General features: G+C 36.9%; 1 long non-coding RNA gene across 1 annotated transcript; it reads right to left on the bottom strand.

The window, feature by feature from the left end:
• Positions 1–10,496: 10,496 nt before the first annotated feature.
• Positions 10,497–99,886, bottom strand: LOC309833691. Its single transcript, XR_014297798.1, has 3 exons — positions 99,861–99,886; positions 15,006–15,060; positions 10,497–10,566 (listed from the first exon to the last, which is right to left on the bottom strand). It is a non-coding gene; the product is annotated as an uncharacterized lncRNA (long non-coding RNA).
• Between the last annotated feature and the right edge of the window lie 44,293 nt (positions 99,887–144,179).

Here is a 144,179-nt window from a genome sequence, read left to right on the forward strand (position 1 = left end):
TTCAGACTCAGACTGGAAGTATAACATTGCTCTACTGGGCCTCCAGCTTGCCAGCTAAAGATCGTGGTATTTCACACCAGGAAAATCCAAAAGACAACACCAGAATAGACAAATTGTGGTATATTTATACAATAGAATACTGCTCAGCAATAAAATGGAATAAAGTACTTGTATCACAACAATATGGATTAATTTTATAATGCTATACTGATTGAGAGAAGCTGAACATAAGAGCATATACTATGTGATTCCATCCATGTGAAGTTCTAGAAGAGTTAAAACTAATCTGTAGTAAAGAAAATCGAAATCAGAAAACTTGTTGCTTCCCTGGGGTTGGAGGAATTGACTGGGAAGTGCTGTAAGTGATTAATATGTTCTATATTCTGATAAGAATGTGGGTTATACTCACAGGTGTATACATTTGTCAAACCTCACTTAATATTTGCATTTAGTCTGTGTGCATATATGTATATTTATACATATATATAATATTTGTCCATTTACTATTGTCAACATAAAGTAAATTAGTTGATCTTAAAAAAAAAAAAAGGAAAATTTTATTTGAGCCAAATTGAGGATTATAACCTGAGAACAGCCTCTCAGAAAGCTCCAAGAACTGTTCTGCCCATTAGAGGTCAAAGCACAGTTATATAGGTTTTTGAGACAGAGGGCTGTATATTAAATGACATAGTATGTACAATCCAGATCTGTAAGTACAAAGTGGTGGGTCATTGTGGCCCCTTACAAGATCAAGAAGGATGGTTATGTTTTAAGGAGTTGTCCTGTTGGTGCTAGGAGATTGTTGATCTTTATGGTTGAGCAGGTATTTCTGCCAATGGGGAGGTCTGGCTGATGCATAATGCAGATACACAATGCACAGTAGAGGGGAAAGAGGAGGCCAAAACACAGAGAAAATTTTTTATGTTTAAATTGTCCTTGACTTACCTTAGAATATGAATTTTTATTTTATCTCTATATATAATACATGTTAATATATAATATAGTATATTACCTAAGATGACTGAAAACTAGCCAATTCTAAGATAAAAGACAGAAAGACTTACTTGAAACCAGAAGAAGGAAGCAAGTAGCGTTCAATGATTTCTTTCTTGGAAGATGATATGAAATAGCATTTGTGCAGCTTTGACTATTTTAAAAAGAACTCTTACAAATCCTTTTACAGTTCCTTTATTATGGGTCAAATTTTAGCATCCTAAGTACCAGGAGACCGGCATTCTAATTTATCTGTCTGCATTCATCATCATACTATTCCTGTAGTCATTTCACCTTTCTTGGGATTTTATTTGTTTTTTTTAAAACTCAAGATCAGGGTTTCCCAAATTGAGTTCTCAGCAACGGAGATTTCAGGAAAATGTAATAAGACTTATATTAAAAAAAAAAAAAAAAGGAGGAGGTGTTCTGAGGTTAAATACATTTGAAGGGATGAATAAAAGAAAACTGTTTTTATTTAATTTCAGGCTTTCTCAGAACCTAAGAGTTAAATTAACATGAGACAGAGTAACAGGAGAAAATAAAATTTAATTTCATATGTACGGGAACCCCACATACGTGTGAACATCAGAGATCCCACATGCATCAGAGGTTCAAAGACAGAAAGGTAAAATGAGGCCTGTATTCCATCCAGAGCTGAGAAATGGGATAGGGGACAAGGACTTCCAAGGACAGGAGGGTCATTCACAAAACAAGAAGGGTAGCTGTTAGATGTTTGCCCTACCATATAGATGGGGCCATTTAGATAAAATTTATCTCTGGTAATAACTCTTTTCTGTGAAAAAAAATCCCCAATTTAAATTCTTCTAGGTAGTTAAGGGAGGGGCAGTAGTTTCTCTTGAACCTTCAGGGTCTTGATTACCTTTAGCTCAAAATAATCCTCATGAAAAAGTGAAACATTTGGGGGAAGCTTGTTCTGAACTCCTACAGTGTCGAGGGTTGATGATAAACAATAAATTCAGGAAAAATCTTGAAAATATACTAAGATCCATTAATCAGAGAACATGAGTTCTGGAGATCCAGATAAAAGGTTCAGGAGTGAAGTGAGATAGCATAGGGGAATGGCTCCCATCAGGGGACATCAGAAGCAGGACATGATGAGAGTATGGGGAATAATGGATGATGAATGAAGCTTGGCCCCTGGGAGGTGACTGATGAAACAGGTCGATGAGGCCTGGGGAGAATGGTTCAGAGGAACTCTAAAAGGAGTTGGGCAGCCACATCTGGAATGTGGATTCAGAATCCTTTTGTTCAGTGAGATGGTGGCAGACAGTTTCTTTAGGCCAAATGCAGCAGGAAAGGCCAGCTGCTCCCTCAGGCTGTGCCTGGAGGATGGAGAAGATACAGGTGATACCATTAGAGAAACAGAATATTGAAAGGGCAGAATGAAAAGGATAAAACTGTTTTGGCTGACAAAGCAGAGCTGGTTCAGAGGGAAAACAATAAAAATAGCTGCCCTCACTACAGGCAGGTTTTTCATATTCTAATACTGTAAGAGTCAGTTGCCCAAAAGGAAATATTTTTGTGATGAACTCTCAGGGCATACAATGTCACACGGGTTTCTTAATTATTCAGAAAGCATGAGAGAAAACTTGATAAATGAGAACGAAGAAAATTACTGAAAGCTAGAATTCTTGTGAGGCTGAGATGGGAGGGCATAGAAACATAACTATTGATTATTCAAACTTGAAGTATTATTCATAGGAATTCTGAGCTTCCTAGCACTTTGGACTGAACTTCTCATAAAGAGAAAGAGAAGCTAGAGTGAGACATATTGAGAGAGCAGGAGACTGGGGCAAAGTTGTTCCCACTGTCCTACTCTCTCTATAATCAGTTTTGTTTCAGGAAGGGGACCCCTTCCAGTGTCCAAGCGTGGGCTCTTGTCTAACATAGAGAAATGAATTGTCCAAGGAGACACACGTGCTGACAAAGCAAAGGCTTTATTGAGAAGGGGCGTCTGGGTGGAGAGCAGCAGAGAAAGGGAACCCAGGAGAACTGCTCTGCCACGTTGCTCGCAGTCTCAGGTTTTATGGTAATGGGGTTAGGTTCTGGGTTGTCTCTGGCCAGTCATTTTGCTTGGCCCATATTGGGTCTGACTCAGGGTCCTTCCTGGTGGCGTGTGCCTCTCTCAGCCAAGATGGATTTCATCGAGAAGGATTTTGGGAGGTTGGTAGGATATATTATGGACTGATGTCTCCTCCCTTTTTTGGCCCCTGCCTAATTCTCCTGATTAGTTTCCTTATCAGCACCTGTTGTTGCGAGACAGCTCATGCAAGTGGTTATCATCATGCCTGGCCAAGGTATGCGATTTCAGTCAGCTGTTCCATAACAGTTTGATTCCATAGAGATAATGTTTTCCTCGGTCAGCCCTAGGTTGGGTATAAGATTCTTGGGGATCTAAATTAGTTTGGATTTTTCCTGAAAATTCTTTCTAGGCCTAGGTTGATCAGGAAATCTCTGAAACTCATCTGTTTCTCCCCAAATTCTTCCAGACTGGGTATGTATTAAGGCCAATTTGAATCTTTTGAAACTCTATGGGTTAAATTTAGATGTTCTTTATACAGTTGAAACAGAGTCCCCCTAAAACCAAGTTCTCCTGCTAAGTTTATGATTAAACTCTGTATCCAAAACTTTATTCTGTTTCTTGTCCTACCTCAATTCAGGATTGAGGAATATCAAAGAAAAGGGGGGGCTAAAACCGAGCAGGACCCTGTGTGGCCCTTCATGTCCCCTGTTTCTTGTTTGTGGAAAAATGTTTTAGTTTTCTAGACCTTCCCCAAGTTCCAAAGAGCAGGCACAAGCTGCTACTAATTATGGGAAATGAGGGAATTCAGAAACAAAGGATAAGCAGTTCAACAAGAAAAGCAATGACAACAGTTCAGCAATAAAACAGAGTCCTAGTTCCTCCTTGAGGGATATACATAACAATCTGACACATATCTTTGAGTTGTTCTGTGAGAACTAAGACCCCCCCCCCACCCACCCAGATGGAGGATGATGACTACATGCTGAGCACTAGCACTAGACCCCAGACTGGTTGGAACCAGAGAGCTGATGATTAAGATTCCTGAAAACCACACTGATATCTCACTACCAATCAATCAGAAGAAAGTCATGCACCCTGCAGCCCTCACCCCCAAATGTTGCCTTAAAAATCCTTTCCTTGAAAGGCACTGGGGGGCTTGGTTTTTTTGAGCATAGGCTGCCCATACTCCTTGCTTGGTGCCCCACAAATAAACGCCATACTTTCCCTCACCACAACCCAGTGTCAGTAAATTGGCTTTGCTACACAGCGGGCCTGACCCAAGTTTGGTTCAGTAATATTGTCCCTTAACCATCAGGAGCATAAGAGGGAAATCTTGGATGTTTTTAAAAAATCTATTTCCTGCTTTTAAATACCAATATTCTAAAAAATAAGAATGGTAGGAAACATACTGATATTGACTTTCAGAAAATTAATGCCCTAAATATGTTTTATAGAATGTGATACTTTGTAGGAAATCTGTTTTCAAAAAGTGAAACATCTTCAAAATTACTTTAAACCTTTAGGCACATTTCTTCAAATGGAAGAGATGCAAATTTTCTTAAATTGGGTTCAATCTGAATGTTAGCAGAAGAGCATGGGAAAGTAAAATGATGTGATTGAAATTGACTAGTAACTATTTTATTTTTAGTCTAAGAAGGCTGATAGGAAAAGAGATGGATTGAGAGTGAACAAAAACAAGTTAAAAGGATAATTAGGGGTGTGAAAAGAAATATATGTCATTCAGACCAGATTATTACTAAGGAAATGTATTTGAACTGTACATGGAAGAAAAGTAGCCCTAATAAAATTAAAGAGTAGAGAATTAAAGAGAAGTTATCAGGAAATGGAGGATTTTTATATCACTATTTCCCTTTTGCATTTAATGTGAAGTAAGAAAAAAGAGAGCTGCCTAGGGCATAGAGCATATTTCTTAGAGTAGCTGTGGAAGAGACCATTGGAAAAAAAAGATTGGAACATCCTAAGGCAAAGCAAGTATAAATATCAAGTCCAAATACCTGTGATTCATGACTCTGAAAGGACAAGAGAATAGGAAGAACAAAGTCATGCTTTGAATTAATTGCTTTCACCATATCTCAGAAGCTGGATGAGTACACTACCTGGCTCTTTTAAAGTGGGAAATGATAACCACAGGAAAATTATTCTTAATTGGCTTATGAGAGGGCAACATGAAATTGCCAATTAGAAAGGGTGGTTTTGAATTTGGTGAGGTTAGAAAGAATCTCAAGATGATGTTAAAAACAGTGAAGATAAGGGAAAGAAAGGGGACAGGGAGAAACCAATCAAGATCTTGCTAAAAATCACATAATTTTATAACTGGAAAATGCTTTAGAACTTATGTACTCCAATTCCCTTATTTTTCATATGAGGTAGCAGGTTTCAGGACTCTAATCTGGTTCCTCGAACTCAGCTCATTGTCCTCTAGCCACTCCACTACTTTCCTTATTTTTATCCTAGCATCTTTGCAGGTGAGAACAGGGTGCTTTATACGTGAAGATGCCTAGAAGTCATAGTTGGAGGATGGGTTTTGCAAAGCCTGGCTCTCAGCCCTTCATGCTTCTATTCTTCAGAGAGTGTCAAATTTAACTTAAGTTAATTAAAATAGAATAAACCCCCAAATTCAGTTTCTTAGTCACGATAGCCACATTTCGAGTACTCGGTAGCCACATGTTGATAGTGGTTACCATGTTGAACAGTGCTGATAAAGATCATTCTTGTCATTTCTGTTTTGTTATATTCATTTGTTTTATTTTTTAGATTCCACATATAAGTGATAATATACTGTGTTTGTCTGTCTCTGTCTGACTTATTTCACTAAGCATAATAATCTCTAGGTTCATCCACGTATTTGAATGGCAAAATTTCACTTTATTACGGCTGAGTAGTATTCCATTGTGTGTGTGTGTATACAGACACACACACACACCACCTCTTCTCAATCTGTTGATGGACACTTAGGTTGCTTCCATATCTTGGCTATTGTAAATAATGATGCTATGAACATTGGGGTGCGTGTATCTTTTTAAATTAGTGTTTTCATTTTCCTCAGATACATACCACATGGATCATAAGGTAGTTCTAGTTTTAGTTTTTTAAGGAATCTCCATACTGTTTTCCATGATGACTGTACCAATTTATATTCCCATCAACAGTGTACAAGTGTTCATCTCCACATCCTCACCAACATTTGTTATTTGTACACTTTTTGACAGATATAGAGAACAAACTAGTGGTTGCCAAAGGCGAGAGGGAAGGAGGGATGGACGAAGCAGGGGCAGGGAATTAAGAGGTACAAACTACTATATATAAAATAAATAAGCTACAAGGATATGTTGTACAGTACAAGAAATATAGTCAATATTTATAATAAATTTAAATGGAGTATAATCTATAAAAATATTGAATCACTATGTTGTATACCTGAAACTAATATTGTAAATCCACTTTACTTCAATTTAAAAAATTTCAAAAGGGGCATTTCTGTTGTCACAGAAAGTCCTATTGGAAATGGACAGCACCACGTGGAGACTGTGATTATGTTCCAGACTGTGTGACTTTTAGCTATAACTTATACCTGAAATTAAGGCCCCTCTTCTACTTTCCATAGGATAATATTCCCATAATGAATTAGGAAATATGAACATAGTTTTTCCTCAACCATTAGACAGCTGACTGGTGATGTTACCTGTATTGATCTCTTCTGCTCTTTGTTTCACCTTCCTTAAATGTTAAGATAGAAAAAATAGAGCCTGCTAATCTCACAGGGCTATTGAAAAGGCCAACAAGAAAGCGGCAAAACACCCAATAATTATGAACTTTATTATTATGATGGTGATGGTTAAAGATGATGTGGTATTTTAAAATCCATTTTAAGAAGGCTGTATGGTTTTTTCTTTTCTCCCATTTTCAAAAACATTTGCAGCTTTTAGAGTCCTGGTTATTTTTCCGTTATCTCTTTAACGCTTAGATTATCTAAGCAGTGATAAAATCCTTATACATTCTTTTTTTTCCAAGTAAAAATATATAAACTAATATTTAGATTTAGGGTAAGGGCCAAACAGAGTTAGAAATTAAGATCTGATTGAAAATTTTGGAGTTGACACACCAGGTTAAATCAAACTTGAAGAGGTTCTAATCTCACAGTGTCATATTAATGGCTTATATTTATTTCTCAAATCAGCTATTTTAATTAGGTAAAAGCACAGGCAGGATGCTCACTTTTACCCATGCAGGTAACTGGCAATCCAGCTAGCCAAATACCTGCAAAATTCTAGAATAGTGAGCTCTTTATCCAAAACATTTAGAAGATACTGGACTCTGGAAAAGTGGTTTAAAGGTAGCTTTTAGCTAAAACTACAATCAGGTACTTTGAAAGGCTCTTTTTCTTCTTTTCCACTCATCCATCTGACATATACCATCTGTCAGATCATGCTGGGTCGCCTCTGTCATCCTTCTGCTCATCTTGAAAGAGATAGGGCTTTTGAACATTTTTATTTCTCATGAATTTCCCCATGAAAATGCAGAGGATTTCTTACTGGCTCAACATTTCTATCTATAGAAGATTAGGAGCTAGTGTCTGTCCACAGGGTATCTACTCCCTTAGGCTAACCAATACATAAGGTTGATCACGGACATACCGTAGATAATCATGGACCTATTCCATGGTATATACTATTGCTTCTCAAACTTTAATATGTATAGGAATGTCTTGGGGATCCTGTTAAAGTGCAGATTCTGATTCAGTAGATCTAAGGTGGAGCCTCAGATTCTGCATTCTCCTAGGTGACACTGATGCTGCTGGTCAGTGGACCATATTTTTAGTAGTAAGAGTTTTAACAACAAAAACAAAAGCAATAATAATCATATATATTTTTTTAGCTGTTCACAATATACTTTTGTATGTGTTATCTTTTTTAGAACAAACAATACTGTGAAGTTAGATGTTATGGCTATATATTGCTGTGTAACATACTAACCCAAAATTTAGTTGCTTAAAACAATGACATTTATTTTGTTCAGAGACTTGAAATTTGAACAGGGCTCAGTGGGCATAGCTTGTCTCAGCTCCACAAGACATAACTGGGAGCAGCTCAGATGCTGCAAAATGGACTCACCTAGAGACTTGTTCCTTCCTTTGTCTGATGGTTGATGTCACCCCAGCTGGCACAGTAGCCTAGCCACCTGCACATGGCCTTTCCATGTGGCCTCTTGACTTCTCCACAGCATGGCGACTGGGTTCCAAGAGTGAGAATCTCATGAGAACCAGATGGAAGCTAAATAACCTTTTATCAGTTAGCCTTGGAAGTAACATAGCGTCAGTTGTGCCATAGTTACAGACCTGGCCATATTCAAAGAGGGGAAATACAGGCTACACTCCTCAGTGGAAGAGAGTCAACATTGCGTTTTAAAAAGAGCTCGTGCGGTAGGATATATTGGTTTGCCTGCCTTTGGGAAGTGCAGTGTTGCAACACAATTTGATCCATATTACTGATGAAGATGACTGATGGTCAATAGGATGATATCTCACTTAGAATTCAGTTGACAGAGACAGTTTGGGAATCTGTGTAAATATGTTATTATTTGGACTTTTTTTAAGTGTAGAGTGGCATATATAGGTATGTATTGTGTTGTGTAGTATTTAAGAATGTAGGTTTGGGCCCAAGATTTCCTATTTCTCAAATGTGTGACATTGGACCAGTTGCTTAATATTTGTTACCTTTGCTTTCCTTGTTAGTAAAATGAGGCTTTTTCTGTCTTAAATAGTTCTTTGCAGGCTAAAATGAATTAAGGTTTGTAAAGCACTAAGTCTCCTGCCTGGCAGATAATAAGTGCTTAAGAAATGACGACATTTTTATCACCATTGTCATTTCCATTGCTATTACCACTAGGAAAATAACAAAGTTTTTTTTTTTCTTTTTCATTAAGGTAAATGCATTTTTGTTTGTTTTGCCCATGCCCTTTATCTCATTGTGATTGAATGGTATCATTGACTTAGAAAATTTTGATGTTGGTTATTATTATATTAGCTAGCTATTGTATATAGTATTATATGCTAGCTATTGTGAGAGCTTAAATATTTCTGAGTCATATTTGACATATATGGAGCTTCAGAGAAAATGCATTTCTTTGTTGTTGTTTTTTTGCGGTACGCGGGCCTCTCACTGTTGTGGCCTCTCCCGTTGCGGAGCACAGGCTCTGGACGCGCAGGCTCAGTGGCCATGGCTCACGGGCCTAGCCGCTCCGCGACGTGTGGGATCTTCCCGGACCGGGACACGAACCAGTGTCCCCTGCATTGGCAGGCGGACTCTCACCCACTGCGCCACCAGGGAAGCCCGAAAATGCATTTTTGAGTTGACTCCAAGATGCACTCTGTGCCTTCATGCCTTGATTTAGTTTCCAGTTCTTGATGGATAGGATCATTACATTGTTCCTTTATCCCCAGTAGCACCTTGTAAGTGATGTGCATAGATCAAGTGATCAGTAGATGTTTGTAGATGTATATAATTAATTTTCAGTTGCTTCTCACTCTTGCTTTCTATGGAGAGACTATATAGTAGTGTTACAAAAAGAAATTAATGTAAGGGAGATTTTCCATAATTGTTAAAAGTCTAATTTTTCTTTCCACTCCAGTGATGTTGTGCCACACTGATTACCTAATATTTTAATTGTGTTTTCTGGTCTTAATTGTGAGCCAGTGAGGAGGAAGGGTTCAACCAGTGCCCAGAGAACAGAACATGCATTTGAGTGAGAAGACCTGCTCAGACTTTGCTCACAGGTTCTTCAGTTTCATTCAGGACATACTGACAGCAAATGATTTAAATTCAAGATTTCTTGATATAAAATGGGCAGTGGTAATGTAGGTGTTACTGAATGCAAGTTTATGTCCCGACTCACAGTGTGGGCAAACAATACCAAAACCAGGAGTTTGGAGCAGAGAAAGGTTTATTGCAGGGCAATGCAAGGAGACGGGTGGCTCATGTCCAAAAAGAACCCTGTTCCCTCCTAAGGGTTTCAGCAAGGCACTTTCAAAAGAGAGCTGAGGGAGGGGTGTGGTTAGTTTTTACAAACTTCTTGGCGTCGAAATCCTTTGTTTCTGTCCATGTCGGTCAGGGTCAGGTCATGATGTTCCTGTAAACCTCCAACAAAACAAATGTTATTCTCTATTCTGCAACTTTTTATCTCTATATGAATGGGCTCCTAAAGGTCAGAACCCTGAGAATGGGCTATCCTGTATATTTCGGGCTGTAGGCAACATTCTTTTACAAAAGGTACAGAGCCAGCATGACTAAGCACGGGCAATGAAACAGAAAGTTTTAAGTAAAAGGAACAGATCTAATAAGGAGTCAGATTTGTTCTTCCTATTACATAGGGAGAATTCGTAATGTGTATATATTTTAAAAATACCTCATTTGATGATGAATTCATTGTGACATAGGCATTTCTGTTATGAGTGATTTTGCTCTGGTCTCTGTTATATTTTCACGTTTACTCCTAAGCAAATTATCGTGCTCCTGAAAAAGAAAAACAAAAGTGACTTCATCTTTCCCACATACAAACACACATATGAAAACACTCATAAATGAAAACAATAGAGAGAAGTTGCAAAAAACAGCCAGTAACTTGTTCTGTATGTTAATGTATTATAATGTTAAGAAGTGCCTCTGAGCCAGCCACCTTGGCATGAGAGGTCCCACAATACCACCGTAATGGACTAAATACACAGGTGCCTGGCTACTTGACAGTACCATGTTTTCCAATCCAGTAAGACATTTTGTAGGAAAGAAAATAGCTGTTTCTGACACACTGCAGGTGGGTATGAATGATAGATGAAGTTTCTTGCTCCTTTTACATCAGCATTTTCACTGGCCTCCCTCACAGAACATTAAGGCATTATTTAATTTCTGTTCAAATTTAGATAAGCAAATCGAAAACTTCCCCAAAGCAATATTGTTTTATTCTTCTTTTAGCATATGTTTTCTACATGCAGCCAAGCTAAATGTCAGGGCACACCAGTATTCTCATAAAAATTAAGGAGATTTAAAAATAGGTCCTTCAGAATTTTTTGAAATGATTTATTCCTCATTACAAAACTTCCATCCATCTCCCTTTCACATTATTTCTTTCAATACATCATTTTAAGTTTAGATATAGTTAAATATGTATAGCTTCTAAATCTATCTTTCTTAAAGTGTGTTCTAATGAACACAGATGGCATTTTTACATTAATTCATGTTACTTGAAAAAAATTTGTGAATTAGGAAGCATGAAGGGCTAGACTAAAAATAAATTAATATATATAAGCAGGATTTTTGCTGCAGTACATCTTGAGGCTTTGATGTCCTAGAGTGCAGTGAGAATCTCCAAGAGATTCTCGCCCTTACCATGGCAACCTAGCCCTTGCCTCCACTCTCTACTGAAACTGGTTTTGGGAAGGCCACCAGTGGCTCCTAACCTGCCCTATCCAGGGCACTTTTAAAAAAAAAAATGTCATCATTAGAATTCTATTGAATTGACACCATTTGTTACTCTTCAATATTAAAATTTTCTATTGCATTGGGTCCTCAATACCAAACTCTTCTGATTCTATCGTATATCCTACCATACTGGGTCTTAACTGTGTATGGCTTACCTTTCTCGTATGTCTTACCATACCGTGTCTTAACCATGACTATCTTTTTCATGAACTCTCCTTGTGTTCACCATTAACTAGAGCTATTGCTCAACGCTATCTCCTCCGACCACTTATCTTCTTGTTCCAGACTCTTCTGTATTTTCTCATCTGCTGTAGTTTCAACACCTAGGTACTGCTAATATCTTGATCTTAATTCTAGAAATCTTAGTTACACCTCACATTCATACTCAGCTTCACAGTCAACTACCTGTGGAACATCTCTACCTAAACATATCACAAAAATCTCAAACTTGCTATGCCTAGAAATGAATCAATAAGCATTATCTCACCTTGAATCCTACCCTTTGTCCAAATCTACTGATCTCTCTGTATATTCTATTTCAATATCATTATCCTTCCATTTAACCAAGCTGGAAGATTGGGGTATATTCTTGACTTTTCCCATTTGCACATCTCCCACACCTCATTGATTTCAAGTTTGATTCCAGTTAAATGTGGTTGACTATAATGCAATCGGCTAAGTGTTATAAAATAAGAATTAGAAGCCTGTGGGTCACAGAGGAGAAGAAGGAATTATACACTTATAAGGCTTTTCCTCTCTTGTTTCCTACATCTACCCTAGTACAAGCCCTCTATATCGCTTATATGAACAAGTAAAATAGCTTTTTATCCCGTGTTTAACTTCTCCCCACTTAGACACATGTCTGACCGTATCACTGCCCAGCTTAAAGCCTTTCAGTGGTTTCCCATCACCTAAACCTCTGATCAAGAGCTAGATCTGATCCACCTCTCCAATCTCATCTCTAAACATCCTTTACGTTCCATTAAATGTGAGCTATTTGTTATTCATCATATTCAACACACAATTTCTCATCTTTGTGCCCTTGCTCATGTTTCCTCCTTTAATTAGTGTTTTCTTTCTTCCCTTATTCTCCCCTTCATTTATCAAAGACCCACTCAGGTAATCATCTATAGGACTTTTCCCCAGACTCTCCCCCACAAAGACCTTATAAGGATTCCTATTTCTCATTAGGTGCTACTTCTCTGTGCTCCTATTTTGCATAGCTCTATTATTATAGTTATATTTTAGTAATGATTCCTTTGTATATGTCCTTCATAATAGAGTATAAGGTCTTCAAGAGCTGAGCTTGTATTTTAGCCATTTTTATTCTTAGTACAGTAAATTCCATTCATTCATTTATTAATTCATTCACATATTAATTCAGTAAGTATTTTGTACTGAGGATATAAAAATATCTCTCAAAGATCTCACAATCCAGTTAAAAGGCAGGAGAGTCTACAGGTGACTCTAACACAATGTGCAGAGTGCTATAGAATGGTATATAGAAAGCTGTGTAACACAGAGAAGAAAGAATTTTTACCTCCTTTGCTAGACTCTATGAGGGTACAGAAATAATATAAAATAAGTCAATGCATTAAAATTTTTATTGTATAATTTACTTATTTTCTCTATCTCTCTTCCATTAGTTCATTTTATTTTTGTTTATAATAATTGTCAATAAGTCAATGAGGCCCTAAAATTTCAAGATAAGTAGGAGGGAAAGAGAGGGAAATAGTCAATGACTTTCCTCTATAACTTTTTTCTAGTCTCCACCATTTTTAACTGGCTGATAAATTGCATTATTTTACAGTCTTCTTGGAACATATGTGAATGTAATCATCATTTGAGTATCAACTGTAGAAAAGGATACTGTGCAGATATGTGGCAGAAACTAGAAAGAAAAAAATTTTCTGGTTTCATGCAAGACATTTTTGATATGCTATGTAGGAAAAGACTTATGCATAAATAAGTGTATTTTGATATACATAAATAAGTGTATATTTGTGGCGAGTGCCATCAGAGATACAGCGATACAGTGCTCTTTCAGCAAAATACTAGGATGATTCAAGAACTGATGTTTGGGGACTGCACTGTTTTACATTCTCATTGTAGCTCCACTATTTTGTGGATTTGTTTTGTCTTGTTTACCTTGGACAAGCTATGTAGCCTTCCCAAGTTTTGGTTATAATATAGACAGCATTATGTGTATCTCAGGTTTTATTGTGAGGATTAATAAAATTACTTGGAAAAAAAATGCCTAGCATTGAGACTGACAGCAAAATCTTAGTAAATGTCATCAATTACTATTATCATTAATGCTGTAAAAAACTAACATGATTTGAATCCTTATCCTAGCTAGGAATTGTGGTATATGCGTATTATTGTGATGGCTGAATATTTTATTCAAGAAATTCTACTAATCTTTGACATTTTCAGATATCTCAAGTTTTAACAATTTTTGACCATGAATGTAGAAAAACTATAGAGTGTGTGTGTGTACATACATTTATTTCTGTACATTTATTTCCAATGGCCTTGACAAAGAGAATATTATGCTTTATGTCAGTCTCTATAAGAAACAGCATGTTAGAGGACTCAACATAAAAAAACTTTAGGCCTATTGGTATAATTAAGATTCTTAATTATAACAAATTATATAAACGATAGTATACATATGAACCAGAGAGATGGAGGCCTAATTTATAAGATGCTGAATTTAGTTTGACTGAATGAGCCAGCTTTCCCCTTCTTCCAGTTAGAATTCCTGGTTTGGCCTACCACAATGCCTTAAATAGAGGTGATTGAATAGTTTTCTATAATGTAACATACAAAGCTAAGCTTTAGAAGCTGTTTTCTCCTTTTATTATGCTGTACTCTTTGAGCAAACAAATAGACCAGTTTTAGGTGAGCATGATCAATAATGGCTGGTTAACCATTAACAAATGAACACTTGTAAGTTGGTCAATAACTTGGAGTAAAGTAATGGCACAAGAACACCATTAGTGTGTGAAATAACTTTTTCTAGGAACTTATGGCCTATTTTAAATTACATCGTTTCCAGTTCAAAGGTTTATATTTATGCCACTTGGAAAAAATCTCGAGTATGTAATTTAACTCTTACAGTAGCACTGACAGATCTTGGAAAGAAAGGCTTGTGAGAAGAAGAGAGAATGGAAGTATGAAATACATGATACTTTCATCACAGAATAGGCTATACAAGCATCACTTGTTAAAAACTTCAGGTTTTGTTAGCTCCAAAATAGCACTGTTAAGTGTATAATGGTTTTCTTCTTCTAAAGACAAAAACCGAAGGGCCCATCAGCACATGGGGGATGTTCAGTTGTAAGTAACATTTCATGTCTATCAGTCAGTTTTCCCTAGGTTTTCTCTAATATTGGAAATCAAGCAGGATTGTTCAATTAGTTACTTTTGTATCTTCTGTCACAGGTTGAAAATGAACAGTTCCATTTCTTTACCTGGTAGCTTGTTAAGTTCTGAGAACTGAATGCCATCTCCTTGTTTCAAAATGTTCTGAAAATAAAAACAAATGTGTCTTTACTTTGCAGATGTTCCTATCTTTACAGTGCTTGACAAATCTGTTGACAAATTTTTCTAAATTTTACAAAAATTAATTGCATATAACTATGCCTGACTAAAAGAGAGAATAGACCTCCAATAATTTCTTAGAAACTGTTCAATATTCTTGACTAAATGCCTATGAATCCAGAATGCATCATATTTCTCATTGCTTTGATTTTAATACTGGTAAGTGGAGGTATTGGGAATATGGGAACATAATTACTCTTCGGTTCATGATTTGTCACTTTTAGATATTGGCTTTCCTAAAGCTAAAGAATTCTGTCTAACAGTATATTTATACCAAGTCTACCAAACCTATTTATCCAGGGCTATTATTACAAATTTTGCAATTTCTCTATAAACATAATAGCAATAGTTTTCTCATCAACACTTGCTTGATTATTCCTGTCCAGATACCATTATTTACGACATCTCCTCAAATTTTCCATTGAACATTTCCCTGTAGCACAATAATATAAGAAAAGCAGTTCCGAAAATATAAATAGGGTTCCATGATCAAATAAATTTGGAATATGCTGCTACTAAATACTCCTTTTGGAAATTTACAAGGCACTTTGCCGTATTATAGGATCTGAAAGGTTTTAAAATAAAGAAGCCTATTTAACCTAGTCCAAATTTTCCAAAATAATTTGACAATAAAGCATTTACTAACATATCCTGGAGAGGTAGTGATAAGTGAAACACACTTTGGGAAACAATGTTACACAGTATATAAGAGATAGTTTTAATTGTCACCAGAATCAATAATTTTCTTGGCATCAAGGCTTTCTAATAATATCTAGTTTAGTGGTTTCCTTTGGTAGATTTTAAGATTCAACATAAAATGTATATTTATTCCTAATTCACAGCATATACTGCTTCCAGGGGGACCAAATCCAACCTTGTAAGGTGGTATTCCATAGCTGGCAAATTGACTGAGTCTTCTATAGGCCATTTCCACTTTTCATGATGTCCATGGCTTTTGAATGATTGAATGTGTGCCAGGAGCTATGAATGCATGAGTATAAACCCATTGCCTTACTTCTTTTGCTATTAAATTCCCTGGTCAGAAATAGAATGCTATTTGAATACCCTAACATTGCAGAAACATTGCTGGCAGAAGCATGACAGGCAGGGAAGACATATATATATATATATATATATATATATATATACACACACACACACACACACACACACACATACATACATAATAAGTATATAGTCCAGGAAGAACAAATCTTGATAACTGGTTTCAAAAAGTTATGAAATTATAACCAGATTCCTTGAGTTGTGATGCCACATCAGACTTTACATTATCTCTACCTCTGGAAGACTGGGCGCTAAGTAGTAGCAGTAGATCAGCCATTTTGTGAAAAAGTCTATTTTATTGACCCCCTGCATAACCTACGTTTCTACCATCATGGCCACTTTGTTTATGAGCCTTTGAACAAGGACAGGAATGTCCAGGTAAAGAGACTTCATCCACAGAATGTGTCATCTATCTAGCTAATTATTGAGTCTCTTCTGCAGCTGGTATCCTTTGATAAACATTCCCATGGAATATATATAGCCTTATACTCTGTGTCCATTCCAAGAGTCTCATCCACAAGTCTCTTTTCAAGATTCATTTTTCATCAAATCTTCAACTTCATTATTTCCAAGTCCCTGACCAACCTATGGCAAAGAAGACAACCGGATGTGTTGCAGCCCTCGCCTTTCAACTGGGGCCAGAGTATCATGTAGAACCATCTTTAAACCAGGTTCAAAAATGCTTTTCCTAGTTCACAGGATTTAGGGGACTTCTCATAAAGAATGGAGAAAGAAGTGGCAATGAAGCAAGAGGAGGTGCACCAGTATCATTAACCACCTGCTTATAACACTTGCTAGTGCCTTCTTTAGGCCTCAGTAGGGCCTGATCAGGTATGCACCACAGCCTTTTGATGATGGGCTACCCTTGAACATGCTTTAGCATTTGGTGGATCAGATAACACCCAGTTTATGTCAGGCAGCTCAAGTTGTTTGATTGTTTGGTGTCCTAAGCACAGACCTTGAGTTTCCACCAAGATCCAGTTGTAACCATAATAAGAAACATGAATATGGAACTTACCATTTGTCGAACACTTTCATAAGCGCGTTATGTACATTATTTATTTAATTATCACAGTGACACATGAAGTAGGTACTATTATTGTCCCCATTTTTCAGAGAAGAAATGTGGCACAGACAGTTTAAGTGTTGTGGTCATGGTCACACAGCTAATGAGGGGGAGAGATAGGATTCAAACTCAGACAATCTGGCTCCAAAAATTACACTCTCAACTCTTCCCTGCACTGTGACACTTCAGTTCTAAGCCAGCAGTGATCTATTGAAAGCAAATCTTTTTTTTTGAAGAAGGCATGACTTTGCTTTAAAACCCTCAAGGCCATTCCTGTGATTGTCTTTTTAGGGCCTGCCACAGTTTCTATACAGTATTCCCTTCTGTCACAGTCACTTTGAGCTGGGTCATAAAGTCCAAGTGGTATACAGTTCTAAGTATCTGGGATTCTTACGACGTCCCATGCAACTCTTAAAAATTTCCAAATTAACTATTGAAACAAAACAACACTGTATTAAAATAGCATGATTCTAGAAGCTCTCATTACATATATTTCTTTTAAATTTTAATTGTCCATTTTTTTCCAATTGCTTATTTTATTAAAAACCAAACACCTTGATTTCATTAACTGTAACCTGCCATTTTGTCTCATGTCTCTGCCTCTCTATTGAGAATAAAATGCAACAAAGATCTGTCTCTGTCAAAGGGAGATCTTCTATCTTTTTTAAAAAAATTAAGATACTATTCTTTTTTTTGTCTCCATGAAGATGCTGATGGCTGATGTATGTCTTGTACAAATATAGACTCTTAAACCTCCCGGCATTACATTCAGAAAGGGAACTAATATACTGCTCTAATTTTTGCCCCTTTGTCTTTAAATTTTGCCCCTTTTTCCTCCCATAAGCAGGACAAAAAGAAGAGAATTTCTTTAACTTATGTAAGCTACTTAGAGTCCTTTCCCTCAGGACCCAGAACAAACTTGATTTTTTTAATTCTGAGAACATGACCTGACCCACCAAAATGCTTTCAAGAAGTTTAACTTTTTGGTTTCTTTTTATTCACAGCTTTCAGCAATTTAGTTTCAATAAGAATAAGAACATGGAAATCATATCCACAACTATGAATTTGTTAGATTATCTCAGCAGTGCTTTTTCACCATAGACTTGCCTATCAGTTCACCCTCTGAATTCCTTCCACCATGGCCAGTTGATGCTAAAACATTGTCCCTACCTTTAGCCCTCTGTTGGTCATTGAATCAGTCCCAGCTAGTATTTCACTTTCTTGGGGACCACATTATGAAACAAGTAATCTAATGAAGTAATCAAATTATAGGTAGTTTTGTGCATTTCTTTTTCACTGTATTTTGATATTCAAATATATCAGGTAGAATCATGTCGTGTTCACCTTTGAAATTACCATAGTTTTATACAATGTGTTGGAACATAATAGAAATATAATTAATGGTTATTGAATTAAATGAGACCCAGAGACAAAATCCACACCTTTATGGTCACTTAATCAGTAATAACAGAGGTAATGATTTCAGTCCAGTATTGTCATTTGGAGAAACCCCAGAATCTTCCATATAGGCAGTTTCCTACTTGTTATGTTGTCAGCCAGGCCCAAGTGGAGACAAATATTCTGCTTATTTGGCAATTTGATTCCAAACTCCATGAGAGGCGTGTTGTAATTTTGTATCTCAGAATTTTGGAATTGCCTTGGAAAACAACCCTTATAGAATCTCAGAGTAAATATAAGTATCAAACTTTTCTAGTACAGCATCATCTAATTTTTGTTGATCTGTTCTATGATCTCCTATCATACAAGGAAGCAGGAGATGAATTATTTTTCCTGCCTTTTTTATGTTTACTCCTCTGGTTAAGTTTATGTTAAACTCCAGGAAGAAAGTTTATTTTCCTCAGATCAATTATTAATTCCTTAGTCTATGCATCTACTATATAACAGGCACCAATTGGTGGTAAGTGCTAGAAGGGCAGGATGGAATTATGAATATTAATAACACAAAAATCTCTTCTCTCTTCACCTCCAAGGAGCTTTTGCTTTAGTAAATGGTAGAATATGAGTCTCTGGCTCATACTGCAAGAGTTACACCAATGATCTTGGATTGGATTTTTTTCTCTGGGGGTAAGAGTACTGTGGTATAGTAAAATACTTATGAATTCATGGGACCTACATAGAATCAATGGGAAATGCATGGCAGAAGTATATTTGCATGTAATTATACCAGAACCCTATTCCAGAACTTCTTTCTCAGAAAGTTATAAGCCAGACTAGTGCTCGGTATCCTTATTTTTATCAGAGTAGATTACCAGAATGATAAAACACAAGCTATAAACCGATACAGTTTGATGTCCCAGTGAAATAGACTCAGTCATATAGTAATTAAATAAATCCTATTTATTTACAGAAAGCCTACTTTCATCAGATAATTTTCTTCAGTGAGTGTGTAGTCCCTTCTGACTTATTCTAAGTTTGATGCAGGCTCAACCCATTTCACTGTTTGTACTAAGGAGGAAATGCTGATGGTTTGTGATATTATGTTGCCAAATTGTGTATCTGCTGTATCACCATCTCCCTCCTAACACACCCATACTCCTTCTGAGTGTTTGAAAAACTGTTTCTGCCACTGGGACTATTATTGAACCACTTTTTCATTATTTTTTTCCCTGTAATACATGCCAAATCATGGACTCTACAGATAATCTTTATTGTAAAACCTGTCAATAAAAAAATCAAGAGTATGAATTATCCTAAGAGCACACCAAGGTTGAACTCTCCTGTTGGTAAAATATTGGTGTTCTTTTTCATACGATAATATGGTTATTGTGCTAAAATACTTCTTTGTATGTTTTGAAGCCTTGTTATATACAAAGTTTATTTTTTAGTGAAATAAAATAATTTGTCAGGTTTAACAAAAAATATTGACCCAGCAGCCAATTATAGGTATATATCAGGTCTAATAGTTCAGAACAGGATCATAAGTGAGGAAAGAAAACTACATATTGCCCCTAACTTCACCCATACTGTTTTTTTGTAAAGCACTATGAAAGGAGATGAGGAAATGGGTAACCTCAAACAGAATTTCAGTTCAAGTTGGAAGAAGAATGAGACAATAGAATTTAATGATGTAATCCAATTAACAGTTATTAACCTGGTTTATACTAAAAGGTGCTTTGAGGGGTACAATAAAATTTTTACCATGTATTTTACCATCAGTAGTTTATGATTTAATTTAAAAATTAAAATAAAGCAATAGGAAAAGATTAACTATGTAAGGCTGTATGTTCAGGGCTATATGGCTGAAGTGGCCAGTGATGCTGGAATTTTAGAGAAAGAGATCACCAAGAGATAGAGGGGAAATTTCCTTTTCTTTTGGGAGATTTTTACATTTTAGTGGATAAAGGAAAATGGTACAGAGCATTTAGATTTATTAGAAATTACATAGAGAGATGGCATATATCAGGCTTTGTGGTAAAAATGAAATAATCACTTCACTAACTTTCAATCAATATCTGGCACTGTTAATTTCAGTTGCATGTCTATAAAACTGACCACACAGGGAGCATAATCATTCAATAGTATAGCTAGTGGTTTTATTGCATTTTAAATCCAGTTATGCTTCCTTTAAGTAATATGCATTCTAAAGAATATCTCACAGAGCCTATTGAATTATAGGAACAACATGAATTTCTTTAGGGAGGAGAATTAAATAAAAAGAAAAATGGGGTAAAAAAGTAGAAATCTGAGCTAGTAAGTGAGAATTTCTCACACCAGACTATTGCGAGCTGGGTTTTTTTTTTTTTTTTTTTTGCTGTTTTCTGAGACAGAAAGAATTGAAGGTAAAGGGCCTCCAGAGATGAGAAAGACCTGGAATCAGCTCCAGATAGCCAGCTCTATGCATGTGACCTTATATAAATAAATGCTCTTGACTTTAAGCCCCTTTCATTTTTTTTCTCTGAAATATAAAATTGGTTTCCTTCTTCTACTCTGTCCATCAACCAACTGCTGGAATCACATGTCTCCACAGACTTTTTTTTTTGTATTGAGGTTGAGTGATGGTGTGTTTAGCAGCTGAATAGATACTTGGAAAAACCACATTGTCCATGCTCTCATAGGATCTCTCCCAAGGCAGATAGTTTTTTTTTCATTTCATTTGGATAGCTAAACTGAGAGAGAAAAATGCTAGCATTGGCCGGATTCTCTCAAGTATTATCTCTGAAAATGGGCTACTTCTGAATCGTAGACGTCACGTTAAGGTGGAATGTTGGCATTGTGCTTTACACACATCTTTTCATGCCTTATCCTTTGAAGAGTGTAGATAGTTATTCTCAATCTGTTATTAATCATCATTATTCTTATGGGGAGTAGGTGGGAAAGGGCACAGGTTTAAGTGTACATGAATCTAGTCCAGGCTTGTGAGAACGTTATGGCCAAATGTTCATCTCAGGCTAATGTGTTATGTCACAGTGGAGAGATGAGTCAAAATAGAATACCTTGTGAATAATTGGAAGCGAGAGTCAAAGTGTTATTCCTATGATCAAGGGAAGGATTAGATCCTAGCTATTAGTCTGCCAGATTCAGGACGGCCTTGCAAGAGAGCAGTGCAGGGTTCACTCCATAATCTAAAAGTAATCCTAAGTAATGATGCTAACACAAATATGAATATCTTAATCCACAATATCTGTACTTGGGTAGCAGTAAGAAACAGAGTTTGGTTTAATTGCTTGGAGTTTGGTTTTCTGAGCGATCTCAATAATAAAACAATCTTCTATGACTTGAGTTTCCTTTCTAAGGTTCTAGAAAACAGTGTGTAAGCCATGGATAGTTCATTTATATTTCTTACCCCTTATATCTATCTTTAATGTTGTAAAATGGTCCACAAGTTAAAATAAAAGCAATTAAAAGTAAAATTACATTACATAGTAACTTTGTGCAGTTACTATGTGTATATATGAAAGGCTATCGGCTGGCTCTTTTGTGGCATTGGCTAACTTGTACTCTTAATTTGTCATTCCTCACAAAAGCCCTGCTCTGTGTGAAAGACAGTCACTGAGCATAGTTATTTATGTAGAGACAGTTTTATAGAATATGAAACAGTGGGCTAGAACACCAGCTGTTGGGTGCCAGCCAAGTGCATAGAATTCATCTGTACTTTGTTTGCTTTTTCTGTTTAGGTTCATTAATTTATCACTTTACTGTATGAAATTTATCCCCCCTTCGCAAGTTATTTTAATAGTTTTATTTCTCAAATGTGATGTAATTCCATCCCTAAATTTTTAACGTTTAAAGTTTTAGATCTCTGTTCTCCAGTTTGATGTGATATTAGTAACTGGAAGATTCTAAATATACTCAGCAGACAAAACAGTCATGACCTCAATGCGAGTGTCTATAGTTAGAAATTAGAAGCTTTAATATTCTAAAGCATAACTGGGTAAGGTAGTAAAGTTCTTTTCCCCTGTTTTCTCTTCATGGTTCCAAAGATATTTATAGAATTTTTATGGTGGATATTGTATTTTCAAAAATGCTGTCTAGAGGTCAAGAGATGACTTTGTTGACCTCTAGAAAACTCATTCTGCTGAAACAATAAGGTTGTAAAGAGAAACTTAATAGTATTCTAATAGCTTTAAATATTCCAGAATTTTCTCAAGAATTATTTAATCTACACAAATTTGATGTCATTTTGTGATTTATGCTTGTCTTTATAATGCAGCTGATATGGCATTAGTGGAATTTCATTATGCAGTGAATAGTTATTCTGATGAAGAAAATGATTAAATTTAATTTCAACCAAATATAAGATTGTATAATAGTATTTTCCCTGTTGGATGTTAATATAAACAAAATCCCTCCTAGTGTTGTGAGCTGAGAAATGCATTTTGAAAGCATAATAAAAAGTAAAAAGAAAAGAAGATAAATTCTAAAAACAGAGAGTAAGAGGAGATTGTTGAAAAGTTATAAGCATATATGACTTCAGTGTGTTGCTGATCCAGGAATGTTAACGTGGTTTGGTTGTGTTTTGGGCCATCTATTACTTTGACTATATTACATTAATGTGCAATAAATACATGTAGGTAGCATAGGACAACCCCATTCATTCTTCCTATTCCATGTCTGTCCCAGGAAAATGCTAAACATCACTAATTATTAGAGAAACACAAACAAAACTGCAGTGAGGTATCACCTCACACTAGTCAGAATGGCCATCATCAAAAAGCCTACAAATAATAAAATTAGAGAAGGTGTGGAGAAAAAGTAACTCTCCTACACTGTTGGTGGGAATGTAAATTGGTATAGCCTCTATGGAGAACAGTAAGGAGGTCCCTTAAAAAACTAAAAATAGAGCTACATATGATCCCGCAATCCTGCTCCTGGGCATATATCTGGAGAAAACCGTAATTCAAAAAGATACATGCACCTCAATGTTCTTTGCAGCACTATTTATAATAGCCAAGACATGGAAGCAACCTAAATTTCCACCAACAGAGGAATGGATAAAGAAGATGTGGTACATATATACAATGGAATATTTACTCAGCCATAAAGAAGAATGAAATAATGCCATTTACAGCAATTTGGATGGACCTAGAGATTATCATACTAAGCGGAGTAAACCAGGCAGAGAAACACAAATATGATATCACTTATATGTGGAATAAAAAAAAATAGTGATACAAATGAACTTATATACAGAACAGAAGTAGACCCACAGACAGAAAACAAACTTATGGTTACCAAAGGGGAAAGGGGGTGGGGGAGGGATAAAATAGGAGTTGGGGATTAACATATACACACTACTATAAGTAAAACAGATAACCAACAAGGACCTACTATATAGCACAGGGAACTATACTCAATAGTTTGTAATAACCTATAAGGGAAAATAATCTAGAAAAAAATAGATATATATGTATGTATAACTGAATCACTTTGCTGTATACCTGAAACTAACACAACATTGTAAATCAACTATACTTTAATTAAAAAAAGAAGAAAATAAATAAAATAAGGATAAAAAAAGGATTCCTAAGAAAAATGAGGAATTCAACTGAGTGCTAGTCTTAGGTCCATAGAAGGTAAATATGTCCAACTTTGAATGCTTATGGCAACTGCAATTATATCTGAGTAATAACAATTTCATCCTCTATCCCTTCACCTCGATTACAGCTTTGTACACACACAACCTCTACTCCCTTTTTCTACACTAGAAACATAGAAAAAATTTATAGAAAACTGTAGATACATACACCTTATTTAAAAGGCTAGTTCTTCTGATGTTTTGGAGTTGCCATGGTCATCTGTGTTGGTTTCTTGAATAGTTTTTCTAAGGATGACAGGAAAAGAGGTGTGATGTGTTTAACTAATTGCTGATACCAGTTGGGAACAATTTCTTCTATTTCTGGGGAGAACAAAGGCTCAAGGCTAATTTTCCATCTAGGCGGTAAAGGTTGATAACATGTTTGACCTTCATAAATACATAGTTGTTAAGCCACCAAAAACCCTACATTGACTAGACTGATGTATGCTAACCTCAGTAGACTTCTATGGGGGATTATTTCCTTCTGTAATATGGTTGTAGTAGAACTACAGGCCCAGGGGTAACTATATAACTGTTAGGTAGACAACCCTAGTTCAACTCGTGTCTATGTGAAGTCTCATTTCATCTGTAGTAAAATAAGAAAGGGAGGCTAGTTCTCAAAGGTGAGAACTAGCATATCTCTAATATGCGATAATATGTGTGGGTCTCTAGCTGAGTTGATTTCAGTACTAAGAATATGGCAGAGTTTAGGGCAACTCCGTTCATCTAACAAATACTGAGTCTGTACTATGTGCAAAGCTTTGTTCTAGGCATTGCAGATACAAAGGTACATAAAAGGATGAGGTCCCTGATCTCATAGAGGTAACATTCTAGGGATGCATAAGGACAAACATGTAAATACATATTACACAAGTTAGTTACTGATTGTTTTGAGTGCCACAAAGTTAACAGAGCAACAGGCAGAGCACAGAGTAGGTCTCTTTAGTTAAGGTCAGTGAGAAGGCCTGTCAGAGGAAGAACCAGTTAATGTGCGATCAGAAGGATAAGAATAAGCTAAAGGAAGTGGTTTTCAAGCAGAGGCAGTAAGTGCAGAGTCTCCAAGGTTTAACTGTGCCTGGCGTGTCTGGGAAATAGAAGGAAGCTGTGCCATCGGGTGCAGTGAGCCCGGGGTGTGAAAAGGAAATGAGGAGGCAGGCAGAAAATGCATTACAGGCAAGGACATACATCTGAGCTGCAGCAGGGACTTAGGCTGTTGTTCCAAGAGCAGTGAGAGGTCATCTAGGGATTAGAAGCATGGCAGTAGTGTGCTTACATTTAATTTTTTTAAAGATCATGCTGGCTTTTCTGTAGAGAATGCCTTCCTCAAGTTTTTATGTTGAATGGCTTTGGGCCCAATCACTTACAGAGATCTTAGTAAAATACCTCTTATATTTATTGCTTCAAACCCTCTACTTTACATAGAAAAAGAGGATTGAACAAATTCCACAAAAACCTAATACAGGAAGAAGAGTAAATAAAACAAATTGTATGATATGTTGTGTATGTGTGTGTGTTTAAGTGACTTTCTCTGCCAGAACATCTCTTTTCTGAAGCGAGGGAAGAGAGGAGCTCAATGATTTTAGCAAAATCAAGGAGTATCTTCAACTCAGTTTTGGTTTCTGAAATGAGTTGAGAAGTACCAAACTTCATTAGTGTCTTTCAGTGCAGTAGGTCAGCATTAGACTTCCTGCAATTTAGAAGCACTCTGGGTCACATACCTTGAGCTTCCATTTTGCAAGGTGCTTCCTCAGGGCCTGAGTTGTTAAGGGACTCAAACTTCATCTGAGTGTGACAGTGGCCCCAGTGCAGTTAGTGTCACCCAGCAGAGGAGAATGCATATACACACACACACGCACACACACACACACACACACAAGTATGCACACACTGCTAGCTATTTTTTATCTACCAAATTTTAAAAGTCAGGTGAAGTTTTTATCCACCCCTGCAGGCCGGCCACGCCCACTTTCCTGGACTCCACTAACTCTCCCTCCAATTGCTTCCAGGCACCCTGCAGAGATGGACTTTTATTTCCTTAACTCGCCTGAAGATAGATCTTTTCTATTATATTTTAGATGTATTCAGATTACTTTTACTCATGAGTGTTTGGCAAATATTAAAAGTGTTAGAAACAATTGTTCATTGGATGCTTCGAAAGTTATGAAATCAATCAATAGACATGACATTTGATTGGCAAAATTTCTACTCACAATTTTATTGCATCTGGCAATTGAAAGTAATTACTACTATTTTAATATTATTTGATCTCAAGCTTAAAACATTATATCAGAGGTGAATTGGTAAGGTTTCAAATCTTCACATTTCACAGATTTTAGAACTTGGAGATTTAAATGAATTTCCAAGGCCACAGATAAGTATTTTTGAGAGCCCAGGCCCCCTGTTGTTAGTACTGTGCTCTTGTGACCACACTCCACAAACGTAAAACTGCTTCTAAATTGGTTTTCTTCTCATCTAGAGGAGTGCCTGGGACTTAGGAAAATGATTATTTATCTAACATTCTGACAGAATGTTGCTGTCATTCTTATGATTTACTATGGAATGGAGGGAACATTGCCAACCAAGCATGTCAAAGCCACATCTCATTATACATTCCATTTGCTCTTCAGATCATGGCTTCTAGTGTATATGTACATACGCAGTTTCTATTGTAGCAATAAAATAAGGCAACTTGGCTGTTTTACCTACTGAAGGCCTTTAAATGTATGTAACCTCTGGGATAAATCACATGCTTCCCTGGATATTGGATTATAGACATTCTTTGGATGACAGGATCCTCAGACTTCGATAAGAAAATAAAGAAACACAAAATAAGGAATGGTTTCTTACTGACACTTTATTCTCATTGTCTCTCTAGAGCCCCAGTCATCAGATGTCTGTCTTCAGAACTGGGTTATATCTCGATTTCTAGAGAAGCTTTCTCCACTGAGATGCCTAAAAGAATACCACTAGCAGTATTGTGTCCAACCTGTGTGTTTTGCAAGTGCAATGTAAGGGTAAGAGTTTTCTCTTATTATTTTTTTAAATTTTACCTCATCAATGATTCTTGTTTGGCAAAACAATCTCCTTGATACAGAAGACTTCTTGAGACCAATATTCCAGATTAGAAAATGATAGAAATTAAAATGGTTGTGTCAACAAATACTCTGTTGTAGACTCAGATGTCAGCTATTGATTATGAAAAAGACATATTGGATATATTTATGGGCAGTTCTTCAGTGCATTTGGCATGTTCAAAAGCCTTCTGTGTAGAGAGATGGAGAGCAAAGCTTGCTATCACTGTGGCTTCATTTTATGCTCAGTACCCGCTATTCAGCCCACAATGTTGCTTCGCCTTTTACAGTTTTATTGCTTTGCTGCTGAGCATATTGTGCATTACACTTCAGCAGGGAAATTTAAAGAGTGTTATTCTATTTATTCTAAGTGTCATATAATTATGAATTGATTTACTAGCCATTGTAATGCTACAAATGATAATTAATTTATTTGCATAATATGTAGTTTCATAGAAGTTCAATTATAATAAAGCATTTGCTAAATGTACCATGATAATAGTGTTTCCAGAGAGAGTGGGAGTCTGAGGCTGGAATCTCTTTAGTCTGTCAGTGTGTGGACACCATAATGGGCAAACCCTTCATTTCAAGGTGGAAGGGAGGTTTCGTTAGCCCCATGGTTCACTCATCTACATTTTCTTATTTTAAAATATGATAATAAGTATCTTTGAAATATGCTAAAAAATCATATGAAGTTGAGTATATTGATTCAGTTAATAGCCAAAATCCTTTGAGTCAAAACTGGGATAGGGATATATAATTCCTTTCAATTTTGCCTGGACAATACACTAGCAGGGTTCAGTCCTGGACCTTGTACACATGTCAGCTTCCCATGGCTTGATGAGCTCCCTCCCTTAGTTAGGACACGGAGGAATGGAAGGTGGGAGACTGTAAATGCATTGCCTGGTAATACAAATCAGCACTAGGAGAGGGTTCCAGGTGCAAGTTCCAGCTTCCCAGACAGTAGCTCTAAACAGGTGGCACAAATGCCAAACTGTCTTGGACCAAAGTGTTCTGAGTATCCCTCCACTAAAAATAATGCTTTTCCTTGCCTATGAAAAGGAAGAATCCATCTTCCCATTTATAGGTGCATCTTGCATATCCAGCTGAGTACCTTGGCCCCAGCTTGCCTCTCTGGGAAGGAGGGAAGATGAAGAACCAGTGTGCTCTTATTTTGCTGACAAAATCTTGTTGGTTTTTCCTTTCCTAAAAAAAGTCTATTCTTCCAAACATACCATGCGACAGAGTGGACAGTGTCCTGAACTATGATAAGAAGCAGATTGTGACATAGATAGGAATTATTGTGCACAATAGTAGTGAACTCCACTGATATGACAATTTATTTATTGTATTTATTGCTTGTCTCTACCTGTTGCAGTCAAAGCTCCATGTAGACAGGAATCATTTCACTGGGTTTCATCAGCGTGGTATATAGTCTATTTAATTTCATTCATCTCAAAGTATTTTCTAATTTTCCTAGTGATCCTCTCTTTGATCCATTGGTTATTTAGGAATGTAATGTTGAATTTCCACATATTTGTGACTTGTCCACATTTCCATTTGCTATTGATTTCTAATTGTTTACATTTTGATCAGAGAACATACCTTGTATGATTTCAGTCCTTTTAAATATATTAAGACATGTTTCATGGGATGATATAAGGTCAGTATTAAAAAATGTTTTATGTGCCCTTGAGAATATGTGTTCTGCTACTGCATGGAGTGTTGTGTAGATGTCTGTTGAGTCTAGTTGGTGTATAGTGTCGTTCAAGTTGTTGATCCCCTGCCTAGTTGCTCTATCCAATGTTGAAAATGATAGCGACATTAGCAACTACCATTGCTGAATTGTCTTTTCTTTAAAATTCTGTCAGATATTGCCCCATATATTTTGAAGCTCTGGTGTTAGGTCCATATATGTTTATAATTGTTATGTCTTCTTGATGGAGTGACACTTTTATCATTAGGAAGTATTTTTCTTTTTCTCTAGAGGCAGTTTTTTTCTTAAACACTATGTTATCTGATATGAGCAGAGCCACTCCAGACCTCTTTGTTTACTGTTTATTTGGCATATTAGTTCCAGTTGTTTACAGTTGGATCATTTTTAAAATCCATTCTTCTAATGTCTGCCTTTTAATTGGAGTTTTGAATTTATTTCCATTTAAGTAATTATTGATAAGGTATGATTTTCATCTTTCATTTCGCTATTTGGTGTTTACATGTCTTATGAATTTTTGTTTCTGTACTCCTCTATTAATGTCTTGATTTGTACTAAAGAGATGACCTTTAGTGCATCATTTTAATTGTTTTGTTTTGCATTTGCTATATTTAAAAAATTTTTTTGCAATTACTCAAAAGATTATGATTAATACTTAGTGTATGATAATGTACACTAAAGAGGACAATATACATGTATTTTTTGTTTATAATCTTCTTTCCTACTGATTTAAAAGAAAATTACCATAAAGCAATAACAATCAGTCTCTGTTGATCGGCACACAATTTATGTAAATGCAATTTGTGACAATAACAGCATAAAGGAAGGAGAAATCAGAGCTGTATAGGAGCTCTGTATGATTGCCCCAACATGCCTTCAACACTCGAGCAGGAAGGTTACAGTTCTGCCATAGCTTTCACTTCCTGTTTGTACAGAGCCTCAAGACTAGTCTGACTTGAGAGTTTAGGGCCTTCCTAGGTCTTTCCAGGGCACACAGCCCATGTGTAAGGACTTCTAGATTCCTAAGTATGTGTCAGAGCTTTTTAAAACACCTTATGTACATCTAAATCTCCAGATAATTCTGTTGTTCTCATTGAGCAGGTTTTCAGAGATCTTTACCCCACCATTTCTGTTGATATTCTCTGACACTCAATATTTTAACCTTTAACCAAATAATTGTGCCACATAATTGCTTAGGCAAATAGCAAATTTCTTTTCTCTCCCCCCCCACTGAATGGCAAAGTTACTGGAATGACTATTTCTTATAGTTTAACTAAGATATATGCTACATCTTGATATCTAAGCTCAAAGTAAATGATGTTTTAGTATACACAGTCTTTTACAGAGATGTTTCTATAAATGGCATATAGAACCAACCTTCTGATTAGTCTTAAAATTCCTTCATATGCCCATTTATTGCAGTGGGCTTGCTTAAAGCTCAGAGCCTTTAATCCCATTTATTACAAGAACTAATTTGTGCACATAATGACCCTGCATTTGACTTATGGCTGCTTCATATCTTTCCTTTAAAGAAAATTTTTCATGTGTGGGAAATGCTCTGACTCTGAGTAGTTGAATTCCACAGGCATCAGCTGAGATTTAGTTATTCTCTGCAAATGAGATTTTTCCATTTAAATCCTCATTGTCCTTAGGAAAGACTCCACCAGTCTCTTAGCATGTAACTGTGTTCAATGAGTTAGAAATAAATTTAAAATGTATTTTCATTAAAAGAAGGTATTGTGATGTTACCATAATGACAATTTAGTCTGATCTGTATTCTAGAAATAACGTTGTTATAGCAGAAGATTAACAAAGCTGACATTGCTTAATTTGTATTGACTTGTTACCATTAGCTTTATTTTGTGATGGGTGACTATGCCACGGGAATTTTAAAGTTGGACTTCATTCTCATAGCAGTAAATCTTTTTTAAGGAAGTGGGATGTAGTTAATTTCCTCTGACAATGAAGTTGGGGGACACTTGAAAATACGTAATTAAAGTGGCACCCTTAATAGTAGCTCATATTCTATATTGTAGTGGAAACAGAGAAGTGGATTCATTACTAATGAAAGAATTTATTGGTTTTATATATATATTGCTTCTATAAATGATAAAATGCCTGTATTTACTACAGGGCTACAATTACGCTACATATATGCTCCATTTGGTGACATAGTAGGTGTGGTAATAAACTTGAGGCAGCACAGAATGGAGATTAACAGTAGGGTGACCATATATCATTGTTTGCTTGGGATCATCTTAATTTACACCTGTATTCCCAGTTCAGTTATTAGCTCTTCAGCTCTCAAAGTTATCTCAATTTGGGTGGTAATTATTACATAGTTACCCTAGTCAAAAACACAGTCTCTGAAACTGGCTTGTGTGGATACAAATCCACGTTCCTGTGTCAAATGTAATTTAGCTTTTCTATGCCTAAGTTTCCTAATCAATAAAATGGAGATAGCAATGGCATCTGCCTACTAAGATTGCAAAAATTAAATGTGTGTAAGTCTCTTGGAACAGTACCTGGCACTCAGCATATGCCCTATATTGAATATAGGATCTCTTGCACCACATGCAATAAATGCAATTTCTAGCCACATTCATTAAAAAGGTTTCTATTTCCCCATGATACCAATTTACTCCAAATGAATTCTTTAAGAGAGAATAAAGACAGAGAAGGGAACAACACCAGCAAAATGCTGTGAAGTATAATGAATGAAGGTAGTAAGAAGAGCAAGATGTGTTGTTGTGAGCAGTACTGAACTATATCTCCCCCTCCAGGGTGGAACACTTTATATTAAAAATCAAAGCAGTATTCCAAGATCTTTGTTATTAATTCACAAGTTTACATCTTTCTGGATCTGGCGCTATCACAGGCCACTCCAAATTTGCCATAATATTATCTGAAAACCTTAGGAAATGAATAGCACTATTTTTTTTACTTGAAAACCTGTGAAGTTACAGTTGGGCCTTCTGGTCCCTGGAGTACACAATTTGCATTCTACTGATTATAGTAACATCATTGTACTTAAAGCTTCCCCCTTAGGGTAAATATAAATCTCTATCTATTTGATCCCTTGCAGGGAGCTGTTCAATTCAATAGAAAAACAAAAACAGTCTTTTACCTAAAACACACACACTTGGAATAGTTAACACAGGGTTTGGAGAAATGTAATACAAGAGTCTTATTGCCTTGCCTGATCATAAGTGAAACAATACTAAATTGTACTTTTTATTACCTTGTGTTGGAGAGATTTTTCCTGACTCATATATTCAGCTCACATTCTAAGGATGCAGAAGTGCCTGCAACAAGGCTTCAGTAACTTCTCTCTCTAATACATCAATGCCAGTCAAGAATCTGGAAGCAGACGACAGCAAAACCAACTCTGAGTTGCAAACTGACAATATGATTTTTCCCTTTAGAAGTAAAAAGGGAGTTCACTATTCTCATTAAAGACATAGCTTATAAGCTCATTGAGTGAGAGGCAGTTTTTCAGGTAGATGGAGCTCTAATTTACCTTGATTAAAAATTCATACAAGATATAGACATTAGTGCTAGCTCAAGAGAAATGGAAGAGGTAGAATTAAAACATCTGTAGAATGGTTTGATTTTATTTCCTTACTTATTCTACTTAGGCATTCCTTAATTGCTTTTGTCAATAAGATTTAAATATGGTGCAAAAAGCAGAAGTTTCTCTTTTTTTCATCTTTATGAGTCCAGAGGAAACTGGCTACCCAACAATAGCGAAGATGGCTGCAACTGGCCTTACCAGAGACATGTGTGGTGAATGGGACATGAGGTGATGGGTGTCCAAACTGACAGGGCCTTGCACTTTGGGTAAATGGTGTCACAGAGAGCTTTGTTTGGAGATTCTGTCATTTCTCAGGCTGTGTGGAGTCCTGGACTCTACTCTGTACTTTGCAGTGATAGCAACAGTGACCAGAGCAAGTGTGTCAAGGAATCTGTGTACTAAGGAGTGTTGTGTAATAACGGCGTCTAGCATACTGCTTCCTAACTGCTATTTGAAGAGAAGGACACTACTTCAAACAGAAGCAATTATCTTGCATGGCTCTGAGAGGTCCTTTAGAAGGCATTAAGACAGAAATTTGTGAATTAAAGATATCTGTTAGATGTCTTGGGATAGCAGTGGGCACTGGGCAAATAGGGGACTCTATAAATATGGACAACTTTAATTATCTCCTATGAGATAATGGCCTATTTACTTTCTTCACCAATGAGCTGGTTGCTTGAGCCATTTACATTATGTAACAGTCCATGGCATTAATTTTACATTGGAAAAGCAGACCTAATAGAGGCAGTGAGGAAAAGAATTTGGTAAAAAAAAATGACTGCATATATATATACATACACACACACACACACACACACACACACACAACTGTATAGACAAACATGGAGATCTTATAGAAACAGTTCTCATTTCCTCTCTCAGTTGAAACAGTAATCAATTGATTGTCAAAGAAGCATGGTATTTCGCATAAAACATGACCCTTGAATTTAGGATGTCTAGGTTTACATCCCATACCCACCCTTAGCAGCTCTGTGACCTTGGGTAAGTTACTGAACCTCTCTGTATTTCAGTTTCTTTACCTGTAAAATGTGAACAACCCCAACTACACAGAAGTGTGAGCATTTAATCTTGAGTATTATATTAAATTATCCATGTTAAACACTTAGAAAAGTAGTAGGAATGTTATAAAATCTTCAAAAATTTAGCTGTTAATATTGTGACCAAGCTGGTTATAGAATATGCATGACCAATATTCCTTGATGATTACCAGTTGGTAGGTACATGTAAGTCACAATACTCTTAATGTCAATGTTTCTAGACCCCTATTCCTTATATCAGCGATGTCAATATCTCCCAGCTATTTCTGTTTTAGAGAATACCAAGAGTCAGATGGAATGGGTAACTGTAAAACTATAACTCTACAGGTCCTTTCAGGGTGGAGAATGGCAGTCAGATTTTCAGTGGGGCCTAAGCCTACAGCCTCTGCCCATCCCTGCCTCCTTTCCTAGACTCCTAACCTCAGTCTCTTCACCCAGTTTCCTAGGAGTGAGCATCTCTTGGCCACTTCTTTCTCAGAGTATTTTGAGAGCATAGCTGTTGAATTCTGTGACACAGTTCTCTATTGCAAGGGCTCCTGTTCCTAGAGACCACGTACTAAGGGCAAGTTAAGTATAGTCCGTAATGTACTTGAAACTTCCCCTGCTCCCTCTAACTAGCTATGCCCTGATAATCTGTCTGGCCCACTCCACCACACTTTTCCCCCTTCACTTCAGTCCAAGGAAGTCTTGTATATTTTCTTTCAGCCCAGTATCCTTTGGAGGTCTTTCGGTCCATCAAACTAGTCTGTGCATCTTTGAAAAACACTTCAGGACCAGGCTCAAAGTCCTTCCAACTGATCTCCTAGGACCCCTGACATCAGTTTCAGTATCTTTAATATTTCACAATGTTAGGAAGTAACCTGAAGATTCTAGCAATTAGGGAATTAGTCTGCCCAGAGTACACAGAATACTTTTAAACAGTTGCCTAACTCCACTTGTCTGACTGAGATAATCTCACCTTTGGCCCAACCCAAATATTTTGTATAAATGAAGCAAAAATAATATGTTCCATGTGTAAACAAAGCAAAAATAGTGTGCCTGTGAGTTTCTCTTTTCTCCACAGCCTCTCCAGCACTTATTGTCTGTAGCTCTTTTGATGATGGCCATTCTGACCAGTGTGAAGTGATACCTCATTGTAGTTTCGATTTGCATTTCTCTAGTGATTAGTGATGTTGAGCATCCTTTCATATGTTTGTTGGCAATCTGTATATTGTCTTTGGAGAAATGTCTATTTAGGTCTACTGCCCATTTTGGATTTCATTTATTTTTTTGATACTGAGCTGCGTGAGCTGCTTGCATATATTGGAGATTAATCCTTTGTCATTTGCTTCGTTTGCAAATATTTTCTCCCATTCTGAGGGTTGTCTTTTTGTCTTGTTTATGGTTTCCTTTGCTGTGCAGAAGCTTGTAAGTTTCATTAGGTCCCATTTGTTTATTTTTGTTTTTATTTCCATTTCTCTAGGAGGTGGGTCAAAAAGGATCTTGTTGTGATTTATGTCATGGAGGGTTCTGCCTATGTTTTCCTCTAAGAGTTTTATAGTGTCTGGCCTTACATTTAGGTCTTTAATCCATTTTGAGTTTATTTTTGTGTATGGTGTTAGGGAGTGTTCTAATTTCATTCTTTTACACGTAGCTGTCCAGTTTTCCCTGCACCACTTATTGAAGAGGCTGTCTTACCTCCATTGGATATTCTTGCCTCCGTTATCAAAGATAACATGACCATATGTGTGTGGGTTTATCTCTGGGCTTTCTGTCCTGTTCCATTGATCTATATTTCTGTTTTTGTGCCAGTACCATACTGTCTTGATTACTGTAGCTTTGTAGTATAGTCTGAAGTCAGGGAGCCTGATTCTTCCAGCTCTGTTTTTCTTTCTCAAGATTGCTTTGGCTATTCCAGGTCTTTTGTGTTTCCATACAAATTGTGAAACATTTTGTTCGAGTTCTGTAAAACATGCCATTGGTAGTTTGATAGGGATTGCATTGAATATGTAGATTTCTTTTGGTAGTATAGTCATTTACACAGTGTTGATTCTTCCAATCCAAGAACCTTGTATATCACTCCATCTGTTTGTATCATCTTTAATTTCTTTCATCAGTGTCTTATAGTTTTCTGCATACAGGTGTTTTGTCTCCTTAGGTAGGTTTATTCCTAGGTATTTTATTTTTTTGTTGTTGCAAACATAAATGGGAGTGTTTCCTTAATTTTACTTGCAGATATTTCATCATTAGTGTATAGGAATGCAAGAGATTTCTGTGCATTAATTTTGTATCCTGCTACTTTACCAGATTCATTGATTAGCTCTAGTAGTTTTCTGGTAGCATCTTTAGGATTCTCTATGTATAGTATCATGTCATGTTTTACTTCTTTTCTGATTTGGATTCCTTTTATTCCTTTTTCTTCTCTGATTGCTGTGGCTAAAACTTCCACAACTATGTTGAATAATAGTGGTGAGAGTGGGCAACCTTGTCTTGTTCCTGATCTTAGTGGAAATGGTTTCAGTTTTTCACCATTGAGAACAATGGTGGCGGTGGGTTTGTCATATATGGCTTTTATTATGTTGAGGGATTTTATTATATATGGGTGTTGAATTTTGTCAAAAGGTTTTTCTTCATCTATTGGGATGATCATATGGTTTTTATCCTCCAATTTGTAAATATGGTTTATCACACTGATTGATTTGCATATATTAAAGAATTCTTGCATTCCTGGAATAAACCCCACTTGATCATGGTGTATGATCCTTTTAACGTGCTGTTGGATTTTGTTTGCTAGTATGTTGTTGAGGATTTTTGTATCTGTGCTCATCAGTGATATTGGCCTGTAGTTTTCTTTCTTTGTGATATCTTTGTCTGGTTTTGGTATCAGGGTGATGATGGCCTTGTAGAATGAGTTTGGGAGTGTTCCTCCCTCTGCTACTTTTTGGGAGAGTTTGAGAAGGATAGGTGTTAGCTCTTCTGTAAATGTTTCATAGAATTCGCTTGTGAAGCCATCTGGTCCTGGGCTTTTGTTTGTTGGAAGATTTTTAATCACAGTTTCAATTTCAGTGCTTGTGATTGTTCTGTTTATATTTTCTATTTCTTCCTGGTTCAGTCTTGAAAGGTTGTGCTTTTCTAAGAATTTGTCCATTTCTTCCAGGTTGTCCATTTTATTGGCCTATAACTAGTAATCTTGTAGTAATCTTTCATGATCCTTTGTATTTCTGCAGTGTCTGTTGTTACTTCTCCTGTTTCGTTTCTAATTCTACTGATTTGAGTCTTCTCCCTTTTTTTCTTGAAGAGTCTGGCTAATGGTTTATCAATTTTGTTTATCTTCTCAAAGAACCAGCTTTTAGTTTTATTGATCTTTGCTATCGTTTCCTTCATTTCTTTTTCATTTATTTCTCATCTGATCTTTATGATTGCTTTCCTTCTGCCAACTTTGGGTTTTTTTTATTCTTCTTTCTCTAATTGCTTTAGTTGTAAAGTTAGGTTGTTTATTTTAGATGTTTCTTGTTTCTTGAGGTAGGATTGAATTGCTATAAACTTCCCTCTTAGAACTGCTTTTTCTGCATCCCATAGGTTTTGCGTTGTTGTGTTTTCATTGTCATTTGTTTCTAGGTATATTTTGATTTCCTCTTTGATTTCATCTGTGATCTCTTGGTTATTTTGTAGTGTATTGTTTGGCCTCCCTGTGTTATAGGTTTTTTTTCCTGTAATTGATATCTAGTCTCATAATATTGTGGTCAGAAAAGATACTTGATACGAATTCAATTATTTTTAATTTAGCAAGCCTTGATTTGTGACCCAAGATATGGTCTATCCTGGAGAATGTTCCATGAATGCTTGAGAAGAAAGTGTATTCTGTTGTTTTGGATGGAATGTCCTATAAATATCAATTAAGTCCATCTTGATTAATGTATCATTTAAAGCTTGTGTTTCCTTATTTATTTTCATTTTGGATGATCTGTCCATTGGTGAAAGTGGGGTGTTATATTCGCCTACTATTACTGTGTTACTGTCGATTTCCTCTTTTATGGCTGTTAGCATTTGCCTTATGTATTGAGGTGCTCCTGTGTTGGGTACGTAAATATTTACAACTGTTATATCTTCTTCTTGGATTGATCCCTTGATCACTATGTGGTGTCCTTCTCTGTCTCTTCTAATAGTCTTTATTTTAAAGTCTGTTTTGTCTGATATGAGAATTGCTACTCCAGCTTTCTTTTGATTTCCATTTGCATGGAATATCTTTTTCCATTCCTTCACTTTCAGTCTGTATGTGTCCCTAGGTCTGAAGTGGGTCTCTTGTAGACAGCATAAGTATGGGTCTTGTTTTTTTATCCATTCAGCCAGTCTATGTCTTTTGGTTGGAGCATTTAATCCATTTACATTTATTTATATGTATATTCCTATTAACATTTTCTTAATTGTTTTGGGTTTCTTATTGCAGGTCTTTTCCTTCTCTTGTGTTTCCTGCCTAGAGAAGTTCCTTTAGCATTTGTTGTAAAGCTGGTTTGGTGGTGCTGAATTCTCTTCACTTTTGCTTGTCTGTAAAAGTTTTAATTTCTCCACCGAATTTGAATGAGATCTTTGCTGGGTAGAGTAATCTTGGTTGTAGGTTTTTTGTTGCTTTTCCCTTGCTGCTTTTAATATTGTTTCTTTGTAATTAATTTTTGATAGTCTGATTGGTATGTGTCCTGGTGTGTTTCTCCTTGGATTTATCCTGTATGGGACTCTGTGCACTTCCTGAACTTGATTGATTATTTTCTTTCCCATATTAGGGAATTTTTAAAGTATAATGTCTTCAAAATTTTCTCAGTCCCTTTCTTTTTCTCTTCTTGTTCTGGGACCCCTATAATTTGAATGTTGGTGCATTGAATGTTGTCCCAGAGGTCTCTGAGGCTGTCCTCAATTCTTTTCATTCTTTTTTCTTTATTCTGCTCTGTGGTATTTATTTCCACTATTTTATCTTCCAGTCACTTATCCATTCTTCTGCCTCAGTTATTCTGCCATTGATTCCTTCTAGAGAATTTTTAATTTCATTTATTGTATTGTTCATCATTGTTTGCTCTTTAGTTCTTCTAAGTCCTGTTAAACATTTCTTGTATTTTCTCCATTCTATTTCCAAGATTTTGGATCATCTTTACTATCACTACTCTGAATTCTTTTTTAGGTAGACTACCTATTTCCTCTTCATTTGTTTGGTCTGGTGGGTTTTTACCTTGCCTCTTCATCTGCTGTGTATTTCTCTTTCTTCTCATTTTGCTCAGCTTACTGTGTTTGGGGTCTCGTTTTTACAGGCTGCAGGTTCGTAGTTCCCATTGTTTTTTGGTGTCTGCCCACAGTGGGTAAGTTTGGTTCAGTGGGCTGTGGAGGCTTGCTGGTGGAGGGGACTGGTGCCTCTTTTGTGGTGGATGAGTCTTGATCTTGTCTTTCTAGTGGTCACGACCACATCCGGTGGTGTGTTTTAGGGGTGTCTGTGAAATTACTATGATTTTAGGCAGTCTCTCTGCTAATGTGTGGGTTTGTGTTCCTGTCTTGCTAGTTGTTTGGCATAGGGTTTCCAGCACTGTAGCTTGCTGGTCATTGAGTGGAGCTGGGTCGTAGCGTTGAGATGGAGATCTCCGGGAGAGCTTTTGCCATTTGATATTATGTGGGGCTGGGAGGTCTCTGGTGGACCTGTGTCCTGAACTCGGATCTCCCACCTCAGAGGCTCAGGCCTGACACCCGACTGCAGCATCGTGACCCTGTCAGCTACATGGCTCAGAAGAAAAGGGAGGGAAAAGGAAGAAAGTACAAGAGAAAAAATAATAAAATAATATAAAATAATTAAAATAAAAAATATTTTTTAAAATAAAAGAGTATTAAAAAAGAAAGAAAGAAGAGAGCAACCAAAGCAAGAAACAAATCCACCAGTGATAACAAGCACTACAAACTATACTTAAAAAAGAACCCAAAAAACCAAAAGAACGGACAGATGGAACCCTAGGACAAATAGTAAAAGCAATCCTATACAGATGAAATCACACAAAGAATTATACACATACACACTCACAAAAAGAGAAAAAGGAAAAATATATATATATAAAAGGAAGAGAGCAACCAAATAAATAATCTACAAATGACAATAAGCTCTAACTATTTAACTAAGGTAAACATACAACCAAAACAAATTAGGTGCAGAAAGGAAACCCCAAGTCTACAGTTGCTCCCAAAGTCCACTGCATCAATTTTGGGATGATTCATTGTCTATTCAGGTATTCCACAGATGCAGGGTACATCAGGTTGATTGTGGAGGTTTAATCTGCTGCTGCTGAGGCTGCTGGGAGAGATTTCCCTTTCTCTTATTATTTCTCACAGCTCCTGGGGTTCAGCTTTGGATTTGGCGCCGCCTCTGCGTGTAGGTCACCTGAGGGTGTCTGTTCCCCACCCAGATAGGACAGAGTTAAAGTAGCAGCTGATTAGGTGGCTCTGGCTCACTCAGGCTGCGGGGAGGGAGGGGTACGGAATGCGGGGCCAGCCTGCGGCGGCAGAGGCCAGCGTGACGTAGTACCAGCCTGAGGTGTGCCATGGGTTCTCCCAGGGAAGTTCTTCCTGGATCATGGGACCCAGGCAATGGCGTGCTGCACAGGCTCCCGGGGGCAGCGGTGTGGATAGTGACCTGTGCTTGAACACAGGCTTCTTGGTGGCTGCAGCAGCAGCCTTAGCCTCATACGCATCTCTGGTGACTGAGCTGATAGCTGTGGCTTGCACCCATCTCTGTACCTCGTTTAGGCAGTGTTCTGAATCCCCTCTCCTCACGCACCCCGAAACAGTGGTCTCTTGCCTCTTAGGCAGTTCCAGACTTGTTCCCAGATGCCCTTCCAGCTAGCTGTGGCATGCTAGCTGTGGCGCACTACCCGCCTTCGTGCTGTGTTCACACAGCCAACCCTAGTCCTCTCCTTGTGATCTGATCTCCGAAGCCCGAGCCTCAGCTCCCATCCCCCACCCACCCCAGAGGGTGAGCAGACAAGCGTCTTAGGCTGGTGAGTGCTGGTTGGCACTGATCCTCTGTGCGGGAATCTCTCCACTTTGCCCTCTGTACCCCTGTTGCTGCGCTGGTTCCGAAGCTTCCCTCCTGCCACTCCACGTCTCCACCAGTGAAGGGGCTTCCTAGTGTGTGGAAACGTTTCCTCCTTCACAGCTCCCTCCCAGAGGTGCAGTTCCTGCCCCTATTCTTTTGTCTCTGTTTTTTCTTTTTTCTTTTACCCTATCCAGGTACTTGGGGAGTTTCTTTCCTTTTGGGAAGTGTGAAGTCTTCTGCCAGAGTTCATTAGGTGTTCTGTAGGAGTTGTTCCACATGTAGATTATTTTTGAGGTATTTGTGGGGAGGAAGGTCATCTCCATGTCTTATTCCTCTGCTATCTTGAAGGTCCTTCTATTTCTGCTTTCTTGAGCTATGCATCTAGGGAAATTAAATGTGATCAGTTCCTCCCTGATTATACTTTTTTTTTTCCTGTGTAGTTGATTGCCAGTGATAAATTACCAGTCATCACAGGGGAGGTTAGGGGTTTGTTATTCTGGTATAATTTTGTTCTTTCCCATTCTCTCTATATGTTTAAGGACTAATGGTTTGAATTTCTTCAATTCTTCCTTCTATTGTTTTACTGAAATCTAACTGTAAAACGTTAATGGCATTGAATCAGTTAATCAGGATTTGTTATGTACCTATTAGGTGACAATTTCAGAATCATCTTTGATTCAGTATATCTCTTTGTCTTGCTTTTCATGTCTGGAATCCAAATACTACTGATGTTCCCCTTGGGAAACCCTTTTAATGAATTCTCCATTTCTACTATTATTACCTTAGACTGGCATTTATTTTCTCTCACAACTAGTGATCTCCAACTTGTTTATCTGATTCCCAGTTACTCTACCAGACTTACTAAATATGAATATTCAGAGGTTAAACCTGGTGATCTGTTTTTCTGAAAACATCTTTGTGCCATTTTGACATAGCCTATTTACATAAAATCATGCAATTATTAAAGTGTTCTCCAAATTTTTCTTCTCCAAGATTTACCCAAGACGAACTCATTCTTTACTTTCTATTAGACATCGTGGGAAAATATGTAATGAACATAAGCCCTTATTCATCATGCTTTTTCTCATCTAGAAAATTTAGAAGAGCTCCATAGTATGTAGATGATAAATTATGAATTCCATAGCCAAAGATCTTTGGTCCTTAGTAATATCAGAACTTTTTATCCTGGCTTTTGCTGCACCTCCCTCCAGCAGAAGCTTTTAATATACTCATACTTCATGTATTTGCCCAATATGTTGTCCCTACTGTGGCCCCCTACCTCTGCCATCTCTCACCTCTTCTCACTTCACCTCATGTATATCTTGTTCTTCCAACAAGACGTAAAACATATTTTATCTTTTAAAGACAGGAATTGTATTTTATACATTTCTTCATTCTTGGCATTCTGAGCAAAAGTTATGGTTCAGTAAATCCTTGTTAAATGGTATTGAGTGTGCTTACAGGTCAAAACTGTGGATTTGACTAATTAATTAGTCCTTTTCTATTATTCTCAAAATTTCTCAAACACTAATTTAGTTCTTCCTTTTGGCTTGGTACCCAGAAAATTTGGGGCTCATCAATAGAAGATTGAGGATAGCAGTGCTAATTATATAATGGCATTTTTAAGTTTCTATAAGTATGAGCAGTTCCTAAATGAAATCTAAAAAGGCATGTCATCATTGGAACAAAGGTGGGGGTAGGAATCCTATTTTTACTTCTTCCTTTTATTTTGTTCAATATTTATTTATTTATTTGGTTGCACAGGGTCTTAGTTGCAGCAGACAGGCTCCTTAGTTGCCACATGTGGGCTCCTTAGTTGTGGCATGCATGTGGGAATCTAGTTCCCTGACCAGGGATTGAACCCGGGCCCCATGCATTGGGAGTGCAGCATCTTAACCAGTGTACCACCAGGGAAGTCCCTACTGCTTCCTTTTTTAAAAAAATCAGGCATTATACCTGGGAAACCTATTACTATTATTACTATTACTAAACCTATTACCTATTATTACTTGATTAATCCAAGAGTAAGCTGTAAGTAGACAAAATAATAAAATGTTCTTTAAAACCATGCCAGTGGGAATTAAGTTCACTTGTGTGAGATGGACTCCTGGTGAAATGGCTAAAGTTTTGGTTAGATAAGCAAGTGAAAATAAACTTCTAGTGTTCTTGTGTTCCAGGGGTTGGCAGAACCAAAAACTGGTGTTTGCTAGGTTGACCATAAAAATGACCCTTCGGTATCAAGATTTTCTCTGATTAATAGTAACTCTCCTTCACCCTAAGACATAAGAAATGTGTTGGTGAGGAGTGAGGAAAATATCTAAACAGTGCAACTGAGTAGAAATCAGATGGCCCTTAATCTAGTCAGTGCTACTAGGAACCAGGGAATATCTTGGTACATGTTTTCACACTGATGATTTTTATCTGTTCACCTAAAGTGTTAGTATTCACTCCAGGCATTTTAAAGATCATGAGGCCTCTAGCTCCTTTCTCCTTAAAGTGACTACCTCTCTTCAGTTGTCTAACTTGGAAGTGTTACTGGAGTTTTCTGGGAGCAGTAGAGCTAGAAAAGGGCCAAGACACTGAAAAGTTAGATAGGTGTTTGCTACTTCAGACTGCAAAGCCAGGAGCTGGATTCTAACAAAAATTTCTAATAAGTTTCTGGGGGTGGGTTTTAGTACCAGTAATAGACTTTTTTTTTTTTTTAAGGAATATTTGATATTGGTCCAAGGAAAGGACAATTTCAAACTTCAAGATAAAAATAAAAATTGATAAGTATATGGAGCTGAAACATCTGCTTCTAGTAATAGCAAGCTAGGAAATGTAGAGCAGCTATTCTATTCAAAACAAACTTCAAAAGCACCAAAGAGCTTTTTTTTTTTTTTTTTTAAAAAAAAGCAAGGTATTACCAGATCAAAATGTTGAAATAAATGAGAAACTAGAAAGGTAGGGTCAAAACTTACAGTGACCTTTTTCCTGAGGGCGTTTTCCCATTTGGAAACAAAAGGCTAAGAAATTGAGCTTTCATTTTGGTGGTCATGAGAGTAAGAGGACAAAACTTAAAACACAGGGACTCTCCTAGGTGGAGAGTCCACCTGATATACTAAACTTCTGAATGGCTCTACTGTCAGGGAACACTTGAACTGGAAGTAAACTTCCTCTTCTATGAGCTTGCAGCCAAGATGCTCACACTCTGGATGAACTTAAAAATGTTCTCAGACTGGTAGGGAGCCCCAGACAGATTACAGAAGTAAACAACAATCTTCTCAGTTAGAATGGAGCTTTATTCTAAGTTTCAGATTATTTCTACAACTAATTTTTCAAATACAAAGATTACTGAGCACATATAGAAACAAAAAAGCAAAGCAGCAGAAAAAAGAGAAACAGATCAGAATGACTAAACAAATATTAAAAACAAATTATTACATTTACTATTTTTAAAGAAATAAAAGACACGCTTTTAAACATTCGCAGGAAATTATAAAAAGTAAAAGAGTAGGCTTGAAAAATAACCAAATAGAAATTCTGGAACTAAAACAAAAAACTAACTCAAATTAGGAACTGAATAGGTGGATTTAACACCAAATTAAACACTGCTGAAAAAAGAATTAGCGTATAAAAAGGTATATCAGAAGAAGTTACCTAGAACTTTGCTGCTCAGAGTATAAGATAGAGGTATTAATTAAGGTCAACATGGGTGAAAATTTTCCAGAAGAAAATGAAAGACACCATCCATCCCATGGCTTCAAGAAGTCCAAAGAATCCCGATCAAAAGAAAAAACAAACCTCATACTTAAGTATAACATAATTTAGAACTGTAGAAAACTAAAGACAAAGAATATCATCTTCAAAATTCTGTAATAACCTATATGGGAAAAGAATCTGAAAAAGAATGAATATATGTATATGTATAGCTGAATTACTATGCTGTACACCTGAAACCAACACAACACTGTAAGTCAACTATACTCCAATAAAATTTTTCAAAAAAAGAATATCATCTTAAAGTTAGCCAGAAAATCAAAGATAACAGAAACAAGAGGTAACAATGATTGACTCAGATAAGTAATTATTATCCTACCACACATAGTTTTAATTATTTATCTGATTTGGTTTAAAGGCACCCTATGGCCTCTGAAAAGTAAATCAGTTATTAATATAAGAAATAGAGTCAGAATGTCTGGGTTCAAAGCCTTGTCTACAACTAACTACATAATCTTGAGCCATTCACATAGCTTTTTAACTGCTAATCTTAAACCATTCACATAGCTTTTAATCTTAAGCCATTCACACAGCTTTTTAATACCTCAGAGTCTGTATGATGCTTAAGATGAGGCAATGTGAATAGAGCACTTGTCGTAGTCTCTAGCACATAGATACTACTCAATAAGTGTTAAGTATTATCATGAATATTATTTTGTAATATATTTTAAACAATATCATTTATTTTCATTTTACAGAGCATAGATTTTTATAGGTGATTCTATTTGTTTTTTTTGGGTTTTTTTGTTTTTGTTTTTGTTTTGTTTTTTTTTGCAGTACGCAGGCCTCTCACTGTTGTGGCCTCTCCTATTGCGGAGCACAGGCTCCGGACACGCAGGCTCAGCGGCCATGGCTCACGGGCCCAGCCGCTCCGCGGCATGTGGGATCTTCCCGGACCGGGGCACGAACCCGAGTCCCCTGAATCGGCAGGCGGACTCTCAACCACTGCGCCACCAGGGAAGCCCTTATAGGTGATTCTTTAAAAAGGCTGAGACACCTATGGCTTATTTTAATGCATACATTAACACAGTATTTTATTTTTATTTGTGAGGGGTATGAACATATTAAATACGTCCCTGGTGGACATGTGAAAAATTCTCTGAAAACTGCAAAGCACCATGAAAATAGTTGTAATTTAATTTATGCCACATAAAAATTGCACGGGATAAGAAGTAATATCATCATTATACAGACAATGATAACAAATGCTTATGATATGCTCATCATGTGCCAAGTCCTGTTCTAAGTGCTTTAAATGTGTTATCTCATTTCACACCAACTTTATGACACAGGTACAGTTATAATCTCCATTGTATAGAGCATGAACTTGAAGTATAGAAAGGAGTCAGTCCACGTAAGGGCTGTGAGTTAATCCTTGACCGCCTGACTTGAAAGTTTGCACTTTACCTTGGATGAATAAACCAAGCCCTAGAGAGCCTTCCAAGGAAGTACTGAATCGAGATTATATTTCAGTTCTGTTGGTATTCCAGAAGCACTCCAGTACACTGCTCATCTAGAGGTTTATAAATGTTCCCAACGGGACTTTTTAGATTATGCAAAAAAAACTATAAACTATAAATATATATTTTATATATAAAATAGTACTGAAGGGCTTCCCTGGTGGCGCAGTGGTTGAGAGTCCGCCTGCCGATGCAGGGGACACGGGTTCGTGCCCCGATCCAGGAAGATCCCACATGCCACGGAGCGGCTGGGCCCGTGAGCAATGGCCGCTGAGCCTGCGCATCCGGAGCCTGTGCTCCGCAATGGGAGAGGCCACAACAGTGAGAGGCCCGCGTACCGAAAAAAAAAAAGTACTGAAATTTAGCAATTCAAAACATTTAAGTTGTTACGTACCTACTTCTTTCTCTTTGTTTCCTTATATACCTACTTTTTCTTTTTCTTTTTTTTTTTTCTCCCTAGATTATGTTTTTGTTCAAAACTGAAGTGAGTAGGCCCTGGTAAAATGTGTCAGTGCTCTTTAAATGAAATCTGAGAATAGTTACGAATTAGATAGGGAATGGTAATATTTGAATATTGGAGCAATACCACTTTTTTTAGTTTGATGGAATTTCTGTGTAGAACAATTTTAAAATACTATTTTCAAAGTAGTTTTAAGGTCATTGGATAGAAACTCAGAGAAGGGAGGTTAAAATGTTCCTTAGTCCAATGCTTAGAACATTCTACTATGCATATATGTGTGTTATGATGGACTTTACAAGGATTGGGGAAGTTGAATTTAAAAGAACTTAAAATGAGGAAGAACATGATGGAAGTCATCAAAAGAAGAAACTTTTACTGAATTATGCACCTGGAAAGAGCCCTAGAGAAATAGTGAGAATATATTAAAAGAACAAAAAGGAATCAAGTTGGATGCGTTTTAATGGTGTAAAATGCTACTAAGCACTTTTCTTGCTTATGATTTCTAGCTTTACTATTCATTAAGTAAGTTCTTATTTCTGACAGAGGATGATGGTTCATTATCTTCAAATGGCAGGAACAGCATCAAGTCTGACATGTCCTGGGCAGCGAGAAAGCTGTGGATTCCAAAAAGCTCGTTAGTTCCTCTTAGGCAGTCATCAGGCATTAGAGAAGGGGAAAAGCAATACTTTCTGCTCTACTTGGCATCTATTTTGCTTATTCTGAAAGGAACAAGTGTTAGATAAATTATAATCTGACTTGGCCTTTATTTACTATTTGCAGGGGGAAAGAGACAATTGCTTTAGTGGTAAGCACAATTGGTAGATCTGATAACTTTCTTTTTTCAGGTTTTTTTTTTTTTTTTCAAGTCATTAGTGAGTGAGAGCCCTCAGGACAAAATAGTGGGGTAGAAATTTAAAATGGCAATGATTCATAAAATTTCTTTCTTGTGGAGCTCTCATTTTTCTTTCATTTATGCCTACTTAGCAATCTATTATTGAAACCTTTGTTTGAAGGCAAACACTCATAGTACTGAAACAGTTAAGTATGGCAAGAAGAGTGATATTTTGTCTCTAATCTATTCTCTACATGAGTCATGGAGTCTACATTTTTAAGGCAAGAAAGAAAGAGATGAGTAACAGTCACCTCCAGAGTTCACTTAACTTGCCCAACTTTTTCACTTTCCAATATTTACATCAGTGAGCATCTATTTTATGCTACATGCTTTGCTAGGTACTGAGGAGACAATGCCAAATGAGACATGGATCACACCTAACATAAGAGAATTCACAGGGAAGCTGCTGTATAAGCAAGTAATTGGGATGCAGCATAATCCAGTATGCAGTATGAGCACCAAAAGTGGTGACCAAAGGAAGAAGTCATCAATTTTCAAAAGGGGGTGGGGCAGGAAGGAAAAGACCTCATAGCAGAAGAGGTGTGTTCTGCTGGGCCTTTGAGGATCATTTGCAAGGTGTTTGCCAGACAAACGAGGTGAAGTAGGGAGACATTTGAGAGCAAGAGCTAATGAATGCAAGAGAGAACATCTGGAGATCAAGGCAGAGTGAGCACTGTAGAATGGCAGGAGCAGAGGAAGTCAGGGGAATAGTGGGCAGGAGGCTACAGAAATTGCAGAGAGTGATGCCAAAGACCTGTCTGATTTTGAAAAATAGGTGGCAGACATATGTTTATTTTTAGAAGGGTGTTCAAGAGAAAACTTGAGTCAAGTTAGATATAGGATATTTAACAAGCTATTGCATTTTTCCTTTAGAAGAAGAACATATTATTTTCCTGTTTTCTCTTGAATGCTATTCTGTCCTGATTTTCTCCAATTTCCCTCTACCTGTTCTTAAGGACTCTGACCCCTCAAGCTTTCTCTAACTGTCCCAGCCCACACTTTCCTTTCTTCTCTGATCCCCTAATTATCTGAGACACTCCTTTGATACTAGAATCCTAGGAGTTTTAAATAAGCCTCTAAGTTCACAGATCAAGAAAATAAAGCCCAGAGAGACGAAATCACTTGCTGAGGGTTTTTGACATTCTGCCTTAGATTTCTAGTTAACATTTTTAGATGTGTAAATCTTGTCTCTCCAACCACATTATAAACAAGTAAAGGGCCAACTTTCACTTTATTAATTTCTCCTTTCTCTTCTACAGTCTTGACTAACTGCCTATATAATAGGTTCTCAATATGAGTTTGCAGATTGATTAGCAGGGACACTTGCTTTCTCAAATACATTTCACTTTAAAAAAAAAAAGAAAAGGAAAAGGGGTCTTTAGGCATCAGATAAAATAAACTAATATTCACTAATAAAAAAAAAATAAAACCCATCACACGTTAGTCTACCTCTCTGCCTTCAGAACCTCCTTGTCTCTGTTCCTACACTTCACAGAAACTACTGTCTTTGGGGGGAAAAGAAAGGGGACTTAGGGTACATCAGGCATCCATTATCTAGAAAATTATTGTCCCGCTCTCCATCCTATCTCTGCAATGAAACATCAAGATGACAAACACGACTTCAAGACCATTCATTATCCACCTGTAAATTACTGTCAGGTTTGCCATCTCTTGCTTTCACACATACTAAATTTCAGTTGATTATTTCCACATCTCACTGTTGCTAAACAGCCCAGTATCATTTTCTGAGTCTCCTGTGTCACTCTTCTTGATTGAACTCTCCTTTAAAAACCTTGACTTTACATCTGTGTTCTTCTCAAGAGATGTCTTTTACATGAAAGTAGCTCCCCCAGCCTATATTTCATCAGAGATTTGAACATATGTCTGCCCTAAGAGGTTTCTTGTGTGATTGTCTTGTTTCTCTAGATTTTAAACTCTTTAGAACAAGAGATTATCAAGTCCAATAAAACCACTACATACTGGTTTTCAGGGAATGATTCTCTTTGCATCTTAACTTCAGTCATTATGTTGTTTATTACTAAGTCTATTTTCCTAATTAAGCTTGCTCCTAAGATGTTAGTTAAGACTTTTTCCACCCCTGCAGGTATAGACTTGGAATCCACATTGTTTTTCTTGCTGAGCATTAATATTTCTTTTATTTCACTGAACATGAACATATGGTGCTTTCTTGATAAAGAGCTTTGATTTTAAAGAGTTAATCCTCAAAAATGGATGGATGTTTAAAAAATAAAAATTTAATTAAAAAGTTGTCTCCAGGAGGAACTAGATGACACTTTGCAAAAGGTTTCCTTTTGTTTGCATTTGGTTACATTGACCAGACTCTGGGTTTTAGATTGACAGAACTAGAGACCTGATATTGTCATTCACTGAGAGTACCTCATATCTCAGGGGCAGACTCAAATTGAACAAGCTCACAGACCAATGCATAAAACCAGAATGCCTATTTACTGATTTACAATGAGAAAAATAGCTGTTACATGGACTGGAATGCTAATGTCAACTTTCTATTCCAGGAAACCATATAACAACTCCTACATGGGAAGCTAAATTATAACACCAGGGTTGCTTGGTGAGCATGGGATCAGAACAGGGCAAGATTAAGACCTTTTGAGGCCATAAGCATTTTAGTGTGCCTCCCCACTTCCCTTATGTTATTCAAAAAATAAACAATATAAGCTACAAAAATGTGAAAAGTCTAACAAAGTTTTGACTTTCCCCATAATGAATACTTCCATAGTTTCACTGAAATTTCAAATATTATATTCTTTGAAAACAAATTTTTTTTTTATGACTTTGCTTTGTTGGATTCCTGAACTCGTGATTTGTCTGCGGGGCTCAAAACAAGAGGTGCTAGTTCTAGTGCCTGGAGTTTTGATTATAACAGGCCTGGATGCAGCTGTTCTGAAGGAAACCAAAACCCTCCTCTGGACCCTACTTAGGTAGATGTTGCTAATGCTTGCAAAGTGACTCTTGTGTGCTTCCATAGACTGACTCATCCCTTTCTGATTGACACATTCTTTCTTTAAGCTTGTTAATGCATTCAATCAATTTACAGTCAAGGAAGGCTGATCTGAGAATATTCTGTCCAAGAGAGTTTGCATATCTCTGATCTGCTCCATTCTGCATAGATTTCATAATGTAGAGCTCATTCAGAGGGCAGCAACCCCACTCCATAACAGTCACTACTAAGAAGGGAGCAACTCAACTATATCCCCATATCATAGGCGAGGCCAAAAGACCTGTTTAGGATAATAATTCCTATCTACAGATATTATGCAGGGCGAAGTCAAATTTATATTAGCCGGGGCAAGACCACAGTCAACAGCATAAATAACCACCAGCCTGAACATGGGACTTTATGGAGAGTGTCCTAAATAATTAAAAAGATACTCAGTGAATGAAGAAATGAATAAATTTTAAGAAAAAACTTTTAAAGCTTCAAATAATAACAGTTAAATAACTAGCATTTTGCATATATTGAACATTTAATAACTTAGATAAAATGTTAGATTAGAAAGGCTGAGGACCTTTCCCTATAAAGTATTAATTACACAAGGAAAATTCATAATTTTATTGTGGAAAAATCTGGTAGACACCATTCTAACCAAGTAAGGAAACACATGGCATAATATTCCTCCCAATATGATAAAGTAACAAGGGCACCTTTGTAGTACTCTTGCCCAAAAGGCATAACCTTAATCTAGTTGTGAGAATACATCTGACAAAACCAATTTGAGGGGCATTCTGCAGAGTAGCTGGCTCTTCAATAGCATTAGGGTCATAAAATACAAAGGAAGATTGAGAAACTGCCAGAGAATAGCGAAGACCAAGGAGCTATGACAGCTAAACAGAATGTGGGAAATTGGGTGGATCCTGAAACAGAAAAAGAGGAAGAATTGGTGATATTCAAATAAGATTTGTAGATTAGATTTAGTGAATCAGTGTTAATATCCTTGTTTTGATGATTATACTATGGTTACATAATATGTTAACAATAAGAGAAGCTGAGTGGAGTGTGTTTTGGAACTCTGCACTATTTTTGTAACTTTTCTGTAAATCTAAAATTATTTCTAAATATTAAGTTAAAAGAGAAAGTAAGACAAATTTCATGGAGAAACAAACAAATTTATGTATCACATAACTGAAGTAAATATATCTAAATTTTTTTTTTTTAGAAATAACATCTAAATGATGTTTAAAATCTATCATGTATTAATGCCAAAAAGCTATTCCTCTCTCCACTGCCTGCAGTCGCTTCTGGAAGCCTTTGCCACCTCCACTCTTTCAGAGTTGTCATACACACCTAATATTTTCAAAATGTACTTTTCAAACTGTGATAAAATGCCCACGGTTAAAATAAATCAAAGATTACTGAAGGTTTTTTAATGAAAAGCAAGTTTCCTTCTCTAAGCTTCTGTCATTTTCCAGACTTCCTCTCCAAATGTAATCATTTAAATTCCTGTAGCATTTACTATAGGTAGTCCCTTCTTACCTCTAAATAATGTGTCTTTTACAGTATTTATTTTAATGTTTTTAGACAAGATCTCTTGGCTTCTTACCATGATAGATAGTTTTTGCTTTTTACACAAGCTCTTATATCCCTTCCTCTGTGTTCCAGTAAAATTATATCCCTGTTTAATTAAATCAATAGACAATGATTAGAATACTATTATTATGTAATTGTGGTTCACTTTAGCGATAAGTCATGTGCCATGACCTTTTTCTCTGTCTTTTTTTTTTTTGTATGACTTGTTTTTTCTCTGTATTTTCTATGTGCCTTTTATTTTTTCCTTTATCTTCAGTTGTTTCCCTCAAGCACTCTATTATATCTGTTATTTTGTATGTCTTCCCTCTCTCTTTATTCTGGGGCCTCTGCCCCAAGACCATCAAGCTTCCTCCTTCAGTCTGACTTTGTTTCTCTCTAGCCCTGCTGCACAACTTTCCTCCTGGGCCTTCCCTCCCTCATCTTTCGCATTGAATCCATTGACTCTTGAATCTCATAACGTTACAGCTGAGTCATGATTTGACTGGCTTAAAAGTTCTAGGTTGAGAAATTTTTTCCCTTGGTACTTTGAAAAAATAGTCCCATTGTTTCCTAGCATGCAGTATTACTTCTCCATTTTAATTTTCTCTTTTTAAGAAATTACCTCCCAACCTTTAACCTTCTCTACCTCCAAGGGTAAGAGAGTCACCTCTTGGGTATCCTCAAATTTTACAATAATCATGCATGTAAGTATATTTATTAATTATTTGATACTTGGTATAATCTTCTAATCTGGAGAAGAATGCGCTCCTTCATTATTTCTGTGATATAATTCTCCTTGCCATTTCTCTGCACTCCTTATCTGGAATCCCAACTACAAGTTGTAACTCTTAGAATGCTTCTCTATGCCTTTATTTACATCTCCTCCCCCATACTTTTTAGCTAATTATCTTGACTTAATTTTCAGTTCTGATGCATTTGTTATTCTAGAAATTGTCTTTACTTTCTCAGAAACAGTTCTTGTTTTCTTGTTGTTTATTTATTAATGGCAGCATGACCTTAATATATAGATAAAATGTCTTCCTGGCTTACTCTGCTCTGCACTGAATAGTTTAATGCTTAAGTTCTCTATATTCCTTGACGTATCTCCATTTTATGGCGTCAGTTTTTTTATTTATTCGTCTTAAATCTTTTTTAATGTGTTGGCTTTCATCACATATCATGGGATACTTACTTATCTGTTTGTATTTAGAAAGGAGACAAAAAAGAAGCTGACTGGAGGATCTGTATATATTTTCAGGGTTTGTACATTGGTGGGTTTGCCTCAGAGTGTATGGGCAAAAAGCTACTCATGATTGGGTGGAAGCCTACAATGCTAGATTATGGTCTGTCTTTCCTCTCTGGGACTGATTTACATTTCTTAGAGGGTTTTTTGTTTTTTTGCTTTTTGTTGCGGCGGCTGTTGTTTTTGCCTTGGGAGAAAACATCTGTGAGAAATTTTTCTGGAGGACTGAACAATTTAACTGTGTTTGAATCAATACCAGCCCTGTCTTCAGTATCAATTCTCACTCCAGCCTACCATAGTACCCTACACTTATGAGTGTCAGTGACCTCCATGGGCTTAGCAGTCTGGCCGTCTCTCTCACTGAGTGAATCTTCCTCTTGATGTTGTCTAGGCTTCATTTTCCTCTACCTCCTTTAGCAGTTATCTTCCTCCCTTTTGACCTTTATTATCCAAGAACATGTTGAAATCACTAATAGCTCTTTCCTCATTCTCTACACCGTTGTTATAACATGTTTTTTCCTTTGCTATCCTTTATTCTCATTTAATAGAGTTTAAAAAGGCAGAAGAAATGTGGCCTATCTCAACTCTGCAAAAACTTGCTCTTCTAACTAGTAAAGAGAAGCACTGAAGAGTTGGTTGTAAAGCATCTGAATCACAGGGAGAAGCAGACTTGGCTATAAAGTGAAACAAAACAAACAGTGTCAAAAGCAGGGATTCTTAAACTTTTACGTTCATAGAGAGGACTTTTTAAAAAATAGCTCCCCAGACCTACCAAGGAAAAACGTTCAAGATCCTAGCCTTTACTATGCCCACCTTAAAATAGCAAATACCATATATTTCAAAACAACTTTTCGTGACTAATCTGCTGGCTCCCTAAGCACATGCTTAGTTTATTGGGCTCAGTACAAATAGAGTTACTTGAAGATGTTAGAGCAAGGTGACTTCTTCGGTGTTTTACTGCCACATAAAACATGAGCAGATAGAGAAGTCAATATTATTTTATAAGTTACCAAATTTAATTGTTCAACAAGGAGTGTAGAGGTCTTCACTTTTTAATTTCTCCTCTAAGCACTCTCAAAGGATATGAACCCAATAGGAAACCCTCTCTCTAATTCACTTGGAGTTTTGCCCTTAAGGTGTCATAATGCATCTTGACCTCCAAGTCCAGTCACACCATGCTAGGGTGCCAGTGTGAATAGAGATTGGTAATGACATTGGTCAGGAAAGATGAAAAAGGAATACAAACATTGAGAATACAACATATAAAACTAATGATTTTCAGATATACGAAGAGTTCTTGTCTAGGATCAGGTTACTTTTCTTTCTTCTTCTTTAAGGAAAGACAAATTACATAGAAGTATATGATAACAAAGGCTTAAACTGAAAAATATCAATGGTATGTATTTGCATCGTACTTCATAACAGAATTTTTTATAGAAGCATTGGATTTAAGCATTAAAAATCACTTTGCAATAATAAGGGCAAAAAATGTTAATCATTTTTTTATTTTACAGATCTGGAAACTGACGCTCACACTTTTTTTCCCTCAAGATCACATACATTTTGAAGGTTGATATTATAACTCAAAGTCTATCTTTAAATTCTGTTTTTTTCTCATCATATAACATTGACTCAAATTTATCAATCAGAAACATTGACTCCTCCTATAAATTACCCGCCAGTTCTGTGGTCTTTCCATTACCCTGCTGGCAATAATCCAGGGTATAATCTAACATAGAGGCACCACACTGTCAAGCAGGCATTTGATTCCAGAATTTCCAAATATGACAGAGCTTAGAGGATCAAGTTCATAATTAAGTATCGAACTTGTGAAGCATCAGCTCATCTGTTTAAAATGCCCGGTTAATACTCTGCAGATTCAATATCTATGAAGCTCTTAGTGCTAATTCTCAATTCCTATTCAAAATCCCAAGTTTGAAAACATCAAGTTAGGTAATTAGGGATAAGTTAAACCTCCATAGCACAGTTAGGCTCGAGACTCTATGACTACGTGAAGTTGTAGGATATCTTTGTCACTGATCAGAATTCTTTAAAATTAGGTGCAAGTCACTATGATAATTTTAGAATGATAGTATCAGCAGTCATGGGTTACAATAGTCAACATCCATTAAATATTACTTCTCATTCAGGAGAAAGGAGGAATAGTATTTTCATTATAAAAATAGAACTGAACTTCCTAGAACTGTAATTATAATTTGCAGCAGATGATTAAAATAGAAAAATGATTTTTTTCCTATGAAAAGGAGAGCTGTCAAATAAGAGAAGACTAATTGCATCTCTGACTATAGGGTAAAATAAGAACCAATAGGTAGAAAGAGAGGCAGATTTTAGCTCAGTATAAGAAGCAGCCACTCAGCAATGAAATGGGCTGTCTTAGTGAAATGGTGAAAATCGCTACAGATGTTCTCTGAAGGGGCTTTGGAAAGGTTAGATCCTAGTGTAGAAGGTTTGGTTAGACCCCTCCCATTCTGTGATATTGTGTTTCCAATATTGTTACCTTCATGCCAAGTAATCTTAATGATCCAGGAAACTGTTATGCCCTTTCTATCTTCCTCTCTTATAAAGAATTACTAATGCATAATTACTTATGATAATTACTTGTATATAAGAACAATTCTTCTTGATATTATTTTTAACATCAATGGGATATGATTAATTTTAAATATTTTCTTCAGTGAGGTTAACTATATTTGGAAAATAAATGGGACAGTTGCCTTTCTCATTTTTATTTTACTGCCTCCTAGTCTTTTTAATTTCAGCTCTGATTAGAATGTCCTATATAACTATAGCTTCCCTTGTAATTCATTACAACAACCCTCCTTCCAATATCTGTATACACTTATGAGAAGCAGCAATGTCAGATAAGTGCACTGCAGTCCCATGGAACCTGTTGCGTTCTCTTTTGGGGCCCATCAACCTAACAGGATGTTTAAAAATCTGCCTGGGATCTTTTCTCTTTACTAACTTCTATTTGGTGTAATGTCGATGGTATTGGTTGCTTACAGAATGTGACTTTTGAACTTAGTTTACAATTTCAGTCTACTCAAGGCTTATTTTGCATACTTTTGTCAGTGGAGTGCTACAATCTGGGGTCGTTACTGGGCATGGAGGGTGGTTGTCTTACCTTGAGTTTTCCCAGTAGCAGGCACTGTGACAAGGATTCTAATACAGTAGTTCACTTGGGAGGTGATCCCAGGATCCCAGCGGGGGCTAAGTGAAACAACATAAGATGACATCTTTCTTCACTCACAAAGTTACTACTGAGGACACCTCAAGTTAATCCTACTGGGGAATTCTGGGAGTCAGTGCAGAGCACAGTTATATCACCTGAGGATAATGAAGCTGGAGCATTTATCCACTAAATCTCTTTCTGTAATTTGTTCTGAGCTGATTCTGGGGGCATTAACTCTGCCACTTCTGGCTTGCTCTGTGCATGTGGGTCTGCTCCTATCATTGAAAAAAGTCCTTCAACCAGAAAGACTGAACTGTTCCCCATAAACAGCTTTCAAGCAGGTAGAATGAATGCCAGAGCACCGACTGTGCCTGCCTCAGTGGCCTGTCCTTTTGCCTGGAGATTAGTTTAAATCAGAAATCTCATAAAGCAGAGACTGACTTGGAGTCATGATTGGATTGTACTCTAGAGATGACTGTGTCTATCACAGAATGGTCTATGGGTACCAGGTATGAAGAACCTTGACAACAGTACATAGGAGAAAAAAACAAAAGGAAGCAGTGGTCAAACAGGTTAGAACAATGCTGGCTTAAACAAGCTTAAACAGCTTAAAAGACTGTGCCCTAATAAACACAGTAGATTTCCCAAACAGCTTTTTCCAAACTTACTTGATATGCAGCATTTCCCAAACTAACTTAATCACAGAACCTTCTTTTTATGGCCCATCTCTTTGGACTGATATTCCATGAAACACACTGTGAAAAATGCTGATCTAGTCCAGTCCTCTCATGTTACAGCTAAAGTGATTGGAAGGTCAGAGGCCTTGTGACTGGTTAAGGTCATGCAGGTGATTAGTGGTTAAGATGGGCCATGGCCCAGAGCTTTTCATTCTATCCTGCTGTCTCTCATTTCAGTTCAAAAAGTCCCTGGTGACCTATAGCTCCTGTTTCTTGAGCTGTTTTCAGATGGGATCTCAGTGGGTAATGATTGCCTCTGGATGTCAAGGGAATCTATAGGCCTCCAGTGAAAATGAGTTCATGAAGCCCACCCAGCACACTTTACAAGATATAGAATCATATGTGTCTGGGCTTGGTCAAGAGGTTTGGCAAGCCTGCTCCTAGTGTTGTTTAAAACGGTACATTTTCCTGCTGTTCTGCTGGAAGAAAGGCAGTGATAACAAACTATCTGTTAGAATGATTTGATAAGATTAGAACCTACTGGGGAGGTTGTTCCTTTCCCTGATGAAACCTCGGAGTGGGTACCTACTGGCAGCTCCCAGTGATCAGCTCCTTGCTTCAAAATGCAAGCCTGCAGGGACACAGGCCTCGCTTTGCCTTTTCTTATAAGGGATACACAGGCCAGAACAGGCTGGGATGCTGTCAGTATTTCCTCAGAGGACATAATCTACCCCAGCTAGAGATTTTAAGGGAATATAAGATTTTCACTGGTCCTCTCTTTTTCCTTAGTAAGAGCTGTCATATATTTGGGGCACTTGCTTGTGGTAGGGATTGTACTAGGCACTTTATTTAATTTAGTTCATTTAATCATCACAACAACAATGTGGAGAAAGTACTGTTATCCCCTTTTTTTGGTGAGCAAACTGAGGCTCAGAGAAGATATTAAACTTGCCCATGGTCCCCAGCAGGGAGCAGGAGATTTCATTCCAGAAATGGAAGCCCAGGCAATTTTAGCTTATGTGCCCTTCTGCCTAGGAGACTGCATTGATCCACATTAGTGTCGCAGTCTCAATGAGAAGACAATTAATCAAGAGAAAATGAAGCAAATCCAGTTGGTAAACTTGGTAAAATTTAAAGTAGCTAGTGATGTGAACAACTTATCCCTTGTAAGAGAGCCAAACATCTCCTACTCCCAAATTATACAATGCTGCCCCCCGAGAAAGACTTTGTAGTTTGATTTGCCAGATGAAAATGATAATTACTACATTATAGTCTCTTTTACAGTGGTAAATTGAACCATATAACATAAAGAGAGTTTATATCCTCTGCTTATGGTCCTAGGGAGTAGCAATGCTGGGATGCAGCTTTTTTAAAAATAGCTGTTCTTTAAAAATAAAAAACAAAACTGCACCCACACAAGCTTTAACCTGAACAGGTACAGTCAATGTTATTACAATATGAAGCTATATGTTTGGAGACCAGAGAAATAAGAAGTCAATAAATTAGAATTTCAGGCTTGCATAGATAGCTGAAGGATAAAGCATTTGGTATCAACTGTGTACCTTCGATGCGCTGATTGTGCTGGGTATAGTTTCAATTAGTGAATAATAGATAGATAGTGGACACAGGGATGAAAAGAGGGGATAGAGAATAATTTTTAGAGTTTACCAGTTCCACAAAACTCAAGCAGAAGCAATGAGAGTTCTTAGAGAAAGGGTAAGATAAATGGCAACTTTGGGGTATTCTTGACCATAAATGATACTCTCCTGCAAACCAAGGACAGAATCGGGCTCAATAAATGCCGTGACAATATGTAGCTTTGTCCTGGTTCTTTGGCTGCCTGGGGAGCAAATGATTCAGTGTGAGGTGTTCTCTTAAGACTCCCACAGTGTCTTATACCTAACAGATTCAGTAGATGAAGCTGAGGTTTTTAATGACTGGGAACTGGGCCCCCAGAGAGCTAGCTAGAATGGAGAGGTTTTGCCCTCTCCCCAGGACATTCACAGTTTAGAGATAAGAAGAGGGTGTCAGACGAGCAGGGAGTTGGTGATGCTGTGGTAGAGTGTAGGGGAAGGACAGTAATGGAAATGTATTTCAAACCCCGACTTTGTGGGCAACTGAAAGGCATCACTTGTGCTGAGTGGGTTGTTCCAGGGGACTGAGGTCAGCCAGTAATAGCTGAGGAAGGAAGTTTTGGACTAGAGAAGAGTTGGGTGAAATGGAACAGATGGAGGCTGTGTTAGGCACTGAGGTCACATCAGCCCTAAGGAGAGAATTTGGCATGAATTATGTTGCCACATTGTAGGTGCAAATATGTGATTGCTTAGCAAATTAAAGAGGTAATGAACGAAAGATGGATTGGAAGGTGGCAAGCTGAAGTTGCCAGAGTTATCATATGTCATTTAATCACACTGACATTTCACAGGCAAGATGAAAACATGATCAAGAGACAGCATGTATCAGTGAAAAGAGGAAATGAATTAAAGTGAGGCACAGCTGTTTACTCCATAACTGTGTGAAAATGGACAAATTATTTACCCTTCTGTGTCATTTTCCCCCTTGTTTATAAGTGATGATTTTTGTAACACCTAATATAACACAAAGGGTCAGAAATAGAGCATTACTCTAAACTCGGTGCAGTTGTTATTACCATTAAAGTTAATAATTATAAGCAGAAGTCACTATTATTAAAATGAAATTGTTTTTAATGCAACAGAAGTGAATCCTATTTGCTAGTATATAAGATGTAACAACAGCATAAGAAAATTATATGAAGGGTGAGATTTACTGGGAAGAAAGCAGAGGTTATGGGCCTGAGTTCTGCATTTCGACAGATCTGTGGCTGAATCCAAGTTTTTCACTCACTAGTTATGTGATATTGATGTATACCTAACTTTTATGAGTCCCGGTTTTCTTAGCTATAAAGTGAGAATGATCCCTACTCCATCAGTGGTTGTAGGTATTAAGTTGGATAATATCTCCTAAGCACATGGCATAAAAAAAAACACTCAGTGAATGGTAGAGCATGTACTTTGTTGTGACTTGCTTTTGTAATTATGGGACTATGGAAGATGAGAAGAAATGGCCTGAGGCAGCTAGAGAGTGGAGTACAAAATAAGTCCATCTACTGACAATAACCATAAATCAGGAAGACATGTAGCAACCAGAACCGGAGTAAATATGAACAGTAAGGTCGTATTGGTGTCATGTCATGAAGACAAAATAGGACCTGTGATGGGAAGCATCAGGTTTGTGATCACTTCTTAAATTTCCCCTTGAGAGGAAGAACGTTGAGGCAGGACTGTGAAGATAGAAACCCACATCTGGAGTACTACTTCACAAGTCTCTTCAGGACCCAGTGGGTCCAAGTCTCTCCTAAAATAGCTCCCAGTAACTACCACCTCTTGGTATTCACACTGTGTAATCTTCTCCTCTTGAGGCTGGGCCTCATGAGTTGCTTCTAATGTACTATAGAATATTGTAAAAGTGATAGAACATCCCTTACAAGATTAGGTTACAAAACTCTGAGACTTGTCTTGCTAGGATTCTCTCTCTCTCTGGCCTTTTTAGTTTGCTTTAGTTTGCTTGCCCAGATGAAGCCAGCTGCCATATTATGAACTGCCCTATGGACTTGCTTTATGATCACAAATCCAGCCTGTCTTATATGATAAAATTGCTTCAAATTTGGAGTAAATAAAATACCATATTGATATTAGAATCGTATGTTGTAGAGCAATATGTTAAAAAGCAATGTAAAAGTAAAGGGTAGAGTACCATGTGTATCTCTAAAAGTTCGATTTATCATACCCATTCCAGTGGGCTGTTGTAAGAACTTAATAAGCTAATGCATATAAAAGTGCATGATATGGGACACTAGCTTTTTTTTTTTTTAAGTTTATGGTGTTCAGATTTTTTAAAGTAACATTTTACCAGAAGTCAGAAGAATTCTGTGCTTAAAATCAGTTCTAGTTCTCTTGTCTCTGCCACAGTTTGCCTTGACAGGCTGCAAAATAAACCAAGCAATATTTACAGTACACCAAACTAGACAGAAAAAATAACTATACCAGGCAGAAAAAAAATCCCAATTTATACTTCCATTAAAAGGATAAAATATCCAAAAATTCTTATAGATTATGTATAGTTATTTCCTTTTTATTGTGTTTTTCCCATGTTAAATTGAATTCTAATTTTTTTGGAATACAAGAAAAAAAAGAAAATAAATATTAAAAATGATGGTTCATATCAACTACCATTTTAACACTTTAGGAAGTCAAAGTTTATTTGGTAAGAAAAGGAGAAAACTCAGCATTGTCCATGGAATATATATGAAGGATCAGTGATGAATAAGACTTATCAAATGGAGTATTATGACCTGGAAGTAAGTCATGGAGAGAGTAGCTCTCCACTTATTTGGAGGCTAAAATTAGCCAAACTGTTTCATTGAATAAGTATTAATTCAAAGCTGTACCAACACTGTTCTAGGGGCTTGGGTTATATCACTAAACAAAGTGAAGACTCTTGTCCTCATAGCACTTACATAGCAGACATTAAACATAATAAATAGCAAATCATAGTGTATTAGAAGAAGCAGTATAACAGTACAGTAGGTAATTTGGGCATGTCTTGTGTTTCCCCTGATATTTTTTTTTTACTTTTAAGCATTTAGGGCTACTGAGAGGATTATCACTTGTGACACAATCTCCTTGGGTGGTAGTGTGGTGTTAGAAATTAAGTCCTCAGGAACTACTCATATAGACTCAGGATACAGGAATTTTAGAGGGATGGTAAAATCATTAGAGAAATGAATATAGTAATCTTTGAACATAAAATAATAGTCAATTTACCTACAGGTAATACACCTCTGGGAAAACTGGGTTGACCTATGCAAAATCACATCATAATTTTAAAACATATTTATGTTAATATACTATTTTATGATGAGGAAATGCCTCCTCACAGTTGGGAAATCAAATGGACATCAAAATATGACTGACAAAGGCAAAATTGCTTGTCAAACCCATAGGTTCTGAAATAGTAAATGACCTCTGTAGGTAGAGCTACTTGCATTAACCACATACGTCTAAAGTTTAGTCTCGGCTTTTCATCCAGGAAACCTAGATACACAGTAACCGTTTCTAAACCAAACAATTTATCAGTCAGGGCTTTGTTTCAGACAATATAATTTATTCTAGATAAAGTATTAAGTGGATTTATTAGAAAAATTTTGACATTTTACAGAATGCCTATGAGAGCCAGGTACCAAGCTTAAAGGCTATACAGCTTAAAGCATGAGAAATGCCTTAAAGGCTATATAGCTTAAAGCAGAAGAAATGCCTATCCCACCACAAAACTCTTTCAGTGATTAGAAAATATAAACAGACCTCTCACAAGTAATGAAATTGAAACTGTAATTAAAAATCTTCCAACAAACAAAAGTCTAGGACCAGATGGGTTCACAGGCGAATTCTATCAAACATTTAGGGAAGAGCTAACACCTATCCTTCTCAAACGCTTCCAAAATATAGCGGAGGAGGAACACTCCCAAACTCATTCTACGAGGCCACCATCACGCTGATACCAAAACCAGACAAAGATATCACACACACAAAAAGAAAAGTACAGACCAATATCACTAATGAACATAGATGCAAAACTCCTGAACAAAATGTTAGCAAACAGGATGCAACAACACATTAAAAGGATCATACACCATGATCAAGTGGAGTTTATCCCAGGAATGCAAGGATTCTTCAATATATGCAAATCAATCAATGTGATACACCATATTAACAATTTAAGGAATAAAAACCATATGATCATCTCAATAGATGCAGAAAAAGCTTTTGACAAAATTCAGAACCCATTTATGATAAAAATTTCTCCAGAAAATGGGCGTAGAGGGAACCTACCTCAATATAATAAAGGCCGTATATGACAAACCCACAGCAAACATCATACTCAATGGTGAAAAACTGAAAGCATTCCCACTAAGATCAGGAACAAGACAAGGATGTCCACTCTAGCCACACTTATTCGACATATTTTTGGAAGCCCTAGCCATGGCAATTAGAGAAGAAAAAGAAATAAAAGGAATACAAATCTCTGGCATTCCTATACACCACCAACAAAAAATCAGAAAGAGAAATTAAGGAAACAATCCTATTTACCATTGCAACAAAAAGAAAAACACCTAAGAATAAAGCTACCTAAAGAGGCAAAAGACTTGTGCTCAGAAAACTACAAAACACTGAGGAAAGAAATCAAAGATGACATAAACAGATGGAGAAATATACCATGTTCTTGGATTAGAAGAATCAATATTGTGAAAATGACTATACTACCAAAAGCCATCTACAGGTTCAGTGTAATCCTTATCAAACTACCAGTGGCATTCTTCACAGAATTAGAACAAAAAATTTTACAATTTGTATGGGAACACAAAAGACCCTGAATAGCCAAAGCAATCTTGAGAAAGAAGAATAGAACCGGAGGAATCAGGCTCCCTGACTTCAAACTATACTACAAAGCTACAGTAATCAAGACAGTATGGTACTGGCACAAATACAGAAATATAGATAGATGGTACAGTATAGAAAGCCCAGAGATAAACCCACACACATATGGTCACCTAATTTATGACAGAGGAGGCAAGAACATACAATGGAGAAACGACAGCCTCTTCAATAAGTGGTGCTGGGAAAACTGGACAGCTACATGTAAAAGAATGAAATTAGAATACTCCCTAACACCATACACAAAAATAAACTCAAAATGGATTAAAGACCTTAATGTAAGACCGAACACTATAAAACTCTTAGAGGAAAACATAGGAAAACCGCTCTTTGACATAAACCACAGCAAGATCTTTTTTGACCCACCTCCTATAGTAATGAAAATGAAAACAAAAATAAACAAATGGGACCTAATGAAACTTAAAAGCTTTTTCACAGCAAAGGAAACCATAAACAAGACGAAAAGACAACCCTCAGAATGAGAGAAAATATTTGTAAATGAATCATCAGACAAAGGATTAATCTCCAAAATATAAAAACAGGTCATGGAGCTCAATATCAAAAAACAAACAACCCGATTAAAAAATGGGTGGAACACCTAAATAGACATTTCACCAAAGAACACATACAGATGGCCAAGAGGAACATGAAAAGATGCTCAACATCACTAATTATTAGAGAAATGCAAATGAAAACTACAATGAGGTATCATCTCACACAAGTCAGAATGGCCATCATCAAAAAATATACAAACAATAAATGCCAGAGAGGGTGTGGAGAAAAGGGAACCCTTTTGCACTGTTGGTGGGAATGTAAATTGTTACAGCCACTATGGAGAACAGTATGGAGGTTCCTTAAAAAACTAAAAATAGAACTACCATATGACCCAGCAATCCCACTACTAGGCATATACCCTGAGAAAACTATAATTCAAAAGGACACATGTACCCTAGTTCTCATGAGATCCACCTTGTGCCTGTGAAAGAGCTTAATTGTGTTATTTAAAGAGGTAGCTACTTCTACTCTTCTCAAGGTAGCTACATGAAGAGAGACATGAAGAGAGAAGTATGTTGGCATGCTCACTTATTTTCTATATATATATATATATATATATATATCTAGGCCAATATTTGTCAGTTATATTTACAGTTAGAGAAGTTGCATGGAGGTCTCTATTAGAGGTGGTTCTTAAGTTCTATATCTTTCAAGAAATCTTTTCAAGTAGAACACATTGCTGCTGCTGGATGTCCTAATTGGTTTTGAATAGTGCTGAGACAGATGCTACCGATGAGGTCTCCATGCTCATTTTGTCACACATATATGGGTTATGTTGAAAGTCTCAAACGTCTTAGGAAGATGCTTAATTTAGTTCTACTTAAGAAGATGGAGGTCCTTTTATTGTTAAATATAGAAAGACATAAGGTAAGTGAGTAGCATGGGATAGTTCAGTCCGGGAAGTGAAGGATATCTTTTCTGGAGGAGCAATGGGATCATATTTGGATTTTTGTTATAATGATTGTTCTCACTCCAGCAACAGAAGGCTGTTACTCTACAGTTCTGATATAGCAAATGGCTAAGACGAAGCTGGGATCTTCTTCCTCAGTCTATTTAATAGATAACTGCAAGGTGGAAAAATGAAAGAAAATTTATCTCTTTTTTTCTATAAAGAAAGCTATTTCAGCTAGCAATCCTGTAGCACACTGAAAGGAGAGCATTATGTGGGTAATGTAAAATACCATAACTCTCTAGTAAATGGACACATCGTATGCAGCTGTGAAGAGGTAATTGGAGTCCAAAGTGTAAAATACAATGGAAGGTTACTGAGGCATTTTGAAGAGGTTGGGCTGGATTTTGAACTACATGTGTGGTAACATTCTTTATAGCCTACAATCTTTTGTGTCGTTTGCTTTTAGAATTTAATAAGCTTAGAGTTAGAAAATTTGGAAGTTATTTATTCCCTCTGAGACATCCAAAGGTGGTATTTCTCTGACTCCTAGGGAAACTGATATCAATAAACAGGAACCGTGTTAGTGTTATTTTGATTATTTTTAGTTTCAGGGTAAAAAAAAAACCCCCAAAAACATAATCTCTGCCTTTGGTATTTTTTCTCAAATCTTTGGATCTGGGCTTTTAAACCTGGGGGCTGGACAGCTCTAATGAAAATGTCAGGGTTTCATCCATGAATCCAGGGCTTTTAACACCTCAGTTTGTGCACTGAGTTGTACTTTCACAAGACCCGAATCATCATCATTCCTTTAATAGCTACTCTGCAGGTACAGAGGATTCCCTTCTTCAAGGAGATCAAAGAGTTGTATTACTTTGTTATTTTTTAAGTCTAGCAGTATTCTAAGAGAGAGAAAGACTGTAGCTAGTGAATTCCTTTAAGTTTCCTTCTATTTCTAAATGTATCTGAATCAGTTTCCATCCCTATATTATTCCCTTTTATCTCAGTGAAAAGGGGGAAAGGAACGATGTGAATGCACGCCAAGCAGTGCACTGGGCTCCGTACATGTGTCATCTCTACTTGATTCCAAGTTCGACGTGAGCTGAACACAATAATTATTTTCCTTCTGTCATATTTGTGATACATGATCATTGGAGAGAATTTAAGGAACACAGAAATTACAAAAAAGAAAAAAACCCAACAGTTTTCTCAGAAACCCAGAACCTACCTCTTCTCTCGACACAAATTCTCACCATTCTTCTGAGACATAAATTATTCTCTTTTCTATTGTCCGCTATTTTCTTCACTCTCCTTTCCTCTCAATCTACAGTTGTTCTAGAAACTCCCCAATACTAGCAGGAGGGTCTTTTTGTGTTTTGTTTGTCTGTTTTTACTAATTTTCATCTCTTTTATGTTAATTCTGAATTTCTCCTCCTTTCCCTTTATTACCAAACTTTTGGAGATTGTATGTGGATTTGGACACTTGTATTTATTTAATGCTCCTAATTCATGTTTCAGTACATAGTATGCTAGCGACTGTTTTCAACCCTAATGAAAAAGCCTGCATTTCTGAAGATGTCCCTGAGTAGCAGGATAAACTCCAACACCTACTGATATCTGAACTTCATTTATGAAAGCAAAAAACAAACAAAAAACCCTATTTACTTAAGTTACTGTTAGTGGGAAGTGTGCAATTTGCAGCAAAACGCATTCCCATGTGATTGATTTATCTTTCTTTGTCCATCATTTCCTTTCACCACTAAATATGCTCCTCATATTTACTCTGTTTTTCTTATAATGATGATTTCATCATCCAAAGAGTAGCCTAAATGTTTTAACCACTAAGATTTTATTCTTCTCCTTCAACCTGAACAACAATTTGGTCCCCAGATATATTTAGTCTTTCTCTGCTTCTGCTCCTATTGTCACTTGTAAAATCACAGTTGGACAATTTCACTCATGTTCTAGCTGGTATTCTACCTTCAGTGTTCTCCCTACACCCAAACCATGTTCTTTTCCAGTGGTTCTCAAACTTTCTGTCAAGGCACATGCTCAGTTGAGAAATGTGTCTCATATTTTTTGTTACAACTAACAAAGCTGAAATTTTTTGAATGATTTACATGCTTTATATAATAAAGATGCTAGAATAATTCTTTAATATTGTTTTGCTTAAGCAATATTCATTCTAATTTTTTTGAGAGCTAGGGAAAGAGGTTACATTTAGCTAGCATGGTGGTAACTGTATTAGATATTTCCAGGTTTTTTTTTTCTTTCAGGTAAATATCTCCCATGTGTATCAGAGCAGGGAGAGGAGATTGAGGATCATTATATAAAAGTCTATTTTCTTAGCATGGAAAAAAAAAAGCTTTGAATGACCTCTTTACTCTGTATATGTTTATTGTCTCTTATTCCATAATCCTACCTGTACCCCTTCTCCAGTCTCTTAACATTTGGAACTAGTCATCTTTCCACCAACACAAGCATTCTTTCATATTTCCATGCTCTGAATACCATGTTATATTGAAGTACTTCTCATCATGTGTTGTAACTACAATAATCCCTCTGCAGCGTCAAGTTCACTTAAGGCAAAGTCTTTATTTTTAGGTAAAATTTTTGTCAATTAAGAGATCCTTGGTTCCAGTAGAAGTTGTTCTGTTTCTTTTATGTGATGATCAGTCAGTTATGGCCACAAGAGAAGATAAAGGAGAAGCTCAGGAAGAAAACAAAGTTTATGATACTCACAGGTCCTAGAGACTGGAGTCATGGCCACATAAGAAAGCCAGCAGGGTGGTCAAGAGGCAGAAGGGGCAGGATTGAGGGGGAACTAAGGCCACAGTGTTTATTTGGGTTTCCACAGGAAAGATGAGACAGGCCAGAGGAAACAGTTTAGGGCTGGCTAGTATGAATAATTTCAGCAAGCTCGAAGCTCTAAAGGGTAGGTCTTCGTTGCCTGGAACCTGGCTCTGGGATGATTAAGGCAGAGAGAGGAATATTGCTTCCTGGGTGTACCAGCCAGTTAAAGGAGGCAGGGCTCTGTATTGGTTAGTTGGTTTATCAAAGGCATGTTCCAGACTGAGCCCTTTACTCTCTCTAAGAACTGGCTAGTCCCAGGAAGGGCAGTCTCTCCCCAACCAGAAAAGTCAAAACATCATAATATACAAAAGATTAAAAATATAAACAATACCTAAATGAATTATCCTATGCAACTAATTAGAAAAATGAAATTGAAAGTTGGGACTAGTCGTAAAGGAGGGTCAACAGAAAGTAGAAGTTTTACAATGAAGTTTAGAAGAGGAATGTAAAGACAGCTCAGGAAAAACAAATGCTAGCATGGAATGGTATTTCTGTTGACAAATTGAAAGCTAAGATACTGGTAAAAGATGCTGAGGCTTTGATGCTACATTTCTAGAATCAGTGGTACTTTGTAGGGGGTGGCTTGGGTAAATAATTCTGCATATTACAACCACAATGAAATTGAACATTTAGATAACAAACAAGACCAAAAAAGTCTCTTGAAATTATTTTATGTTTTTAATTCCTTTCAAGTATAACAATGGATAGCAGTCTCTGGTTTCTTCCATGGAGAGAGTAATCATGGGGGTGGAAAATCAATCCTATCGTTGTTTGACTTAGTCTGTACTTTGGAGCTTACCCAAGGGCTGAAAAGTTTGACCTCAGTGAAAGGGGTAAATGAGACACACAGAGAAAGAAGCCTTATGGAGTAAAAGGATTAAAAGAAGCAACAAATCTGGGCTATTCAGGACCCTCAGACTATTTTGTACTATGAGTTTTAGGATCAATTTCAAGGAAAGAAGCAACTTTATTTTATAGACACTGATGTGTTGTATATACTTACAGAGTATTCTCTCTTAACCCCACACATCAAAGTGAGAGCTTTATTATTTGTGTCCAGGGAGTGTACAAGGAGCACAAAGTCTGGTACCAACAAATATAGCGCTCTCTGTAGCTGCTGAAACATTTTTATATCGGCCTATTGATTTATCGTTTAGGGTGAAGGTAGGAGCTAGGAAAGGGATAGGACTGATAGCCCAGGAGACTGACAGAACAAGTATAGTCCTCTGGCCACACTCAAAGTAGCACTTTAGAACTTAGATTTTGTTTCTATCCTGGAGAACCTTGAATACAAGTGAGGATTCTCATTCCTCAAATCCTAGAATCTAGTAAAGGCTGGAATCAGGGATAGATCTGCCATTAAACAGTAAAGATTCCTATGCTACTTTCCTAACATTGAGATATATGTTTTCTAATCAGCTGGGAGAAGCTAATTTCTATCATAATTCCAGTAAAATGAAATGGTGCTTTTTTATGGATAAGTTTCTAATGAAAAGTTCATATGATATGTATATGGTAATGGCTTCAAGAAAGGAGTGCAATTTGTATCTATTAAATATTTGAAAATTAAACTTCACAATTATGAATATATCTGTAATTATAAGGACTTTATCATAATGAGCATTACTTTTGAATCTTTGGTAATGAATGCCACTCTCTAGGCAAATTAAAAGTAACCATTGTTAATATTCTCCATGGAACTTTCCTGTAACCATCTGTGTTCTTTCCAATGTTTATGCCCCGAAGGTGGGATAATATACAGGTACCAGGCTCTGGTGTTACACTGCCAGGGTTTTAATCTTGATTTGAATACTATACTTAACTCAGCAAGTTATATGAGTTCTCTCTGCCTCAGTTTTCTCATTTGTAAAATGTGGCTAATAGTGTTACTTCTGTTAGGATTATTGAGGAACTTAAATGATTTAAAATCTACAAAATTCTTAGAACAGTACTTGGAACATAATAAAGTACTCAACAAATATCCATTACAATTATTATTTCTTTAGAATTATTCTAGAAAATCCTTAAGTAAAATCAGTTGGATTGGAGTTCCACAGCAAACCAATTCAATAGCAGCAGTAGAGATAAGGTGATAAGATGGAAACTTGAATTTGAACCACATCCTGGGGCCAAAATGGGTTGGTGAAAAGGTCAATTTCCCCAACAACAGTGGGGATGAAATTTCCAAAAAAAATGTATGTTAGATAGCTAAAAGACTAATTTCTCCTACATTTGTAATGTCAAAATTGCTGTCTAACTTCTTACTACTATTTTAAGCATCAGCTTCTGTTTTATAATATTTTAAAATTGTCTGGTCATCTAGTCCATTCTTATTACATGTTCTGTTTTTGAACTGAGTATTTTGTATGATATTGACTCAGACAATTGGCTCTTTGTTTTGACTCAAATAGTTTTTGTCTTATACATGTAAAATCAGTCTTCCACAGACCAATCCATTCATTCTAGCCTTCCAGGATAGCCCTGTGCTGCTAAAATTGGTATTTTGAAATAGCTCTGAGTAAGTGGACTTACAACATTGCAGTCTAGTATATTAACCAGGCATAAAAATGACTTTGTATTTCTATGGAAGAAAGAGGAAAAATATCCTGGCTAATCTTTAATGTACTGACTTTTCACTTTGTCATCTACATCTGGTATTCCTATTACTTGGAAAATGTTTCAGAAGGTGAAACTGGTGGGGGGCGGGGAGGAGGGAGGGAGGGGAGAGAGAGAGAGAGAGAGAGAGAGAAAGTTAAATTTCTCAGAACATAGTAAGAATTGTCTTCTGCCACAAAGTATATCAGTCTTTGAGGCAGAAAACAACCAGGTCCATTAAACCAACGGTGGATACTCATTCATAACTCTTGTATCCATTTGATGTTATGATATGGACACATGTTTGCTCCATTAGGTTCTACCTTGCACTGAAATTGAAACACTCTAGCATAACATCAATTTCCTTAGTACTGTGTTTTTGACTTGCACACAAAGGTAGATATTCCTTCATGAACTCATTTAAATTTCTTGAAAATTTCTGTAAACGTATGATTGCTTCAATAACAATTTCCTGGGCCTACAATATATCTTTATATTTGTATGCCAGAATTTTGAAAACAGTATGGCTGTTTTATATTTTCCTGAATACTAGGAAATATTATTTAAGCCTTCTCTGTGACTATTGGAGTAGTAGATCTTAATGTTATGATGTATGCATTCCAAGAAAGACAGCAAAAGGGCTCTTGTTTCTCAGAAGCATGATCATTTTGACAGATTTTATTCTCTCAAGACGGTTATAATAATATCTCCCATGCTCATGCTCTTCTGCAATGTTACGTTGTCCCTCCCCCATCAAAAACTGGAGCTTATCTCTCTACCCCATTGAATCTGGTGGACCTTGTAATTGCTTTGATCAATAGACAAGGACAGAAGTCAGTGCTAACTTATCCATCAGATACAGCTAGCACAATGTCTAGGGCCATGACACTTTTAGGGGCCCATGAAAATGTTTTCATTTCTCTTAAAATCAGAATTTAAAAAAATGAACATTTAGGTTTAAGAAAATATTTGAACATATATTTACCTTCCTATCAATGCTGTCATAAACTATAGTTATATATTTAAATTTCTATCTATCTATCTATCTGTCTATCCATCTATCTAATGGAGGAACATGCCCATGAAAGCAAAAGTGCCTGGGGCTCATGAATGTCATAATCAGCCCTGGAGTAAGTGATACAATGCTAACTCTTAATGGGCAAGGCAGCTTCTGCTTCCTCCCTTTTGGGATATTTGCCCTGGGGACATTCCCTCTCAAAAGCCAGCCACCAGGCTCTGATAAATCCAGGCTAAATGGAAGGGTCATTTAAGAGCTGCAGCTGAGCTCTCAGACATCAGTCAGTATTAACTGTCAACCAGGTTGTCCAACCTAGTAGAGCCTTCAGATGACTTCAGCTTAGCTATTATCTGATTGCACCTGCATGAGGGACATCCAGAAAGGTCTGCCCAGCTTAGCCCAGTCAACCCAAAATACTGCGTAAGGCAATAATAAAGAGCTGTTTTAAACCAGTCAGTTTTAGAGTGGTTCATTAGTTTATAATAGATAACCGGAACCTTGATTGATTCATTCATTCACAATTTATTGAGCATTTTATAATGTATTATTTGGGATACCATGATATAATATTAATGTAATGAGGACTCTGTTGATGAGCCTGCCCAGGTCACCTGCTTCTTTAAAACCCTGGAGGGTGGGGAAAACATGAATCAAGGTGAAAGTTAAATAAACTCAAAAAGAAGTTCTAAGATTATTTTTAAGTATAAAAAATTACCCTTGACAAGTGTTGAAATTCATTAAAAGAAAAACAGCATCATTATTTTAAAGCCACATTTGTAGGATAAATTTTTTTTAATTAAATTATTCAAACCCTGGTTCCACTGTCTTCTAGCTGTGTGATCATGATCACATATTTTAAAGGTTCTGTGCTTCATTCATAAGTAGTTTGTTTGGCTGTTGGCAGACTTAAATGAATCAATATGTGCAAAACTCTTAGAATAGTGTCTGGTGTGTGTGTGTGTGTGTGTGTATTAGCCATTTAAGAAATGTTAGCTATTTGTACATATATACTCATAAGCATGTTATTTGTGTCTAGAACAAACTAGATTTGATGGAAGGCAAGCATGAACCTACTCCATTATCTTCCTACCATAGATTTCAACCATGGCATATTAAATTCTCCTTTTAGAGGATTTTTTTCAGAGTCCTTTTTCAGAGACAAAGGACTTTGTTATTTACAGCAGAAAAATGAGCATGAGCTTCAAGTTGGTGTTGGTACGCCTCAAGCCTAATTTCCAAGGGCGTGAAGTAGACTGGTCCAGGTGGATGCTGCTCACAGAGTGAGCTTGTGTCAAGCTAAGGCATCCCAAGCTTACAGAACTTCAAACTTTTATCATGGGCAACAAACAAACCTGGCTGACCTTTGTTCTGCAGGAAAAGATTATCTAATATTTATTGAGTACCTCCTGTGTACTAGGCACTGCAAGACCCCATATAAGTCATTTTATACAGAGTAAATCATTTAATCCTCTACACAACAAAACTGTGAAATAGGTATTGGAGATATTCAGAAAAGATACATAACTTCCCCAAAGTCACATAGCTATGGAGGACAAATATGGAATTTGGTCCAATTTGGTCTGATGTTTTTCCCTACCTTGCTGTCTAGGGAAAATAAATAATAAAGAAATCTCCCCAAAACCCACCACTTAAAAATGATAAATCCAATTACTGTGACCTCACATGTTTAGAGAAAATTGATAAAATATTTTGGATTCCTGTAGCTCTGAGGTAGAGGAAGGTGGAGTGCTGGCTCATTGAAGGTAACTGCTATCCTTGGAGTAAGCGGCCTCAGTGCTGGGATTCAGCAAGTGGACTCAGCTCCACCTCTCCCTGGTCTTGTCCTCTTGTTTCATTCTTCCACCCCTCATGCATAGTTAGAAAGCCCTCAGGGAGCTGAAACTTCCAGGCCTATCCAGTATATATTGCATTTGCCAGACATTCAGTCATTCAATCTTTTATTCTTAGACCCCTTGAGCTGATAAAATAATAAGAGCAAACACTCACAGGACTTGTGCTGTGTGCCAGGCATGGTTCTATGCCCTTTACATATTTTACCTCGTTTAATACTCACAAGAACTTCCAAAATAGACACTATTATTATCCTCATCTTTAGATGAGTAAACTGAACTATGAGAGGTTAAGTAACTTTCCTGAGGTCACACAATTAGTTAAGTGCTAAGGATGGGAATTAAAACTGGGCAGTCTGGTTCATAGGCTCTGCTCCTGAGCATTACATTACTGCTATCAAGGAAGCACGTCCAGTGTTTCTTCCATGTTCTTTCTTATAAGGCTCTGGGCAGGACCTCAGAGCTTTGGCTGCCAGCTTACCTCCCCACCCCACGCCCAGAAACTTTTTTTTCTTTATTTAAATCCAGAGAAAGATTAAATTCAGATCATTTTCAGAATTTTTACTCAGTTTTTTGGTTGCTTGAATTAGAGTTTACCAAGCACTTATTCCAGTATTCTTTTTTTTTTTTTTTTTTGCATTATGCGGGCCTCTCACTGTTGTGGCCTCTCCCATTGCGGAGCACAGGCTCCGGACGCGCAGGCTCAGCGGCCATGGCTCACGGGCCTAGCCGCTCCGCGGCATGTGGGATCTTCCCGGACCGGGGCACGAACCCGTCTCCCCTGCATCGGCAGGCGGACTCTCAACCACTGCGCCACCAGGGAAGCCCCTATTCCAGTATTCTTTTTAAATGAATCCATCATGAAGTCTGGGCTTAACATTACAAACCTTGGAGAAGAAACAGACATGAATTGTACAAAATTAATCAAGCCAAATGCAGTGTCATTGATTCTATTGTCAACTTGTGGGGCCCACAGAGTTTTAAGGTATTGGCATCTCAATGGGGATGGGAAATAATAAAGATTTTCAAGGTTATGTGAAACAAAAATGGTAAAACAAGCTATCTTGCAAACCCTCCTGGATATATAAAGGAACCCTTGGAATCATATTTTCATTGATTTTGTGGAAAGTTTTAACTGAGCCTTATTGAAATATATAAAATATTTGAGGAAAATGTTCATGTTCACTTAAGCACCAAAAGGTTTTAAGAAATGCTATAGGACTTCCCTGGTGGCGCAGTGGTTGAGAGTCCGCCTGCCGATGCAGGGGACGCGGGTTCGTGTCCCGGTCCGGGAGGATCCCGCGTGCCGCGGAGCGGCTGCACCCGTGGGCCGTGGCCGCTGGGCCTGCGCGTTCGGAATACCGCAACGGGGGGGGTCACACCAGTGAGGGGCCCGCGTGCCGCAAAAAAGAAAAAAAAAAAAAAAAGAAATGCTATATTACATAAATTATAAAAGGTTCTAGGAACTTCATTTTGTTTCCAAAGAATTAGCTAAAATTTTGAATGGATTAAGTATTTAGGTATTTTTGAACTGAAACACAAATGCCCAGCAACCTGCTTTCTTGTTTTCTGCTGGGTCTGGCAACTGTCTAGTTTAATTTGGAGAACATAATAGGCTTTGCCTAAGTATCCATTGTGTAACTTTAAATATCTCTTCTGTAGGGAGAAAATTGATTACCTCTTATATTCTAATTGGAAAAAGCACTCACAGTATTAGTAGTGCATTCAGGAGGAAAAGATAAAGATTTAGACAAGTCAGTAGAAGGTAATTTCATGTTCATTTTTATACTTATATTAGAAAATGGGCCCAAATGTGAATTACATAATTATAGAAGTATTTACCTTAATTGAGATCGTGTCACAAAGTTGACCATACTAGTTTCAAAATTGCTAGTAGTATTGTGCAAATTGGTCAATATTAATAAGCCTGTATTTTGAAACCCAAGAGAAATAGGACAACATGGACAAAGCTATGAAATTTCCATACTTAGTTCCTGGTTCTTTTAAAATTCTGGAAGTAATACATCCCTCCTCCCAATTCACTCACACACACACACACACACACACACACACACACATACATACACATACACACACACACACACACACACACACACACACACACATACACACGTGATGAAGACCCACTACCCAAAGGTGATAATAGGAAAGACTTACAAGTCCTTAAGGATACAGGTGAAATAAGGGGAAGGTTGGTCAGGACAGAGCAGTGAAGAGACACGTAGAAATAAAACTCTCATATGATTTCACAGAAAAATCAAAACCTTTTCTTTTCCACATTAAAACTGAAGGTAATATAGGACGTATGACCTCTCACTCTACTTTAAAATGATACCAACTCTGCTGAAGAAAAAAACTATGAATTTTTCATTATATTTGAAAGTAGTTGTACAATTTTATGGCAGATGAATTCTCTTACAGAATCTTTGGTCTCTGGTATAACAAATCCCTCACATAATAAATCTTTTATGACTCAAGGAGACTTTATGTTTTTGCCTAAATAAACTTTTTCTTATGAGGTGTTCTTCAAAAAGTATAACAACTTTAGTAACCTTCAGTTGTGGGATCTATTTTACGTTTTTGGCACAGTGAGACCAGTTCTTTAATTCACAGAGGTAACGTGGGTGTTCACATTCCCACAAAGAGCTAGCTTTCTTTGGGGGAAAACGTTGCTTCCTCCCACGTCTGTGAGCAGAAGTGTGACCAACTGCTCTGCCACACTTTCTGCCCAGTGTTGTCAAGGCTTGGGACAGATTATCTTGGGTTGTCCTTGTGAATCTTCATTGCTACTGTTGTAGCTGAACTTTAGTTATAGGAGAGCAGTCTTCTACTCCATTCTGACAAAAGCAGACAATGAAAAATAAACAGGAAAACTTTCCCCTCTTTGGGCCAAAATATCCCATTGAGAAAGTAGCAGGCTAATAGCAATGCAATGGAAGCTCCCTTTTTGATAAAATCAAAGAGAACCAAGGCACAAAAATCAGAGTAGCTAAATTAGCACTGGTATAAGAAACCAGGTCTTTATCATTTTAATCAGTTATTATTTTCACAAGACTTTATTTCAGAGTATCTCAACCTTGGTGCTATCAACATTTGGGGCTAGATAATTCTTTGTTGTGGGGGACTGTTCTGTGCATTGTATAATGTTTTGAAGCATTTCTAACTAAGCCCACTGGATGGTCACCCATAGCACCCCCTTCCACCCCCAGCAGTTGTGACAACCAAAATGTCTCCAGACATTGCCAAATGCCTCCTGAGGGTAACATCTCCCCTGGTTGAAAGTACTGCTTATTGGAATCTATGCATAAAAATCCATAAAACCTGGCATATAAATATTTATTAAAATGAATAAATTAGCAAGTGAAGGTGATTAAATTGCTTATCCCATTGCCTAGTGTATAGTTGAATACTTAGCAAATAATTCTCCCAAATCCCAGGTATGATATCTTGTAACTAAATTTGCCAAAATTAGTTCCAATTCCTGGCTTGGGAGGGTAGTTCATCTAAAATAAATGTTTGTGAATGAAAAATACATGACAAATACCCAGTTGACACAAACTCTTGAAAATAAAATTTGCCTCTGCTCTCTACTAATACCCCATTGAAACAATAAAGGGATTTTTTAAAAAGCATAAATTCCCCAAAATGGGAAAAGAGATGATTACAATGACATTTCTGGGACTGAAAACCAAAAGAACACATGGTAAATATTTTAGCCCCTCTAAAAATAATTCTAAGTTGGCAGTGATGAAAGCTGTGAAGCACCATGATCTGCACACCCACTCACATACAAAAACACCTCAAATCTCATGAATCCATGGCACCGGCTTCCACTGGAAGTGATAATAATATATGAGTAATAAAAAAAGACTTGGCCAAAAGTCTGTTTAAAAAGCCTTTAAACCTCAGATTTTCCCTCCTTGCCAAAAAGTAGGACAGATTTCCTTCTGTGATACTGCAGAAGCCTAGAGATTTATTCTCTAAAAAGGTTGAAACATAAAGTCTCTGAACCAGGTGAGTACAAGGGGAGGCATCAGGTAGTGTTGAAGGCAGGGATACTTTATAGAAAACAGAGTTTAATTGAATATCTATCTACACACAGAATGTTGATATCCCAGCCCTTTTCACCCAAGTAACTCTAAGCTTATACCTTCCCAATGGGAACTTAGAGGTAATATGACATAGTGGACACCAGAGCCAGGCTGCCTGTTTGTGTACCACTAGTTAGCTGTGTGACCTTGGGCAAGTAACTTTACTTCTTTTTATCTCAGTGTCCTCATATTACAACACTGGAATAAAAATAGTACCATTCTTATAGAGCTGTAGGGATTAAATAAAATAGAATTTTATAAGTACTTAGAACTGTCTGGCATATAATAAGCACTAGTTAAGTGTTTATTATTATTATGCCTTGGGAAATCAGAAAATCTCAGGAGAAAAGACCTAAAGATATATACAGTGATGGTTTTCCACCATGGAATTTCAGTCACTTCTCAAAAGACCCATGGCTGACAAACTTCATGGGGTACTCCTGGTTTCCAGTCAACTTTTCAATTCCTATTGTTCAGTATTAGTAGTCAGCCAAGGACCAGCAACCATTGAGGAAAATCTCTAGTACTAAAGTCAAACACCAAAGTAAATAAGCCAAAATACACAATTTAAAGGAAAAGCAGATAATGAATTAATTTATAAGAAACTTAGAAAAAAATATTAATATCCTCAGAGAAATAAGAAAATGTATCCATGAATCAAGAACAGGTTGTCATGCTGCTATTAAGGAGCACTAATAAGAAGAAAAACAAGAGCTGTAGGGAATAAATATATGATAACAAATATGAAAAATTCAACAGAAAGTGTGAAAAATAAATTTGGGATGTCCCAGAAAGTATTGGTTAAAGACAAAGAGATAGAAGAAAGAAAATTAGAGAGTCAAGCCATAAAGACTCATGTCTAAAGGAGATTTTGATGTCATGTAACACTTTAACATGCCAAGCCTATAGTAACTGATAGCAATAATTAGTATAAGAGAGAAAGAAGGTATTTTTTATATGAAAGGTCTAAAACGATTACCTTCCATGAATCCTTTCTGAGGGAGCTATTGGACTAAAGTAAGAGAGTAACCAAGAAAAAAAAAAAAAAAAACCTAGGATCCAATACCAGAGAGGCGAAGGCAATCTTCAAGTTCATGATAAAGGAAGGTCTAAGTTAACAGTTTTACAGCAGATCTAGAGAAAAAGTAACCCATGTTGGGCAGACTGCTTGATGCCTAGTATGGTTCAAGGAAGGTTCATCACACCACAGATTGATTTGGTGGGATATTTCAGAATGTCTGGTATCTTTAGAATTCAGATGTTCATAGAGCAATCTCACGTAACTTGATCATTCTCCCCAAACTAATTCGTGTATTTGAAAGACAGTGAAATTATCACAAAATAGTTCATCTGCCGAAAATCTATATTTCTGCTTTTGAAAGTGAAAAATTCATGTTTGGTGTCTACTTTTTAAAACTATGCTGTTATTTTTTTTTCTAGAATCATAGCTTATTAGCATTTTATTTTGATTCCTAAGTTTTCTCATCATCAGTTCACAGTAGTTATTTGTGATTCCTGGGCAGTGTTCTATATCTATACAGTCACATCTCTGTGATGAGAAAGCTTTATTCTCTTTTCAATAATAAATCCTCTTCTCTCCCTGCCTTTGGGAAGCAAACATTGGTTGAGAGTTGGGAAAATGTTCCCAGACCTGAAACTGACTGCCTTGGGCTTAAGGCCACCATCCATGAGACTTAGATGGTTAATCTGTTCAAGAAAGTACAGCCCACAGTGCAATGGGTATTATCTAGGGAGTAGAGTGATGGGAATTTATCAGAGCACATTTTATCTCCCTCCCCACACAGCCCTTTCTCTCCAACACCTCCCACCCATAGTACATTTCTTCCAAAAGTCCAGGCATCTTCAAATATGCTATACTTCTACCAACAATCTTTGAAATCTTTCCTAAGCTCACGTCTGTGACAGGTGTGACTGAGGAGTGTGGCACCACATAGAGGTGAATGGACAATGAGCCAGGACTCCTGATGTTTAGTTCCGCTTATGCTGAGTTGTTCTAGGACCGTGGACAAAGCATTTAAACATCCCACACTGCTTCATTTGACAAATGGATAATAAAGGCAATCCAATTTGCCTCCTTATATGGTTGTGAGCAGCAAATGAGGTAAAATTGTGTGTAGTGTGCATGTGTGTATGGGTGTTTACATAATACAATGGGCTATAAATATAAGACATTTGTTCACATTTTAACCCTCTGAAAAAACTACTTCTAAAAAGCTGTCAATTTGATGGTGCAGGGGTTTGGGTTTAAACCTTAGTTCTTTTGATACGTTTCCGCCAGTCACTAAAGTATAGTTATCTGACTTCAGATTAGAGAGAAATAAAGAAGGGCAAGGTTCATAACCTGAAGGATCAACTCATAATTTGTAGGTGAGATAATTTGAGGTTAGATATTATTAGATATTTTGAGGTTTTGATTATTTTGTTTTTAAATTTAACTGAAAACAAGGCATTAAGAGTCTTGGAAAAGCCACAAACTGGTATCTGGATCTCTTATGAATATATTGCCTAAGTTCAGGGGTAAAGAACATGGATCTCACTGCCAAGGTTCCATTGTGCCAAGCTAAACATTTTTCAGTTGGAAAGAATGGAGATTGCTTCAATTTATGGAGAGTGTTGGCTAATCCCCATAAAGGAAAAGCAGCAATGAAGAACAAGGAGTTGGCTCAAAAGCCATTTAGTCAGATTTAATTGGCCACTGTTTATAAAATACTGCAGTTCTTTGAATTTAGTTTTCTTGCTGTTCCTTCAGCACCAAGAATGTGTAACTCTACTCTGTTACACAGTAATAAGAACTTTCTATCTCTGCTTCCACTTCCTTTTTTTTTCTTTTTCTACTACCAATTACACCTACCTCATTGTTTACACTCTCTCTCTTAACTAATGAACTCTCCACTCCTTTCTTAGTCTTTGGCCTTTGCTTACCAATGGCTTCAGTTTTCTTATGCCTGGTGCCTTCTACTGCCTATGATCTCTGTTTATGGACATCACTTACCAGGTAGCTCAGCTCCTATGTCATTACTCTGTGACCTGTTATTCATGACTAATTTCAAACTCTTTACAAGATTGGATTGATGGATCTGTTGGTATCTACCTAATATAGAGAAACCTCAATTGGGGATATTTCCAATGTCATCTCATGTGCCTTTGGCAACTTAATGATTACTTCCATTGCTAAGGTGTCCATCTTTTGTCTAATTAATTATGACTTGAATAGTAGGGTAAAGTTTATGTTCAGAATGTAGTTGAGGCATAAGTTATTCACAGAATCCTTTCTTGTATAACATATAAACACAGAGGCTGTACATTTTTCATTATTTTCTTTTTTATTCAAACAGAAAGTCACAAAAATTATAATCATCCTCATCAGTTCACTCAGTCCCATGTAATTAAATTTTTTTTTCTTGAGCTTTTGTTAGCACTTTTATGAATTCATCAGTTTTCCATTAGAGTTCTGAAAATGCTTATTCATTCAGTTCAGCAGTAGAGTCCGTTACCAGAAACCTGTACTTGTCAGAGTCTTTTCCATGAATTCCTTGAAGATGAAACACTTTTATAGGAACATTTTTGCAAAAGCATCAGAGTACACACAGAACTGTCTGTAAATGACAAAAGACTTAAAAATGAGCACGGTTAAAGATCTGATGAAAGTTCATAATAATGCAGTTGACAAGGAAATTTAATTATTTCTGAGATATACATTTTAAAGTAATAACTAGAATTATGACTTATAACATTATACCAGAACATGTAAGATTTTTAGAAATTTCATGTAATGTCTGAAACATTTATATTAACAGATTTCCATACAAATAACCCAAAGAAAGGTTACTATTAGTTATTTTTTGTTTGTTTGTTTGTTTTATACTGCAGGTTCTTAATAGTCATCAGTTTTATACACATCAGTGTATACATGTCAATCTCAATCGCCCAATTCAGCACACCACCATGCCCACCCCACCGCGGTTATCCCCCCTTGGTGTCCATACGTTTGTTCTCTACATCTGTGTCTCAACTTCTGCCCTGCAAACCGGTTCATCTGTACCATTTTTCTAGGTTTCACATACATGCGTTAATAATCTACAATATTTGTTTTTCTCTTTCTGCCTTACTTCACTCTGTATGAGAGTCTCTGGATGCAACCACGTCTCAACAAATGACTCAATTTTGTTCCTTTTTATGGCTGAGTAATATTCCATTGTATATATGTACCACATCTTCTTTATCCATTTGTCTATTGATGGGCATTTAGGTTGCTTCCATGACCTGGCTATTGTAAATAATGCTGCAATGAATATTGGGGTACATGTGTCTATTTGAATTATGGTTTTACCAGGGTATATGCCCAGTAGTGGGATTGCTGGCTCATATGGTAATTCTATTTTTAGTTTTTTAAGGAACCTCCATACTGTTCTCCACAGTGGCTGTATCAATTTACATTCCCACCAACAGTGCAAGAGCGTTCCCTTTTCTCCACACCCTCTCCAGCATTTGTTTGTAGATTTTCTGATGATGCACATTCTAACGGGTGTGAGGTAATACCTCATTGTAGTTTTGATTTGCATTTCTCTAATAATTAGTGACATTGAGAACCTTTTCATGTGCTTCTTGGCATCTGTATGTCTTTTTAGGAGAAATGTCTATTTAGGTCTTCTTCCCATTTTTGGATTGGGTTGTTTGTTTCTTTAACATTGAGCTGCATGAGCTGTTTATATATTTTGGAGATTAATCCTTTGTCCGTTGATTCATTTGCAAATATTTTCTCCCATTCTGAGGGTTGTCTTTTTCTCTTGTTTATGGTTTCCTTTGCTGTGCAAAAGCTTTGAACTTTCATTAGGTCCCATTTGTTTATTTTTGTTTTTATTTCCACTTCTTTAGGAAGTGGATCAAAAAAGATCTTGCTGTGATTTATGTCAAAAATTTATGTTCCTCCTATGTTTTCCTCTAAAGTTTTACAGTGTCCTGTCTTACATTTAAGTCTCTAATCCATTTTGAGTTCATTTTTGTGTATGGTGTTAGGGAGTGTTCTAATTTCATTCTTTTACATGTAGCTGTCCAGTTTTCCCAGCACCACTTATTGAAGAGACTGTCTTTTCTCCATTGTATATCTTTTCCTCCTTTGTCATAGATTAGTTAACCATAGGTACGTGGGTTTATCTCTGGGCTTTCTATCTTGTTCCATTGATCTATGTTTCTGTTTTTATGCCAGTACCATATTGTCTTGATTACTGTAGCTTTGTAGTATAGTCTGAAGTCAGGGAGTCTGATTCCTCCAGCTCTGTTTTTCTCCCTCAAAACTGCTTTGGCTATTTGGGGTCTTTTGTGTCTCCATACAAATTTTAAGATGATTTGTTTTAGTTCCATAAAAAATGCCATTGGTAATTTGATAGGGATTGCATTGAATCTGTAGATTGCTTTGGGTAGTATACTTGTTTTCACAATATTGATTCTTCCAATCCAAGAACATGGTATATCTCTCCATCTGTTTGTATCATCTTTAATTTCTTTCATCAGTGTCTTATAGTTTTCTTCATACAGGTCTTTTGTCTCCCTATGTAGGCTTATTCCTAGGTATTTTATTCTTTTTGTGGCAACGGTAAATGGGAGTGTTTCCATAATTTCTCTTTCAGATTTTTCATCATTAGTGTATAGGAATGCAAGAGATTTCTGTGCATTAATTTTGTATCCTGCAACTTTACCAAATTCATTGATTAGCTCCAGTAGTTTTCTGGTGGGATTTTTAGGATTCTCTATGTATAGTATCATGTCATCTGCAAACAGTGAACGTTTTACTTCTTCTTTTCCAATTTGTATTTCTTTTACTTCTTTTTCTCCTCTGATTGCCATGGCTAGGATTTCCAAAACTATTTTGAATAATAGTGGTGAGAGTGGACATCCTGGTCTCATTCCTGATCTTAGAGGAAATGCTTTCAGGTTTTCACCATTGAGAATGATGTTGGCTGTGGGTTTGTTGTATATTGCCTTTATTATGTTGAGGTAGGTTCCCTCTATGTCCACTTTCTGGAGACTTTTTATCATAAATGGGTGTTGAATTTTGTCAAAACCTTTTTCTGCATCTATTGAGATGATCATATGGTTTTTATTCTTCAGTTTGTTAATATGGTGTATAACATTGATTGATTTGCTTATATTGAAGAATCCTTGCATCCCTGGGATAAATCCCACTTGATCATGGTGTATGATCCTTTTAATGTGTCGTTGGATTCTGTTAGCTAGTATTTTGTTGCGTATTTTTACATCTATAGTCATCAGTGATATTGCTCTGTAATTTTCTTTTTTTGTGATATGTTTGTCTGGTTTTGGTATCAGGGTGATGGTGTCCTCATAGAATGAGTTTGGGAGTGTTCCTCTCTCTGCAATTTTTTGGAAGAGTTTGAGAAGGATGGGTGTTAGCTCTCCTCTAAATGTTTGATAGTATTCACCTGTGAAGACAAGTGGTCCTGGACTTTTGTTTGTTGGAAGATTTTTAATCACTGTTTCCATTTCATTACATGTGATTGGCCTGTTCATATTTTCTGTTTCTTCCTGGTTTAGTCTTGGAAGGTTATACCTTTCTAAGAATTTGTCCATTTCTTCCAGGTTGTCCATTTTATTGGCATAGAGTTGCTTATAGTAGTCTCCTAGGATGCTTTGTATTTCTGTGGTGTCTGTTGTAACTTCTCCTTTTTCATTTCTAATTTTATTGATGAGTCCTCTCCCTCTTTTTCTTGATGAGTCTGGTTAATGGTTTATCAATTTTGTTTACCTTCTCAAAGAACCAGCTTTTAGTTCTATTGATCTTTGCTATTGTTTTCTTTGTTTCTATTTCATTTATTTCTGCTCTGATCTTTAAGGTTTCTTTCCTCTGCTAATTTTGGGTTTTGTTTGTTCCTCTTTCTCTAGTTCCTTTAGATGTAAGGTTAGATTGTTTGAGATTTTTGTTGTTTCTTGAGGTAAGCTTGTATAGCTATAAACTTCCCTCTTAGAACTGCTTTTGCTGCATCCCATGGGTTTTGGATCGTTGTGTTTTCATTGTCATTTGTCTCTAGGTATTTTTTGATATCCTCTTTGATTTCTTCAGTGATCTCTTGGTTATTTGGTAACGTATTATTTAGCCTCCATGTGTTTGTGTTTTTCCCTTTAATTCATTTCTAATCTCATAGCGTTGTTGTCAGAAAAGATGCTTGATATGACTTCAATTTTCTTAAAATTACTGAGGCTTGATTTGTGACCCAAGATGTGATCTATCCTGGAGAATGTTCCATGTGCACTTGAGAAGAAAGTGTAATCTGATGTTTTTGGATGGAATGTCCTAAAAATATCAATTCAATCTATCTGGTCTATTGTGTCATTTGAAGCTTCTGTTTCCTTATTCATTTTCATTTTGGATGATCTGTCCATTGGTGTAAGTGAGGTGTTAAAGTCCCCCACTATTATTGTGTTACTGTTGATTTCCTCTTTTATAGCTGTTAGCAGTGGCCTTATGTATTGAGGTGCTCCTATGTTGGGTACATATATATTTATAATTGTTATATCTTCTTCTTGGATTGATCCCTTGATCATTATGTAGTGTCCTTCCTTGTCTCTTGTAATATTCTTTATTTTAAAGTCTATTTTGTCTGATATGAGGATAGCTACTCCAGCTTTCTTTTGATTTCCATTTGCATGGAATATCTTTTTCCATCCCCTCACTTTCAGTCTGGATGTGTCCCTAGGTCTGAACTGGGTCTCTTGTAGACAGCATATATATGGGTTCTGTTTTTGTATCCATTCAGCAAGCCTGTGCCTTTTGGTTGGAGCATTTAATCCTTTCACGTTTAAGGTAATTATCGATATGTATGTTCCTATGACCATATTCTTAATTGTTTTGGGTTTGTTTTTGTAGGTCCTTTTCTTCTCTTGTGTTTCCCACTTAGAGAAGTCCCTTTAGCATTTGTTGTAAAGCTGGTTTGGTGGTGCTGAATTCTCTTAGCTTTTGCTTGTCTGTAAAGCTTTTGAATTCTCCATCGAATCTGAATAAGATCCTTGCCGGGTAGAGTAATCTTGGTTGTAGATTCTTCCCTTTCATCACTTTAAGTATATCATGCATGCCACTCCCTTCTGGCTTGTAGCGTGTCTGCTGCAAAATCAGCTGTTAACCTTATGGGAGTTCCCTTGTATGTTATTTGTCATTTTTCCCTTGCTGCTTTCAATAATTTTTCTTTGTCTTTAATGTTTGGCAATTTGATTACTATGTGTATCAGCGTGTTTCTCCTTGGGTTCATCCTGTATGGGACTCTCTGCACTTCTTGGACTTGGGTGGCTATTTCCTTTCCCATGTTAGGGAAGTTTTTGACTATAATCTCTTCAAATATTTTCTCTGGTCCTTTCACCCTCTTTTCTCCTTCTGGGACCCCTATAATGCTAATATTGTTGCATTTAATGTTGTCCCAAAGGTCTCTTAGGCTGTCTTCATTTCTTTTCATTCTTTTTTCTTTAGTCTTTTCCACAGCAGTGAATTCCACCAATCTGTCTTCCAGGTCACTTATCTGTTCTTCTGCCTCAGTTATTCTGCTGTTGATTCCTTCTAGTGTAGCTTTCATTTCAGTTATTGTATTGTTCATCTCTGTTTGTTCTTTAATTCTTCTAGGTCTTTATTAAACATTTCTTGCATCTTCTGGATCTTTGCCTCCATTCTGTTTCCGAGGTCCTGGATCATCTTCACTATCATTATTCTGAATTCTTTTTCTGGTAGGTTGTGTATCTCCACTTCGTTTAGTTGTTTTCCTGGGTTTTTTATCTTGTTCCTTCATCTGGTACATAGCCCTCTGCCTTTTCATCTTGTCTATCTTTCTGTGAATGTGGTTTTTGTTCCACGGGCTGCAGGATTGCAGTTCTTCTTGCTTCTGCTGTCTGCCCTCTGGTGGATGAGGCTATCTAAGAGGCTAGATGGGAAGGACTGGTGTTCGTTAGAGCTGACAGTTGCTCTGATGGGCAGAGCTCAGTAAAACTTTAATCCACTTGACTGTTGATAGGTATGGCTGTGTTCCCTCCCTGTTGGTGAGTGGGGCTCAGAACCTTCACTCCAGTGGGTGGACTTCTGTGGTATAAGTGTTCGCCAGTCTGTGAGTCACCCACCCACCATTTATGGGATTTGATTTTACTGTGATTGTGCCCCTCCTACCATCTCTGTGGCTTCTCCTTTGTCTTTGGATGTGGGGTATCTTTTTTGATGAGTTCCAGTGTCTTCCTGTCAATGATTGTCCAGCAGCTAGCTGTGATTCTGGTGTTCTCACAAGAGGGAGTGAGAGCATGTCCTTCTACTCTGCCATCTTGGTTCCTCCTCTTTTCATTATTGATTATAGTCATCCAGTGAACTCTAGCGTGAGGTATATTCCAGCTATAAAATGGGCAATAAGATTACTTGTTTGTCCCTTTTTTTCCATCAAAAGAATACTGTGTTTATTAAGTAATTACTACAGTACCATTTTAACCAACACTTATATTGCGTCTGTAATTTTATAATATGTTTTGAAATTTATACAATTTACTTCCCACAACAATTTTGATATATTTTTCTCATTATTCACATGATACATTTGAGGCCAAAGGACATTCTATGGTTTTGTTTAGATACGACCCAATTTGAGAATGTAGGTTTAACTTCTAACTTCATACCTTTTCAATCAGACCAAAGTATCTTTTAGATAACAAAGTTATCCATGTGTCAGATGGAACCATGTTTTAAGGGTAGTACATTTTTCTAGGTGAATTATAAGGAAGAACAGGTAATGGCACAAAAGTGACTGAAGATAAAGCAAATGCGTTTTCATCCCCAAAATATTTTTTAAAAATATGATTTAATAAGAAATATTTATTTTCTGTCAACTTTCTGATATAGTTCAAAGTATGTCAGTATACACCAAAAACTGTGCATGAGATTTTATTATAGGTAGAGATAATTAATTCTTTGGGGCCTGTTTTAATCATTCCCTTTCTGAAGCACAGTGGCAGTCTATATATTACTCTAAAGCCTCTGTTTTACATAAAGTTGTAGGATGGAGTTGAATAACAAATTGGCAAAAATCACAAGATGTAAATGAAAAAGGCCTATTTCTTTCACAGGCAGAATTATAGTTTCAAATGGATATATTAATTTCATCAGAGAATACATGGTATTCATTTTCTGATGTCATATTGAGACCTTGCCACAAGCAAAATAATAAATTTTTGCTGAAAAAAGCCTGTTAGCTAAACTTTCACCATAGGGCTCATGTAATTACTCTGTAGATAACTGCTCAGATACAATAGGGAGGCTGGAGCTTTCTTCTAATTGGCAGCTATTAGAGCGGCCACAAGAAAGGATAGATGTGACCCAGTTATCAAAATTTTAACAAAGATGGGAGGTTTTTGTTTGGCTTTGATTTATTTCCAAGAGCCTCCACACTTTGAATTTGTAATCGTTCTTCAATCATATGTAAGAAGAATATCTTATTCACCTGCTACCATAATCAGCACCCATTTCACATCTGGGGGTCTCTGCTGAAATGACTGAATCCTGCAGTAACTGCGACTGCTGATACTATCTGTTAGAAAAGAGCAAGGTGTAGAGAGTAATTGGTTATTGTGAGTAAGAGGATCTGTTCCAGGTCATCTCACACAAAATACCCTCAGAGGACCCTTCTCTTCCATTGCCTTTTAATCCTCTGCTGGTGATTTAACCTTTTAGACCAATATATTATTTGACTTTTCCCTAGCTCTGATTCCTTCATAAAATAAAGTGAAAGTACTTGATGTAACTGAAGGCAAACTTTTAATCCATTGGAACTGAAGGTTGAGAATTGGGTCTATGCCATGCAATGACCAGACTGCAAAGCAGATACCAGAAGCTGCTAAGCGCTACATTGTGCTCTTAACCCAAATGGCTTAAATGATTCACCTTTATGAGCACACTCCCTTTGAGTTGTTGTTCCTATATTGGCAATTGTTTTAATTTGATCCATCCACATTACCTCCTATGTAGGGTAATTACTTGCCCAGACTATGACATCTATTAAGGTCATCTTCAAAATCAAAACCAATGCCATTCTCTTACCGTCATTGTCCTTCTCTCAATTTTCCAATAGGGTAATCTCACAATTTCATGACTGCCTCCAGTCTATGATATGCTGCCTTCAGAGAGGATTTATTAGTGGTCACTTAACCAATGTTACAATGAATTGTTGTGAACTTTCTCAGGAACATTTCAACTTGGAGTGTTATTTTTAACTGTGCCCTGAAAAACTTGCCACTATTAAAGAAATTAAGGAATCTTTGCACTTAGTGAGTTGGGAGGGAGGGAGGAAGAGAGAGAGAGAAAGAGAAAAAAAGAGAATATGAGAATATAAGCCCCCAGACCCACAGGCTGTTAAGTTGTTTATATGATTGCTTGTTCCACTATAGTCCCATTGGGACCTATAACACATACTCTTATCACAGCTCATTGGGGTTAGGGGCTCAGCTCAGTGTACAACCCTGCTATAGGGCAAAGAAAAGTGGTCCATGTGGACATAGAAACTAAAACACTAATTTTTTCAGCACTTCATTCTGAGGCAAATAGACTAAGGATTAAAAAACAAAACAAGTCATTATGAAATCCATAGTGTTAACAACAGGTTCTCCTAAAAAATTAAAAACCATGATTTACCAGGAGAAACGCATTTGTAAAGTTTACTGCTCCAGAACACTTGTCTCCCCTCCCCTACTCTTTGTCTGTCTCTCTATTTGTATCTCTCTCTCCCCCAGTCTCTTCCCCTTCATTTCCCTTGTTGTCCTTACTGAACATAATATTTTTATAAGCTTCCTTTGACTTTACATATTTGTGGGGGATTGATGACAAAATGAGAAATAGTGTAGTAAATATTCATATTAATCAGAAAATAGTCACCCAGGGCAACATTTTTCATTTTAAGCAACAACTAGAAGAGGACAGGTGGCCTTTTTCAATGCCCACAGTTGATTAATGAAATGTGAGATTGATTGTGAAATGCTTGGAGGGCCCACCAGACGGTCTCCCCTCAACTTCTCAGGGAGGACAAAAAAATGTTTTCTTTATCTTACAAAATAAAGTGATTATTTTTTAACTAAGAACTGATTCTTTCTCCTTTCTCTCTCTGTTTATTCAACCCAGAAGAAAGGCTATTCCCCAATGTAATAGAGTCATATCACCTTACATTTACATAGCACTTTAAGTTTTATGAAGTATTTTAAGGTGAACTGTCTCACCTTACCTAGCCACCCTCTAAGGCTAGGTGGGCAGAGGCCTTATTCTCTTTCATTTCATGGGTGGGACAACAGAGAGAAAATGAATTGACTAATATTTCACAGTTTGTTAGTACTAGGATTAAAACTTGCTATTTTATTCCAACATCTGTTCATTGATCTACTATTTGCTTAGGAAGAGTTATCTAAACTGAAGAAAGAACTTTTGTCATTTGCTATAAATAAAAATTGAATATCATTTAAATAAAAAATATTGGACCTGCATTTTTATACAATTTATAAGTATGTTCTTTATAGGTTACTAAAATAGGAGCAATGATTGTTATTGAGAGATGAAAATTTTTTTTTACTGGAAATTGTAGTATGCAAATAAGAAATCAGAAAAATACAATTCAATGAATATAACTGTGAGGTTACTTACCAAGTTTGCTCTAGTTTTCTTGGTTTTAGTAAGATTTAATGGGTATTATTGTAATGTTGCTCTATTTTCTACTGATTTCATAGATTTGGAAGTTAAAGCTACTTTATTTAAAGAATTCTATTCTGTGGTTCATCTATTCATTTCCAGTTAGCTATCACTGCGTAACAAACTATTCCAAAAATTGAGTGGCTTAAAACAACCATTTACATAATATATAATTTTGTAGGTTGGCAATTTGAGCTGGATTCAGCCGTGGATTTCTTTTGTTCTCACCTGGGTTCACTGAATCAGCAGCTAATGTGGATGAGTAATGGCTGATCCACACTGGTCTTAGTTCCACCTGGTCTCTTATCCTCCAGCAGCCAGTCAGAGATTGTTCACATGTTTGTGGAGGCTGTGGAGGGTTGGGAGGAGGCATGCAAAGTCTGTAGAGTCCTAGACTCACAATTGGCACATCTCTATCTTACTGTATTCTTAGAGCCAAAGCAAGTCCCATCATCAAACCAGATTCAAGGGGTGGAAAATAGACTCCCCCTCTCATTGAGAGGAGCATCATAGGTATAGTACAAATAGAGGGAAGAAAGACTGTGCCCATTTTTTGTAATTTATCATATTACCTATTTGCTTATGTTTGGTTTTCAGCAGATTATTATTTGATATTGATGAGGTCATTGGTGCAGCTATTTCAAATCTCTTCAAGGAGTTCACTGGTATTCTATATAGGAAATAATTTTTAATTAAATAGAAGGCTGTTGAAACTTTTTGATAGCTAAAATAATTGCATTTTACATTAGAGCTATTTTAGAATTTTGGAACGTAATATAGAATGAAATTGTTAATTTCAAATAACAAAAGTTCAAGCAGCATACTGACGATTAATCTCTCTACGTAGAGTCATCATAGTTACTTATGGTTCTAATTCACCTGAATCGCAAAAATATTCCTCAGGAGATCACTTTTCATGTGTGTGTTGCAAACGGATGGATATTCCAGTAGATCCTGTCTACTCTTATCATCTCATTTATTTCCTTAAAATCTTCTTTCAACTGGAATTTTGGAGATTTTACATGTAGATATAGAGAGAAAGTACAAGTCCATATTTATGCTTGTGTATGTTAGACTAAAGAACAGGGCACGTGGCACACATCTTTAATGTTTCATTTTTGTTCTTAATATTTCTCAAACACTTTCTCTCATGTGCAAGTTATGAAAACTTCAAAATATAAATATTTTAAAGGTTGGCAGTGTTGACTGAAAAAAAATACACATGACAGTTGTGAGTTAAGTTTTATTTGGGGCAAAATGAGGACTATAGCCTGGAAGCCTCTCAGAAAGCCCTGGGGAACTGCTCTGAAGTGGTAGCGGGGAAGATCAGTGTTACATATGATTTTAGTGGGGAGGGGCGGTACGTGCAGTCAAGCACACATATTGGCAGAGGCTTGCTGCGAGTCATGAGGAGCAGATGTCACCGTTAATGATTTCAGTGCTTTTCTAAATATGAGAAGATGCAGGAATTTGGGCTCATAAATCTTCTCCTGAAAATATCTATCTTGAAGGCCTGTTCTGCCAGTTTTTTCCAGAGCACAGAGTGTCTCATTCCTGATCTGTATACACCCTGAACTCCTTTCAGGGTGTGTTGAAGCTTGGCAACTGCAGCGGCTGTGACTTAATTCTCGTAAAGGCAGATGGCAAATGCCAATTTTCATTTGACAGCCTCATTATATTCTATATGTTTTATTGATTTGAATCCAGTTTAAATGTAATTATCAGCATCTATATTTACATCTCTATATTCTTCCAGAGAGCAGCCAATCTCCTATTCTCCTAAGTAGCCTCTGGATCTAGCATAACACTTGACACATAGTACTGGTTCAATAAATGTTGAAGAAAAAAAATGGATGACTCTGCCAGCCATCAAGGCTACAACCAGTCCATCTTTGCATCCACACTTCTCAGGTCTCAGCAAAATTCTTATTCCTGTTCTTATTCCTGTATGTCTTCCAAGCCCATGTCTCCTATTTTTGCTCTGATCACCTCCCCAAACCTCTGTTCTGCACTTCATCAGTACTTGGCCTTCAACCCATCTCTCTATTTATAGCCACTTAGCTTTCCATAATGCCTTCCTGTATGCTATTTTATTATATTGAGCAGCAAAACTTCATTATCTTCAGCTTTATTAGAAAAAAAGCAAGTTACATAGGCAGTTTGTAAGCAGAGCAGAGTAAACCTCCAAAGTTCATTTCTCTGAGCATGCACGAGATCCTCTTTTGGGTGTCTGGAAATCAAACATGCTCCCTTACTCTCTTAGGGCACAGTGTTTCTCCCAATCTAAGTGTGTTACAGAGCCCCTGGTATCCACTCCTAAAAATAAAAGGCTCTGTTTGAGAGAACTCTTTAAGCTTTAGTCTCTCACCAAGCTTTTCATTGTACTGAGGGCTGCAGTGCAGCTTCACACACAGAGGGAGGCTTTCCAAACCAGGACAAATGCAAACAAGGAGAGCATTAAAACAAAAAAGCAATTTAACCTACTTACAATTTCCTGTATTTCTCCCAGTGACTGCTAATTATTAGAAGATTTGTGTGTGTGGAAAAGCTGACTCTTACCAGCCTAGCTTTCTCCTTGTCTTCCATCCAGAAGTCAAGGCATAGTGTGGCGTTTCCATTGGGGCACTCATTCAGGTCAGAGATGATCCAAGGGCCCACGTTCCATGCCAGGGTTCTCTTGCCCACATAGGTAGGAAGCTGTGGCAGGGAAAACCCACATTCAAATCTAAATGCTTCAACTTGTGATAGTGGATAGGAAATGGGCAAAAGAATAGGAGAACACAGACTGAAAAATGTCCCACACTGGAAGGCTGTTTACTTACATTTCCCTCACTTGATTTTCTGCCTCTTTTCCTTCATGGTTTTTCATATTGTGGTGGAGCTATCGTCTTTTTACCAAGGAGAAGGGCTTGGAATGTATAGTTTTCCTCAGGAAAAGGTTTGTTTTAGAGAAGGTGGTATGGTAGGAAGAAACAGGTAAATTTTAGAGACACTAGAAAGGCCTTCCTGCTTCTAGAATTATTCTCTCCTCCTCATTAATGGTGGAAAATGTTTGATTCCACAATGGAAAATTTCCTGAACTGGAAATATCAGAAAGAAACACAGTGATATAATAAATTCCTACTCTCTAGTGTAAATAATTGCTGACAGAGCCTCCCTTCAGAATAGATTTTAAAGACATGGAAGTGATTAATGACAGGGATAAGGGGATCAAGAGAAAGGACACTTTTTCCAGAAAAAAAGGGCCTCCAAAAGTTAGCCAAATCACTGTGCTGAAAGTCAGTTGACCAGTGGCAATTTTCTTGGACCTGGTTTAGGACATCATTTTCCTTACTCTACAAATTGGAGAATATTTTTTTAATGTAATTTTTCATTTAGAAAAATGAAAATAAAAGGGAAGAGTTTTTTTTTCTCCTGAAACTATCACTAGTTTCCCATAATACTAATGGCTTGAATAAAAAGAAGTAAATTTCAAATGTAGTAAGAAATTCAGAATAATTTACAAAGAAGCATAGCCAAACATAATCACATACATTCTGATGAACAAATGAAAAAATTCTGGAATTTTCTTCAATAGAAAATGTTAGGAGGATAATACCTTCTCAGTTGATGAGGTCTTTTATGGGGGAAAAAAACACAAGGAGAAAAATCAAGTGATTTAAGATTTCTTTTCTATCTCAGTGCAATATAACTTGAAAACCTCTACCTCTCTGCTTTTATCATTATAAAAAAGGAATTAAAATTCTCCTTTCCATTGTTTCAAATTCTTTATCATGACTTTCGTCATATTTTACTTTTTTATTATGAAGCTTACTGTAATTACTTGCTATACGGCAGTTATACTTAGATTTTAGTGTGGAAAAGAAAGAACTCAGGAGCTTATCTAAGAGATTCTGAGGCCCATGCCCAGATTGTTTAATTTTAAGACTTTCTGAAATAGTCCAGAAATCTGCATTTCATTAATTATCCAAGTAATTCTCCTGTAAGTGGTCAACAGGATCCACTTTGAAAGACTGATGGCCTCACTGATTTTTCTCAACTGCTTAGAACATCTTTCTTGATGATTATAGTTCCAAGGGAAGACTCCTAGGTCCTTGAGAAAGACATTCCTGGGTTGTACATGATTTATATCTCAAAAGGAATGAAGAAGGAATTTACAGTTGCAGGTTTCTCTAAGAAAAGGGAAGTCAGGGGCCTCTAGTCAGGAAGACACCTGTCAAAAGTTTAGTCAAGCTGGTGAGATTAGTAAGGCTGGCTCTCTAGGTCACTCCTGCTTCCCTTCTTGCCTCTGCTCTCTGCCTCTTTGCCTTGACAAGGAGCCAATCTGCTCACTTGGCCGGGACTCTTAGGTTCCTCTCCATTTTTAAGTCTCAACCTTCAGAGTTGTGACCTGGCATTTCCACTGTGATTCCACAGCTCCCATTAATTCTCCTTAGCAAGAAAATCTCCAAAAGTGGAATTTGCCTACTCAAATGTGACAATGAATAATCACTGTTAATGATGAGTCCTTTACCAGCAGATCTTTAACCTCCATACAGTTGAGTAAATTAAACTTGGAGAGTTTCTACTGAAGAAAATTTTTGAAAGCTAATGTATTATATGCTGCCTAAAACTGCTGATTCTGTGACAATAGCAGATAGTCATTCTCTGCTGGCACGATTCAGTGTCTTCAGGAAGATATAGAGCATGCTCTTTATATAATCACCATAATGACTAGAATAAATGGAAGATATTTTAATGATGACAGATGTGATTTTCTTTCAGCTCCTTCAAAGATAAAAAATTTTGAGATTATTGCAAAATAAAATATAAATAGTTATGTAACAGTCTCGGTAGGGTGGCAGGTTGGAGGCAGCATGTTCAAATGCCAATTGGATGCTGAAAGAATAAAACAAAACAATAAAATTATTATAAACCATCTACGCAAACATGACCGTCAAGGAAACCTAAGCCAAGAACAGTCCAGTTTTTCAAAATATCTTAGTGCTTTTCTCCTTTCACTGGAGGTTTCTTTCTTGCAGAAAGGTAATAAAATGATTATAATTTGAGACTGAGATGAATTATCAATTCATCAGAGGGTATGTTTAATGTGATATACTTGCACTAATGGTATGTGCTTTCTAATTAGGGAGCTATTCTCAAGGCAGGAAAAAATTCATTTTCTCAATAAAAATATTTTACACCCAAGATATGGTTTCTTAAAAAACTTAATGAGCTTTGAGGCTGACATTACAGCAATTAAAATATGAGTGAAAGAATAAGTCTGTCTTGTTGAGCAATTTGGATGATTGGAGATATTTCCTTTATCATACAGAACATAGGTCACATTTTATACTATTTGCAAGAATCTGCAATTTACCTCAAGGGAAAAGAAAGCTAATTTTCATAAAGTGACAATGGGGCTCTCTAGCTTTGGCTCTTAAACAAATATTGTATTCACTCAGGAAGTGAATATTTCTTGCAGTGGGTTAATAGAGGTTTTGCAGAAGTCTGGTGAATTTCAAGGAGGCAAATTTTACAATTTACAGTGCAAGTGATTATGCCTATTTAGTGATTAATGGGGCAGAACTGACCTTTTTCAAAAATTGGGCAATAGCATTCTAGAATCAGTAAGCTTTTCTCGGTGGATGCTTTCACCTGAGTTTGAGAGAAACTAGGTAAGCTCACTGACTTTTCCATATGTTAATCCAATAAACACTTATGAAACACTACACTGTAAAGAGCATTTAATTAGACATAGGTACACATAGATGGATACCAGGCTAAAGAATTTGGATTTTATCTTAAAATGAAGCTCTTGATTACCCCAACTCTATTACTTGCTTCCTACTCAGTTGTCTACATCTCAATAAATGTCACATTTATCCACCTGGTTACTCAAGTCCAAAACTACAGAATTGTCCTTAATCCATAATTGTCCTTCATTCCTCTCTAGGCCTGACACTTCTATAGTCAATCTACTAGCAAGATCTATTGATAATGCCCTCAAAAGGTATCCTGATTCTGCCCAGTTCTTTCCAGTTCCACAGTCACCAGCCTAATCCAAACCACCCTCATTTCTAACCCAAATTATACTAATAATTTATTTACGAATCTCCCTGTTTATATTCTTGTCCTTTCTCTTATAATCCATTTTCCACCCAACAGTCACAGGAATAGTTTTAAAGACATAAAGCAAATCATATTACTACCCTGCTAAATGCTTTCTAAAATTTCTCCTTTGCATTTAGAATAAAAGAGAAAAACAAACACCATATGCTAACGAATATATATGGAATCTAAAAAAAAAAAAAATGTTCTGATGAACCTAGGGGCAGGACAGGAATAAAGACGCAGACATAGAGAATGGACTTTAGGACATGGGATGGGGAAGGGTAAGCTGGGACGAAGTGAGAGAGTGACATGGACATATATACACTACCAAATGTAAAATAGATAGCTAGTGGGAAGCAGCAGCATAGCACAGGGAGATCCGCTCAGTGCTTTGTGACCACCTAGGCGGTGGGATAGGGAGGACAGGAGGGAGACGCAAGAGGCAGGAGATATGGGAACATATGTATATGTATAACTGATTCACTTTGTTATAAAGCAGAACACACCATTGTAAAGCAATAATACTCCAATAAAGATGTTAAAAAAATCTAATCATTTTATCACGGTCTGCATTATCCCACATGATTTGATCCCTGTCCACTTTCCCAATCTTATATTTTACCATTCTTTTTTCATTTCTCACTTTCCCTGGTTCATAGTGACCTTTGAATTTCTGAAACAGGCTAAGTATATTCCTCCTTCAGAACTTCTGCCTGGACAACCTTGTAGCCTAATCCATGACAGAATGTCCCTTTCCCATTATTCAAGTCTTTGAGCAAACGTTCCGTTTATAAATAGTTATTCCCTAATGATCTCATGTTGTTAAATTTCCTACCCCGTAGTTACATATATAAACTTCAAGACACATTCCATCACTGTTTCCCCCCTCTCAGAGCATGAGTCGCTACCTCTAATAATCTTGTTTGCTTGTTTTCTTGTTTGACTATTGTCCCCCATTAAATTGTAGGATCCAGAGGTCAGGGTGCTAATCTGTCTTGTTCACAAATATTCCAAGTGCTTAAAATACCACCTGGCACATATGTAAAAAATTAAAACAGAAACCTCAATTAAATAGAGTCAGGAGACCCGAGGGGGAGGTCTCACACCCTGCCATGATGGCAGAACTCTAAAGAGAAGACTCCTCTTCTTTCCTGTCAAGGATAGGAGCTTTTTGCAATCTTCCCTTTTAATCGACTTGGAGGAAACACTTCTCCAGTTTGGGGATGAATCTCTTCCAGTCCAAATTGACAGTGCAGCCACACTCTCTCTGCTCAACCTCACTGCTATTAAACAGCCACTGCCTTGGAATACTAAAACCGTTCAAATAGTGCGGATCTTTAATGAATCTCAAGAGGTTCCTGTCTCTGAACATATCCCCTTTTGCTTAGGCCCTTTGAGAGATACACATCATTTTCTCCTTAGTTCCTTCAATCTTATCCATTCATTAGGCCAAGACTTCTCAGAGAATTACCATGCCAGAATTTCTTTCTCCCAAAGCGGGGAAATAATTTTAGAAATTGAAAATAGGTAGCAAAGTAACCTACCAGATGAATTAAATGACCCTTTGATATTTTTCATTTGTTCTATCTCTGACAGTACTAGAGCTGTCTGGAAACACTGATCATTTGTCTCTAATGAATCAGCTACCACTTTCCTTATGGGCAAAATATCCACCTGATGTTGGCAAAATTCAGAGTGCACCTCCCATCAAAATTCAAATAGACCTTTTAAAACCTCTTCCCAGAATAAACCAATACCTTATAAATAAAGAAGCCCTTCCAGGCATAAAGCTCATAATAGAAGATTACAAGTCTCAAGGCCTCATTATCCCTTGTACTAGGCTCTGTAAAACTTCCATTTTACCAGTGAGAAAACCTAAAAGTCGAGGGTGGAAATTTGTCCAGGAACTCTGAGCAATAAATAATGCTGTTAGCCGTGGACACCTTATTGTTCCTAATCATCATACCATAGTAACTTCCATTCCCACTGAAAGTAAATTCTTTAGTGTAACTGATTCATGCAAGGTATTCCCTAGTATGCCAGCTGATGAAGTTAGCCAATATCATTTTGTCTTCACTTGGGGGAAAAAAAAATTCACCTGGACAGTAATGCCCCAGGGTTATACAGAGAGCCCTTTTTATTGCTCTCAAATCCTGAAGGCTATTCTAGATCACATAAAGCTCCCTAGAGATTACAGTTTGCTGCAATATATGGATGATTTGCTTCTTTTCCCTCCTTCTCAAGCCTCCTCACAGGAAGACAGCATCCACTTGCTAAAGATTTAGCCTTAAAGGGACATAAGGTCGCCAAAGAAAAACTGCAGTTTGCCCAAACCGTGGTTTGATATTTATGGCATCTGATATCAGAACCAGTGCTACACCTAGATCCAGAAATAATTCATTGTGTCCTGAGTTTCCCAAAACTAAGTGCCAACTGCAAGGTTTTCTCAGGCCAGTTGATAATTTTGAAGTCCATTTTCAGCAATAATCTCTTATTTCCACCCTCTATACGTTTTACTCAACAGTAACAAACTTGACCCAATTTTATGGGAAGAACAGGACAACATAGCCTTCAAGGCCTTAAAGGAAAGTTTGATGATCCCCCTCCTCCTTTCCCCCTACCCCCCCACCCCACATCCTCGAGCATCCCGATTAGTAGATTCCCTTTTTCCTTTTTGTATTTGAAAAGGAAGGGAATGCCTTTGGGTCACTCACCCAAAACACAAGGCCTACCATCAATCCATAGGGTATTGTAAGCCAGCAGCTAGACCCTGTGGCGTGGGGATATCCCCCTTGCTTTGGAGTCATTATGGCCACTGCCTTTTTGGGTAAGGCCACCAAGAAAATTGTTGTGGTATACACTTTAACCACATTTGTACTTCATGCAGTAGAAGCTCTCCTGAATTCTCATCACACTCAACATTTTTAGGTAGCCCCCTCACCTACTATAAAGTCTTTTTGTTAACTGCCCCTTACATAATTCTTTTACATTATATAATAACCTTAACCCTGCTACTCTTCTCCCCTGTTGCCAACAAAGTATGTCAGGACTGCTTAATACTGACAGGTCACCTCCTGACTCCTCATAATGACCTACAGGAAATTCCATTGGGTAATGTTGACTTATTGTTCACTGATGGTTCTTATTATAAGGTGACAGTAACAAATATTGTGCTGACTATGCTATTACAATTCCTTTTGATTGTGTTGAGGCAGTATCTTTACCTAGGGTTACTTCAGCTCAATAGGCTGAATGATATCCTCTTACATGGGCTTGTACTTTAGCCAAGGACAAAACTGTCAATATTTATATTAATAGTAGATACGGTATATGTGCATTAAACCATTGGTCTACTGACAGAATGATAGCATTCATGAATCAATATAGGTGGGAAAATATTAACAAGGCCACAAACAGTGCCTACACCACTTGATCCACTTATCCAAAGTACAACCCAGGGAAGCCTGTTCGTACTGCTCCCAGACGTTATAAACTGCCTAATGGGCTATTTGAGGTCTGGAAAATGGATTTCATGCAAATTCCTCTTTCTCATGGTGATGGGCTGCACCCCAAAAACCTGCAAGCCCTGTACTTGCCCAGCCTCAAGCCCAAGTAAGAGCCCAGTGTCAGCGACAGAAACATCAATGATTGAATGGATAGGGGGATCTTACCTGTCTGAAGCAAGGTCCTGGAGCGACACCCCACACCATGTGTGGCAGACAGCAAGCAGGACATGGCAGCAGTCTTCGCTCTGGGGGGAGGGAAGCACAGGGGAGAGGGAGGTTACCAGTTATAGGGGGAATTAACATCAGGTTAGCTCATTGGTTGTCTGGGAAACCAGCAGAGAAGCATGCCCCTCACTGCCCTTTTGATAAGCTATCATGGTAGAGATGTTCTGATCTAAAGATCCACTCGCTCACTACCTGGGGTTAAGGGTAAGTATGTAGGCATTTACTGATGAGTTTCTCTGATTAAGAGGGAAGGTCAGTCATGTGAGTAGGGTGTAGGTGAAGAAGGGACTGGTCAAGCAGGGGATGTACAGAGAGCAAGAGAATAGCCGTCTTGGGTGGCCTGATCATACATATGGATATAAACATTTTAGTCATGGTCTGTATGTTTTCACATTGGACTAAACCTTCCCTTGCAGGCAGACTACTGCCTCTTTTGTGGCTCAAGTCCTTTGGACAAAGATTCTTTACCTGGGAAACTCCTCTTGAACTTCATAGTAATGGAGGAACACATTTTTACTGGCCAGGTGCTTCAACAAGTCTCCACTGTTTGGCTGGTTTTACAACACGTTCATTGTACTTACTACCCTTGATCCTCTGGGTTAGCTGAACACACTAATAGCATTACTAAGACTCAAATGGCAAAATTTGTGGAGGCCCTCTAAATACCTTGGCCAAAAGCATTGCCATGTGTCTTTCTAAATCTCAGATCCACCCCTTTTGGAACTCAAAACTCTTACACTTTGAGATAGTCACAGGATCCCCAATGCCTTGTATCCTGCTTCTTTTGACCCACAAGTGATAAAAGGAGATTGCAAAGGCCTAACTGCTTCTATTAAAAATAACCATGTTTTACGGTTTGAAAGGATACACGCACCCCAATGTTCACTGCAATGCTGTTTACAATAGCCAAGACCTGGAAGCAACCTAAATGTCCATCAACAGATGAATGGATAAAGAAAATGTGGCACAGATATACAATGGAATATTACTCAGCTAGTAAAAAGAAGAAAATAATACCATTTACAGCAACATGGATGGACCCAGAGATTATCATACTAAGGGAAGTAAGACAGACAAAGACAAATATCACATGATATCGCTTATATGCAGAATCTAAAAAAAAAATGATACATATGAATTATTTACAAAACAAAAAACACACTCACAAACTTAGAGAACAAACTTATGGTTACTTAGGGGAAGGGTGGGAGGGAAGGATAGATTGGGAATTTGGGATTGACATGTACACACTGCTATATTTAAAACAGATAACCAACAAGGACCTACTATATAGCACAGGGAACTCTGCTCAATACTATATAATAACCTAAATGGGAAAAGAATTTGAAAAAGAATAGATACATGTATATGTATAACTGGATCACTTTGCTGTACACCTGAAACTAACACAACATTGTTAATCAACTATATTCCAATATAAAATTAAAAAAAAAACCAACATGTTTTGGTGGAGCAGTCTTTTCACAGTGTGCCCTCAGGAGGCACATCTGTTATCATCTATTGGAAAAGACATCTCTAGAACTCTATTCAACCTAACTGGAAAGGCCCCTATCAAGTACTGCTAAGCAACCCTTGTGCCATCAAACTCCAAGGAATAAACTCTGTATTCACGTGACACACCTAAAGAAGCTGCCGAAACCTGACTAGAACTGCACATCATCTGGTGACCTGAAAGTAAAGTTTTTCAAGAATTAAAGCAGACAACATCTGATGAGACAGTTTTCCCAAGATATCCAGACTAAGCCTGTTGGAAGTTTGTTGCCAAATGTTTGATAATGATGTAATGCTTCAGATAAACTCCGATGTCTATAATCTGATAACATTGGACTTTAGATTTTAAAAATGTATAATATCTGAGAGTTGTCCTTCCTACCTCTCCTTGTTACTCAAATGTGATCTTAATAGGTTTCCAATCTGTGCACTTTCCTTACTACATGAGACACTACATCCAAGAAAGGTCCTTCCTTACAATGAGTGACAAAAAGCCTCTGAAACTAGAAAACCTGACTCTTGATCAGTGATGCTTTCAGAGAAAGATCTGGCTCAAGACAGGGAAATGTTAAAAATTAATAAATAGAAACTTGACTTAAATAGAGCTGGGAGACAAGGAGGATCTCTTGCACTGTGATGATAGCAGAGCCTCACATAAAGAAGAAAGACTCCTCTGCTTTCCTGGGAAGGACTTGGTCAATTAAAAGCCATGGACTCTTTGTGTACTAGAGCCCTCCTGACTTCTCCCCTCTGTAAACACTTTCTCCTTCCCTTGCCATGTGGGGACTTGCACATTGTTTGACAGAGTTGCAGACCCTGGCTTGCAATTCTCTGCTGATCCTGAATAAATTCATCTTCGCTGAGAAATATCTAAAGTCTATTTCAGGTCAACACATAGTAGGCATTTGATATGAATTTGTCCTAATAAGAAATAGAAAGCCAAAAGTAATTATTCAGAAGAAAAGTATCATGTTAACATCAGTCTAACAGCTTAACTCCCTAAAGACCTGATGTTGGGAGGCAATAGAGTGGTTAAGAACCTCAGACTTTGGAGCCAGGAAAGTCTGTGTTTGGGTTCTAGTTCTGACACATTCTAGTCGTTGACCTTGTAACAAGTTGTTAAACCTTCCTGACTTAATTTCCTCATTTTTAAGATGAAGATGAAAATACCATTTCATTGGATTACTGAGAATTAAAAGAACTAGTAGTATATAAAGTGTTTAGCACAAAGTCTCACATTAAGGACTTGGAAATTATTCTTATATTGTTATTCCACTTTTTAAATGTTTCCAACATTCTTTCCTATGTAACCTGTCACTAAGCAAGGTTAAAAGCAATCCACAAGAGTTCATTGCACACTTATTGTTGGAATAATGGTGAAAAATGGGGTAATAGTAGAGGAGAAGTAGGAGGAAGGATTTGGAAAAGCCTTAATGAGAATTCTGTTTCAGAAACCACTGCCAGCTCCTTAAAAGAGCCTTTCAGGAGCAGTAGATCTAATCTTTACTTAAAGGTGCTTCTGGCAAACCTTCTGAAAGAGATTGTGGGTCCCCTCAATCTCCTCCCTACATTGAGAAAATCATTGTGCCATCAATTCTCTCTTCACATGTTGACAGCTTACTCTATGGGGCCGTTAATGGAGTAACAAAGGCAGGGACAGGGAGAGGTAAAGGACAGGCATTTTTTATGGTAAGACCAAAACTAATCGCTCCCCAGAGCAAACAGGGGCCCATGTGGAAATGCAATGAATTGAGAAAATCCTCAGCAAAATATTTTTTTTTAAAGGCAGAAAAAGACCACCAAATATTTTGGTTTTTCTATTGGAAGCAGTTTCGATTTGCAACCTGATAGGTAGGATAGAGGTAGGATAGAATCATAACTAGGAGTTAATGATACAAAAGACAGCTTTAATGGTGGTAAATGGTTCAGTTGGTGATTTCTTACTACCAAGTCACCAACACCATTCCTCCAGATAGGGGATCTCTAACCTGACAGTGATGGAGGACAAGAGCACTCAAAGCTTAGCTTCCTTAGTGCTGGTTGCCATGACGACAACCTCATAGAACCTTTCATTCCACAACTAGGCAAAGTCTGCAGCTTCTGAATCAAAATTAGCTTATTTCATTTTCATTTGAGTCAGATCTAACCAAATTCTTACATGCCTTGTCTGAAACAATTGTTTTGGTCTTCATATAACATGATTTTTTTAATGAAATAAAAACAACTGCTCCCCCCACCCTGCTTCACCTCCCAGAGTTTGTTATAGTGCTAGATCCCAGAAACTGAGGAAATACATCATTGAATGACCTGTAAGGTCTGAATTGTTCAAAAATCAGGAACAATTTTAGACCAACCTAGATATAGGTTACTGTATATGTACAAATTTTGTACAGATTAATGAAAAAATACAGGTTTCACTTTTATATTTAAATTGAAAAATGACAACTAAATATTTTTTTCCTAGAAGGAAAGAAAATGTGATCAAAGAAAGACTTCTTAATATCAATTATTTTTGCCTCTATGTGGGCATGCAAGACACTAACCAGAATAGAAAAATAATTTTTAATTATCCACGAAAGTACAAATAAGCATATAAATCCAGCATTGTTAGCCCTCAGCCTTCACCCAGTACTACTGCTGCCCCACCAGGTTAAAGTGCCATAACTTTGTTAACCTCATGAGCAAATAAAATTAATAAGTGACAAAGGTATTCTTAAACTACTGTTCCCAGTACAGCAGGAAGAGGGAATATACTGAATTATTTTAAAGCTAAAAATATATATATGCATTTATTTATTCACTGGCATATTTAACACTTGTTATTTTTTTAAATTAATTAATTAATTTATTTGTCTGCGTTGGGTCCCTGTTGCTGCGTGCAGGCTTTCTCTAGTTGTGGCAAGCGGGGGCCACTAGTTGCAGCACACGGACCTCTCATTGCGGTGGCCTCTCCCATTGCAGAGCACCAGCTCTAGGTGAACGGGCTCAGTAGTTGTGGCTCGTGGGCTCTAGAGCGCAGGCTCAGTAGTTGTGGCGCACGGGCCTAGTTGCTCCGCGGCATGTGGGATCCTCCCAGACCAGGGCTTGAACCCATGTCCCCTGCACTGGCAGGCAGATTCCCAACCACTGTGCCACCAGGGAAGCCCAACACTTGTTATTGATACTAACCATGTGCTGGGCACTGAGCTGAGTCCTGAGTGTATGAAGATACAGTTCTTTTCCTAAAGGAGCATGCTGTCTAATATAAAGCTAGACCAGTAAACAAAGGACTACATATGATAATGCTAATATGAGGCTTTGAGAAGGAAGATACAGTGACAGCCTGACATACATGCACTTTCCACCCAGGGCTTTGCACAGGGAGTGTTTAGACTGATGCCTGAATGGAGAGTAGAAGTTTAACCAATGTTTGACCAGTAGACAATCAGTAGAGGGCTATTTCAGAGTAAGAAGCATGTGCACAGCCAAGAGGTGTGAAGGAACAAAATGAAGTCACTTCTAGGGGCACCAAGAGATATGAGAGGAAACACAGCTGGAGAAGTGGACAAGATGCCAGGTCACAAAGGGCCTTGTATGCACACAAATATGAATGCTATGGACTAGGCAATGGAGAAATATTGGAAAGTTTAAGAAGTGGAGTAATATGATCTAATTTGCGTTTTAGAATCATAATTCTTGGTGTCAATGGTAAGATATCATGGTGGATAAAGTGGAGAAGGAGAAGGCTAGAGCAAAGGAGACCCTCTGAAGTGTTATTACAATAGTCTGTGTGACAGGTGACAAGAACCAATTCAGATGGAGATGGAGAGGAGGAAATAAATGCAAGAAATAGTCAAGAAAAGTGACTGATAGGATTTAGACTAAAAAGTTTCAAGGAGCAAAAGAAAAGGAAATTATAGGCTACACCTAGGCTATTGAGTTTTAGTGTTTTGGTAAATGATGGTACCACTAGCTGTGCATTAGAGGTACAGTTAGGAACACATTTTGGACAACCTGAACTTGAGATGTCAGGGAAACAAAGATACACTGGAGATCTACTGGATCTCAGTAGAAAAGTTTGATTCAGAGACACAGACGTAGGTAGTATCAAATGTACCTAATACTGAACTCCAGAAAGGACAACCAGAAAGATTATACAGGGAAAGAAACAAGGGCTAAGACAGAAATGTGGGATCCATAGATATTAAAGAAATCAGAAGAGAAAGAGGATTCAGCAAAGGTTAGAAAAAGGAGTTAAGAGAAAAAAGTAAGTTTAGATAGTGTGAAAGAAAGCCATGGAAACAGTTGGAACTCACACTGAGGATATCTCAAAGCTGATATGCCACAATGGGTAATTGTGACCTGCACATGTCCTCACAGTGTTCCCATACTAAACACACTGCAAAGTAACATTTCATTTACCATCTGAAGAAGCAAACATAGTTTATGGCTCAGTCTCCCACCATGGGTCTGAAATCTTTGCACAAAAATAGTAACTCCAAGCTTTTCAACTGCTGAGCCAGTGTACTTTATTAGGTCTGGCAGTAGGCTAGAATTGTGGGCACCTGCATTCTAGTCTTATTTATGATATAAAAAGCTTTATACTAACACATAACTTCTCTGTTACCTGCATTCTCTGTGGATTTCTTTCCATTCTTTAGACACCCTAGAAAATGGACAGTTGATAAGTCAAGAAGGGTTATTAGGATTTTCCTGGTAATAACTCTAGTTTAAAGATCTTAGAAATTTTATGATAATATAATTGAAACAGAGGTAGTATGGGACATATTTATTCACTGATAATTTGGCATGCTGCTCCTCCATGCTAACTATTCCTTTTCCCATAGAAATAATTTAGACAAACTAATAAGTAATAAAAATAATGAGGAAGAAAAAAGTAATTGTCTCAAAACTGAAGCACTGTCATTCAAGTCCTCAATTAAATATAATTAAATGCCTTTTGTTCAGGCATTTGACCATCTACCCTCTATTACCTTTTCCCTTTTCACTACATTTATTTCTCATCACTTTCTACCTAAATCTCTCCACTCATGAAAAGTTAATCTGTTAATATTCCTCTCCTACCAAACCTTATCTTCTTTGTATACACATTCTTTGGGTAGATGATCTCTTTTGTGTGGAATCTCTACCCAATGGGTCAGTCAACTTTCCAATAGGAAGTCAAAAACATAAAGTTGACCAGATGTAACAGACAGGATGCACCAGGTTATGCTGAAGTAACAACCCCAACATTTCAGTGGCTTACAACAGCAAAGGTATATTTCTCACCCAGACTACATTTCCACTGTGGTTTGGCTGGGGGCCTGCTCCATTAACTTTTCACTCTGGATCCAGGTGAGCAGTGTCTATATGGTATTTTCTCAGTTATGGTAGCAAATAAAAAGAAAATCTTGCAAAGAACAAAGTGGTTCTTAAAATTCTTGCCTGAAAGATAAACTTTTTAGCCAACGAAAATTACACAGTCCAAATTGACTTCATTGGGCAGGAAAGTGTATTTCACCAATGGAGTGAAGTGTTGATAATAAAAAGTAATTAAACTTAGCACACATCTTTTCTTGCTCTTCTTTTAGGGTTTTGTTTTCTTTTGTTTAACTTATCCTACTTGCTCTTTCAAGTACGCTAATCCTGATCTATTGTATTCTACCCTTACTATTGGATAAAAAAAATATCTTGTCATATGCCTCTTTGTGAATTCTATTTGCTATTTTACAAATTACCAGGTCATGTGTTTTGTGCAATATTTTAATAAGTGTATGGATATGCTTTCCATAAAGATTTATAAATGGAACTTGTATGTTAATTATATTTAGCCTTTGTCCATCACAAGTTTTTATGAATTGTTGATTTCACTTAAAATTCATAAATAAAATTGTATTTAGTATTATTTTAGTCATGTATTTTTAAAATAATTTTTGTTTTATGTTGGAGTATAGTTGATTAATAATGTGTAAGTTTCAGGTGTACAGTAAAGTGATTCATTTACACATATACACGTATCTATTCTTTTTCAAATTTTTTCTCCATTTAGGTTATTACAGAGTATTGAACAGAGTTCCCTGTTCTATATATTAGGTCCTTGTTATTTATCTGTAAAATTTATATATAGCAATGTGTACATGTCAATCCCAAATTCCCAATCTATCCTTCCCCCAACTGACCCTTCCCCTCTGGTAACCAAAGTTTGTTCTCTAAGTCTGTGAATCTGCTTCTGTTTTGTAAATAAGTTCATTTCTTTCATATTTTTAAAATTCTGCATATAAGTAATATATGATATTTGTCTTTCTCCATCTGACTTACTTCACTTAGTATGATAATCTCCAGGTCCATCCATGTTGCTGCAAATGGCATTATTTCATTCTTTTAATGGCTGAGTAATATTTCATTTTATATATGTACCATACCTTCTTAATCAAAAATTCCTCTGTCGATGGACATTTAGGTCACTTTCATGTCTTGGCTATTGTAAATAGGGCTGCAATGAGCATTGGGGTGCACGTATCTTTTGAATTGTGGTCCTCTCTGGATATATGCCCAGGGATGGGATTCCTGGATCATGTGGTAGTTGTATTTTCAGTTTCTTAAGGAGCCTCCATACTGTTCTCTATAGTGGCTGTACCAATTTACATTCCCACCAAAAGTGTAGGAGGGTTCCCTTTTCTCCACACCCTCTCCAGCACGTGTAGACTTTTTGATGATAGCCATTCTGACTGGTGAGAGATGATAACTCATTGTAGTTTTGATTTGCATTTCTCTAATAATTAGCGAGATTGAGCATCTTTTCATCTGCCTTTTGGCCAAATGTATGTCATCTTTAGAGAAATGTCTATTTAGTTCTTCTGTCCATTTTTTGATTGGGTTGATTGTTTTCATGTTTTTTTTCTTTTTCTTTTTGATATTCAGCCGCATGAGCTGTTTGTAAATTCTGGAGATTAATCCCTTGTCAGTTACCTCATTTGCAAATATTTTCACCCATTCTGTGGGTTATCTTTTCTTTTTTTTTTAATCCAACACTTAAAAAATTTATTTATTTATTTATATTTGGCTGCATTGGGTCTTCGTTGCTGTGCATGGGCTTTCTCTAGTTGGCAGCGATCAGGGGCTACTCTTTGTTGCAGTGCACAGGCTTCTCATTGTGGTGGCTTCTCTTGTTGTGGAGCACGGGCTCTAGATATATGGGCTTCAGTAGTAGTGGCATACGGGCTCAGTAGTTGTGGCTTCCAGGCTCTAGAGCTCAGGCTCAGTAGTTGCAGCGCATGGGCTTAGCTGCTCCACGGCATGTGGGGTCTTCCTGGACTAGGGCTTGAGCCCATGTCCCCTGCATTGGCAGGCAGATTCTTAACCACTGCGCCACCAGGGAAGTCTGGGTTCTCTTTTTAATTTGTTGTGGTTTCCTTTGTTGTGCAAGAGCTTTAGAGTAAAATTAGGTCCAATTTGTATATTTTTATTCCCACTAGTCTCAGAGATGGATCAAAAAAGATACTGCTGCTATTTATTGTAAAAGACTGTTCTGCCTATGTTTTCCTCTAAGAGTTTTATAGTATCCAGTCTTACATTTAGGTATTTAATCAATTTTTAATTTATTTTTCTGTATGGTGTTAAAGAATGTTCTAACTTCAATCTTTTACATGTAGCTGTCCAGTTTTCCCAGCACCACTTATTGAAGAGACTGTCTTTTCTTCATTGTACAGTCTTACCTCCTTTGTCGTAGATTAATTGACCATAAGGGTGTGGGTTTATTTCTGGGGTTTCTATCCTGTTCCATAGGTCTATATTTCCATTTTTGTGCCAGTACCATACTAGTTTGATGACTGTAGCTTTGAAGTATAGTCAGAAGTCAGGGAGCCTGATTCCTCCAGTTCTGTTTTTCTTTCTCAAGATTGCTTTGGTTATTTGGGGTCTTTTGTGTGTCCATACAAATTTTAAGATTTTTTTTGTTCTAGTTCTGGGAAAAATGCCATGGATAATTTGATAGGGATTGCAATGAATCTGTAGATTGCTTTGGGTACTATAGTCATTTTCACAATGTTGATTCTTCCAATCCAAGAACATGGTCTATCTTTCTATCTGTTTGTGTCATCTTCGATTTCTTTCATCAGCATCTTATAGTTTTCAGAGTACAGAACTTTTGCCTCCTTAGCAATTTTATAAATAAAATACCCTAGGTATTTTATTCTTTTTGATGCAATTGTAAATGGGATTGTTTCTTTAATTTCTCTTTCTGATCTTTTGTTGTTAGTATATAGGAATGCAAGAGATTTCTGTGTATTAATTTTGTAACCTGCAACTTTACCAAATTCGTTGATGAGCTCTATAGCTTTCTGGTAGCATCTTTGGGATTTTCTACATATAGCAGCATGTGATCTGGAAAGAGTGACAGTTTTACTTCTTCTTTTCCAATTTGGATCCCCTTTATCTATATTCCCACTCTGATTGCTATGGCTAGGATTTCCAAATCTATGTTGAGTAAAAGTGGCAAGAGTGGACATTCTTCTCTTTTTCCTGATCTTAGAGGAAATGCTTTCAGATTTTCACCATTGATAATGATGTTAGCTCTACATTTGTCATATATCGCCTTTATTATGTGGGAATATGTTCCCTCTATGCCCACCTTCTGGAGAGTTTTTATCATAAATTGCTGTTGAATTTTGTCAAAAGCTTTTTCTGCATCTGTTGAGATGATCATATGGTTTTTATTCTTCAATTTGTTGATGTGGTATATTACACTGATTAATTTGTGGATATTGAATAATCCTTGCATCCCCAGGATAAATCCCACTTGATCATGTTCTATGGTCCTTTTAATGTATTGTTGGATTCTGTTTGCTAGTATTTTTTTGAGGATTTTTGCATCTATGTTCATAAGTGATATTGGTCTGTAATTTTCTTCTTTCGTGGTATCTTTGTCTGGTTTTGGCATTAGGGTGATGGTGGCCTCATAGAATGGGTTTCGGAGTGTTCCTTCCTCTGCAATTTTTTGGAATAGTTTCAGAAATGTAGGTGTTACCTCTTCTCTAAATGTTTGATAGAATTCGCCTGTGAAGCCATCTGGTCCTGGACTCTTGTTTGTTGGGAGTTTTTTAATCTGTTCCAAATTCAGTACTTGTGATTGGTCTGTTCATATTTTCTAGTTCTTCCTGGTTCTGTCTTGGAAAGTTGTACCTTTCTAAGAATTTGTCCATTTCTGTCAGGTTGGCATATAGTTGCTTATAGTAGTCTCTTATGATCCTTTGTATTTCTGTGATGTGTGTTGTAACTTCTTTTTCATTTCTAATTTCATTGATTTGAGTCCTCACCCTTTTTTTCTTGATGAGTCTGGCTAAAGAATTATAAATTTTGTTTATCTTGTCAAAGAACCAGCTTTTAGTTTCATTGATCTTTGCTATTGTGTTCTTCATCTCTATTTCATTTATTTCTGCTCTGATCATTATGATTTCTTTCCTTCTACTAACTTTGGATTTTGTTGGTTCTTCTTTCTCTAATTGCTTTAGGTGTAAGGTTAGGTTGTTTATTTGAGATTTTTTTTGTTTCCTGAGGTAAGATTGTATTACTATAAACTTCCCTCTTAGAACTGCTTTTGCTACATTCCATAGGTTTTGGATTGTTGTCCTTTTGTTTTCATTTTCCTCTTGCTATTTTTTTATTTCCTCTATGATGTCTTCAGTGATCCATTGGTTGTTTAGTAACATATTGTTTATCATCCATGTCTTTGTGTTTTCTATGTTTTTTTCTTCCTTGTAGTCAATTTCTAATCTCACAGTGTTGTGGTAGGAAAGGATGTTTGATATGATTTCAATTTTCTTAAGTTTATCAAGGCTCACTTCATGGCCCAGCACATGATCAAACCTGGAGAATGTTCCATGTGCACTTGAGAACACTGTGCATTCTGCTGCTATTGGATGCAATGCTCTATAAAGATCAATTAAGCTCTTCTGGTCTAATATGTCATTTAAGGCCTGTGTTTCCTTATTGATCATCTGTCTGGATGATCTGTCCTTTGATGAAAGTGGGATGTTAAAATCCCCCACTAATATTGTGTTACTCTTGATTTCTCCTTTTATGGCTATTAATATTTGCCTTATATATTGAGGTGCTCATATGCTGGGTGCATATATATTTACAATTGTTATATCTTTTGAATTGATCCCTTGATCATTATGTAGTGTCCTACTTTGTCTCTTGTAACAGTCTTCATTTTAAAGTCTATTTCATCTGATACGACTATTGATACTCCAGCTTTCTTTTGATATCCTTTTGCATGGAATACCTTTTTCCATCCCCTCACTTTCAGTCTGTATGTGTCCCTAGACCTGAAGTGGGTCTCTTGTAGACAGTATGTGTACAGGTCTTGTTTTTGTATCCATTCAACCAGTCTATGTCTTTTGGTTGAACTATTTAATTCACTTATGTTTAAGGTAGTTATTGATATGTATTTTCTTATTGCCATTTTGTTAATTGTTTTGGATTTGTTTTTGTAGGTATTTTTTCTTCCCTTCCTCTTTTGTTCTCTCGTGACTTGATGACTAACTTTAGTGTTGTGTTTGGATTTCTTTTTCTTTTTTTATGTATGTATCTATTGTAGATTTTTGGTTTTCTGTTACCATGAAGTTTTGCTGTAGCAGTCTATATATAAAGAATATTGTTTTAAGTTGCTGGTCTTTTAATTTTGAATGCATTTCCAATATCCTGTGTTTGTGGTCTCCTTGTCTCACAGTTGTGGGTTTTGGTATCATGTTTGTGTGTAGATGATTTCCTACCCTTATTGTATGTTTGATTTTACTGGTGAGCTTTTCCATTTATAATTTACTTGTTTCTAGTTGTGGCCTTATCTTTTCCACCAAGAGAAGTTCCTTTAGCATTTGTTGCAAAGCTGGTCTGGTGGTGCTGAATTTTCTTAGCTTATGCTTGTCAGTAAAGCTTTTGGTTTCTCTGTCATATCTGAATGAGAGCCTTGCTGCATAGAGTATTCTCGGTTGTAGGTTCTTCCCTTTCATCACTTTAAATCTATATTGCCACTCCCTTCTGGTCTGCAGAATTACTGCCAAGAAATCAGCTGATTAACTTATGGGAATTCACTTGTATGTTACTTGTTTTTTTTCCCCTTGTTGCTTTTAATATTTTTTGTCTTGAATTTTTGTCATTTTGATTACTATGTGTCTCAGCATGTTCCTCCTTGGGATTATCCTGCCTGGGACTCTCTGCACTACCTGAACTTGGGTGATTGTTTCCTTTTCCATGTCAGGGAAGTTTTCATCTATTATCTCTTCACTTATTTTCTCAGGTCCTTTCTCTCTTCTCCTTCTGTGACCCCTATAAAGTAAATGTTGGTGCATTTAATATTGTCTCAGAAGTCTCTTAGACTTTCCTCATTTCATTCTTTTTCCTTTATACTGTTCTGTGGCAGTGATTTCCACCATTCTGTCTTCAATCTCACTTATCCGTTCTTCTGCCTCACTTATTCTATTGATTCCTTCTAGTGTATTTTTCATTTCAGTTATTTGATTGTTCATTTCTGTTTATTTTGGTCTTCTAGGTCTTTGTTAAACATTTCTTGTATCTTGTTGATCTGTGCATCCATTCTTTTTCTGAGATCTTGGATCATCTTTACTATCATTACTCTGAATTGTTTTTCAGGTAGTTCGCCTATCTCCACTTCACTTAGTTGTTCTTCTGGGGTTTTATCTTGTTCCTTTACCTGGAACATATTTTTCTGCTGTCTCATTTTGTCTAACTTTCTGTGATTGCAGTTTCTATTCCACAGGCTGCAGGGTTGTAGTTTTCCTTGTTTCTGCTGTCTGCCCCCTGGTGGATGAGGCTATCTAACAAACAGGCTTGTGCAGGCTTCCTGGTGAGAGGGATTGGTTCCTGCCCACTGGTGCGTGGAGCTGAGTCTTGTCCCTCTGGTGGGCAGGGCTGCACCATGTGGCATGTCTAGAGGGATGTGGGCTCAGGAAGACTTTTTAAGCAGCCCGTCTGCTGATGGGTGGGGCTATGTTCCTGCCCTGTTGGTTGCTTGGCCTGAGACATCCCAGTACTGGGGCCTGCAGGCTGTTGGGTGGGGCAAGGTCTCAGTAAGAAAATGGCAGCCTCCAGAAGGGCTCACCCCAATGAGTATTCCCCAGAACTACGGCCGCCAGTGTCTTTGTCTCCACAATGAGCCATAGCCACCCCCCTACCTCTGCAGGAGACCCTCCAATACTAACAGGGTGGTCTGACCAGTCTCTTATGAGATTGCTGCTTTTTTCCTTGAGTCCTGGTGCTCGAGACTTTGTGTGTCCCCTCTAAGAGTGGCATTTCTCTTACACCCAGTCCCGTGGAATTTCTGTGATCAACCTTCATTGGCCTTCAAAGCCAGATTCTCTGGGGGCTCTTCCTCCTGATGCCAGACCCCCCCAGGCTGGGGAGACTTATGTGGGGTTCAGAACTTCCACTCCTCTGGGAGAACTTCTGTAATATAATTATTTTCCAGTTTGTGGGTCACCCAACTGGCAGGTGTGGGATTTGATTTTATTATGATTGCACTCTCCTTACATGTTGTTGTGGCCTCTTGTTTATCTTTGGATGCAAGGTATCTTTTTTGGTAGGTTCTAGCATTTTTTTTTGATGGTTATTCAGCAGGTAGTTGTGATTTTGGTGTTTTCATAAGAAGTGGTAAGATCACATCATCTACTCTGCCATTGTGTCTCCATCCACTAGTTATGTATTTTAAATGAGCCAAAGTAAGTCATTTTCTTAAGGTTTATATATTTGTTATTATGTTAGAAAGCCTTGTAACTCCAGACCACACAGTCTTCTACTTGTATTTTTCTTCTAGTAATTTTATGGCTTTACTTTTATATTCAAATCTTTAACCTATCATCTGAAATTTATGTTAACATATATTATGTAGTAGAGATCTTATTTTATTTTTTTTGCCAAATAGCAGCTCTTGTCTAATACTGTCAATCTCTATTTCCCCCACTAATTTGGCTCAAAGTCATTATACAGTAAATCTTGATATGTATACTTAAATGTGGCCATGACCTTTATTCTATTTTACTAATTGTCTATTCATTCCTATACTAGCATTATAATGACTTTATAATGTATATTAATATTTGATAGGACAAGATTCCTTACCACTTAAAAAATGTTTATACCATATTCTCATTCATTCAAAATAAACATTTAGAATCAAATTTATCTACTTGAATTTTTATTTTGAATTAATTATATCTATAGATTAGAGAGAATGGACATATTAAGCCTCATATTTCAAGATGCATCTTTCTAGTTATTAATTTTTTCATTCAAGTTCTTTATAGTTTTCTTTCTATCAGCTCTTTACATTTCTTATTAGTAGCTCCTTAGCCAGGTATTTCAAATGTTTGTTCTATTTTGATCAGATATTTTTATGGTTTTTGTTGCTGCTGTTGTTTACTATTATATTTTCTAATAGATAATAGCTTTCTTAAATACAAGAAATAAATTTTATATACACATTAATTTCTTTATTAAATGTAGTGATTTTAATGATTTTTCAGTGGATTCTGGGTTTTCCAGTTAGACAGTATTATTATCTGCAAATAATACTCTTGGATGAACCTTCCCCATATTTACTCTTTTATTCTTATTGCATTGACTATGATGTTTAAAAGGCATTTTAGCATGTAACACTTCATCCCCAATCCATCCAATCAGTTGCTAAATCTTGCCAACTCTGGTTCTAAAATATCTCTCTCCTATATTTTATATCTGTCCTAATATCAGTCACTCATCAAAACTAACTGACCTTTATGACTCCTAAGCATCTCCCTGTCTGTGAAGAATTCATTGACAGCAGGCCACACTCCAGGAAATGTTAAAGGAAATTCTTCAGGTAGAAGGAAAAGGACACCTGAAAGAAAGCTGTATTTTTATAGAGAAATAAAGATTACTGGAAATGGTAATATGTAGGTAAAAGACGGTTTAAAGAGAGAACATTAACAATGCTTTGTGGAGTTTATAACAAATGTAGGAAAAAAATGTATAATAACAATGACACAAACAATAGAAGATGAAAAATGAAAGTATACTATTGCAAAGCTCTTATACTATGTGCAATGTGGTATATTATTATTTGCAGGTAGACTGTGATAAATTAGAGATACATATGATAAAACCCAGAGCACTAATTCTCCAACTTTTTGATCTTAGAAAAACTTAGAGTCTTAAAATTATTTGGGACTCTAAAGAGCTTATTTATATTAGTTCTATCCCTCAGTATTTATCATACTATAAATTAATTTTTAAATATTAAAAATAGTGATAAACTCATTATATGTTAACATACATAGTACATATTTTAATGAAATACTGTGTCTAACAAAACAAAAGCGTGCTTAAAAGTATCATTACTTCACACTTTACAAATTATTTTAATGTTGGCCTAATAATAGATGACTAGATTTTCATATCTGCTGCAATTTTAATCTGTTGTAACATGACATGATATATAGCTTCTGGAAAACCCCACCATACAAGAGAGAAAAAATGCAAATAACTCTTAGCATCACTGTGAAAACAGTTTGACCTCACAGATTCCTTAAGAAACTCAAGGACCTACAAAAGCCTCTGCCCGGGCTTCCCTGGTGGTGCAGTGGTTGAGGGTCCGCCTGCCGATGCAGGGGACACACATTCGTGCCCTGGTCTGGGAGGGTCCCGCATGCCGCGGAGTGGCTGGGCCCGTGGGCCGTGGCCGCTGAGCCTGCGCGTCCGGAGCCTGTGCTCCACAACGGGAGGGGCCGCAGCAGCGGGAGGCCCGCCTACCGCAAAAAAAAAAAAAAGCCTCTGCCCAAGAGAAAAAAACTAAAGAAACAACACAAAGAGGTATAGCAATAAGAAACTAGTGAATCCACTATAATCCTAAAAATCACTTAATGCAAAAAAAAAAAAAAAAAGTGGGGAAAAAGAATACAGATAAGACAAATAAGAAACAAGTAGAAACACGGTAGATTCAAATTATAATGGTAATAACATCACATATAAATGGATAAAACATTAACAGGATAGAGTTGTCAGACTTTATAAAAATTCAAGACCCAACTATAGCTAAAAGCAACTCATTCTAAACATACAGATATAAAAATTACAGATAAAAGGATGGAAAAAGAAAACCATGCAAACACACTAATCAAGAAAAGTGCCTATTTTAATGTCAGATGAAATAGACTTCAGAATAAGGATATTACTTATTATTTGTCAACTTCCTACTTATCAAATGAGGTACAGTTGATCCTCATTATTTGTGGATTCACTTCCTGGCTAAAATTTATTTTTCATCCCCAAATCAATATTCCCCATACTTTTGTGGTCATTTGTGGACTTGTGAGGAATGGGGGCGAATTTTGGCCTTCCGACATACACATTCCCAGCTGAGGTTGAACAAAGCAATGCTCTGCCTACTTTTTCCAGTTCTCATATTGTGATGGCCAGAGTAAAGAGACAGCAGAAGGCAGTGAGATGTAGTGCAAGAAGATCCATCTCTGGGGCCAGACAGACAGGGTTTAAATCCCAGCTCTGGCATATGTCAGTGGGGCAGCCTCAGGCAAGTCACTTCACGTTTTTGAGCCTCATTTTTTCTTTTGTAAAATAAAGGAAGAAGAATCTACCATGCCATGTTGTTTTTTTAGCATTTAAGATTATAATCTATGTCCTACATGTACATATGTGTATATATTTTCTCTGGGAGTGATTTTTCAGTATTCACTAATTCAGTGTTCACAGTGACATTATAAAACATAACTACCATGAATAATAAGAATTGACTGTACATTTAAAAGCTTCATTTCTTTAAGAAGAAATACAAATCCTAAATGGCTATGCACCTAAAATTAGTGCTTCAAAATACAAGGAACAAAAACTGACATGTAAGGAGATACAAATAAATACATAATAAAGGCTAGAAATTTCAAAATCCTCCTTCAGTAATTTGTAAAGCAAGTAGGCACAAAGTAAGTATGAATCTAACTGACATTTTAATACACTCCACTCAACAACTAGAGAATACATATTCCTTCCAAACGCACATGAAACATTCTCCAAGATAGACATGTGCTGGTCCATAAAAATTTTTCAATAAATTTAAAAGGATTATAATCATGCAAAGTGTTTTCTTTGACAACAAATGAATTAGTAATCAGTATCAAAAATATCTGGAATATCCTTTAGTATATGGATATTAATCAACACATTTCTAAAAAAACAGGGGTAAATAAAGAAATTTCACATATAATTAGAAGTTATTTTGGACTGAATGAAAATAAAAATACACCAAATCAAAATTTGTAGGATGAATTTAAAATAGCACTCACAGGATGTTTATAGCTTTAGATTCTTATATTAGAAAAGAGGAAAGATCTAAACTCAGTTTTCTAAACTTCCACTTTATAAGCTAGAAAAGGAAGAGAAAATTAAACTCAAAGTAAGTAGAAGGAATAAAATAAGAGCAGAAATTAATGAAAAAGAAAAGAGACAAACAAACACTGGAGAAAAAAAAGATACCAAAAACTTGTTGATAGAGAAGAGTAACCTCAAGCTAGACTGATCAAGAAAAACAACAACAACAAAAAAAACCAGGAGAGAACACAAAATCTACCAATACCAAGAAGAATGCAAGAGGGGAAACCACTAGCAATCCTACACACATTAAAATAAGACAATATTATGAAAAATTTATGTCAATAAATTTAAAAATGTAAATGAAGTGGACAACTTTGAAAGGCACAAATGACCAAAACGAACTTGAGACATAGTAGAACTATATAGCTAAAGAACCAAATTCATAAATAAAAATTCCCCCCAAAACACACACACACACACACACACACACACACACACACACACACACATAAAACCCTTCAGAGACAGAGGCTTCATTGATGAATTCTATTATACACTTAGAAATAAAAAATACTAATTCTATGCAAACTGTTTCAGAATATGGAGGAAAAACAAGCCCTTCCCAACTTATTCCATGAGGCCAGTGCTACTGATACCAAAATCAGAAAAGGATATTATTACAAGAAAAGAAATTTCAGACCAATATACTTCATGAACATAGATACAAAACTCTTTAACAATGTTAGCAAATTGAATCCAGCAATATATAAAAAGGCTAATACATCATGAACAAGTGGGATTTATTCAAGTAGTACAGGTTTGGTTTAATATATGAAAGTTGAACAATATAATCCTCCATATTAACACAATAAAGAGAAAAACTGCATGACTGCTCCAATACACAGTATACATAAGATTTTTTTTGAAAAATTCAACACCCATTTATAAAAACCCTCAGAAGACTAGGAATAGAAAATAATACCCTCAATCCCATAAAAGGCATCTGTAAAATACCTACAGCTAGTATCAGTTGTTAAAGGGAAAAGACTCAATGCTTTCTCCCTAAGTCAGGGAACAAGACTATTCTGTCCACTCTCAGTACTTCTGTTCAACATAGGTTTAGAGGTCCTAGCCAGTGCAACTGAGGAAGAAAAGAAAAGTCATACAGGTTGGAAATTAAGAAGTTAAACTCCTTTTATTCATAGACAACATGATCACGTGTATTTAAAAAAATTAAGAAATTTTCAAAAAAGATACTAGAACTAATAGCAAAGTCAAAGAATAAAATGAAGAGTTATGTTTCTAGAAATTGACAAGATAACCTTAAATTTATGTAGAAATGCAAAAGATGTAGAAGAGCCAAAACAATTTTGAAGAAGAAAACAAATTTGGAGGACATAAACAATCTGATTTCAAGAGTTACTCTAAAGCTACAGTAATTAAGACAAAAGATATGCACTAAAGTAAATATTAAAGGTCTTTCAATATTTGAATAATGAACCTAGATAGAATCATGGCGGTTCAGGAAGGAATGAGAATTATGGAAAGGATAATATGTGGCTAAATTTAAATGGCTATTAACTGTGTAAAATAATAAAAATGTTGCCTTGTGATATATAGACATATGTATAATAAATTATATGACAAAAAACAGCAAAAGCCTAATTAGGAGTAGGAGGAGAAGTGGTAAAAACACTATTTTTTTAGAATAAGTCAGAAATGCATGTTGTAAAATTTAGGGCAACCAATACAAATAGTAAACAAATGTAGAACTAACAAGCCCATACGGGAAAATGTAAAACATTTACAATAACCTATAAAATAAGAAAATGGCCATGGCAAAAGTAACACAGAACACATTGGAGAAATATAAATCAAACATAAGATAGTAGATTTAAGTCCAAACACATAGGTAACTATTTAATGTAACTGAACTAAATACTCCTATTAAATGACAAAGTTTGTCAGACTGGATAAAAATAACAGTAGATATAATAGACACACCTTAAAAATAAGGATGCAAATAGACTGAAAATAAAGAAAGGGGAAAGTTTACAATGTGAATACTAAATAAAAGGAAACTATTGTAAGCATACAACTATCAAAGAGGATAGACTCTGAGGCAAGAAGCATTGTTGAAGATGAAGGGAATATCAGTCCACCAGGAATACATTATAATTCTGGATTTCTTTGCAATGAATAATAGATTGAAATTATATAAAGCAAAATGTGACAGAACTAAAAGAAATACAGAAAAATCCTCCATCATAGTGATAGATATTTTTCAGTAAATGAAAGGTAAAACAATAATGCTTTTAGAAAATAACACAGGAGAGTATCCTTAATGTTTTGGGGGAGGAAAAGATTTCATAAACAGAGTGCAAAATGTGCTAGCTATTAAAATGATTAAATTTCTACAAAATCAAGAACTTAGCTTCATTGAAAGATAACTGTAAAAGAGTGAAACCCAAACTAGAAAATGAGAGAAAAGATTTGCACTGCATATACCCCTCAAAGAATTCATATCCATAATATAAAAATAACTGCTAGAAGACGTTAAAAATAGATAACCCAATTTTTAATGCACAAAACACTGCACAAAAGAAAATATCCAAAGGAGCAAAACTTGTTAGAAAAATATTCTAAAGCTAACTGGACATCAGGGCAATGCACAGAATGGCTAATTTTAAGTCTTACAATACTCTGCTTTGGCAAAAAGGTAGAACTGGATCTCCCATACACTGCTGTTGGGACCATACACTTTTACCACCAGTTGGAAAAACTGTTTGGCACTATCTACTAAAGCTGAACACATGAACACCCTATTATGTCACAATGCCACTCATAGATATACATCCAACACGATGAAACACGTGTGCACCAAAAGGCATGTACATATGTTTGTAGCAGGAGTATTGGTAGGAGCCTCAAACTGGAAACAACCACAGTAGAACGGATAAGTACATTGTGGTAAATTCAAACAATGAAATGTACAGACTGCCACATGCAACAGCATAGATGAGTCTCTCAAACACAATAGTAAATGATAGAAGCAAGACCAAAAAAAAAAAAAAAGAAGAAGAAAGAAGGAAAGAAAATATACACACCAGCAGAGTTAGATTTACCTTGAAGATAATATGGAGGTCCTTTAACTTGCTCAGATTCCATCTAAGGCCCTGTACCTATTATTTTATTTATAATTATGTATTTGTTTATTTAAAGAGAGCCCCAAATCGTTTAAGCTTCACACCCTCATGAATCTCTTCTTTCCTCAAGCTAAACATTTGTAAAGTAGTAAGTTAACCTTATAGTGCTAGATATCAAGTTGGTGGTTACTCCTAAAATAGAACGGTTAATGATTGGAAGTAGACATAGGAGTGGCTTCAGGGATGCTGTTAATTCTGTATTTATTAATCAGCAGTGATTAATCAGTGATGTTAAATGTTTAGAACAAGTTTAGCAACTTGTTTTCTGGAACAAAGCTCCTAGTAGTTAAATATTCTCATGCTGCCCAATTTCAAGCTACCAACATTTGAACAACCAGTGGCAAAATTCCTGAATATTTAACAGTTGGATCCCACAAGTTGGTACAAGCCATCTCCAGCACACCATCCTGGGGTGTGGTTTCATGGCCATGTTTACTTTAGATATTTCACTGAGATATAAACTTGGGATGTGGAGTACCTTCTGTATATTTTATACTTCAGTAAAAATAGAACATTAAGAATTCTAGAGGATGTGCTCTCCCAATGAGGAAGTATTCAAAAACAAAACCAAAAATGAAACAAAATTAATAAACACTGAATAACTTCCAAATAAATTCAAGTTATTATGGGAATGGACATAGGGAAAAATTTTTTACAAATTAGTTTGAAAAATAAGATATATTATCAATACATCTGAGCTTTCAAAACTCTATGCACAAACCTCTGTTAGCACTCTTTCACATTACATTGTAATTATATATTTATTTTTATGCAATTTCTTAGTAGGCTGTGAGTAGCTTAAGGGAAAGAACTGTATTTTATTCATAATCTTAGCCACATAAAAATGGCTGACATGTTAAATAAATATACTGAATAAATAAAATAATCATAAAACATGGCAGTATTTAAAAGAATTATGACAAGAGCAGATGCATGATATTGGAGGTCAAAACAGGGAGAAATCACTTCTAGCTGCTATGATCAGGGAATCATGGAAGCTATTACATATATTTCTATGTACTTGGCTACATAATTCTTATTGCAATAAAATGCTTCACCTAGCTTCCACAAGAGGTCATAGTCTTCTTCCTTGGTCTAATGAGACTAAGGGATTTTACTTAACAAACCAGGCATACAACAGCTGAAAGAAAAGAGCTCATTTTTTCTTTGATGATATTGCTGAGTGCAGAGATTATGCAAAACAAGCAGGAAAAAATCCTGTGTGTGTATTTCAAAGTATTACACAGATGCTTAAAATAAATTTTTATTCTACATTTAGCTGTTTTGAGTACAGTCTAAAGTATCAATAGCTTTCTATAGGTTATAGTCCCTGAAAATTTTCCTTAACTAAGAGTGAAATGAAAGCTTAGCAAAAAGAATCAGCTATTGCCTGGTACGGCTACTCCTCTTGAACCTTCAGATTTCACAGTTGCCAATGATACCTCAATCAGACTCTCAGGAAATCTGACCTCAAATAGCATTTTTTATGTCCAAAGGCAGAATTGGCAAATGATTAAATAGGTATTCCTTGCCATCCTGTGTTGGTTCCCCCGACGCCACCCCACCATGGGCCAAATGCAACACAAAGTCAGTGCTGGATGGAATACACGTATGTGTCTGTTTTCCTCTTCAGGCTGGGCCAAAAGAAGTGTTATCCTAGTGTTATCTAGAGGTGACAAATCACTTTCCCTTGCAGAGACTCTCTTCTGGACAAGTAGTGGGGGCAGAGTTGGATAAGACAGAAAGAATTCACAAATCTATGTTTGCTGGAATAACTTAATCTATATTAAGGTTGCCCAAAGTGTGTGTTTCCATACTGCTCAGAGTCTATTGATAGATGCATTTCAGGGTCAGGGACAACACTGGAGTCTAAATTCATGTTAGCAAGTACTGAAAGGAGTGTGGGGAAGAAGGGAGTTGATCACCAGCCTAAACACCAAGGACAAAGGCACCATCAACCTTTGGAGCCTAATGTCACATCGGATTCCATAGCAACAGTGGTCATCATGCCTCAGAGAAAGCTGTAGAATTGCAGGGAGTTGCTGATTACTAACAAGAGGAGGAGGGCCAGGTCCGGAGACCTCCAAAAACAGATAGAGTAGTAGAGAGAGAATGCTACTTCATTCTTCCTAAACTAGATAGACTGGAAATAACACACAATACATTTTACATGATTTTGAATTATCCAAATTTGAAAGAATGTGATACAAAAATTGTAGCAAAGTCTCAATTTATGCAAATAATTGATATAGTGAAAACTCCTGACATTTTTAATGTGTAAAGAATCATATATTTTAAAGCTGTTGGGACGAAGTGAGTTGTACGGTGTAGTACCTCTTTGGTTGATAAACAGAAATACCTCCCATCCTTTGTCAGAATCAGCCTTTCTTGTGGGGGCTTCCTGCACCTGGGAGGATACATAGCAGCATCTAAAAACATCTCAGGACATTACCAAATGCCTTATGAGGGGGCAAAATTTCCCCCAGTTGAGAACCACTGCTCGAGGAACTGTGAAGAGCAGTGTGTCTTGAGTGTAATGAGTTAGGGTAAAATGGTTTGACATAAGTTTAGAGTTAAACAGGGGATAGATCCGGAAGGGCCTTTAGGTCTTGTCAAGGAATTTGGATTTTATTCTCAGTGTAAAGCCATGGAGTAGTTTAATCAGAAGTAATGGGATCACACCCTGACTTCTAGGTGGAGAATACATTATAGGAAGGCAAGAAAGACAACTGTGAAAATAGTTAGGATGCCTCTGCAAGCAAGAGACGATGGCAATTTGGACTATGGTAGTGTCAGAAGAAATAGATTCAGGATAAGCTGTGGAGGTAAGAACAGCAAGACTTACTGGAGGTCACAGAAAGAAGGAATTAAGGATTAATCCTAAATTTCAGGCTTGAGAAATTGATGTGATGGTGTCTGTGGTAGATTAAATTTGGCTACAAATTCTCTGCTAATCCCTTCATTGAAAGAGAGATTATAATCTCCACCACTACCACTAGCATACTACACACACCTTTTGACTCTGAGCTGAACTTGTCTGACCCAGAAATACAGCAGAAGTGACATTCTGGGACTTCTGAGTCTTGGTTAGAAGAAGCTTTGCCCATGTTTCTGGGGACAATTGCTTTTAGTGCCCTGAGCTTTCAAGTAGGAAGTTTGACTACCGTGAGTCAGTCATACTACGAGAAAGCCTCAGGCAGCCAAGTGGAGATACCAGCAGGGGCAGGAGTGACAGGGAGGTAAGGGGAGGGAAAGCTGCCCATCCAGCCCCCAGCTCTTCCAACTTCCAGCCAGTAGTGTTATCTCAGCTGAGGCCCCACACATTATGGCATGTCTAGGGAGTGATGGGTGATCCCCACTGAGCCCTGCTCAAATTCCTGATGCACAGAATCTTGGGATATAATAATAATAATAAATTATTGCTTTAAGTCACTAAGTTCTGGGATCTTTGTTATGCAACAATAGGTAATAGGACCAGTGTCATTTATTAAGATTCAAAAGTTTTGAAGAACTAGTTTAGGAGAGAAATCAAGAGTTTCAGATGTATTAAGTTTGTGAAGCTTGTGAAATATATGTGGGAAAAGAACAGTAACCAGTTCCTATAAGATCCTTGATCTTAGGGGAGACTTTGGGCTTAAGATGTAAATTTGGAAGTCACTAATATAGAGATAGTATTTAGACCCACAGCAATAATTAAGATCACTTAGGAGAAAATATAAGGAAAGGAGAGAAGGGAACTTCCATTAAGCCCTATGAAACCCCAATATTTACAGGTTAAGTGGACTAAATATTCCTTTTTGTGTTCGCTTATTTTATATCATGGATTTTCTTTTATCCATCTTTTTATCAAACTATTACCCCTCCTCCTTCAACTACAAACTCACCTTGTATTATAGTTACAAAAGCAGAATTAATTGCCCTAATATCTGTTCTATTGGACTTTTCAAGGAATCTATCTTTTCTCTCACCATATCAGAAGTACTTAAGTGCCTATATTACTCCTAGACTCCTAGTGGTTTCCAAACTTGATTGGCAATTAGAATACACAAAGCCTTACCATATAGCTTCTGACTCTGTGGGTCTAGGAAGAGCTCATGAATACCTATTTTTGTAAAAGTTCCTCAGCTAATTCTAATGCACCCAATCCATGGCCTAGAATTTTAGAATTCTTTCCAGAGATTCTGAACTTCACTGGCATAGATACCACTGAGTAAGGGGAAAACAGAGTGATTGAAAGTATGAATTCTAGTGCCTAATTTAGAATTCTAGTTTTACCACCCATTAGCTCTATGTTTTTGGTAGAGTAATTAACCTCTCTGGGATCAGTTCCCTCATTTGTAAAATGGAGTTAATTGTGAGTTTTGTTGTGAAGTACACTACACCTGGAGTAAGGCAGCTTGATACATACTCACTATTGTTATTATTATTAACTTTGTGTTCTAAACTCCCAGCACGGGGCACCATGGTCCATGCTGAAACAGTACTTTCTGAATCTCTTTGAAAGAAAGTCAAGTAAATTTAACTTTACAGAAGATTCCTAGTGCTAAATATAAAAATACTTTATAACTAACTAGGGTCTAATTTAACATGTATTCTTAGAAACAAGATGAATAGGCTGTGGAAACTGCCATTAGCCTGGTGGCAGTAGCAGTAGTCAGGATAGGCTAGGTTATGCGGACTTAACAAATTAACCCTGTAATCAGTGGCACAGCACAAGAAAAGTACATTTGTTTCATCGTGACACGTGACTAATGCTAGTCAGGAAGAGGCAGAAGGGGAAGCTCTACTCCCTCCAGGCTGACAGTGTCTCTACTGTATGGAACATTTCCTTGCTGGGCAGAGGAAAAGACAATGGGAGAATCACTGACTGTTCACATGTTGACCCAGAAGGAATTTGCATCACTTCTGCTCATAGCCCATGACCAGAATGACCCCAGCTAACTGCAAGGGGTATGAGGAACATGAGGGAGTTGATGGAATTTTTGGTGAGTCTAGCCTACTAGCATTCAACATAACACTTATATCCACCAAAAATTCATTTCTTACTGTTTTCTAAGCAGTTATACAGAGTTTCTAATGGTGTTCTCACAAAACCTTTTTATCATGCATATTATCTGTTGACAAAGGAGGAAACCTAGAACTTGTAGACTAATTTGTCTCAAAATGTCCCCACATTTCACCATCCTTTAATCTCCATGGCTTACCAAGGAGGAGCCATGGCTACTCTTTTGAAAGCTGACCCCTCCATCTGTGCTGTCTTTCTCAGAACTTTGCATTTGACCATTTCTTTCTCCTTCATCCCCAGGCTCTCCTTCACCTCTGGTATTTCTCCTTATGGGACAAGCACCTCAAGGCTTCTACATCAATTTAAAACCATAAAAAAAAATACCCAAACCCCTACTCTGTTCTGAAATTTCCTTTCCCTTTACTTTTAAATTTCTCAAAACATAGGTCTATATGTCTTATTTCTACTCCCTTACTACGCACCTAAAATCGTGACATCTGCTCTTTGATCTCACGATAACTGTAGTTATCCTACATAGCTGCAGATACACAGGTATTAGAAATCACAGTGAAGCTGAATGAGCACCAGAACTAGAGTTTTAGAAGCTGGATTTGAGTCCCTGCGCCTTAATACCTTGGAACCCCAGGCAAGCTTTTTAATTAAGTAATGTCCAATTCCTCATTCCTGAATAGTGGCTCAATAATATTTGGGCTGCCAACCTCACAGACTGGTTAGATAGATTTAATGCAATCAGGTAAATAAAAGTGATTGAGAAACCATGTAATTCAGAATATCCCTTTATAATTTTATTTTCAAATTTAATGACCTCAACTCAGTCCTTGACTCTTTCTGCATATTGTCATTCTCCAAAACACATCTCAACCACGTTCCATACTCTCACAAATCGTTCTGTGAATTTTTCCTCATTATTTTTTCTCCTCAGTTTATTGACTTGGTCAATGTGCTCCCCAGTTTCAAACCTTTCCCTAGTTCTTTGCCTCCCTCTTCCTTCCCCATTGCCTTCCCTCCACTCATCTCCTCCTCAAAGAGGATCTTCTTGATGGTGACCTCATGCCTCCATCATCTATACCCTCTCATTCACACATTGACCCATATATTTGTCTTCTCCACAGACTTGACATCATTTATCCACCTGTTTTTCTTCCAATTGTCAAATCCAATGAACATTTTTCAGGCCTTATCTTATTTGAATTTCCTGCAACCGATCTGTTCACTACTTTCTAATTGAAATTCTCTTCTCCTTTGCCCTTTATGACAGCATTTCCTTCTATCTCTGTAGCCATTCCTTTCCAGACTTTTCCTCAGGATTTCCTTCTTTTCTCCATCCCTAAAGTGTTGATGTTTTTCAAGGTTCTGGCCTTAATCCTCTTCCCTATTCATTTTAAATATACATTCATGGATTATTTAATCTATTCTCATGAGTTTAGAAAAGTTAGCATTCAAATGCTGACAATCTCTAAAGCTACATTTATAACCCGAAAAGGAAACTAGGAACCCACCTCTAATGTATTTCCCACATAAATGATATTATTTTTCAAAACTGTACTACATGAATCCTTGACTCTAGGAAGACCCATCTACCCATTGCTGCTCAAACATACCTGGCTTATCTCTACTCTTATGCCATTTCAATTGCTCTACTGGAATTACTCCTTCCTCCATCCTCTTGCACTAATCCAAATATTACTGATTCTTTATGTTCTACCAGTTCCCAAGGCCTTCTAGCAACGCATCTCAGCCCATAATTTTTTTTCTGTATTAGTTTCTCTTATAAACACAGTTTAAGATATCCTGCTAGGATATGACACTTTTTTTCTTAGAACTTTCTTAGTCCCCCAGATGTTGGATCCAACATTTATTTTGTATATATGGCTCTCCAACCCAGCCACAGCTGACTGAATCAGGAAGTAGTGACCAAGATGAACCAGTCAGAATCTCTGTCCTAATAACTAGAATTGGGACTCAGAGATAGCTAATGACTCTGGCTTGATTACTTAAACAACAACAAAAAAAACCACATAAAGTTCAGAATAACAAGGAAGGCATTTTTAGCCATGTGCACAATAAAGCAGGAAAATCTTGATCTACAGAAAAACAAAGAAGGAAAATGGTAGGCAGAGGGGTGCAGAGATGAGGTTTGAAGTCAACTGCTGACAAGGTTTCTAACAGTTTTGCATTCTCTTGTGATATTTTACTGTATATCCTGCCTTGGGCAAAGATATTCAGGTATCCATCTAATTCCTTTTTTGCTTTGTGGTTTGAAATAATTTTATGATACTTTCAGAAAAAAAAAAAAAACATGGCCAGGAATCACCCATTTTTACACTTAATCACATATTACCTCATGCTGTTACTTAGCTGTTTCAAGTATGTATATTTCTCTAATTAGGTTGCAAAGCTTCTCTAATGTGGGAATTTTGTCTGATTTTCTTTTCCTTAAATCCTCCCACTAGTGCCTTCTACAGTAAGCACTGTGGGAACTCAATGAAACCCACTGAGGCAAACTCTTTGTTAAGCTTAACTCTGTTTCTCCCCTTCATAGTCTACTACAATGCTTTGAATGTATTTGATACTCTCATATTTGAGTTAAACAAATGAGTTTTTGATATCCCCATATCCATTCCTTTCAATCTTCTACCATCACATCTTAAAATGAATAAATAAATAGGAATACAACAAGGAACTTATGTTTAGACAGAGAAAGAAAAAAACAAACAAAACCTTGTTCAAGATAGGAGGCTGATAAGAAATTGCCTCACAAAATCAAATTTTTCTTATTATAATATTTTCTTAATCTTTGTAAATATTTGCTTCATTATCAAAAAGGTGGTGGGGTGGGGAGTGATATTCAAATAATCAAACCCCAAATTATAGACCAAGTAACTCTATTTTTAATTATTTGCAGAACTTAATGATTACATCCAAATCTGTTTTGATTACTACTGAATGGAAAGAGGCTAGAATTAGGAAGTTGAACTGGAGTCTTTTCCTTGCTCTGTTTTTAATTAATTATATGACATTGGATAAGTTAGTTAATATTTTTGTACTTCATTTTCTTCAGCTGTCAATTGACAATAATATACTATACATCTCATAAAAAATGCAAAGATGAAAAGAGGTAAAAATAATTAGAAAAACATTTAGAAAACTATATTAAATGTGATCGTAGGAAGACTAATAATCAAATGATACTACTTTGCAATTTTAGTAGAATTGGGCTGAATGTGAATAGAAACCTTCAGAGATTTAAAATATCCGTAAACTTATAATGAGATTCTCTCTTCTCCAGGTCGCTTTCTTAGCCTATGTTTAACCTACCTGCCATTTATCCTCCCCAATCTTTTTCTGGTTTCTCTTGAGGCCAGAGTGCCAGCTGTGTTCAATTGTGTGATAATTCTGTGCTATAACAATTCTCCTGAGGAAGCAAACACGGACTCCGTGACTAGTCTTGGAAAGAGAAAAGCTCCAACCTACAAACTCATAATATCAGTCCCTTGAAGTTGCTCTTATCACTATACTGTTCATAAAGACCTTGAAGCAGGAAATAATGGCCCTGTGATGGAAACCAGAGCATCTCACAATGCAAATACAGTGAATGATAACTATCAGCTGGGGGCCCCTAAGCTACACCTCAGAGCTTAGTGTCAGACAGGCTGAAATGTGTCTGGTCTTCATTAACCAAGGATGACCCTAAAATGGGAGATATTGGTCAAGCCATGGCAAATCACTATGACAAGCTTTTTATATGGATCCATTTTCATTTCAGATAAGACAATGAGGGAAGGACAATGTTGATTTCTCTTGATTTATATTTTTAGAACAAATCCAGATAGAATGATAATTGTTTTAGTGACAGAAGGTGTGTGTGCTTAGAGATTGATGGGGAAAAATTGTTATAAAAATAATTCTCAAAACTGAGAAGTAAACACCACTCTTGCATAAACATGGTTGCTCTTTCTCCCATTTTTATTTGTCTTCACTATGGTTTTTCTAAATCACAAAACAAGAGCTTAAATCTCACCTTTAAATTTTTTGAGTAAATGAAGAGAAGTCTTGTCTGTGAAAATGCTCCCTGACCAATTTTAATACCTTAATGAATAATAGATAAATTTCATTTCCTCCTGATCCTCTCTCTACGTGGCAGCTAAAGTGATCTTTTGAAACTCCAAATCTAATCATGTCACTGCTTGATTAAAATCCTTCAACAAGTCCCCATTGTTCTCAGGATAATGTCCAAATTACTGTATTTTTAAAAAGAGCTTTATGATCAGCCCCTGATTGTCTCTCAAACTTTCTCTACCCTGTGCCTTGTAATACACTCCTCTGTTACACTACTTCCCCGACCACACAAAACCAAGTACTCTGGGTTCTAGTCACACTGACTTTCTTGACTCCCTTACAGACCCCTAAAACCATCATGTTCTCCCCCTCCATCTAAGAAGAGTTTAACTGATTCCTAATCCTGAGGTGTGCCCCTTTCTACATGCCCCTCAAGCAACCTGTACTTATTTTCTCATACTTTTATCATAGGTATCAATTAACTCCTCAAGGTCAGTGTCACCTTATTACCCCAGCACTTAGCCCAAAGTCTAGCAACAAGGAATTGCCCAATAAATACCAGAGGGAGGTTCTATGAAAGATGGCTGAAAGATACAGAGGAAGGAAAAGGGAGAAGAAGAAAGATACTAGGGAGATCAAGAGCATTAGAGTAATCTGGTGTATTTCTGAGTCAGCTATCACCATTCCTCTCTGGTTTCTTTAGTTCCTCCTGATTCTCAGTTCTGGAGGGAGTAGTTGACTACTGTCTTCTTCCCGTGCTCTAGGACATCCTCATCTCTGCTCCTTCCCTTTTCCTGAATTGTGTACTCTCCAAATCAGTATTTGCTTTTCACTGCCACATTCCTCCCAGGACTTCTTAGATATTATTCCCACTAAACCAAACTTCTTTTGTCTCAAGACCCCTAGACATTAAGTTATCCCTTTTTCATTAAAGACCAATGCTATCTATTGTATCTCCATCACAAAAATACATCACATAATGAAGGAGGAACATTCTAGTAAAATCCAGGAAAGGCTGCCAAAGATGAAACCAAAGAGCACACAGAGAGCATTGATCTCCTTAATTCAATCTGTCTCTTATCTCTTTACATCCATTTAATTAGACATCTCCAATGTGAAATAAATGGCAGTATTAAATGTAGCAGGGTGCCCTATAAAGATTAGACTTGTTTTCTTATTGCATTTTTCTTTGTTAATGATAGAAATTGCTACTCAAATCACAGTATAGGCAGTGGCAGGAATTCATCATGAGAGGTGGCCTTTCTTGCAAGAGTCAATGCTGAGAGAGGAGCCTCTAAAGAGGGAGAGAAATTATCCTCTAAGGAAAAGAAAGAAAAGAAGGACAGACTTTCCTGGAGTGTACATGCAGCAACAGACATCAGAATCAGTACGGCCTTCAATACATCTATTTTGTGCCTATCTACAACTGCCAGGAAAATTGACTAAAACCTGCCCACCTAGATTTGTAGACTCTAAGAATATGACCTTGAGGAACTGCACTGGCAAATTTCTGATTATGTCACTGTCTTCTGAACTCAACACTTAGCATATAAACACATAAATGTAACAACACTATTGCCTTAACTTTGCATGTCTTGAAATTAATTACATATACACTTATACAGAATGGCAAATCAGAGACCTCCCTAAATAGTTTGAGTTCATTTGTGATCATGTCCAAATTCACTATTAATACAAATGATGTATAATATTTTTAATGTATTTTCTTCATTATTTTACGGTTTTCAAGGGGAAATTCTAAAAACAAAAAATCGTTTCAAACATTCATTCATAATGAACTACGAGGGTGATTAAACATGAATACCATATACATGCAATTAGCTATATGTGCTTTAAGTTATGCCTATGGAGATAACAAATGAGAATATTTCAATAATAGCCTAGTAAGTTTTTTCATGCAGACATGTGATCTGAATCATTCTGGTCAAATTTTTCTACAAAAAGCATGAATGTTCCTACAGTTAGAATTATCAAGATAATCTTTCATTATACCACCTCCCCTCTTTTTCTTAAGTATATAACTCTTGTGACCATTTTCTAACAATCACTCTAGCATCTCCATAAGCATTTCACTGAGTAAAATTTTATTTTAAAATATTGTTATTCTTCCAAACAAAATAAAATGAAGCCAGATGCCAAATGCTATGGGAGTTTGGATGTTATAGTGGTTTTTTGAAAGAGGCATAAATTGCCTACAGATTATGGCTTTTTTTCTTTGAAAGGAGCAGATGCCAGAGATAAAATGTTCAGAAGGTTTACTTCATATTTTGTCCTAAAAGAAACAAGTGCTTGTAGCTTAAACCCTCATGCAGGTCATCAATATGTAACATTTCCTGTTCCTTTCACAGTACAACTAATCAATAAATACCACACAGCACATAGTACAATCACACTTAGGTGGAACAGAAGAGGCATAAAATAGTCCACCCACAAAATAACCTCAGTCACCAGAGGAATGATATAATTCTCTGGAAATGAGAAGTACCCTACCTTTCAAATAATTTTCATACCAAGAAATAGAAATTGTTAGAGAAAAAAGGAGACAGACTTTACAGAAAATTACTAAAAGAAGCAGTGTGTCTATGACATCTACCCAGAAATTTCTATTGTGTTCTGATTTCTATAGGCATTTTTAATATCATTGACATACTTCCTCCTTCTCTACAGATCATCAATATTTCTTAACTCCACAATCTAGCACAATCCAATAAATTGCCTCTTTGCAGTACTGTATAAAGGTCTCATTCTTACTAGAACATAAGCTCCAGTAATAAGGGATATGCTTCTGTTCTGCTCACTGATGTATCATGGGCACCAAAAACAGTGATGATGCATAAATAGTGTTGCTTAATGAATGTTTGTTGAGGAATTCGCTCCTTCTACCTATTATCTGATTAGGCATAAATTCAGAGTCTGCATTATGTTGTCTGTGTCTGTGGTTCTAATTTTTTACTTCCAAGGATACCACTTACTATCTATTCACCTTGGATTTCATGTTTTGAACAATTTGATCTACCAATTGGTTTATATTAAGTAACAGTTTTCCATTTGTATAGGTATGCACACGTGTGTTTTAAATTATTAATCAAAAAATTAGTATGAGAAAAAGAATGTTGCCATATTGAGTGAATACAAAATTCTGCTCAAAATTCTGCTCAAACAAGAAACGTGGAGAAGGGTCCAGGGTGCTAGAAGACCCTGCAGGAAGACATCTCCTCCCATGGACACACAAAATCTATACCTACATATAGAACAACTCCTCCTGAAGAAGACCTGCAGGCTGATTGAACAGCTACTGTGTATACATGGACCACATAGAAATGGGTATAAAACACATAGATACAAGTCTCCATGGAAACCCTACCTCCAATGCAACAACCTGCAGTGGGGAGAGATATTGCTGAGGAGCCCAAGCACAGACTCACCCACCCTGGGACACAGCAAAAAAACAGTTTAAAGGGCACCTAGACTATATCGGAAAGAAATCCTTTTACTAACCCTAGAGTTTCTGCCAAATGGGCAGGGATCTGCTAGAGCCCTCTCCAGGGTCAGAGGCACCAGTGAGCAACATTGCTTGAGCCCTCCCAGGACTCCCCCGCAGCGTTACCTGCTCCAGCTCCAGCTACCCCACCAAGGCAGCCTCAGGCACAATGCTCCCCATGGACTACCCCCAGACCGCACCCACTCTAGACCCAGCTACCTTGCTAAAGTGGCCTTGGGCACACCACTCCCCAGGAACTGCCCCCAGCTCACACCAAATCCAGCTCCAGCTGACCAAGCCACCAGTCACAAGCAGTCTACACAGGGTATGCTCACACACCAGGCCACTCCTTCAAGACCAGGAGAGGTAGCTGTTTTGCCTAATTCATACAAACAGAAAATGAAAGTCAAACAAAATGAGAGAGGAATATGGTCCAAACAAACAAACAAAAAACCAAATCAAACCCCAGGGGAAAAAAAACCTAATGAAATGGAGTCAAGTAATTTACCTGATAAAGAATTCAAAGACAAGGTCATAGGATGTTCACCAAACTAGAAGAATTAAAGAGCTCAGTGAAAACTTCAACAAAGACTTGGAATAAATAAGAAGGAACCAATCAGAACTGAACAATGCAATAACTAAAATTTAAAAATACACTCGAGCGAATCAAGAGAAGATTAGAGAATACAAAAGAATGAATAAGTAATCTGGAAGACAGAGAAAAGGAAATCACCCAATCACAATAGCAAAAAAATATATATTTTTTTTGAAAATGAAGACAGTTTAAGGGACCTCTGGGACAACATCAAGCATACTAACATTTGCAATATAGGGGTACAAAAAAGAGAAGAAAGAAAGGGACAGAAAACCTATCTGAAGAAATGGCTAAAAATTTCCCTAACTTGGGGGAAGGAAACAGACATCCAGGTACAGAAAACACAGAAAAAATGCCAAACAAGATGCACCCAAAGAGATTCACACAAGACATTATCTTTAACTTTTGCCATTTTAATTATAATCTTAAAGGCAGGAATGGAAGGCAACTCATCACATATAAGGGAAACCCCATAAGACTATCAGCTGACTTTTTTTCAGCAGAAATCTTACAGGCAAGAAGGGAGTAGCAGGATATATTTAAAGTGTTGTAAGGAACAAACCCCCCCCAAAAAACCAAATAGTGTACTGTATCCATCAAGGTTATCATTCAGAATTGAAGGAAAGATGAAGAGTTTCCCAGACAATCAAAACTTAAAGGAGGACTTTCCAAGATGGCGGAGGAGTAAGAGGACATGGAGTTCATCTCTCCCCACAAACACACCAAGAATACAACTACAAATGGAACAATTCTCACAGAGCACCTACTGAACAGTAGCAGAGGACCTCAGACACCTAAAAGAACAAGAAAGATCCCCAGGTAACCAGGTAGGATGAAAGAAAGACAAAGGGAAAAAGAAGAGGAGAGGAAGCAGGATGGGGCCTGCATCCCTGGTGGGGAGCTGAAGGTAAGGAGAGGTTCCCACATCTGGTAAATCCCCTTACCAGTGGGGAGATCAGCTGAGACAGAAGGGGAGTGTCGAGGGCTCAGAAGAGAGACAGCAGCCAGTCTGTGGCAGGCAGAACAGAATAATACCTACACAGACGGTCCGTGCCACAGCTGTGCATGCCCCAGCCTGAGATGTGTGTACACCAGTGTGCATGGGGTCTGGGGGCTGGAACATGGGGTTGGAGAGCAGACTGGGAGAGGAGACTGCTATTGGCTTTGAGGAGAGGACCTGAGGGGGTGGGAGTGAGGGGCTCTGCAACTGGGAATGCTCATTGAGAAAGCCTGGACCACCACAGAAGCAAAGCGCCATTGTCAACTGATGTGCAAAGGGCAGGGCCACCATTGAAGCCTCTCTCCTCATGAGCCAGTCCCTGCCTCCACGAGCACTAGGGAGGGCTCCCACCAGAGTGGGCTCATGCACCCCAGCCATTGCCTCCTCTGTCCTCCCTCCCACCCCACCTGGGAAGCATGCTTGCCCAAATTGCCACCTTACAGGCTCACATGTTCCACTTGCTAGCACCCTCCCACCTGGGCAGCCTGCTCACCCAGATCACTGCCTTGGCTCTTTCCTGCCTGACGAGCTCATGTGCTCTGGCATCCTCTAGAGCACACTGGTGAGAAGAACACATGCAGAGGTGGGGCTGAAACTACTGCTGAGCTCCAGGGGCTGTGTGACTAAGGAAGAAGAGCTGAAATCTCTCCTTGAAGCTGCATGAACTACAGAGTTTCACCTCCATTGATAACCTCCTAAATTAAGCACCTGTGAAACATCTAAAAGGACAAGTGCTCCTGCAGCTGGGACAGGTCTGGCTTTAGCAGCTGTGAGCTTTTGGGCAAGTACACATGGGGGTTGGGCCAGGCCAGAGTCTGAGCTGCCTCCATAGCTCCCACAGCAGGTCCATGTGCACAACTACTTCAGTCCTGGGACCTGAACTCAGTGGATCTGTGCTGATGGCCTGGTGAAAACAACACCTAAGAGTCACCAGGGCCAATTGCCAGCATAACCACAGTTAAGGTGGGATTGAGAGCAGTGCCAACAACAGTGTATTTTGTGAGCCCACACAGTGGGCAGAAGGGGACACAACAGAGCACATTCACAGGTGAACAGCTCCAGAGGAGGAATACTCAGTGGCTTCTCTCCCAGTGGGAGTGCTCCAATGCCACCTACCTCACACCACAGATCAGAATCACAGGTAAGCAACAGATCTGGGGGCCTCTACTCCAACAACTAGGGAGCAGAGCCCACTGCTGACAGGGAAGTGACAACCACAGAACAAAGGGGAGGCCCCACTCAATATCCAGGGCAGGCTTAGGTCACCACAACACCAGTCAAACTGTCTATCTAGGGGATAAAGGCACAAGCCTCTGGACCAAACTCACCCACCAGGGGGAAGACACCAGAAGCAAGATGAACTACAATCCTGCAGTCTGTGGAAAGGAGACCACAGACCCAGTAAGTTAGACAAAATGAGATGACAAAGAAATACGTTACAGATGAAGGAGCAAGATAAAAACCTACACGAACAACTAAATGAGGAGGAGAAAGGCAATCTACCTGAAACAGAATTCAGAGTAATGATAGTAAAGATGATCCAAGATCTTGGAAAAAGAATGGAGGTGCAGATCAAGAAGATACAAGAAACGTTTAACAAAGACCTAGAAGAATTACAGAACAAACAAACAGAGATGAACAATACAATAACTGAAGTGAAAAATACAGTGGAAGGAATTAATAGCAAAATAACTGAGGCAGAAGAACAGATAAGTAAGCTGGAAGACAGAATGGTGGAAATCACTGTGGTGGAACAGAATAAAGAAAAAAGATGAAAAGAACCGAGGACAGTCTCAGAGACCTCTGGGACAACATTTAGTGTACCAACATTCAAATTATAGGGGTCGCATATGAAGAAGAAAAAGAGAAAGGGCCTGAGAAATATACTTGAAGAAATTATAGTTGAAAACTTCTCTAACATGGAAAAGGAAATAGTCACCCAAGTCCAGGAAGTGCACAGAGTCCCATACAGGATAAACCCAAGGAGGAACACATCGAAACATATATTAGTCAGACTAACAAATTTAAATACAAAGAAAAAATATTAAAAGCAGCAAGGGAAAAGAACAAATAACATACAAGGGAATCCCCATAAGGTTAACAGCTGATTTTTCAGCAGAAACTGCAAGCCAAAGGGGTCTGGCATGATATATTTAAAGTGATGAAAGGGAAAAACCTACAACCAAGAATACTCTACCAGGCAAGGCTCTCATTTAGATTTGACAGAGAAATCAAAAGCTTTACAGATAATCAAAAGCTAAAAGAATTCAGGATCACCAAACCAGCTTTACAACAAATGCTAAAGGAACTTCTCTAGGCAAAGGAAAAAAAAAAAGGTCACAATTAGAAACAAGAAAATCACAAATGGGAAAGCTCACTGGTAAAGGCAAACATACAGTAAAAGCAGGAAATCATCCATACACAAACATGATATCAAAACCAGCAACCGTGAGAAGAGTACAAATGCAGGAAAAGGGAACTGCATTTGAAATTAAGAGACAAGCAACTTAAAACAACCTTGTATATACATATAGACCGCTTTATCAAAACCTCATGGGAAATGCAAACCAAAAAACTAAAATAGATACACACACAAGAAAGAAAAAGCAACCCAAACACAACACTAAGGATGATCATCAAACCACAAGAGAAAAGAACAAAAGAGGAAGGGAAGAAAAAAGACCTACAAAAACAAACCCAAAACAATTAAGAAAATGGCGATAGGAACATACATATCCATAATTACCTTAAATGTAAATGGACTAAATGCTCTAACCAAAAGACATACACTGGCTGAATGGATACAAAAACAAGACCTGTATGTATGCTGTCTACAAGAGACCCACTTCAAACCTAGGGACACATACAGACTGAAAGTGAGGGGATAGAAAAAATATTTCATGCAAATGAAAATCAAAAGAAAGCTGGAGTAGCAATACTCATATCAGACAAAATAGACTTTAAAATAAAGACTGTTACAAGAGACAAAGATGGATACCACCTAATGATCAAGAGATCAATGCAAGAAGAAGATATAATAATTGTAAATATATATGCACCCAACATAGGAGCACCTCAAATTATAAGGCAAATGCTAAAAACCATAAAAGGGGGAATTGACAGTAACACAATAAGAGTGGGGGACTTTAACACCCCACTTAAATCAATGGACAGATCATCCAGACAAAAAATTAATAAGGAAAAACAAGCCTTAAATGACACATTAAATCAGATAGAGTTAATTGATATTTATAGGACATATTATCTGAAAGCAGAATACAGTTTCTTCTCAAGTGCTCATGGAACATTCTCCAGGATAGATCATACCTTGGGTCACAAATAAAGCCCTGATAAATTTAAGAAAACTGAAATCATATCAAGCATCTTTTCTGACCACAACGCTATGAGATTAGAAATCAGTTACAGGAAAAAACTGAAAAAAACTCAAACACATGGAGGCTAAAAAATATGCTACTAAATAACCAAGAGACCACTGAAGACATCAAAGAGGAAATCAAAAAATACCTAGAGACTAAGGACAATGAAAACACGACAATCCAAAACGTATGGGATGCAATGAAAGCTGTTCTAAGAGGGAAGTCTATAGCAATACACTCTTAAATCAAGCAACAGAAGAATCTCAAATAAACAACTAACGTTACACCTAAAGCAACTAGAGAAAGAAGAACCAACAAAACCCAAAGTTAGTAGAAGGAAAGAAATCATAAGGATCAGAACAGAAATAAATGCAATAGAGATGAAAGCAATAGCAAAGATCAATGAAACTAAAAGCTGGTTCTTTGAGAAGATAAACAAAATTGATAGACCATTAGCCAGACTCATCAAGAACAAAAGGGAGAGGACTCAAATCAATAAAAGTAGAAATGAAAAATAAGAAGTTGCACTGGACACCACTGAAATATTAGGTTGGCCAAAAAGTTCATTCAGGTTTTTCCATACCATCTTATGGAAAAACCCAAACAAACTTTTGGCCAACCCCATACAAAGGATCATAAGGGACTACTACAAGCAACAATACACTAATAAAATAGACAATCTAGAAGAAATGGACAAATACTTAGAAAAGGTATAACTTCCAACTCTGAATGTGGAAGAAATAAAAAATATGAACAGATGAATCACAAGTAATGAAATTGAAACTGTAATTTTAAAACTCCCAAGGAACAAAAGTTGAGGACCAGATGGCTTCACAGGTGAATTCTATCAAACATTTAGAGAAGATTTAACACCTACTTTCTCAAAGCCTTCCTAAAAACTGCAAAGAAAGGAACACTTCCAAGCTCAATCTATGAGGCCACCTTCACCCTGATACCAAAACCAAACGAAGATATCACACACAAAAAAAGACAATACAGGCCAATATCACTGGTGAACATAGATACAAAAATCAACAACAAAATACTAGCAAACTGAATCCAACAACACATTAAAAGGATTATATACCATGATCAAGTGGGATTTATCCCAGGGGTGCAAGGACTTTTCAGTATTTGCAAATCAATCAGTGTGATACACCACATCAACAAATTGATGAATAAAAACCATATGATCATCTCAATAGATGCAGAAAACACTTTTGAGAAAATTCAACACCGATTTATGAAAAAAACTCTCCAGAAAGTGGACATAGAGGGAACCCACCTCAATATAATAAAGGCCATATATGACAAACACACAGCAAATATTATCCTCAATGCTGAAAAACTGAAAGCATTTCCTCAAAGACCAGGAACAAGACAAGGATGTGCACTCTTGCCACTCTTATTCAACATAGTTTTGGAAGTCCTAGCCATAACAATCAGAGAAGAAAAAGAAATAAAAGGAATGCAAATTGGAAAAGAAGTAAAACTATCACTGTTTGCAGATGACATGATACTGTGCATAGAAAATCTTAAAGATGTTACCAGAAAACTACTAGAGCTCATCAATGAACTTAGTAAAATTGTAGAATACAAAATTAATACACAGAACTCTCTTGCATTCCTATACACTACCAATGAAAGATGAGAAAGAGAAATCAAGGAAACAATCCCATTTTCCATTGCATCAAAAAGAATAAAATACCTAGGAATAAACCTACCTAAAGAGACAAAACACCTGCACTCTGAAAACTATAAGATGTTGATGAAAGAAACCAAAGATGACACAAACAGATGGAAAGATATACCATGTTCTTGGATTGGAAGAATCAATATTGTAAAAATGACTATACTACCCAAAAAAACTACAGATTCCGACTGGTATGAGAAAAAGAACAGAAAAAAATCTTTAAAAAATTAAAAAATAAATTATACTATATCACATCCATTTTAAAAGGGGGGTTCATTGGAACTTCCTGATCATAACATATAATTAAAAGTTTACTGTATTGGGGTTCCCTGGTGGTACAGTGGTTGAGAGTCCACCTGCCGATGCAGGGGACATGGGTTCATGCCCTGGTCTGGGAAGATCCCACGTGCCGTGGAGCAGCTGGACCTGTGAGCCATGGCTGCTGAGCCTGTGTGTCCGGAGCCTGTGCTCCGCAACAGGAGAGGCCGCGACAGCGAGAGGCCTGCATACCGCAAAAAAAAAAAAAAAAAAAAAAAAGTTTACTGTATTTTTGGGTATGATGAGAATAATTTTTGTACATTTGTAGCCTTTAAATGGTTACTTAATGGAACTTCAAATGTATTTTCTAAAAAAACCTTGAAATAAAGAAAAAGAGAGAGAGAAAGAAAGAAAAGAAAAGGAAGGAAGGAAGGAAGGAAAGAAAAGAAAGAAAGAAAGAAAGAAAGAAAGGAGGGAGGGAGGGAGGGAGGGAGGGAGGGAGGGAGGGAGGGAAAGGAAAGAAAAGAGCCCACAACTGGAAATAAGAAAATATACGAAAGGAAAAAAATATCACTGGTAAAGGCAAATATATAGTAAAACCAGTGGATTAGCTACTTAAAAAGCTAGTATGCAGGTTAAAAGACAAAAGTTATACAATCAACTATAACTACAGCATGTATTTAAGGAATACACAAAATAAAAAGATGTAAAATATGGCATCAAAACATAAAGCATGGGACAGAGTAAAAATGCATTGTTTTTAGAATGCCTTCAAATTTCAGTGAATGTCAGCTTAAAATATTAGAGGCTATATATACAGGTCCATATATATGAACCTCATGGTAACCACAAACCAAAAAAACTATAATGTATACACAACAAAGTAAAGAGAAAGAAATCCAAACACAAAACTAAAGGAATCCTTCAAACCACAAGTGAAGATACTAAAAGAAGAAGAAAAGAACAAAGAAGAACTATAAAAACAATCAGAAAACAAGTGACAAAATGGCAATAAGTACATACCTATCACTTATCATTTTAAACATAAGTGGACTAAATGTTCCAATCAGAAACTTAAGGTAGCTAAATGGATAAAGGAAAACAAAACTAATGTATATGCTGCCTACAAGAGACTCACTTCAGATCTAAAGACACAAATAGGCTGAACGTAAAAGGATGGAAAGTTACTCCATTCAAATGGACTATAAAAGAAAGCTGGGGTAGCAACACTCATATCAGATGAAATAGCCTTTAAAACAAAGACTATAAAAAAGACAAGGAAGGACATTATATAATGATAAAGGGGTTAATCCAACAAGAAAATATGACATTTAAAAATTTTTATGCACCCAACATAGGGGCACATAAATATATAAAGCAAATATTAACAGAATCAAAAAGAGACATAGGGCTTCCCTGGTGGCACAGTGGTTGGGGGTCCGCCTGCTGATGCAGGGGACACGGGTTCATGCCCCAGTCTGGAAGGATCCCACATGACGCAGAATGGCTGGGCCCGTGAGCCATGGCCGCTGAGCCTGCGTGTCTGGAGCCTGTGCTCCGCAACGAGAGAGGCCGCAACGGTGAGAGGTCCGCGTACCGCAAAAAAAAAAAGAGACATAGACGGCAATATAATAATAGTAGGGGACTTGAATACCCCACTTACATCAGTGAATAGATCATCCAGACAGAAAATCAATAAGGAACACTGGCATTAAACGACACATTAAACCAAATGGACTTAATAGATATTTTTAGAACATATCATCCCCAAACAGCTGAATACATGTACTTTTCAAGTGCATGTTGAACATTCTCCAAGATAGATCACGTATTAGGCCACAAGATAAATCTCAATAAATATAAGAAGATTAAAATAGTGTCAAACATTCTTTTGACCAGAACAGTATGAAACTAGAAATCAAACACAAGAAAAAAACTGAAAAAAACACAAACATGTGGATACTAAACAACTTGCTCATTTATTATAACGAATGAGTCAATGAGCAAATAAAAGAGGAAATCAAAAACTATCTTGAGACAAATGAAAATAGAAACACAACTGTCCAGAATCTATGGGACAAAGTAAAAGCAGTCCTAAGAGGAAAGTTCATAGAGAAACAGGCCTATACCTCAAGAAACAAGAAAAATCTCAAACTACCTAAATGTACATTTAAACAACAAGCAAAGTCCAAAGTTATTAGAAGGAAGGAAATTAAAAACAGCAGAGCAGAAAAACATAAAAGAGTCTAAAAAATTAAACAGTAGTAAAGATCAATGAAACTAAGTTGGTTTTTTGAAAAGATAAACAAAATCGACAAACGATTAGCCAGAGTCATCAAGAAAAAAGAGAGCCCAAATAAATAAATCAGAAAAGAGAAATTACAACTGACACCACAGAAATACAAATGATCATAAGAGATTACTATGACCAATTATACACTAATAAAATGGACAACAGAGACAAAATGGATAAATTCTTAGAAATACATCCTCTAAGACTGAATCATGATGAAATAGAAATTCTGAATAGACTGATCACTAGTAACAAAATTGAATCAGTAATCAAAAACCTGCCCCCCCCCACACACAAAAGTTCAGAACCAGACGGCTATACAGGTTAATTCTACCAAACATTTAAAGAAGAGTTAACACCTACTATTCTCAAATTATTCCAAAAAATTAAAGAGGAAGGAACACTTCTAAATTCACTTTACAAGGCCAGCATAGCCCTGATACCAAAACCAGACAAAAATACTACAAAAAGAGAAAATTACAGGCCAATAAGCACTAATGAACATAGATGCAAAATCCTCAACAAAATTTTAGCAAAGTGAATTCAACAATACATTAAAAGTATCATATACCATGATCAAACAGGATTCATTCCAGGGATGCAAGGATGGTTTAACATCTGTAAATCAATCAATGTGATATACCATATTAACAAAACAAAGGCTAAAGATCATACGATCATGTCAATAGATGCAAAAAGAGCATCTGACAAAATCTGATAAAAACTCTCAACAAAGTGGGTATAGAGGAAACATATCCCCAATTAATAAAGGCCATATAAAATAAACCCACAGCTAACATGATAATGGTGAAAAGTTGAAAGCTTTTCCCTAAGATCAGGAAAAGACAAGCATGCCCACTCTTGCCACTTTTATTCAACATAGTACTGGATGTCCTAAACATAGCAATCAAATAAGAAAAAGAAATTAAAAGCATCCACATTGGAAAGGAAAATATAAAATTGTCACTATTTGAAGATGACATGATACTATATATAGAGAACCCCAAGACTTTACCAAGCAAACTAGTAGAACAATAAATGAATTCAGTAAAGTTGCAAGATTTAAAATTGATACATAGAAATGTCTGGCATTTCTGTACACTGATACAAACTATGTAAAAGAGAAATGAAGGAAACAATCTCATTCACTATTGCATCAAAAAAAAAATACCTAGGAATTTTAAAAGGAGTACAGTTCTCAAACCTGTACTCTAAAGGCTATAAGACCTTGTGGAAAGAAACTGAAAATGACACAAATAAATGGAAAGATAGACCATGATCATGGACTGGAAGAATTAATATGTCCATACTACCCAAAGCAATCTACAGATTTGATACAATCTCTATCAGGATACCAATGGCATTTTTCATAGAACAAATAA

This window comes from Grampus griseus (genome assembly GCF_964374135.1).
Source record: "Grampus griseus genome assembly, chromosome: 15".
NCBI classification, from domain to species: Eukaryota; Metazoa; Chordata; class Mammalia; order Artiodactyla; family Delphinidae; genus Grampus; species Grampus griseus.